General features: G+C 39.2%; 4 protein-coding genes across 11 annotated transcripts in view; 3 read left to right on the top strand and 1 right to left on the bottom strand.

Moving 5' to 3' along the window:
• The first annotated feature begins 11,553 nt into the window (after window positions 1–11,553).
• sult2st2 (sulfotransferase family 2, cytosolic sulfotransferase 2) lies at window positions 11,554–18,590 on the top strand. Of its 2 annotated transcripts, XM_066704739.1 has the most exons (8): window positions 11,554–11,781; window positions 11,862–12,205; window positions 13,242–13,571; window positions 14,133–14,344; window positions 15,046–15,172; window positions 16,838–16,932; window positions 17,099–17,279; window positions 17,822–18,590. In XM_066704739.1, exons 3-8 carry the CDS (start codon window positions 13,433–13,435, stop codon window positions 17,935–17,937), a joined length of 870 nt encoding a protein of 289 aa, XP_066560836.1. In that variant the 5' UTR covers window positions 11,554–11,781; window positions 11,862–12,205; window positions 13,242–13,432; the 3' UTR covers window positions 17,938–18,590. The 2 variants fall into 2 exon arrangements, with proteins under 2 accessions (XP_066560836.1, XP_066560835.1); XM_066704738.1 differs by having other exon boundaries at window positions 11,554–12,205.
• Window positions 18,591–19,074: 484 nt separating this feature from the next.
• On the top strand, window positions 19,075–79,081 carry LOC136750017 (uncharacterized). Of its 4 annotated transcripts, none has more exons than XM_066704732.1 (51): window positions 19,075–19,153; window positions 19,827–19,901; window positions 19,980–20,270; window positions 20,489–20,794; window positions 22,567–22,899; window positions 23,278–23,577; window positions 27,598–27,933; window positions 28,554–28,886; window positions 29,824–30,089; window positions 30,798–30,923; window positions 31,206–31,403; window positions 31,799–31,945; window positions 32,230–32,490; window positions 33,570–33,753; window positions 34,170–34,336; window positions 34,599–34,727; window positions 36,342–36,526; window positions 36,823–37,031; window positions 37,361–37,594; window positions 38,592–38,698; window positions 39,249–39,449; window positions 40,046–40,184; window positions 40,400–40,595; window positions 41,006–41,153; window positions 41,887–42,064; window positions 43,222–43,399; window positions 43,943–44,069; window positions 44,754–44,873; window positions 46,585–46,735; window positions 47,498–47,610; window positions 48,144–48,297; window positions 48,721–48,969; window positions 49,539–49,733; window positions 52,104–52,282; window positions 52,649–52,835; window positions 53,458–53,600; window positions 56,883–57,067; window positions 59,953–60,218; window positions 60,535–60,754; window positions 61,078–61,258; window positions 61,538–61,664; window positions 62,234–62,308; window positions 64,843–65,031; window positions 66,219–66,493; window positions 68,782–68,927; window positions 70,174–70,258; window positions 71,881–71,992; window positions 75,495–75,638; window positions 76,634–76,819; window positions 77,329–77,467; window positions 77,914–78,748. In XM_066704732.1, the coding sequence occupies exons 3-51, from the start codon at window positions 19,988–19,990 to the stop codon at window positions 78,497–78,499; spliced, it is 9,678 nt and encodes a 3,225-aa protein (XP_066560829.1). In that variant the 5' UTR covers window positions 19,075–19,153; window positions 19,827–19,901; window positions 19,980–19,987; the 3' UTR covers window positions 78,500–78,748. The 4 variants fall into 4 exon arrangements, with proteins under 4 accessions (XP_066560829.1, XP_066560828.1, XP_066560830.1 ...); XM_066704731.1 differs by having other exon boundaries at window positions 29,650–30,089; XM_066704733.1 differs by lacking the exon at window positions 28,554–28,886.
• A 104-nt stretch (window positions 79,082–79,185) lies between these two features.
• On the top strand, window positions 79,186–104,840 carry bsk146 (brain specific kinase 146). 2 transcript variants are annotated; one of them, XM_066704736.1, is made up of 4 exons: window positions 79,186–80,358; window positions 95,673–95,901; window positions 98,353–98,555; window positions 99,191–104,840. In XM_066704736.1, exons 2-4 carry the CDS (start codon window positions 95,730–95,732, stop codon window positions 99,974–99,976), a joined length of 1,161 nt encoding a protein of 386 aa, XP_066560833.1. In that variant the 5' UTR covers window positions 79,186–80,358; window positions 95,673–95,729; the 3' UTR covers window positions 99,977–104,840. The 2 variants fall into 2 exon arrangements, with proteins under 2 accessions (XP_066560833.1, XP_066560832.1); XM_066704735.1 differs by lacking the exon at window positions 79,186–80,358 and adding an exon at window positions 82,631–82,802.
• A 16,095-nt stretch (window positions 104,841–120,935) lies between these two features.
• The window catches only part of LOC136750016 (transcription factor 20), a 16,133-nt gene continuing 6,650 nt past the window's right edge, over window positions 120,936–130,418 (bottom strand). For all 3 annotated transcript variants that reach the window (XM_066704728.1, XM_066704730.1, XM_066704729.1), the window contains 4 exons: window positions 130,285–130,378; window positions 129,658–129,707; window positions 128,535–128,615; window positions 120,936–127,597 (listed from right to left, as the gene is read on the bottom strand). In XM_066704728.1, coding sequence (XP_066560825.1) covers window positions 128,565–128,615; window positions 129,658–129,707; window positions 130,285–130,378 — 195 coding nt within the window. In that variant the 3' untranslated portion in view covers window positions 120,936–127,597; window positions 128,535–128,564. The remainder of the gene's footprint in view (window positions 127,598–128,534; window positions 128,616–129,657; window positions 129,708–130,284; window positions 130,379–130,418) is intronic.

Genomic DNA, 130,418 nt, shown 5'->3' with positions numbered 1-130,418 from the left:
AAGTTATAAATTGATTTGCAAGTTAATGAGGGAAATAAGTATTTGACCCCTTCGACTTATTATTTGGTGGCAAAACCCTTGTTGGCAATCACAGAGGTCAGACATTTCTTGTAGTTGGCCACCAGGTTTGCACACATCTCAGCAGGGATTTTGTCCCACTCCTCTTTGCAGATCCTCTCCAAGTCATTAAGGTTTCGAGGCTGACGTTTGGCAACTCGAACCTTCAGCTCCCTCCACAGATTTTCTATGGGATTAAGGTCTGGAGACTGGCTCGGCCACTCCAGGACCTTAATATGCTTCTTCTTGAGCCACTCCTTTGTTGCCTTGGCTGTGTGTTTTGGGTCATTGTCATGCTGGAATACCCATCCACGACCCATTTTCAATGCCCTGGCTGAGGGAAGGAGGTTCTCACCCAAGATTTGAGTACATGGCCCCGTCCATCGTCCCTTTGATGCGGTGCAGTTGTCCTGTCCCCTTAGCAGAAAAACACCCCCAAAGTAAAATGTTTCCACCTCCATGTTTGACGGTGGGGATGGTGTTCTTGGGGTCATTCCTCCTCCTCCAAACACGGCGAGATGAATTGATGCCAAAGAGCTCGATTTTGGTCTTATCTGACCACAGCACTTTCACCCAGTTCTCCTCTGAATCATTCAGATGTTCATTGACAAACTTCAGACGGGCCTGTACATGTGCTTTCTTGAGCAGGGGGACCTTGCGGGCGCTGCAGGATTTCAGTCCTTCATGGCGTAGTGTGTTACCAATTGTTTTCTTGGTGACTATGGTCCCAGCTGCCTTGAGATCATTAACAAGATCCTCCCGTGTAGTTCTGGGCTGATTCCTCACCCTTCTCATGATCATTGAAACTCCACGAGGTGAGATCTTGCATGGAGCCCCAGACCGAGGGAGACTGACAGTTATTTTGTGTTTCTTCCATTTGCGAATAATCGCACCAACTGTTGTCACCTTCTCACCAAGCTGCTTGGCGATGGTCTTGTAGCCCATTCCAGCCTTGTGTAGGTCTACAATCTTGTCCCTGACATCCTTGGACAGCTCTTTGGTCTTGGCCATGGTGGAGAGTTTGGAATCTGATTGATTGATTGCTTCTGTGGACAGGTGTCTTTTATACAGGTAACGAGCTGAGATTAGGAGCACTCCCTTTAAGAGAGTGCTCCTAATCTCAGCTCGTTACCTGTATAAAAGACACCTGGGAGCCAGAAATCTTGCTGATTGATAGGGGATCAAATACTTATTTCCCTCATTAATATGCAAATCAATTTATAACTTTTTTGAAATGCATTTTTCTGGATTTTTTTGTTGTTATTCTGTCTCTCACTGTTAAAATACACCTATCATTAAAATTATAGACTGATCATTTCTTTGTCAGTGGGCAAACGTACAAAATCAGCAGGGGATCAAATACTTTTTTCCCTCGCTGTATTGCATTTTACAGTTTTTCCTAATTCTTTACACACTAAAATTGGAACATGAAATGCAATCACTGGAACCTGAAACTCATGTACCAAATCCCTAAACCAAGTCTGCAAAATTGCAAGCACAATTCCTGCTTTACACTCAGTTTCCAATTCTATACCACACTTTTTGCAAAACACTACACACAGTTCTCTACATTAGGCACAAACAGTCAAAATTTAAATCTCTGTAGTCCATTTGGAAAGCAACACCAATCAGAATGCAAAGCTCTATACACCAATTGGCAACACCCACTCCTCACAGGTGTAAACACTAGTTGCTGAATTGTTCACTTAGAAATCAGAGCTTGAGCACTAGAAAAGGCCACAGATGAGCTCTCCTGTTTTGGAGGAAAATGGAAGTCAATGGTGAAGCAAGAGCTAGAGGTCAAGAAGTGAGAGTAAGAGGAGGAAAAGGAGGATGAGGATGAGGATGAGGATGAGGATGAGGATGAGGATGAGGACGAGGACGAGGACGAGGACGAGGAAGAGGACGAGGACGAGGAAGGACAGTTGTCTCATATGAGATCAGGGCCACATTAGTTGACCATGTGCTCAACCATGGATTGAGTATGAGGGAGGCTGGGCAGAGAGTTCAGCCCAACCTGAGCCACTACACGGTTGCATCTATTAGAAATGAGAACCGGCAGGTTACCTACCATCTACACTGTGCTCTTTATGAATGTATACTGTAGTATACTGCAGTCTGACATCTCAGTAGGTCTATGTTACTCAGTGATTTTTGGCCAATGTTACAGTAATGTCATTTCATACTGAAAGAAAGTATATTATTTTAGTTTACTGTAACCAATCGTATCATATTTGTGGATCTTCTGCAGAACTGAGAGATGGCCAGGCCATGGTGGACGACACCAGCTGTTCACACCAGAACAGGAGACTGCTATGGTGAACATGGTGGTGGCAAACAATACCATTAGACTACGAGAAATCCAGAACCACATAATTGCTGACAACACAATATTCAATAACATTCACCAGGTGGGCTTGTCTACATTGGACCGTGTATTACAGCGCAACCGAATCTGGATGAAACAGGTCTACAGGGTGCCATTTGAGCGAAACTCAGAGAGGGTTAAAGAACAGCGCTATGAATATTTGCAAGTAAGTACTATACTGTGAATTTACTATCATATCAGCACTGTATAGACACATTACAGTACTGTAATCCAGTGTATTGTGCCTCACCATATTGACTGCTCTAGGTCTATTTCATATATTGTCTTGTCTGTTTCAGAGACACTGCCACTGCAGTTCAGCACGTTTATATTTACATTGATGAGGCTGGCTTCAACCTAGTCAAAAGAAGGGGACAGGGACGGACCATTATTGGCCACCGTGCCATTGTGAATGTCCCTGGACAGTGTGGAGGGAATATCATCATGTGCGCAGGCGACCGCCATCACCATGCCAGCCTTGGTCCCTACAACACCGCCCTTCTCATCACAGTCCTGGACACGCTCCATGGCATCCTTATTCCAGCCGAGCAGAGGGGTGGACCAGAGCAGCCCAGGTATGTTGTCATCTGGAATAACGTGAGTTTCCACCGGGCTGCTCTGGTCCACAACTGGTTAATCGACCACAGACAATTTATTGTTCTATACCTCCCACCATATTCTCCATTCCTAAACCCAATTGAAGAGTTTTTTTCAGCATGGCGATGGAAGGTGTATGACCGCCATCCTCTCACACGCATGCCTCTTCTCCAGGCAATGGAGGAGGCATGTGGTGAAGTTGATGTGTGGGCTGGATCCGCCAGAAGATTATTTCCCCCGCTGTTTAGCCAGGGAGAACATCGCTTGTGATGTAGATGAGGTGCTGTGTCCAGACCAAAATAGGAGGTGGGATGCAGACTAATTTATTTTCTTACATTTTGCATGTGTTTTTCTGTTCACAGTTTTGAAAGAATGAGCCACTTTCATTTTTTATTTTTGTACAGAAAGCCCTTTATCTTACTGAATGTTTTTCCTGGTTTTCTCCTGTTGGGTATGGAAAGTGTTACATCCAAGTGTTCAAAAATACTGCATTTTGGAAATAAATGACAATGTTTTTGTTACTGTATTGCATTTGTGTGTGTTTATATATATATATATATATATATTATATATATATATATATATATATATATATATTTGAGTAGGTATACATTACTGTGACAATATTTTACAACCAGTTACAGTGTAACACTGAAAATGCAAAAGGCATAAACCTACTGATGGGATATTCATAGTATTGTTTTGTGTTGAGCACATCAGTGTGTTGTTGGTTGGTAGACGGATCTATTCAAATGACGTGTGTGTCATTTTGATGCAAAAAAACATTTTGGAAAGAGATAAAACAATTTTGAATGCAGTGTTTGTTTTTGCTAGAGATTTGTAGACTTTTGCATTTTGTGTTTGTGATTTTGTTTTGTGTTTAGAGTTTTGGGAAAATGAGCCAAAGATTCAGCAAACGTGTAAACAATTAGGAAAAACTAACATACACTGAAATAGATTTAGTAATGCATACACATTTAAATAGTACACTGTGCACATTGAAATAACAGCAATAACTAATAAAGATTTTAGGTTAAAAAAAAAACACCCACGCCATACTCAGTACTCAGCACTGAAAATACTATATTACACATTAAAACACAAAATGTATAAAAAAAATACAATAATATCAAAAATAATTAGCTGTAGTAGTTAACTACTAATCATTAGCTATCTATCAAAGTGATCACATCACCAACATTTTCAAAAATTTGATTTATTACTTAATCTGAATGAGCTGGATTATAGTTGGAAGCCATAGAGGGGAATTGGGGGAAATATTGCATGGGGGGAAACGTGGGGGGAAAAGGATATGATCGTTTTCTTCATTGTAATCTCCCCACAGTGCTCTCATGAAGAGGTCACCCAACCCCAACCCCCCCGGACCTCACTTCACATCAAACAGTCTTTTAATACTTTTTATTTTTTTCGCATTTCCCCCCGGCATGCATTATGCAAATGTGCATACAGGGATTTTGTGGATGATTGCAGGGTGAATTGCAGCCAGATGTATCTTCTGTGATTGTTGTGTCTCCACCCTCTTGTTGAATGAAAATGGGCTCGACTAGGCTGGGGGGACAGTATAGACTGATATTGCCATGCAAGTGTATTTCATTTTCATTTGGGTGTAAAGGCAGTCATTGTTTATTACGGCGCTTATATGTAAAACTGTCACATATTGCCCCACCCAGTGAACCCCGGGTGCAGCACGCATGCGTCTCCTTCTGCGCAGTATCGGGGTATTGCGTGTGTGTTTGACTCACTCGAGTCCAGATCTGTGTGTCCGGACTGCAGTGCTACTGTATTGCACTCGCGTCTGCGCATTCAGGCCAAAGCAACGAATTCATAGTAAAATCAGCCCGGCGGGCAGCTGTGCGCTGTTTTTGCAGGGAACCCCCGCTGCGGGACATGCGCGTCCATTTGCAATGAATTGAGTCCGAACCACGACCCACCATCTGCAAGTACACGTGTCTGTGAAATACAATGTGTTCGTTACACATCTGCGGTGCACTGGGGTCTCTAATGTGCCTGCCTCGGGAGGCCGAGATCGAGATCGCTGTCCCGTGTGAAATGTTGCTGTCGCTGGAAAACACATCCAAGTTTGCAGAAACTGTTGGTCCCCCACATTTCACACGGGACAGTCATCTCGATCTCGGCCGGGAAAATTGTCGGCGCCTTGAGACTGAGAGACAAAGAAACCCGTCTGGGACCTGCTGGCATCATTAAAGGTGAGAGCAATGATGAGAACACAATATTGTGTGCTGTTTTACAGTTAAACGAAGTTAAAATATGAAATGATGAGCGCTCTTCCTTCTCAGAGGTGAAACGTTTAACTGGGTTGCAGGACCCCCTCACCAGCTCGCTGCCCTCTCCCGTGCGATGCTCTGGTCCCACAGTGGTCCCCGGGGGTCGGTCACCCGAGAGAGGAAGCTCTGCCCAGGGGTCACAAGGTCACAGGGGTCTGGTCTCCCGGCAAACAGGAAGTCCCTGTGTGTGTCACATTTTATACAAACAGGAAACAGGAAGGGGCTGTTTGAGTGACACACACAGCGGCCTGTAGGCAGCTTGGACAGAAAGAGGTTTCGATGAGGCTCCTATGGTAGCGAGTTAAACCCCCTCTTAGACAGAGCCTCCTCTCTCAGACCTATCGTTTCCAGCCAATGAAGATCAGAGTTCGTAAGTACATCTGATTTCTTTTGTTTGTACAGATTTGTCTGCATATATCCAAGTCAGGGGTGTGAATATTTAACAGATTGTCACACATTTGCATTGTTCCATAATTGGTTCAGCTTTGTGATCAAAAGTAAGCAGTGCTAATGATTCATTCACTGTGGGACCCGTATTATTTCAACTCCGGGGAGAAAAAGCACATTGGCCTCCATTCTATCAGGTCAAAGGGAAAATATCACACACACATATTCACAAATGTATTTACTGTGCTTTTACACGGCAACGTTGTGTGTTTAACAGAATCAACTCTCTTCTCAGCAGTTCCTCCGAAGTGGAAGCAGGAAATGTCACCACAGAATGGCTTCGGCGTCTGAGGACAGAAGAGGAGGAGAAAGATCAAGCCGGCCCAGCAGAGTTTACTTTATTATTATTATTATTTATTTCTTAAACTGAATGTGTGCCGGTATCGGGAGCCAATACTTTAAATTAATAATAAAACAAATATCAGTCCAATGTTGTGTTCTGTTTTCATTGATGGTCATTTGTAATAATACACGATTAGCTACAAAAATGATAAGGTTCTCCCACAAACAGTAGATCCCTCTATCCACGGGGTACAGCAGAAAGCAATAAAGGGTGGGAGTATATAAAAGCAAGGGCATCCACAAAAATGCATCTATGAGCTTTAGCCCGTGTGCTAGAGACAGATCTGGAATCGGCAGTTCTAATCAAAGCGGATTACGTGTGCAGGGGAAACACAGTAAAACACCACAAGGAAGTGTTAAGCACGTTTCTCTCTTTTTCCAACTTCTCAAGGAAATACAAGGCTTATATTTCTCTTCTGGGACACACCCTCAAGGGCCTGACATAGAGGCGGAACAAAAAACACACAGACACACACTCAATATACATACACACAAGACGAATGGCTCCTACACTGATAGCTAAGAAAAAAGTAATTGAAAAGGAAAACAAGTTGCATAGAAAGAATGTCGCCATTAAAAGTTACTGGTAGAGAATTCCAGGTCACAGAGGCAGAGAAGGATTTATTTTTCCTCCACACTGGACAGAGCTACATATAATACAATCTCTGATCACTTACACTCGATTAGGACCGCAGCTTACTACTAATATATCTTTTTGTACTGTATTGATGTGTAGACCACATATACCAACACTTCCACATTGTGTACAATGTTCTGAATATAGAGATTGCATTATATTTGCTGTAAACACAAAATTGCCTTATCACTTCCCACACATGACTAAATGTGTTTGTGACAAGATAGGGTTGTGTGATCCGGGGTCAAGGTGGATGAATAGAAGCAGTTCAGAAGCTCAGTAGATCAAGTGCGCTGAAAGTCTTTATTATAAACAGTGCACAGTCCGCACAGGGAAAAGAACAAGCACAGCAACTGCAGTAGAAAACACTGATTTGTAAAAAAAAATGCAGTTCCTCTGAACAGAGATTTTAAAATGTTGATATCCAAATGTATATAAAGTGTCCCTGTGCATATTTCTACTGTCCAGGATTAAATCTTTAGGGAGAGATTTCAGCAGAAATATAAATAAAACCAAGACCCAACCATCTCAAGAACACATAGAAACTAGACTGACCTGACTGATGCAGCCTATCGTGTAATAAAACAGGCTCTCAGCAATGCCCCCGCCCTTGGGTTACCAGATCATTCTAAACCATTTCACCTCTACTGTCCGCAAGATGGGATCTATTATACAGCAGCTCTGACACAGGAACATGGGGATAGGCAACGTCCCATCGCCTACTACTCCACAAAGCAACCTGCAGTAGCAGCAGGCATGCATTGCTGTATGGCAGCAGTAGACGGTGGCTCTTGGGCAGTGCAGGCATGCGAGCCGATTGTAATGAACACACAGTTGATTCTGCACACAGGACACACGTTAGTGGAGTTATTACAAACAGGCAAATTGCATTCAGTCTCGGATAGTAGACGGGCTAGATGGGAAGCTGTTTTGCTCCCCAGAGATAAATCCATACACATAATAAAAGACACACGAGAAAACCCAGCAGATGGGATGTTAGGGGAGGGAGAAGAGCATACATGCTCTGAGCTGGTGTTCCAGGAGGACCACAGTCCGTTCCTAGAAAGCCCCCTCACAGACCCTGACTTGGAACTATATGTTGATGGATCCAGGAAAATAATAGATGGAATCCCCCACACTAGGTGGGTGGTGGTATTGGATAATAGTACCGTCGTAAAATCTGGATCCCTGCCAGGACACTGTTCAGCCCAGGTGGCAGAACTCGTGGCACTGACAGAGTCATTAAAAATAGCGAAAGACATTAAAGTTAACATTTTCACTGACAGTCGCTATGCATTTGGAGTAGTACACGACTATATGGCAACCTGGGAACGTAGAGGGTTTATAACAACAGCAGGAGAAGTAATAAAAAATTATGAGTATGTTATAGCCCGTGGAAATCACTTTCCAGACCTAGCTGTGAAAAAGGCAGCAGAGACAGGCAGTCATGTGACATTAGCAGGATTCCCCTGCTCTAGTAAACTTGCGAGTATCCTAGAACCAGAAACTACTGACCTCGCACAGCTACAGAAAGACTGTGAGGAGGATGAAGTACAAGAGTGGGTTAAGGGAGGTGCAGTGCACTCAGAAGGTTTCTGGTGAAGTCCTAACTTGCAATGTGTATTAGCACCCCAGTGTATTAGGTCAACGCTTCTGGACCAGTACCATGGCCCAGCTCACACGGGTCGCAAGGCCATGTTAACACAATTGCGTGAACACTGGTGGTGCCTGGCATAGGCAAGGGACACTGCAAAGTGGTGTCAACAGTGTATTCCCTGCGCACAAGTAAACCCAGGTAAACTGATCAAAGTCACTAAATCACACCAGCCCCGGCCTAGAGGCCCGTGGGAAAACATTCAAATTGACTTTACAGGACCCCTGACAAAATGCCTGGTAATAATTGATCATTTCACAAAATGGGTTGAGGCTTTCCCCTGCAGGGACTGCTCTGTCACCACTGCCGCACGAGTCCTAGCAACTCAGGTTATTCCATGCTGGGGTGTGCCCTGTCAAATGGACTCAGATCAAGGGACTAATTTCACTGGTAAGGTAATGAAGGAAGCATGTTTACTGCTAGGGGTAAAACAATGATTTCATATACCTTATCATCCTCAGAGATTGGGCTTAGTGGAGCGCACTAACTGGACACTGAAGCAAAGTTTGGCAAAAGCCCTGTTAACTATAGGCAAGGGATGGACAGTAGCGCTCCCTGCTGTGCTGTATAAACTCAGAGCATCACCTAATCGGAGCACTCAACTTTCTCCGTATGAGTTAATGACAGGGAGAGCTATGCAACTCCCTGCTGGCACCTGGGCTCCCATTGATCCCAGTGCTCCATTCAAAGACTATCTTAAACAGTATGTGGCACAGCTATGTACACACTTAAAAAAACTTAGAACACAAGCACGTGATCTCCAGTCCCTCAGGGACTTGGAACTCAAAGAGGAAATGCCAACAATGCTCCCTGAGGTTTGTTCACAAGTAATGTGTAAAATAATCCCAAGCAGACCAGGGCTCAAGCCCAAATGGACAGGACTGCATAATGTCCTTCTTTCTACAGACACTTCGGTCTGTATTGATGGACAGGAGGGGGGTAACTAGATGGAAACATTGGTCACAAGTTAAAAAATTATAATCCAGGAGAACTGTGTACTAAACCTTTATCTTTTCTCATTCTTAGGAAAGCAACAGTTGCAGATTTCCTGACATTCCCCTAACTGCTAAAGGTTTTGTCCCCCTACAAGTACTAAGAGATAATCCAGCATGAAGACGACTGTGTACACCACAGTATTTGGACAGATCTGTCTGTCCTTAGTTGAATCATGGACAGATAACAAATTCATCCAAATGACACGCACCTATGCAAATGCCCTTAACAAGATAAAATGTTGGATTTGTTCCCACATTCCACACGACACTAAGAAAGGGGTTCCAATGATCCCCATTCCAATTCTAGTATTTATTGATTATTATTAGCTCAGAGTAACTTCTAATGTACAGTATGCATATGATCAGGCCTTAGACATCACAGGAGGATGGTATTTTAGACCAAAGATGGATCAGAATAGAAAATATTTAAAAATGCCATATATTGACTTGGCTCACAGTAACACAGGATCTGTGTGTCTATCATACTATAACCAAAGCATGCAATCCCAAACTCCCGATTTTACCTCCCCTGGAATGGGACCTATTGGATATGTGCCAATGCGGTCATATTGGGAACTTCCTTGTAAGTTCGTTGGTTCCTGTTATTTAGGATTTGTGGTGCCAGCTATGCGCCACACTGAAGATAAATACCTTCCAGATATAGAACAATTTACTCACCCTAAACAAGAGATAGGGGAAGGAGACAGGTTTGCCTCCATACTATTCCCTATGTATGGAGTCGGAAGAACAATAAAATAAATCAGATTAGTAGCTGGTTTATTAGAAACATTAAGTATCACTACAACTGAAGTTCTCAGCAATTTAACAACTGAAATAGTGGCTATGCGAACTGTTGCCCTCCAGAACAGACTAGCTCTAGATTTCTTGCTAGCAGCACAGGGAGGGACATGTGCCATTATAGGGCAGGAATGCTGTACTTACATACCAGATAACTTAGAACACATTGATAATCTTATAGAGCACATTAGGAAAGCAACTACAAAGATACACCAGTCCTCTGGAGGGAAAAACCCTCTGGGGATGGCTCACTGATACCTTTGGCAATCTGGGTATGATTTTGTTACAAGGATTGATATCAGTAGTTACTATTTCTGTATGTTTATTTTTTATGTCTTAAATGCACTGTTCAAAGAGCATCTCAACAATTATGTAAACCTCATAATGTATCTACTGTGGTTACAGCTGCAATCAAAACACCCTCGTTGACAGACTTTCTCAAAATTTCTACCAAACAACACCGTCCCTCACTCGGGAGGAGCAAAACTCACACACCCATTGACACAAATCTTATTCTATCCCCTTGGTTCTGGAGGCTCCATGTAACTGAGGACAAATGGATTTAGTTTCAAAGACAACAAACCTCATGACTCAAGGAAAACCGAAGGATACATTGGAAATATACTATTACAAAGATGCCTTCAGGACATTCTGCACATTCACATTTAGGGGCCCACACCTATCGCACGCAGTGTCAAACACGCAGCGTCAAACCTTCCTAACCCATAAGGGGATCTGCTTGTAACTGACAAACATAACTTTTTGGCTTCTTTGCTCTTTGCTCTATTGCCAACAGCAGGGACTGATGACTCTGTATTGGAATGTTGAAGAAAGTGTTTTATATTAACTATATAATGTTTTATATTAATGTTAGCATTAGAAATGGCTTGTATACAGACTGAGCAAATTAGCTTTATCTAGCCTAGCAAAACCAACAAAGCGGTTGTTAAAGATACATCCTATTGAAATTATTCTCTCCGCTTCCACTTCTGTTTTTCTATGATAAGAGAACAACCCACGGATGTATAGTCCACAGATATCTGCCATTTTGCTTAGTATCCATTTGTAGATTTCCTGTTCTTCTCTTAATGCTGAAGATGTTACATAATGGTGATTGATTACCTCATTGTCCATTGTTAAAGAGAAACTGTGAGATCGGGCAGTTTATATGCCATAACAGGAAGACATCTGCTTCCATGATGACTCCCTCCCTCCGGAAGAGTGTCCCACAAACTTTGCAGAGCTTGCACCTTTTGAAGCTTTTGATTGGATGAACAGCCACTACATTCTACATCATCGTCCTATAAAGCTGCACTCATGTTTGTAAACATTAAGTTCTCACTGAAGGAATTCCCTGACGTGCTGCGTCCAAGCTAGCTTGATATTAAAGATCTATTTGCTTTATCTCAAAAACTTTTCCAGTTATTTCCGACATGGGTTCAACAGAGCGTTTCTTCTTTTTGCTGATATGGAGAAGAAGCTGTACACTTTCAGGACCACATTCTCCACGTCTACACTCAGGTTGTCAAGAGCATGCTTGAGGGTATTATGCACAATGTGTGCATGGCAGTTACCCTGAAGTAAGTTGATTTGTTGTTTTCTCAACATTGTGAAGAATTGTGGACCCCAAAGTTCACATTTGCATTGTTAGCACTGAAAGCTGAAACTTGCTCTATTTTCAGGCCAAGTGTTTCAAACGAGTGCAGTAGGCACCCCACGATCCCCTCTGCTGATTCATAGGGATTTTCGACAAAGTCAATCATTTTATTCACCACACCCCATTCTGGTGTGAAGAACTGGACCGCCACGAGGAACATCTTTCTGTTGCCTTTGTTGGAGGCATCCGTCTGTATGGAGAAAGGTAGAGGTGTTTCATCTTTCTTCAACATCCCGACCACATCTTCCATGGCCGTTGGTGCTAGCACATACTTCACCAAGGACTCCGCCTTTGTTCTCCCACAAGAGATTTTTTTGGCAACCTTTGAGTCTGGCAACATTTTCTGGGTGAGCTTCTGTGCAAAATCGCTACTATTGTAGTTCAGGTTGAGCTTCACAGTGTGAGTCAGCTCTGCAGCCATTACCTGAAAGGGAGGAAATAGATAAATAGATTAAACAATTGAATATGAATAAAAAAAGATTGACCATTGAAAAATTGTTGACCTTTTTTTTGGTAAAATTATTTATTTATTATAACTTATACATTATCATATTTAGGCCTCTAGACTGTAAACTCTAAAATAGCATGTAAGTAGGCTATTTTATACCCTTTAAGATTCACACCCTAAGGGCCCCCACTCCCCACCTCATAGCAAATACAGTATGTTTTATAATTGTATAAGTCTGCTAAGATATGTGCATACTGATTTATACACCAGTTTACACGTTTTTCATATGTATGCCCTAGTTTTAATAATAATAATAATAATAATAATAGAAAAACACTATACGTTTCAATGTAAATGCAGTGTTTCTGCCATGAAAATGTTGTATGTTTGTATGTACAACTATTACGGTTTTTCGTCACACAGCTGTTTTATAAAGGAGTCACACACATTATGTGGGTGCGGTGGTTCTAGTGTTACTACAAATAAAGGTATTGTCTTTGTAGTCCTGTGTTTTGTTGGTGCACCAGTTGTGATGTGTATGGCTAAAGCACGAAATTGCCGATGATCGTTTTGATAGGCTATTGTTAGTGATGCTGCAAATTGGCCTGTAAGTCAATATGGATTGAAATTTTAGCCAAAAGATGTGGACTGTTTATCTACCGGGTTATGGAAGGCATTTCAGTATTTTCTTGTGCATCTGTGAACGCACCATGACCAGCGACCACAATTGTTCTTCCAGGGGCCCTGAAATCCTGGCTACGCCCCTGACCATGACATATTGGATCTTACTAACTAAGGGATTGTTGTATTACAGTTTATTAAAGTGTCAAAAGGCTGTGTAGTTACATTAAAACTGCCTTATTGTTTCCTTTTATTTTGTTTTTGCATACCATAAATCATGCGGGTGCTCCTCCCCGCCAACAACAAATACCAAGCATACAGCCAGGAGCCCAACCGAGTGAACGAGCTCAAGCCATTTGATTGTGCTGTAAAAAATGAGAACAGGGGTCAACAGCCAGGCTTAAAGGATAAAGTCCTTTTTGCTGCTCTCTCTGAGGAAGTCTGTGCAGCTCGTATTAACAGCCTGAAGCTGGCGAAGGTGCAGCTGTTGGTAGAAACTTGCAACATGACAGAAAAAGATCTTTATACGGAGTACAAAGGGGTGTATGTGCCCAAACATCTGCATCCTCCACAGAGCCTGAAGTATGCCGAAGAGTTTGAATTTCGCCCCGATGATATACTTATCGTGACGTACCCGAAATCTGGTAAGTACAACATCATTGTAATGGGAGACATGCTCAGACTCTACCATAATCATAATAATTAACAATAATTACGAAGAGAGAAAACTGTCTTATGAACGAGATAGTTAGAAATCATAACATAATACTAGTAATTCTAAATCTATAGTATTATTCATTATCATGGGATGTTTTTGTAATAAAAAGACTGATGTTTTCTGTCACCTTTATCAACTTAGCCTAATACTTTGGAAAGTTACCAAGAATGTAGTAAGTGTGTATCTATGACCCTACCTGTCCTGACAAGTATTCACAGATCCCAGTTTTCAGTGCTATGTGCAAATAACTCTGATGCAAATAATGATGCTTACATCACTGGCCTGCTTTAAATCAACTTCCACTGTTTTTGTTTGATTAAATACATACTATATTTCTTAGCAGACACCCTTATTTAGAGTGACTTTGTTTTAATATATCACATACAGGTGTCACACATTTGTACAGCTGGGTTTTAACTGGAGCAATCTAGGTACAGTACCTTGCTCAAGTGTGTATAATGGGCTGTGTATAATGGGCTTTCTTTAGGTACGACTTGGATGCAGGAGATGGTGCCGCTGATTATGAGTGAAGGAGATCTCACTCCAGTTCTCACAGTGCCCAACTGGGACAGAGTGCCCTGGCTGGAGGAGCACCGTGCCATAGTGTTGAACCTGGAGGACAGACCTGCCCCCCGCATCTTTGCCACTCACTTCCATTATCACATGATGCAGCAATCCTACTTTAAGAACAAACCAAAGGTACAGCAGCAGAGCATAGAAGTGCCAGGGTTTATTGAATATATGCATGTTTATATGCTGCACATTGCCTGTCTGTCTGTCTATCTATACATCTATCTGTCTGCCTGTTTTTACATCTCTCCAATTAAAACATTCAGAATGTAAGGAACATTTAGTGATATTATTATTGTGGTATGGTATTATGTTATATAACAGAGGTGAGAGTGAGTCAAAACCTTATTCATTTAAGTTGGAAATGTTCAGGTACTAGCAGAGATAGGATATGAATGAGCATTGTTCAAAGGAGATTGGCTATAAACCTATCAAACAAAATGGATGTGGTTGGGTGAAGTTTTATAGGCTGCTGGAGTTATTAACATAATCAAGGAACTATTTATGAGTGATCAACTCATGTAGATCAGCATGATCACTTGATTCAGTCAACACTCCAGACAGTGAAATGCAAACAAGGCCAATCTAACCCCTGCTCTTGGACTTCAGAACCGGTCTAAGAGATGAGGACAATGGATCAACAGTGTCTATAGAAATTGTTTACTGCTAATGAGCTATACCATCTAATTCAGTTGTTACTATACATGCAATATCTGTATCCTAAAATCAATAAATGTTTGGTAAAGGTATGATTATCTATGCTTATTTTACCTTTAAAGTAATATGCATTAATAATTTCATATGTGCTGTGTGTGTTCATTACATTTTAGGTTATTTATGTCATGCGGAATCCCAGGGATGTCTTCGTTTCTTCCTATCACTATTACGGAATGGCATCTTATCTGGTGAAACCTGGGACACTGGATGAATTCCTCATGAAGTTCATAAATGGAAAAGGTACAGTCCACTTTGTTCGCTATGAGATAACCCAGTGCACGAAAAAGAGAAATTATGAAAAACTCTTGTGTGGAAACAGAAACCGTGCCACTTTCACCAGTAACCGCTGAGGCTTGAATGTTGTAAAGCAATGCACATTCATTTCAGATAAGGAACACAAGAAGACAGAGGAAATTCTTACATGGTGCTACTTCAGACATGTCAAGCATGGAAAGTTCAATCATGGAGTTTAACATCAGAAAATTATAAGCCGTGTCTGTCTATGTAAATGTAGCTATCAGAGTGTCATACAGGAATCTCTTGGTAGAGTTATTTTATCCTTGAATTTTAAGGTGTGAATAGGTTTTCCATGTTTATTCAGCAGATGTCAGATTCCTTAAAAGTTTGGAATGTACATTTCCTTGAAAAGTGAAAAACAGATTATTCTGACCGTTAGGGTATATGGTACAGAATTGCAATTGCACTCTCTGGCTAAATAATAATACTAATAATCGTTGGAATGAATTCTTGGGACAGGAGTTGCAGTTAATCAGCTTTATTTTTGAATTAATTCACACTGAGACCCTGTGTCTAGTTAGGACTGCAAAGCCTGTTGATTTTCTGGTTATGAGGAGTTCTTTTACCCACCAGAAGAGGCGATCTGCAGTTAATAGAATTAATCTCACACACTGCAATGACATATTCAGAAAAGCATTGATCATTCATATTAGAATGTAATGGTATACACATTTAAAAAAGCATTGATAATTTATATTAATCCTTCAATAATCTTAATAACCTGGTATGGGTTATTATTATTTTGATCGCAGTAGCTGTTTTATACCTTTACAGTGTTTTTAGTATATTGTACATTGCATATTTGGTTAAAAAAGAGCAACATTTACCATTTGACATTTGATAAAATATATATTTTTGTGTTATATAGTCTATGGGCTTAAATTAATTGATTGACCTTGGGTGGAAATTGACAGTTAGCTGTGCAAATCAATGTTGTCCATTATTTCAGAGCACAGGCATGTATCTCCTTGCGTAAGTTTCACACACTTATTAACACTTATTATCTTAGCAGTGCTGGCTAAGGGTATGTTTGTGTGGTGATATTGAGCCATGATTTTGCAACAATGTTAGGTCAAATATCAAGGCCAGGGTTCAGTAATGGCCAAGGTGTTGGTTAATTATTTATTATTAATTTTTGCTGACACCTTCATCCAAGGTGACTTACAGTCAATAGTACAGTTGCATTATATAAAATGGAACATAATAAACTTGCAAGTACCTCTCATAAAGACACATAGCAACATATTGAGTAAAATGTTTCAACAAAATTGCATTAACATTCAATGTAATACATTACACAAACAAAATACAGTGCTTTTTATTATTAATACAGCATTTATTGTAGTAAACTTTTCCCAAAAAATTAAAACAACCAATTACCAATTACCTATCCAAGCTTAATTAATCAGAATTTGCAGGTAATTTTTTCAGTTGAAACTCCCTCACTCACTCAAATACTTATCACCAGAAGCATGTGATAAAGTACATAAATGTGCTTTTGTCATCATTGATAGATAGTTAGTTCCCTTAATTCAAATCATGATGCAGTTCATGTTTACCTTTGGACCTGTATGGATTCCTTAATAATATCATCTTTCTTTCATACAGTGATGTTTGGATCATGGTTCGATCATGTGAAGGGATGGCTGAATGCAAAAAATCAAGATCTCATAATGTACATTACATATGAGGAAATGATTTGGGTATGTGTCCAGTTTTAAATGATCAGAATTTAACATCTGCAGTGGAATATTAATGGAATATTAATGGAGTAGTCTGGTGGAAGACAAACCATATATTGTTTTTTTGTGTATGTTAATGAATATTATTTGTGGCTCTTTGTAATCCTTTGTGAACTGTTTTTTACAGGATTTAAAGGAATCTGTTTCCAAATTAGCCAATTTCCTTGGGAAATCCCTGAGTCCAGAGTTGATTGGAAAAATAGCTGAGCACTGCACATTTAAGAACATGAAGCAGAACAACATGTCAAATTACTCCCTGGTGCCCCAGGAGTTCATGGATCAAAATAAGTCTGCATTTCTCAGAAAAGGTAACCCAACCCTAGCTTCGATACTAATCAATGCAACCATGTTGTAATCAATAGGTTAAAGCAGTCTTAAATAACCCCTGTACAGTTCATTATATCACAGATGGTGATTCTTGTAGCATACCTTTTTTTTTTTGGCTTTAACTTAACCATACTTTCTTCCTTTTTCTTGAATGCATCTAATTTGTTTTAAGTATTTCTGAAAGTATACTTAATTACAATAGCTTGAGTTTATGTATGGTATTTATTTAAAACAATGCACAAACATGTTTTCCCCTTCTAATCTTTCAGTAGAGATTAGTAAATATATTTTGCTTCTGATTTTTCTGCACTGAAATCAGTATACTTTCTAATACAAACATTTTAAAGTCTACAACCTTTCCCCCTGAGAATGTGTTGGGTCATTAACATGTAAGGCATTAGCAGCAGGCACTCAGTACCGCAGATGTACCTTTTAAAGAATACAAAAAAATAAAGTTAATTGCATGCAGTGTTTAACCTATCAGTGATTTGTTAAAGTACAACTGTGCTTGTCTGTTTTGTAGGAATTTGTGGCGACTGGAAGAACCACTTCACAGTAGCCCAGGCAGAATGGCTTGATTCAGTTTACAAAGAAGAGATGAAGGATGTGAAATTCAAATTCATGTGGGATGAACAATGATTGACAGCTCTTAAAATACAAACAGAATGATCAGAAGTGTCTTAATATTATAAAACATTTTTTAACTGAAATGATAATATGTTTATTTTCATAACATTTGCATTTTAACATTCATTGTCATAGTAATGTCTCAGTATTGTTATTCACTTACATTAAATAAAGTTAACTGATACTATTTGTTTTTTCAGTTTAAATTAATTATGGAATCAGAATTATTGTAACCATTCTAAAAATAATTAAATAATGGAACGTGAATAGTTCCTTAGCGTTACACTAAAGACTGTTATATGCTCATATTTAGTATGTTTTTGTAATTATTCATTTTGTTTTAAAAATTGCCAAGGGAAATCCCAGAAGTATTTCTTCTGCCAAGATGTTTGTGATTACTTCTGTAAAGTGAACACTTTGAATCCATCCAGCTTGTTAAGTTTTGTATTTTTTGTTCATCAGCATTATGCCTAGATGTGTTTATTAATAAAAGCTTTCTGTCTGAGGCAGGTCAACAAGAACTAATGAGGCATGTGTATTTCAGGCATGAAGGATCTTGTAGATCAGTGTTTGCCATCTAATTGCCACCTTTGAAAATAATACATATTTTTGTAACCCCCAACTTTGTATAAAAGGGTTTCATTAAACATATTTAACTTGTGTAAGTGGTGTCAAGGCAAGGAGGTGACCATCTGTCATTATTCATCATTAAGCTGTCTGTCTATCTATCTATCTATCTATCTATCTATCTATATATATATATATATATATATATATATATATATATATATATATATATATATAATGATTACATAATCAATATGCAAATAATACATATCTGTATGTGTTATTTAATGCGAATAACAAAATGTCTACAATTGAAATACACAACACATGAATATTAAGGCCAGTTTCTGTAGCACCAGTTATTTTCAGGTTTGCACATTCAATCATTATTATACTTAAGTCCTAGAATAAAACTGAATTTACCACCAGCTATAACCGATTGTCCTTTTGCTGATTGGGTATATAGCTAAGCGCTCAAATCTTCCAAATACTAATCCTTGCTCGATCATGCGCAAACAGAGCTCTCCATTGGTTTAGCGAGCTGCCAATCATATCCAAACCCCTCCTTTTTGACAAAACCGGAAAAGGAAGGCTTGAATTGCAACTGCGCCGCGCGTTAGAGATGTGGCTGATGAGGAGCTGCTCTTTCAGGATAATTAAGGTACACTGTTTGCATTTGCCATTTATGTTCTCGGTATGCCGCTGGAAACGGAAATTGTGCACGTACTTCCAGCAGTTTTTCGACTTCAGATGTTGCAGATATAATTAGTCTACTGGTATATTTGCATTCAATCAGCTGAGATGTTCAGTCTATCCATTTCATATAGAAATACTACGGCATTCCCTTAATCACAAGGTATTCTTGGGGCTTGTTCACTAAGTCTGCATGTCCAGCTGGTATCACCCGTGTTGTCTCACGGATTTACTGTGCGATAGACACAACTCTGAAAGCAGGCAACTTGTTCTGTAGATACTATGAGACAAACACTACACACTCTTGAACTGCTGCAATGACGTTTCACTCACAGTTGCGGACAAGTGCCCTCATTATAAGCACTGTTTCGGGAATACATACATGTGATAACGGTGACATGTTTAAAATATTAATCCTCATTACATTGATTACGCCACCGAGAATGGTTTTCCTATTCCTCTGAATTGCAAACTATTTGTAGTTCATGTAGGGTTAGTTTTAAAATCGGCCATTTGACAGTGTGCATATGAATCTCCTGCTCCTTGAGATGCTATAACTGCATGCAATTTGCTTTTCACCACTGAGGTTAAATCACTTTATGATTATGTCATTCATGCACATTTCTTTTCTTGCATTCTAGCTGGTACCATGTGTCTGAGATGAATTCTGTCTTCTGGTGGCACACCTGAATCTGACAACTGTTCACAGAAAAAAGGTAATGGGCAGTGAGGTGACAATGTATTTTATCAGCAAACTGAAGCGTTGAATGCTGAAGTGGCTCTTACTTTCGCAGACAGAGTCATGGAGCAACTAAAAGAGGAAATCCATTATCTTTGCTTGAGTTACCCTGAGGGCATTCCCCTGCTGAAGATGCCCCTGATTTATAGACAGACATACAAGAAACAGCTGGACCTGGGCCCACTAGGTTTTGCGTCTCTGGAGGGCCTCCTGGAGAAGATGCTGGACAGGATCACTTTGCAGCTGGACGAGAAGGGTTTGATGGTAAAGCCTGCCCGGTCCGATCTCAGTTCAGGACTGCTTCATGAGGCGAGCGCCATGCCACTGCCAAGCTGTCCAGCTCCAAGTGAGTGCTTCAGTTCATGTCTTTTGAATGACCAGAGCCAAGAATGAATTTAAGAAATTCTGACTGTATGTATAGTAAAATAAATAAATAAATAAAACAACAGAAGTGAAGTGAAACTAAGATTTAAAGAGTCCCTTGATTTTAACAGTGTTGCTTGGAGCACTTTGAATAGACTCTCAATTGTTGGGATCTGATCCGTCTCCATTTTTGTTTTGCAGGGAGCCAAGTGCTGGAAAAGCTTAAGGAGCAACTGTGCTGCCTGCTTCAGCTGTACCCCTGCGGCATTCCTCAGGACAAAGTATGCGTCTTTTACAGGCGAGTGTTTAAGCAGTCCCTCAAACTGAAGACATACGGTTTTGTATCCCTGAGGGAAATGGTGGCACAGCTGACGGATATCTGGGTGGTCGTCCCCACTGATAATGGACCTCTTCTGAAAGCGACCGCCACCGCAGCAGCCAAGAATGTAGACGCCGAACCCTGTGCTTCACAAACAGTGCAGCCTCCAGCCGAGGATGCCACAGAAGGTATGACTTGCTTACAGTTAATATCAAGCATTTCTACAACTTCTCAAATTATACTTTTCCTGTGGCTGCAGCTGGAGTGTGTATAGCTACAACAAGTCATGTTAGACAGCTGTTTGTGATTTTTGTAACACCCTTTTTTCTCTTGTGTAGTCTCATTATTAACTTACAAGTGAACTGCACAGTATTTAATTAACACACAACCCCACCACTATGAATGTACAGCGAGAGGGGAATTGAGTTTCGGAGGGGTGGGGTTAATTTCAACAGAGTTGACACACCTAGAATGTATACACTCACCTAAAGGATTATTAGGAACACCTGTTCAATTTCTCATTAATGCAATTATCTAACCAACCAATCACATGGCAGTTGCTTCAATGCATTTAGGGGTGTGGTCCTGGTCAAGACAATCTCCTGAACTCCAAACTGAATGTCTGAATGGGAAAGAAAGGTGATTTAAGCAATTTTGAGCGTGGCATGGTTGTTGGTGCCAGACGGGCCGGTCTGAGTATTTCACAATCTGCTCAGTTACTGGGATTTTCACGCTCAACCATTTCTAGGGTTTACAAAGAATGGTGTGAAAAGGGAAAAACATCCAGTATGCGGCAGTCCTGTGGGCGAAAATGCCTTGTTGATGCTAGAGGTCAGAGGAGAATGGGCCGACTGATTCAAGCTGATAGAAGAGAAACTTTGACTGAAATAACCACTCGTTACAACCGAGGCATGCAGCAAAGCATTTGTGAAGCCACAACACGTACAACCTTGAGGCGGATGGGCTACAACAGCAGAAGACCCCACCGGGTACCACTCATCTCCACTACAAATAGGAAAAAGAGGCTACAATTTGCACAAGCTCACCAAAATTGGACAGTTGAAGACTGGAAAAATGTTGCCTGGTCTGATGAGTCTCGATTTCTGTTGAGACATTCAGATGGTAGAGTCAGAATTTGAATGAAACAGAATGAGAACATGGATCCATCATGCCTTGTTACCACTGTGCAGGCTGGTGGTGGTGGTGTAATGGTGTGGGGGATGTTTTCTTGGCACACTTTAGGCCCCTTAGTGCCAATTGGGCATCGTTTAAATGCCACGGCCTACCTGAGCATTGTTTCTGACCATGTCCATCCCTTTATGGCCACCATGTACCCATCCTCTGATGGCTACTTCCAGCAGGATAATGCACCATGTCACAAAGGTCGAATCATTTCAAATTGGTTTCTTGAACATGACAATGAGTTCACTGTACTAAACTGGCCCCCACAGTCACCAGATCTCAACCCAATAGAGCATCTTTGGGATGTGGTGGAACGGGAGCTTCGTGCCCTGGATGTGCATCCCACAAATCTCCATCAACTGCAAGATGCTATCCTATCAATATGGGCCAACAATTCTAAAGAATGCTTTCAGCACCTTGTTGAATCAATGCCACGTAGAATTAAGGCAGTTCTGAAGGCAAAAGGGGGTCAAACACAGTATTAGTATGGTGTTCCTAATAATCCTTTAGGTGAGTGTATATGTATGAATCATTCAAATTAGAGCTCCAGTTTGGTTGACCTTTAACAAGCATACCTTCCACATAAGGAGGGTGTATTTATAAGTGATGTCATATTAAATTAACTACAAAAAATAACCTTTTATATATTTGGTCATCTAGTTATGAGTAAGTTGCCCTCTTTGTGGCATTATGGATTTCTTATAAGACATTGTCATCATTTAGTTTAACGTTTAGTTGAGGGTGATGGTGTTATTTTTATGTTTTATTTGGTCTCCAGACTGTTCTATAGAGGCTCTGGGAGAACTGATTCAGATGTTATGTGAGCAGCATCCTCAAGGATATCCTGTGAATAAGATCAGGGAAACCTTTTTCCACAAGTACAAAAAGACCCTTGCTGTGGGAAAGTTTGGCTTCAGAACATTACAATCTTTATTGAAGTCAATGAGCGACATAGTTGATGTGGTCCCAGGGCCTGATGGCGATGTCGTCAATAGAAAAACCACCAGTAAAAAGTCAGAAGTGAAGAGGTCCAGAGATGTTTCATGTATCGGTGCATGTTCTACAGATTCCCCTTCTCTGCCAGTATTAACCTCGCCTGCCAAGTCTAAAGGTAAGACTGCTTTGAAGGAACTTCAGGTGGATCTGGTTGCACCTGTCAGTAGCATGTAGAGTCATTTTTATTCCTTTATTAGTTTGATTTATTTTTTGCAGATGCAGTTTTCACAGTAAATACAAGCAGTGCAATATACAATAACCACATATCCTAGTTGAAATTAATTGTGGGAGTGAAAAACTAAAATCCCTTATAGACATCTTTGTGTTTTGTGTTGCTCAGTTGGAATAGCTGCTAAATGCAGAAGCTAATGTTTGTAGATTGAGCATTGAACCTTCACCACCTTACACAGCCTGCTGCAGACAAGTTAGTGGGAAGCAGGACGAATGCGACTGCTGCTCAGATGGTTTAAATGAATGTCTCCTTTTTTGACAGATGAACTCAGAAAAACGTTATGTCAAGAGATCGTGTTCATGCTGCAGGGTTCTCCGGAAGGCATAGAACTCTCCAAGGTGTGCAGGACGTACAAAAAACTGTACCAACGGAAGCTGGTTTGGAAAGACTATGGCATGAAAGGTGTGAAGGACTTACTACTAGTGTTGGGTGATGTGGTCCAAGTGGAAGGTCGGGATGAGACAAGCATGCATGCTAAACACTCAACTTTAAGACTTGCAGATAGCTTTGTGCCGCTACTGGAGCCCCAGCCCAGACTTTCTTCAAAGAGGCATTCTGCAGGTAATTTGTTTGTATTTTTTATCATTACTTTAAGTGCACAGGTTGATGGTTAACTACTGGTACGATGGTCATTGGAGGTCAGCCATTTCCAGAATGTTCTGATGCCCTAATGGACTTCAGTCAGTTGGCTCTAACGTTGGTTGGTTTATTTACAGTTGATTGCTAAACATATTTATTTGATTCAAGGGACACTACTTTGTAATTTTTTGGTATTATTATTAAATCTCTAGTTAAGACTGATTAAACTGAGATTTTCTTGGCTAAAAATAAAATACTAATACATAGTTACACTGACTTAAATCAGCACTAGGGCTGGGCGATATACTGAGTTTTTAAGATATAGTCGATATTATTTTCTGCTACATGCAAAATACTTGTATTGCGAGCAGTTTTTGTCATTTGTATGCGGGTATGTAGAGCTGTGGACCCGGAGACCGTGGCTGTGGGAGGAGTAACTGTCATTTTGCGTGCAGCCAATCACTTTGCAGGAAATGCTTGTCTGTTGTTTTATGCGACCAATGGCCATTTTCATTTGTAAACTTAAGGCGGGAGAAGAATTGAAGAGCAGGGAGCAGATGTGTGTCGGGGTGTTACTGTCGAGTAAGTTGCGCTATTGGTAGTAAGTGAGTAGTTTTGAGATCGTTAATCAGGAGGTGCAACTGCTTATGAAGTTGCATGTTATTTTTACAGTTTTACGGGTTGGTGGAGTTATGTTCTTGAATGTGTTTTAATTAACATTTTAATTTTAATGATTTAGTTTTAATTAAATGTTTGAGTTATACACTTTAAAACGTTTTTAATAATATTTTTAATATTATATTATACAGTGCTGTAAGTAGATTTTCAAATCGAAACACGACCGTCATTCATACTAGCGACGAAATGTACCTGTCTAGCACGAACATCTGTTAAATGCACCTCTATAAACATAATCAGGTGACATTTAATCCATAATTGCTGATATCAAGAATACAATTTTTGATATCAAAAATACTTTTGTTGATATCAACAATTCGCAGTGAATTCTTGATATCAGCAATTGAACTCTTGATATCAAAAATGCATACTAATTAACATTTGGTTAAGGATTAAATGTCATAACTTTGTACCATTAATTTCTGATATCTATCAGCAGTTGTATTTTTGATATCCGGAATTATGGATTAAATGTCACAATGGCATGGTATAGAGGATTTTTATTTTTTGTTTATTTAATGTACTCATTTAAGGTCGTCTAAAATAACCATATTTACCATGTAAACTTATGACAGCCTACAAGTGGTATTGTCTGTTAGTTTTTCATATTTAATGATTAAAGAAATACTTGTTTTTGTAATTATAGCATAAGGTCTTTGGTCTTATTTTGTAGCTTGTTTGGAGAAATGCAAGAAATATTGATATCGTCCAAACTTAAAACATATATATGGTTTCATTATTTTTAGGTTGTATCGCCCAGCTCTAAATAGCATTGCAAAAATCCATTCCTTCCCTTTTTTTGCCTTCTCTATGGAAACATTAATGATGTCTAATTTGGTTGAGAGTGTAGAAAGAGGTAGTACTCGAGGCTCATTTAAACAAGCTGCCATGAGATCCAAATGCATTACATTCCCTTCTGTGATGAAGCCACGATTGATGATTTAATCCCTGAACCTTCACAGGAGGTATCATCAGTTGTTTTCCCAATATGCAGAATGAGCTATTAAGTATACTTATCTTGCCTTACCTAAAAGGGACCCTTATATGGTATCCCAGGTACTGCCCAAACCATTATCCTAGCAATATTATTTCTCTGATAAAGGAAGTTTTTCATGTTAAGAAATAGCATCTGCTAGTTAGTAATTGATAGTCTCACAAAACACAGATTTGGCTGCAGTACCAAAAAGGTCTATTGTTTGAAACCGAAATGGTTGTCTGTGCTGTTGTGAGGCAGAGCAGTCTTTCTTATGCGAGGCTTGAGTTGTGCTCCAGAGTCACATGGCTTCCTTGACAACCGCAAGAAACGAAAGGGATCCACAGCTGCTTTGGCTCGGAAAACGAAAGTTAAGGCCTTGTTCTGCACTGTGATGTCATCTGTGCTCTGCTGTGTGTTTCAGTTTTTTTTTCTCCGGGGCAGTGGTCATGTGGTGATCCAGGGTAATGTTTTCTCGCAGATGTTGTGAAACAGTGTCAGACAGTGCCTTTTAAATTTAGGACATCCTAAAGGAAGTGCTGTAACATAATGTGTTATGCGTATTAGCAAATAATGGACATGGTTAAACATCATTTTAAATACTTGTTCATTATTTGGTTTGTTTGTGTTTGTTTTCATTCTGCAATTGTAGAGGCCTATAGATTCACTATACACATCTGCAATTACTTGGGCATATGCATATATTATTTGTGTATGGAAATTTTGATTGATAGCTAGAAAACCAAAAACATTTACGTAGGAAATGGTTTCATTTCAGGTTGATCTGATAAGTCTGGAAATGACTTGGGAACCTGTTTCTGAATCGAAACAGAAACCCTGACACATTCATGTAATTTTCTCGAAGAGAGTATGCTTAGTTCAAAACCCTCCTCTCTTGGCTTTCACTTCCTTTTTTGGCAGATTCTCCGATTGGTTGCTTGTTTCTTACCCCGGTAAATAGGGGAGGAGAAATCCAATACTTTAGAGAGCTCTGATGGTTTAATAAAGGAAATGCAGATTCCAGTTGGCATTATCACCTAGTGCCTAAAAGGATATTAATTATTGTTGGAAACTGGACAATATATACTTCTTAAAAGGAGCTAAACTCTGGTAAGGGTAATAACAAAATGTAGCACTATTGTATTTTGTAGTTGTAGACACCAGAATTGTCAAATAGTTTAATGATAATTTTTATAGCTGTGTGATGATATTCCAACAAAAATATATCTTGGGGAAACTTATTACTTAAATGTGAATGCTTAGTTTGAGGAAGACAAAAGGTTTTACAAGCTTTGATGCTTTTGGGATGGAATTAAATGAGTATTGTACCTGGGATCTGAATCTGCATATGCAGTTAATTTGTACATCAATTTTATTTGAAGAAATTCAGGAACTTGAGATAAACAATAATAATTCTGTACTTCTAATACTGTATTCATAAATTAAAAGGTTTGAGGTCCTTACAACAAAGACATTTGTTTTGAAGACTGAAACTGATTGTTGTCATTCTTCCTACTTCATAGCATTCTTGTTTATGCTGTTGATGTAGAAACGAGAGGGTTTTGAATATTTTTGATGAGCAAAGTATTCAAGAAATACATGCTTAATAACTGCTTTTCCATAATCAGTTCTAGCCAGAAACCATTTCTAATCAACATTATTATGAGATGATATTGACATGTGTAAAGCATTCTGACTATAAATACCTATAGTTGAAAACCTAGTTTGGTTGTCAAATTTCCTGTCTTGAATAAGCAGGCTTGGTTGCTGTGGATACAGACAGACTCATGTGCTGTATTTATGTCGAAACAACCTGTGGTGCACTGTGGGTTTCACTCCCAGTTCATGTGGCTCAGAGTTCAGTGACTATTGAAAGATAAGGATGATATATTAGTGGTTGTGTTTAAATGCATGCCATGTTAATCATTTCATTTAAAGGCATATGTTCCACAAGGATATTTCCTGAACAAAGTACTTATGCAAAACACTGTTATGAATTATTCAGTGCTCTAGTAAATAAACATACTAAATAAAACAGAATATATATAATATACACATATATCCACACCCTTTGTTTGAAACAATGTTATTGATTGATTAATTGAATACATAAAATGTATGAAGCTATGGTTACTGATCAATGTAATCTTTGCAGAGATTTTTGAGAACTGATTTAGCCCGATTTAGATTAAACTGATTGGTAGAGGATTGACTCCATAGAAATAAACTATTTTCATTTGAATTAAATTGTATTGTATGATTTTATTCTACATTACTACTGTTACTTTTTTTTATTTATTTTTTTAAAAACAAAAAACAAGTCCTGGTTAATGTTTGGCCTTTGTTTACAGTCAACAAGATGGAGAAGGCTCACAGGGATGTTCTTGAACTTTTGAAGCTGCATCCTGAAGGAATTCCCCTCAAGCAACTGGCCGTTGCCTACAGTCAGAGCTACAAGAGAAACCTCACTGTGTCCTCATTTGGGTTTTCTTCCCTGAGCGAGTTCATAGACTCTCTGAAGGATGAGCTTTCTGTGGAAGGGGATGTGGTCTTTTACGGTTTATACCACAAGCCTAGCCATGGTACCGCAGTACCCACAGCTCCGAGGCCACTAATGCCCCCAGAAACAACAACGCCTGGGGCAAGGCTGCCACTTCAGTTCCTGGATGGCAAGGCCAAACCCGCAGGTACAGTAAAAGCAAATGACAGTACTTACACAACATTTGTCAGCAGATTGAGGAAGTTACAATCATTGAGAATAAATGCTGACACTCCCAAAGGCCTTATTTTCTTGTTCAGAATAATACCCAAGCAGCTATCCAGAATGTATTGGGACTTTTTACACAAACTGACTTGCAAGAACACAGTATTACCCTTCATGTTTTACAGCTGTTTAAGTAACATCACTGATCATTTTCTTTCCATAATCAAGTGACATGCTCCTTTAATACTATCACAGTATTGATTTAGATGATTGTTTTAGAAGAAAGCCAAGCTAGGAGTGGTGTGCTTTGAAATTCATTGCTGTACAAAGCATTTTTCAGAGCACAAGTACAACAATCAACAGTTCTGAATGGCTCTCTAATGTATTGACCACAAGTAATATGCAATCCTTCAGCCAAATTCAATTTCAAATGTTCTTTTTCCTCCTCCAGCATAGTGCTCCTGCTTGTGTGGTTAAAAGAATAACTGCCCCCCCCCAATGTATGGAGAAAAATAAATTCCCTTGTATAACTGCAAAACCTAATAATTGCTGCAGCCATCATGTTATTTTAAATGTATAAGATATTCTCTTTGGTTTATCCAGCATCTGTTGTGAATGAACCGTCTTCACAGAGGTCTAGCGTCCTTGCTTCTTTAGCTTCTGCAAGTCCTAGGCCACAGGAGAAGAAACTGACAGAAGAACAGCTCTATAAGGACGTGACTGAAGTAGTGAAAATCTATCCAGAGGCGGCTTTCTCTTTGGTGCAGCTCCAGAATGCTTATTTTCTTCATTTCAAAACACCACTGCCTTTGCAGTTGTACATGTCACTATATGATAAGCTTTCCAGAGCGAATGTGGCAGCGACAGTAGCTGCTGGCAGTCAGGTCCCAGCAAAAACACCCGAAGCCTCCGGTTTGCTTCCAGACTGCCCTTCAGGTAAAGGAGATGGGGAACTGTGTGCCTTGTTTGTTCATCACAAAATATTCTTGTACATTCTCAATGAAAATATGCCACATTCTTGCTGGGACATCCTTATTCTATTGATTATAGACCGAGTTAAGAGCATTAACTGAATGTTTTGTAACCAGTTATGAGGAAAGTAGAATTCACAACAGTCGCTACTTTCTTGTGGTCTATAATCTAACTGAAGCGGTTTGAGAGGCAGTTAGCCACAGCTTTGCTGGTAACACGCATTCCAAGAACACATCGGCCTTCTGTGTTTGTGTTTTCAGGATAACATTCTTAATCATATTGCATAGACTTAATTTTTTGGTTGGCAAGTCTCGGCAGAAACTTCAACGTATCCCAGTCTGAGCCGCAGACTTGTGGTTCTCATCCTTTGGGAACAATACCTATTGTATTACAACAAGCCTGTTTCTGTCTGCTGTAGGCCTCACTTCAAGGCCAGTCAGATGCATCTTTGCTCATGATGGTTATTACTGTGAAGGAGGCTACATTTTAAGGCATTGTGCTTAAAGCTGCAATTTCCTATTATGTGCATTTGAGTGATTTTTATTCATATTATATTGGTTACAGGCAGAACGTTCTTGTTAATCTAGTTTCATTAACATTGACGGAAGATATATTTACTTGCCGTGATCTGAAGATATTGTGAAGTGGATTTCTCCTTGTTTTTATGTTTGTCTGAAAAATATATTCCACCTATCATAGCAGCTGCTACTGGTTCATTGTCTTGCAGGTGCACACAAAAGCACTGCAGGTTTTGGGAGGCATAGAGAGGAATCTCCACACACTGGCGAGGTGCAAGGACTAGGACTGGCTCCATCGAGACCGTTAACTGCCACCTCTCCTTTACTGGCCTGGCAGCCTGGAGCTTTAGTGGCACCTGTAAATTTGTCATCTGATTTTCCAGCGCTGGGAGCAAAGCTGACCAAAAGGGAGCAGAAGAAGCTGCAGCAAGAGGCCCTGAAGAAAGACTGGACTGCGCCGGTGTTCAAAGAAGCCTATAATTCCCAGGTTAGGGAGGTCCACAATTCTAACATGCAGGCCATCGAGGTCCTGGACGATGACAAAGTGGGGAGGTCTCGCAGGAATATCAGCGTAGAAGAGGTGGACAGTCTGGCCGAGGACTACATCCGTGCCATCGCAGCAGAGGGAGAGCTGGTCACTATAGAAAAGGTGAGAATTCCCCAAAATAAAACGGGTGTTTTCTCTTACCTCTCTGTTACCTGCTGCAGTGCAATTACATTGATTTGTATCTCCTCATTACATTGTTTCCTATTATGGGAAGGAAGAGATTTGAACACTGAGGAATTACCTGTCAAGCAAAACAAATTGCAAAATGTTTTTTTAAATAAAACATTATTATTAATGATTTAAATTAATTATTCGTTTAGAAATGGCAGGTTTGTTTGAATTATATATCTGTACTTATTTTATAAATAATATATTTATCTTAAGGGTGACCTGACCTGTTCTATAAGAACATTTAAATATCAGATTTTTTGTAAACAACGTGCACACACACACAGAGCGATATCCAATTTGATAGTTTTCCTCAAGATGATTTAGTTTCTGAAGACCACAAAGGTGTCTGTATATGCATATGTATATCTAAGTATCTTAGCTTATCATGCCATGGATGGAATGTTTTCTTGCACTCTGTACAAACTACAATACACATGCTTGTATTACAGGTTTGATTTTTATTTTGTTTTATTATTTGGCAACCAGTTGAGGAAGCTTAGCTGTACACCCAGACAAGCAGGTGCTAGAATGAACAACATTATCTACACCAGAACATTGAAACGGTATTCTTGGTTGTTGTTGCTCAAAGGCTTATGATAATTACTTATTTCAGCATTGTGCCTCTTGTTATTTCATCAGGTTGAGGCCCGAATCTGCCGCCACTTACGCATTCAGTCCCTGCAAAGTGTCAGAATTAACAGACGGCAAATTTCAACTTTAACGGAACTCTGCCGAACCCTGAGGGAAATCAACATTTTTATTGAGGTGAGCTTTGATTCTCTTTCAGCTGTGTGCTCTGACAAAATGAAGGCTTATCGCAAGTGACAATGAACTAGAAATGTATAAAGTACTGGGGATGGTCATGACTTCTACGTGACCTCACAAAGTATGAGAAATTGCTGTTTCAGGATATCCCAAAAAGCACTATGAACTATTATCAGTTAGTTGTGGAGGAATTTAAATGTTTTTTATTGATTGGTTCTTCTGTTTTATTAGTGCGGGATCACTGTTCACAGTGAAAGGTTTGTGCGTTTCTTCTCTTTAAAGGCCACTGAAGCAGTACGGACTGTGTGCACTCTCTACGAGCTTGGCCAGTGCATTGCGGCCCTGAAAAACAAGAGGCATTTTGAGGAGCTCAACCTCGGGCCCCTGTGCAAGATACCATTGATCCACAAAATGTTTAAAGTGGTCAGCAGCACAAAGGACGAGGACATTCATGAGATTGAAACTGTGGATATTCTAAAGGTAGGATGACCTTTGCCTTGCTGTCAGTGTAGGTAGGGCCTCTACAGTATCTTCTGGGACGGGATACACTAGAGGCACACCAAAAGAACCAAGCATCTTCGGTTTTCAGAAATGGTCTTTATGGTCTTCATTTCCTCAGATCAGCCCAGAATGATTTCTTTATGAAAAACAGAGTTTCCCTTTGCATCCTTTCCAACATCACAATTTTAATATGATTTCTAGTTACAGGTATAGATTAAGATATAGATATTTATATGTAGAATGAGTCTTCTCAGCACTACACTAGGATGAAACATCTTACTGCGGTCTGTTGTTTCTTCCACCGTGTTTCAGTTTTTGATTCTAATGAACAGGGTTTTGGTTGTAATGAGTTTGCGTTTTCTTATGGTTTGCAGAGTCTGCGAGTGTTCATGAAACAGTGCGGCCCTAGCCGCGGCAAGGTGGACCTGGCCGAGTTCATGAAATACCTTGCTGATCAGTACAACTGCGAATCCCCCTGGGACCTGGGGATTCGAATCCAGAGCATCGCACTGTCCATTGCGGTAAGCCAACATCCATTTCACACAATGGTTTTTTGATCTAAGCTGCCAGAAAAATGTAAGACTTTCTTCACTTTTTCCATGAGAATTCCCTCCACATGCTGCTCCACTTAAAAAAGAAAGAAAAAAGTATTTAATCATTTAATCTGTTTAATGGGCATTGGCTGGAAAGTGCAAATAGTGTGTGTGTGTGTTGGGGTTGGGGGGTGGTATATGTATTGAATCTCGATTAGACTGCAGTGTGATGTTCCAAACCATTTCAGTCTTCTCTGCATTTGCTTTGGCAGACACTGCGGAAAGCTGTAAATTCTGAACATGCATCAATGGACAAAGCCAGGACCACCATTCAAAGGGAAATAGAGGAGGAAGTGGACAGCCGAATGAGGAAGATCAAGAAGAGCCTCATGGAACCAGCTCAGGGGAATGTGCCGTATTCCTCGGCTGGCAGCAAGGAGCTGCGGAAGAAATACGCATTCCTCACGGCAGCAGAGGCTGTCCTGGAGGTCTTCAAGAATGCAGATGGGGTCTTCAGTGCCAGAATGACGAAGGTACTGTCATGGTCTCCCCTGTACTCCACCTGTGCTCGAACCCTTGATTGAACTAATGGAAACCACTCCTTTAAAGAACCGATATAAAATAACCTTTTCGGTGAAAGTTTATACGTGCAAGTTTCAGAGTTTCCGAGCATATTATTTAAAAAAAGAGGTGGGGACACATCCACAAAACATTTTATTATTAAACCAAAGTGCTCATTTTAAGATCATGCACATTTATTCAATACTGAGTAGAGGACTTGTACATAAACATATTAATTTTAGATTAAATAACGATCAAATCTAAAAAGTAAAGAAAATTATTACTTTTACAAAAGTAAGTCTAGTAACCAACAATTCTGGCAATGGTGTGCAGAATGATGTGATTAATGAAAACCACATCATGTCCTAGTATTTGCACCGTAAATCTAGGCTTGATGTACCCTTAAAACAGATTTGGTAAAGCACTTAATCGTCACCAGCCTTTCCAAAAATATTTCAAGTATGAAAAAAGACAACCAAAATACTTAAGACTACAGTAGAAGACTGATACAGTAAAGTATTTTATTGAATTTAGCCTCTTGTCAGCGTTTGCTTTTTTTTTTTCTCTAATAAAACTCCATACCCAGTACTACTTTCTTTCAGTAGAGCTGATGATAATAAATCCTCTAAGCTGTCGTTATGAATAAGAAGGGTGACAGCTGAGTTTAATAAAGGGATCGACATCTTCTGAATCAATGGCTTATTATATATTGTCTTCTTACACTTGACATCTACTAATCCAGGTCTTTGCCAATAGAATATTTATTAATGTTATGTGGTTTGTTTTTTATCTTCTGGTTTGTTCCTGTTTGACAGTTGTACACTTGTTACTTTTGCAGGATTATTAATATTTTTTTACGGTGTAAAATCCAATTGCTGGTACACTTGTCATGACAGAGGATGCCTGTCTCATTAGAACGCCTTCTTGTGTTCTTTGAAAAGCCAAATACTACCTTGAAGTAAAGTCATGCCCCAGTTCTGCCCCAGGTGGGTGCAGTGCTAAAACCTTTTATTATAATAATTTTGTATCCCGCTCTTTTCATTTTCTTCAGCATGTCCAGGATTTTTTGGTCCGTGTGTCTGGAGATCGGTTGGCGACAGCTCTATTTCAGCTCGCCATTTGCTGTGGCTCACTTGAGGTCCCTCATGACTTAGTAGCCAAAGAAAAGACCCGTAAGCCTGCAGAGGACAAAGACAAAAAGGAGTGCAAAAACACTGTACAGCCACCGAGTGAGGGTATGCACTCTTTCATTGCCAAACGAAGACTAGTTTAATAAAGGAAACTTAAAAAAGAATAATTGAGCAGCATTTAAGATTATCTTCTTATATTATCATTGCTTACTTCTTTATTTTCTTTTTCTTCTCTATTTTATTTAGTTTGACAGTTGAAGAAAAATGTTTAGCCTCAGAAGGCTGTTAAAGGTTTTATAAACATGGCTGATGTGTGGTTTTCAGTAGTGCAGCTGAGAGGAAAGGCTCAGTAGAAATACTTATAATGGAACATGTCATCCCGTTGACTTTATTTTATTTTTTTATTTTCTAAAAAAATATATATAATCAAATGCATGGTGATACACTATACAGAAATTTTAAAGATGAATTTTGGTCTTGTTTCAATGTTTTCACTTCTTCAAATCCCATTGTCTCATCAGCTGCAGTGAGGCAGTACTTCCAAGACTGTCTTTCCAACACCAGTGGCATCCTCACCCTGCCTTTTATGTGCAAGCTGGAGAAGAAAATAGCTGAACATTTCAAGTTTAAAGAGTTTGCTTGTCTGGAACATGGCACCTTTCTGGAATTTTTGGTCAAGCAGTCTCAGGCAAGAACACGTCTAACAGTCCACTTAGTTTGCTGTCTATGCCTCTCCTTTCATCGCTGCTTCTTTCTTGCCATAGTCATACTTAAGTGTCAAACTGATACATGTGAAGTGATATAAACATTTTCCTGCCCAGCCACATTTATTTGTGCTAGTGGGAGTCACTGTACTCAACTGCTGTGTAGGTGGGGGCTTGTTTTGACCTTGGGATAATTAGCTGTGGTATGGATTGGTGGAGCTTTTATTATTTATTTTTCCTCCACAGATTCTGCAGGATGTTGGTGGGGGGGCCTTAGCACTGAGCAACCAGGAATCAAGGAGATGTGTATTTAGACCAAACCAACAGGATGTCTATGAGTTTATCACGCAGTGTGGGACAGAAGACCAAGACAGAGTGAGCAAGGAATCCTAGCTTAATCCCAGCGTTCCTGACAACTAGTGGTTCTGCTATATATAGTTTTCTACTGTAGGCCTCAAAAGTTAAAACTTACTGCTTTCTCTTGTTTACAATATTTTCTATTCAGGTTAAATTTTGTACATTAAATTATAGTATCTCAGTGGTTCCCAAACTTTTTAATGTCACGGCACACTTTGCTAAGACCAAAAACCTCGTGACACACCAACATGAAAACAATCAGAATTTACTAGGTATTGTCTTACCTGAATGTCCTACCTGAATTTTTAGCAACAGGTTGCTAAACCTAATCACACAAACATGCTGTGTTAAAATATGTCAGTAGAGTAATTAAAAGGGCAAATGTGTGAAGTGCAAGAAATGGCCATAGTGGTATGGTACAAAAGTACAGACATACTAAATTACTTAATACAAATAATTGATTTAGTGCAGGCAGACCAAGACCAGACACTAAAAACTATTCGCAGTTAATATAAATTAACAGCAAAATATGTTCAGTTCACAATATCTTATAACAAGTTAATCTTATAACAAGTGGTTAAACGTAACAAAGGGCATTACAATTGTTGAAAAACCATATCACACAGATCAAACATGCTATCCTCTCTGTTTTATTATATTTGATTAAACGTTTTGCAACTGAAATGTTTTGTTTGCGTACTCAAACCTGAGCTGAGCACAATAAAAATATATCCACAGTTAATTTAAGTAAACCTGTTCTTTATTTTTCATATACACCATCTGCCTTTACAAAGGCAGCGCTAGCAGTGGAAAGAAATAAAAACTGCAGGAGAAACGCTGGGGCTATTTAGAGCACAATTATTAAACACAGGAGGGTGTGGAACCAAAGACAAATCTGACTTACAGGAACAGGAGACATCCAACAACAGTACATAATCAATACACAACAATTAACATGTACTTAATTAACTTTTTACAGTCCTTTCTCTAATCTCCCAGAAGCCCATACGGAGATGGCCGCATATTAATTGAGAGGGGCGGTGCTGCCTTTCCATCTCCATTAAAATATCAAATAAATAAGCCTACCAAAATGGCAAGGACAAATATTAAATATTTATAAAATCTATTCTGTCCACAAGTCCACCTTAGATAAAGGACAAGCAAGGAGTGCAAGTTAAAAACTAATTCAACATCTGTCCATTTAATCTATTGTGTTTCAGTCCCACTGATAGCACTGCAGCTCAGCACAGGTGTGCATTCAGTCTGGCAAACAAAACACTTCAGTTATGAAATGTTTCCTACAGTCTATAGTAGATGTTTAAATGTTACATTTTCACAAATTTGAATAAGTTTGATTTGATAAATGACTTATGAAGTTGACAAAAAATATATAATTACATAATATTTTTGAGGGGATAAAAATCTCACAGCACTTTTGGGGAGTCCTCATGGCACGGGTTGAAAACCACTGCAGTATCTAGTAGTCTCAGTTGTATGGCATATCATCTTATCATATTCCTCATGTGGCCTGTACATTTAATCAGAGAGGACTGATAACATAACTTGGAAAATTGCTCTAATTTAGTGTTTTGGATTATATTTTAATAGTAGTTTTGTGTTTTTATCTTCTAGCTTCCGGTTATTGAATCAGCTTTAAGGAATCACTACAAAGTGAAAGACAGTCGAGAACTGGGCTATGGACCATTGTCTACACTGGTTGGCTTTGTTCAGCGACAGAAGCAATTGATTGACAGCCGTCACTCAAACCAAGCCAGTCTTGTCCGTTATGAAGCCCCCCTGTTTGCCAGAGACACAAGGTTGGACTTCTTTCAGCTGTTCTTTTCTGTGCCATTTTCGTAATGTTTTTAGTGCTAATTTGTTGCTATTGATTACATTAGCGTGACATAACAGTACCCTATTATATTTCAAGAATAGATGTCAACAAAGGAAAACCCATTTACAATTCAAGGGACTTCCTTTTGAATGCTTTTAACATATGGTTAATCCGTTCAATTAAACGAGGCACACTTTCTGAGCTATTGTGTGGAGGTAAAATAACTTAAATGACAACTCACTTTTTGTAGTAATCTAAGCAAGTTTGTTTCCTGGTTAGGAGTTGCTTGGCAGAGACGAGTGACACGGTAGGTCTGCTGGGACCGGTCGGCAAAGACGCAGCTCTGGCCTGCTTGCTCAACGCCCCTCTGTTGGAGGACCTGTCTGAGTGGTCGCAGTGGGAGCTGGTCTTTGAGCCCCAGCATGGGGGCCTGAAGGACTTCATCGAGAGGAACTGTGGAAAGAAAATAACCCAAGTGGGCAGAGAATGTGAGGCCACCATAATTATAACAAGATTCCTAAATGCATTTGGTGCACTCCACTTTGCCTTTAGTGTGTACTCTTGGCCTGTCCATACATTCCTCCTTTTGAGACGTATATATTAACACCATCCCCTACAGTGATTTTCAGTGATTTATTTTTCATGCTTAGTTCTATATGGATAACAAGGAAATTGCAAACTGGCCAACTATATTCTTGGTCGGAGTGCAATAATTATTTTATAGATTTTTTTTTTTTATTAAACCATTAGCCTCAGTCCAAAATGTATATGTTTAACAATTAACCTGTATTTACATTGTGTTATTTATCCCTCATAGGCATAACAGTTATTGGTGACCTTGTGGCCCTAGAGGTCAAACCTGGAGTTTTGCTCAGGGTCACAACCTCCACCAGCGATAAACTGTTTGCTGAGGCAGCAATGGCCCTGGACCCCATCGGTACTGCTGGACATTTGGTGTCTTTAGTGGTGGCTGATGGCATATTGCATGCTCCTATAGCCCTGCTGGCCAATCACATTGAGAGCTCTCTAGCAGCAGCTGTAGCCCAGGAAGGTAGGAGCCAACTCGTCCATAGAATGTCCATTCTTCGTCATCTGTTTGGTTAGATGTTCAGGTTTTGAGATTCTGAATCCAGACCACAACTTGGGGATATGCTTGTATCCACCAAAGTAGCCAGTCTTATCTTCCAGTTTGAAATTGATCCCACTGCTGGCATTTTTTTTTTAACAGCAACTTATTATATTGACGATCCAGTGAAAACAGATTGTCTACACAGATGCTCCACAAAATCTCCATATATTAGCTATTTATTCTTTCCATTACCAAACTGCTAATGCTTTCACAGTGTGAAAGGCAACTTAAGCAGTTGCTGGTTTAGATGATGAGTTTTGTGATGAGTTGCATTAGGCACACAGTCAGTTTAATGATTCCAGCATTTAAAGTGTACTTCAAACACACACTACTTTGAAATCCATTAGGCTTTTAATTTTAGACCTAGTTGCATAACCCGTTTATAAAACATAATTGATATATTACACACATCAAAATGAAACTCTGCTTGGCGTTTCACTTTTGTGCTTTGTCACTTCATTACCTTTCAATATTGTCACCAAATATTTGTTTAATTTTATTACTATAAACTGTAGTGAAGTTAAATTTATTTTTTAAGCAGCTTATATGCCATGTTAAAAATTACATATTTTTTTATCCAGATAATGTAATTTGCCCCTTTTTTGTTTTAATTGCTTTGAGCAGCTCAGAATGTATAGTGTGGCTCGATCCATAAGCTGCTAATTAACTTTGCTTTCAAGTTTTATCTTCTTTGCTGAGGGGAATTTATTTTGACGAAAACTGTTCTGTTGGTGTATCAATTACTGTGTAAAAGCCTTTTCCAGTGCTCTGCAAACTACCTATCATGTGTTGCATTAAAGGTTTTGTTGGCATATTTCTTTTTTCACTTTAATCCTCTGAAGTAAACGTATGTTAAATCCAAGATTAAAAATAATCTGTATATATATATATATATATATTTTTTTTTTTTATCGTTCAGGTTTTTCACTGAATGAAGAAGCAGCTGCACTAATTAAAACTGCGAAGTTCTTACTTGACTGTCTTATCCGAATACCCACAAGAATTTGCAAGTCCCTAATGCAGCAGGTATTTGGATACCTTATTATTATTTTTGCAGGTGAAATATATTGCACCAAAACATAACTAAAATTTCAGTGTTTTTTTTTTTTTTTGGCAATGTGAGGTTTTCTTCTGAGGTAGCAGGTAGAGTTGCCTTGAGCCAATCAGTGGTTAAGATTAACGGTTTCAAACCATTCAATTAATGGTATTTGATATTAATCACACGGTCTATTATTAAATATGTTACAATATATCGCATCATTTTTACATACAATGACCCATTTATACAGCTGGGTTTTTCCTGCAGCAGTAAAGTATCTTGCTCAAGGGTACAACGCCAGTGTCCCCAACCTGGGATTGAAGCCATGACCCCACGCTTCAGAGCCCTAACTACTACTCCACACTGCAGACCTTTTACAATTCACTTTACTTCAGTAAAAATGAAATGAACTGTTGTGGATTTGCTTTATTACCTAATACGGTGCTTCTGATGTTATATGCAACCGACACACTTCATCAATGATAGAAGATCTGCAAACTATACCTGTTATTTTTTGTTTTATTTCTTATGTTTCAGGTGTTCCTTCAACCTTTTTCCAAAGTTCTGGGCCAAGCCAAGTCCAAGAATGTTCTTTTGCAGTCTGCAAAGTTAGACAATCGCTACACCAGCAGGCTGCACCAGATTGGCCTTCTCCTGGGCTTGACAGAGTGGGTTAAAGACTTTCAGACAAAACTGAGTCCACCCAAGCTGGCATTTGTCCCATCAAAGATTTCCAAGGTGAGGACATTCTGATATATATTAATGTATCTCATCCTTACAAAGACAAAACCCTTAAAAGCAGGAAACTTCACAAAACTTGGAAAAATTGTATTTTAATAATAGCCGTGGAAAAGTGTCCAAACTGATCCAGTTTTAGCCTTTAGAAAACTTTTTTTTTTTCCTTTGCTGCCTTGCCTGTGATCTAGTTATTTTTAGTGAACCACACATTAGGGGAACAGCACATAATTATGAAGCATTTCCAAGTGAACTGACTTGAATTGCTGTAATACTTCACAATACTCATTCAATGTAATTGCTAAAGAATCTAAAGTATGCACTTTTAGGGCCCATAGAAGTCGGCAGGCCATTTTCTCACACTTGGCAGATAAAATACAAGCCATATCAGCCAATATATTATTGTGCCTGTTGTGACTGTGCAAAAAAATGAACTGCAGTTGAGAACACCCAAGGTCACGGAGGATGAATTTGAAAGGAGCTGCCTATTTGTTGTAAAATTGCTTTGTTTCATGTAGGCAGGATTATAAATATTTTACAGATTCTCTTCTGAATGTCACCTTTACCTCCAGCTGACTGCTTCTTTTGTGCCCTTGCAGCTCAGGTCAGCTGACTCGGTATCCATGAGCAGCAGGTCTTCAGCAGTAGGATTGAGCAGTGAAGATGAGGAGATCTTGGCAGGCTCTGGGCCAGAGTCTGAATCAGAGTCTGAGGATGAATCCTCATTGCTGAGCTCAGGTACAGTGGAGTTCTGCACAGGAAGATTTTGCTGGGTTTCATACTCAAAGCAGTTTCAAGACCAACATTTTGTGATGTTTCTCTTAGAGAGTCAGAAAAACCTCAAAGACAAAATTGCAGAGGAATATTACATCTTTGCCTATATTATTTACAAAAAGTTGTTTTATCTATGTCTGAACATTGAGGATGGGGAATATTTGTTTTGTTTTTTCCAGATGTTGAGGAGGAGAAGTTTGAACTGGCTTTAGAAGAAAACCGCAAGCCACCCAGTGAATCTGAGAGCCAAGACCTCAGCTCTGAGGGTGTGGAGGAAGAGCAGGCTGAGATAGTCAATGAGGAGAGTGAAGAACTCTCCAAGACCCTTGCTGAAGAAAGAGTAAACCAGTGCAAAGCAGTCATTGATGACATCAGGTTTGGAGGCCACTTTTATACCTTGGGAGATCATATCCTTCTTTGCTCAGAACAGAAAAGAGTTGAGAACAAAAACAGCCCAATAAGAATATTGTCAGCAACTTAGAAAACAGTCTGTAGCTTACATCTAACCTAAGATTTTTTCAATATAAAAATAAGTGGAAATGTACTAGTTGCCCTTTGAGTTAAGTCTGAGTGGGGTTTTCTTGTGTATCATGAACTTTACAGGACAGGGTACACCACTGAAGATCATAAAGAGTTGTGACTGTTCTTTCTTGTCGAGAAAAAAAAAAAATTCTCATGCAAAATTGTAGAACTGAACTGCCTTTGTAAACTACCATGTCTTGTAATGTACATTGGCATCTAGTTTTAAGATTTTTCTCCTTGTTGTTTTTTTTTCAATATTTTAGGAAAAATGAATTTGGTATTGGTGTTGACTTGAGCGAAGAGGGGAGAAACTTAATGAAGGTCCACCAAGAGAGACTGGGCCGGAGTCTGGACAGGCTGTCCACCGAGCTGTACAGCAAAGACACACATTTTGTTTTGGAGCTCATCCAGGTCAAAGCAGTTTTTACCCATACACAGTTTTTTCTTGTGTGTAGTGCTGGAAGAGGAGTTATTTGAGTGTCTTTGCATTTGGATATTTTTTTTTTTTTTTTTTTTTTTTTTGTGTTCCTTCCTTTGAGTGTGTGTGGTTATGGTTCTGTATTACTTAAAATCCCCAAGATCATGGCAGTTTCACTTTACAATCAACTAGAAACAGTTTTGTGTCTCCAGGCAGGTTAAGAGCTGTTTATTGTTCTACTGTGATGAAGAGAGAATTAAGCAAAACAGAGAGCGAGAGATGAGCTTGAGAAACCATTTTACTTGTAGAAAAGCAGTTTGTAAGACTGCCTTTTAGCAGTTGCTTCAGTAAGAATGTTGCACACCATTCTGCATAATTGTGTTTGTTAAAATGCACTCCTTGTTCAAATTTACTATTCTTATTATCATGATTCACACTGAGCTATACTTTTTTTTACAAGGCATATGCATAGCTGTTACAGTCTGCAAAATACAGCACATATCACAAAAAAAATCACATAAACGAGGAAAGCACTCTTAAGTTGCTGAAAGATTATACGTTATATTAGTTTAATAACAAATGCCCAAATTCACGTTTTGCAGTTCAGAATTAACATGGTGTTAAGAATAAAAGATCATGTGGAATAAAAATGCCATGGTAGGACAGCAGGTGTGAGTTGGGGATTCAAGGTGGGTTGTGGCTCACATTGCTCTCTGGTTGGTTTAGAACGCAGACGACAACATCTATCCCTCGAATGGAGACGTGCTGCCCGCTCTGGTCTTTGTGGTGGAGAGAGACTGCATCTCCATCGTCAACAACGAGTGCGGCTTCGAGGAGAAGAATATCCGTGCCATCTGCGATGTGGGAAGAAGCACAAAGGGAAAGCACAAATATGGCTACATAGGTAGGCAGCGGAGCAAGTGAGTTAAACCCACTTTGGATAGGAATTAAAAATCAGATTGTCCCCAGAGCATGTTGAACTCGGTACAGAGTTAATTCCCAGAGAGCACACTTTGGTATGTGTTTTGTAACCAATGAACTGGATGCAAATAATGTTAAAATGACATTTACGCTCAAAACAAAAACAAAATTGCAGAATGACACTTAAGGGCACTGAAGTTGGAAGTCCTTGGTGGTTCCAGGCTTTAATAAGCCCCCCCCACCTCCACCACCCTTTATGTAGTTCCCCCCCTCAGAAAGCCGTATTCATCAATAATGGTTCATCTCTCAAAGTGTACATGTAAACCACATCTTACTATATCTTTAGCTGTTAAAAAGATGTTAGTGCAATCCTTCAACTGAAATGGGCTGAGAGCAGTGCATTTATGTTTTGTGTTATTGCTGAAGAAAGGAACTTAGCTGTCCTCAATTATATATTTAAACTGCAGCCCTGTGTGTTTTTTTTAACTCTAATAACTTGAGTTGTCAAATTTAGGATACGATTCAATTACATACTGGCTAAGCAGCACCAGGACTGTAGTCCCTGCTTCATAATTCGTTCCATTTACCCTCTTGCCGAGCTGTGTAATTTTTAAAGCATATTGCTCCTGGAGGTGGAAGTAAAAGATATGCTCTGTCCCATTAGATAACCTCAAGCCAATTTATCCCAGTCTCTGCAGAGCAGGTAGCAGGATATTACTCTGAAAATTTTCTCCAGTCAGTCAAAATAATGGTCAATTTCCAAAATGATCTTCATTCAGAGCCTCAAAGTGTAGCCCAAAGTGGCAACAAAAGAGCTCACTCCATCTTCCCAGACTTCAGCCCAGAGTAGTGCTGAAATGTGAGCTCAAGTTTTCAAATGAAACCACAACAAGGTTGGTTTGGTGGCTTGATTCTTGTACATTGAGACTGTAGTCATTCTTTAGCATTTGTTTCACTGCTTTGCTCCCTAACAGAAAAAACACAAACACAATTCCAGGGGTGTTACCTGAAATATAATAAAAGCTGGCGAGTTATGAGGCAGCGCTGTTCTTGGCATCAGTACCAAACCTGAGAATGGGGATAGCATTAATCTCATAGAATAACAGTAATCTAAATCTCTTCCATTTTGTCTTCCCATAGGACAAAAGGGCATTGGCTTTAAGTCTGTGTTCAAAGTGACGGACTGCCCTGAGATTCACTCCAATTGTTTTCACATTTGCTTTGACAAGAACAGCGGCCCTATGGGATACATTCTTCCACACTGGCTTGAGAAGGAGAGATTTCTAAATGTCAATATGGATGATCTCAAATTAAACAGGTAATTTGGGTTGAAAATGAGAAATACGTTTCCTTTTAACTATGTGTAACACCTCACGGGGCCTAAAGATGGTTCCTGCCATAGTAAAGGTTTCATGATATTTTATGTTTTAAAAGCACCTCTATTCGTAAGAATAACCATCACCTGGATTGTTATTGTACATTTTATGACTCGTATTTTTTTAACAACCAACATCCTTGTGACATTCAGCTTCAACACAGTAAATGCATTGCATGTTAATTATCTGCACATTTAATTTGCTGATGGAATAGAAAACATTTGAACATTGCTATCAATTTCACAAGGATGAGCACAAAGTACACAACAGCTCTACAGATCTTAATCTTGTGCCTACCTCAAGAGTGCATCCATTCTCCCGAGCATTCGCTTTAAATGATCAGGCAGTGCTTTCATCTGGCTTGTTAGGATGTTCATTTGTGCCGATATTGCTTTGTACATATGGTAACTATAAAAAGATTTTGGCCTACACACTGTTTAAAGTGTCTGCTTGTTTTGGTTTCCATTTGTTTTTCTGCAATGCAGCTGGACCACAAAGATAATCCTGCCCCTTCGAACTGAGAGCTACCAGACACGCAACCTTTTCCATGATGTTCATCCTTCACTGCTTTTGTTTCTCCACCGCCTTCGTTCCATCACCATTGTCGATGAGGTGAGCAGTCATAACTGTTTAACTCAATGCTGGCAGTGTAAGGTACTAGTTGTATCACTAAGCAGTTATCCTTTTAGTCTTCTCAATACCCCACCAATAGTCTGAGAGGCAATTGTCAAAATCTGTAATTTAGTCTAGTGGTCAGACTTGGATTGTACAAGCAATAAAGAAAGCCTATCATACTGAAACATTTGTGAGTAAGTTGTTGAAGAATTAAATTGAAAACATTAAATGTCGATCTATAATTGAATCATCCCAGTACAAAAAATGATGCCAGGTCTCTCGAAGCCAGGGTTGTATCCTAGGGCTACTAATCATAATTAAGTCCTTAATATGTTATCTGAGAAGCAAAGATTAAAAACAGGATTCTTTACACCCAGGGTTTGAGAAGAGTCTGTTACCCAGCCATATCATTGAAGCCAATCTAGGATCTTTACAGAAATGCCTGAATGTAGTTTTCGGATCAATTCGTTTTAGCATGCAACCTAATGTGCTAGAGGGGCCAATAGGCTTTCTCTTCCAACAGAGTAAGGCATTCCTGAAAATACTACCATAGTTATTTAGATTTTAACTAAGGGCTAGGAGCATCTACACAACAACTCTATGGCCCTACGATAGAAAATAACTTTGCCCATTGACTTGTTTTTGTTTTTTCTTTCCCATTTTGATTGTTTTTATTCTCAGAGCGAGAATAGGCTCATATCAATGACTCGTAAAGATCTGAGTGACAGTATCCTGGAAGTGCATCACACAGATGGCATGGAGCGCTGGCTGGTGGTGAAGCAGAGTCTGTCTGCCAAAAAGGCGAGTGACGGGATCACCTAGGCCCTCTGTGTGACGGTCTCAGTGGCTGCATTCATTAATTAGTCAGGGCTGGGAGTTAATTAAGTCAGTCGGGCTGTGAACTTCATTTAGCTTTTGAATGTGCCATATAACCTAGGAAAATGTCTGAAAGTCACTTTACAGGAAGTGGTCAAAAACATAACATTACTCCTCCCCACACTCCAAAGTTGTTTTATGCCACGTTTATTTCTATGTCCTGTAAGACTTTTGTGTCTTTCCAGAAACATTTACCTATCAACACATGTTGCTTGATCTCTAAATGTTTTTGTTTTACATTTTGGGGACTTTTTCATCTTGCAAGATATAAGTGTAATCCAGTGTAAAGACACTAAAGCTGGCAAACTCATCAGTAGGAGAAAACTGAAAGCAAAAATGCCTGCGCCGTGGCCTGAATAGTTGAAGAAACGGCAAACTGGGTGTAACACTCGGAAAGACCCGAATTAGTTTTTTTTTTTATGCCAAGTGAATCTATATTAACCCTAAAGAGGTGCTCATTTATTTGTTTTTCAGTAGCATTGCATTGATACATTTAATTTTACCAGATAATTGTGTCAGGCTTCCTGAAAGGCTTATTTCAGGTCGAAATTATTGGGATTATTTGTCCCGCGTCTGTACAACTTTTACTCTGGAGCATACTGCTGTAACTTCAGATGTAAAACATTCTCAGAATTCGTGTGGTTCACCAAAAATAATCTTTCAGTTCTCTCAAGAAGCGTCAAAGATTCTGCACTCCCTGAATAGAGTGAGTTTTGAAGGTACAGATGAGACAAAACTGCCTACAGGCTTGCTTTTTGGATAGGGTCCACACTGTCATGAATTGCTTAAGATGTAGGCCTAACCAACGTCTCCTCTCCACAAAATAATAAACTAGAAATAAGGGATGCTAGTAAGTGAAAAGAGCATATTTTATTTAAAGCATCTAGGTTCATATTTCTTTGAGTTTTTCCCGACTACTGTTTTGTTTTTGTTTGCACTGTTATGTAAGCGTTCCACAGCTTTCAAGCATCAGAACAAAGGCACTTTTCAGTGTCATCTCATTTCAACTTCATGAAAGCCGCCTTATTAATAAGGTGTAGTGAATTAATTTCCATAGCTCCAAGCTCCCTCAGACACCGCACACAGAGAGAACAAGACAAAGAATTGCTAAAGCAATTGACTAAATTGAGTTGCAAGCTCCTACATAAGATATTGCCAGTGAGTCGCAATCCACACAACGTTTTATTTATTTATTCGTTTAGCTTCTTTCTCAAGACTTTCAATTTCATTGCATTTCCCAGAGGAGACAGTAGAGCCTTATCCATTAATTTTTTTTTTGCATATCAGACATAACAAGATTAAAGTAATTCGGGGGGGTGGAGTAGTTGCATGCCATGAAGTCCAATAACTTTAGAATTAAGCCTTTTAAATGTTTACAGAATGGACATAAATAACATGGTTTTCTGATCATCCATATATGATGGTTTATTGTTAGAATGTACTGAGAATTAGATCAAGCACTGTCTGCTGCAACTGCCTATTCATTAAAGGGGGTTGGTATCCTGGATTTGCAGTAGTTTGTGATGTGTTTTGAGGTTGAGGTGAGTTCTGCAATACATTTTTCTTACTCATGAGGTCCAAATCTGACAGGTGTTCCATAAAAGTGGCCAAAATTAAAACTTTTGTGCTCCTACAGATTAAAGATAATGTGGAGTCCACTGAACTGGCACTGGCCTTTAAGCTGACTGATGCAGATACTTACCATGGGATGGTGCTCCAGCCAGAAAAGCAGCCAGTCTTTGCCTTTTTGCCCTTGAGAAGCTTTGGGTTTCGCTTCATCATCCAAGGTTGGCATTGTCCTTTTTTTTTTTTTTTTTTTTTTTCTTTCCCCCCATCAGTGCACTGCAGATATGAGCAGAAGTAGGCCATGGTTTTAGTCTCCTGATATCTCAATACTTCAGGGTCACGTTAGTGCAGCATGAGCCATGCCTTGTCCTGTGTTGTGACACCCCTTATAAATGCTATCAAAAGTATATCTAGGTAAAACCATAGTAAAGTGTAGGAGAGGAAAGGTAAATTGCAAGGTGTAATAAACCACATTGAATATAGCTAGAGCCAATATTCATGCTTTGGCAGGTCTCATCTCCATTTTAGGCTGCTGAGACTTTTGAGATTTTTTAGTTTTGTATTTTCTTAGTGAAGAAAAAGTAATGCTTGTTTTACTGTACTAGAGAGTCCTCTTCCCATTTAATCTGTTTGTCGTACTCTATCCATATTGAGCCCAAAGCGTCCATGTACCAGTATCTTTCATCACATCTATACAGTCTACCACTCTCACATTCAAGGTGTCAACGTGCAGTTGGTGACAGGTCATTATTCTATAAACACATGATGTTGTACAGCACATTTTTGTGGCAGTCCATTACATGCTGAAGGCCCTGAAGTTATTTTCATAGGATTTGCTGTGCTGCTGTGCAGAACAGGAGAACGTGCCAAGTCATTGTCCAGACAAGTAGCAGATTGTTGCTTAGGCCTAATATGGTCTCTCCCTCCCTGCTTCACAACTGATTTTATTTCTGCATGATTGTTCCCTGCTGTTTATTCCACAGCCGACTTTGACATCCCATCCTCTCGGGAAGACGTTGACCGTGACAGCCCATGGAACCAGTGGCTTCGTGCCGAAATCCCACAGCTTTTCCTTCATGCCATGAACATCTTCTCGGTAGGAAAACAAACACAATAAACTATTATTATGCCATGCCACATTCATCAAACATTATTTTCCCAAAAGGCTACAATGCCCAGAATTATTGTTAGGTTTTAGGGCAGGGAGGTTTTTGTTACTAGTTATATAATTATATATTTAAACAATGTGTTCATATTTCTTAAATGTTTTTAGAGCCAAGCAAAATCCAAATCTGTTAATATACATGCCATGTTTTTCCCCGATGCTGGTTGATTATCAGGACCATTTAACATCCAGCGAGTATGGAAGATGCATTCAGTAAATGTTATTAAATAAAACTAAATGTTTCAAAGATATGACTGCTGTGTTTTTATCCTGTAGTTTTCTTCCCCCCTCAAAACTAAATTTGACTTTCAAAAATATCAAGAAACAATTCCCATGATTTTAAATTCTCTAACATAATCTAATTGTACTAGCAGCTGGCATGTCATTTAAATTACAAACTGTTCCAAAGAGTGCATAGACCTCTGGTAATTTGTCTTTCAGTGATTCTCTACTTTCTCTTGCAGGAACATCCAGAATTCACTGGCCTGCAAGGCCTCTGTCAGTTCTTGCAGTTTATTCCCCTGCCCGATGAAATCCTTGATTTCTTCAATCCTGTAGCTGGAAAGATCATACAACTCCTCAAGGGAAGGCCATGCTTGCCCACAAAGGAGGATAAAGGTTGGTCCATCCCAGTGTATTAATGTGTATTTTTCCTACATTTTATACAGCGACTTCACAAAGGTGTTCCATTTCTCTTCCCACAAATTCCTTTGAGAAACACTGTTTCAGGAATGTGCGGCATCCAGAACCTAGCTTTTTCCGCAGATCTCATGTGATATTGAATAGGGGTATTGAATAAGTGATTCCTAATAGGGGAAAAGGGGATTTATTTTGTCAAACATAAAAAGTATGAAACTATCAAAAGTTGGTGTCATATAGCAGTTCAGTTGAGTGTTGTGATATGCCTGAAGATTAAAAAGTAATTGTGTCATCGGTTATCTTATCAGCATGTATGATTAAAACTGAAATTTCGACTTTGTGGAGTCCGTTCCATATGAACTTGTATAGTGGCCTATAAAGATTGCGTGATGTGCCTTTCAGATGGCAATGTGGAGTTCAAGCTGCCCTCCCAGATTGCTGTGTCTCAGGATATGCTGATCCAGGAGGTGATTGGGCCGGAGCTGCTTGAAAGGCACCTCAACCTGTCCTACCTGAACCCTGCTGTGCAGTCCTGCCTGCCCGCATCCCTCATCGCAGCCCTGGGAGTCCACCGCCTCCGGGGCTCTGACATCACTGCAGTCACCTGTGCCATGGCCAAAGAGATCCTTAGCCACAATGTCACGCTTGATGGTAACCTGATGTAGCTAGTATGGCCTATATGCCTGAGATGGAATTTCTCATCATATGTGCAGAACAGCTAGAATTTCCTCAGGATTGTTGCTCACCCCCTTCCCTCAAAAATATAAGACAAGAAACAGTGTGCGGGGTTAATAAGCTCACAATTCTTCTGTGGCACCCCATATCAGGACAGGTAGTGGTGTTCCTGCGAATTTAACTTTTCGGAGGATTGTTTTTTACCAGCTTTTTCCATTCTGGATTGGCCATAGTCTTATTTTTCAGTTTATTCATTCCTTCTAAATTAGCTCAATTGTACAGACTCCCTCCATAACACTAATCCTCAACATTGTAGGGAATTGCACCACCGTAACCCGCCATTAATTTGCAACTACCTACATAATCCATTGCAATTATCGTAACTGGGACAGTTCATAGCAGTTAAGTTTTTCATTCCTCTATGGTTTTGCCATGGAGGCAAGTACAGAATTTACACTGGAATTCATGCTGTGCTGACAGATTTGATTGAAAATGTCCTGTAATCTAGCATTCTTTTTGATGAATATTCATTCCCTGTCTTGCAGATGAAGGTCTCCGGAAGGTTGCCAAACTGCTGGTGTGTAACTTCCGTGCTCTGGATCAGGAATATGGAGAGACCGATGCCTTGCTACAGGTCCTCAGAGAAATTCCCATAATCCCCTTGGCTGATGGCCGCACGGTTGCACTGAATTTAGAGGGCGTCTTCTTCCCTCTGAGTGACACCCAGAATCTTCAAACAGGTACTAAACCCTACAGGAGGAATTCTGTTAATCACGTCACCATGCTCAGATGACACCAAACTGTTAATTTCCTTGAACCCCAACACAAAACAAATGCCTTTTTTGTTTTCAAACTGTTGACAGTATATGTTCAGAATGCAGAGGGGTAAAGAGAAAAGAAATATGATCTTGGGAGGTATTTGAAAAACACAACTTTCCCTTCTGTCAGGGATGTTGCATCATCATAATTATGCACTGTTCTAAATAAGAAGCAGACAAATTGGTTATTGCACCCTATGGAGGCAGATTATACACTCACAGGAACTGCATTTTGAGCTTGAGCTTGCAGCAGTTTTTATATGGAATGCCTAGGTTTCCTCCTGTGATTTAAGCGGGTAATAATTTCATTCATAGCGTGATTTCCTCAAAAGCCACGTACCGCAACAGGTATCAATTCTTAATTTATTTTTTTCTCTCGCTCATTACAAAGAATTTGTCATGTATAACTAAATTACTGCACAAGTTTTCCAGTAATCGGCTAATGCAAAAAACAGAACTTAGAGTAAATTTTTTGTAATGCAACCACTGAAATAAAAATAAGAATCCCATTATATAAATTAAGGTTAACCTAAGATATAAAATCTGAGATATGTATTTTTTTTTTGTATTAGGAATTTGTAGTGCATGATGTCAGTTTAGAAGCACTTAAATTGTGTGAATGAAAGGGGGCTTAAATCATAAAATATTTACAGCCATTTCATACGTGAAATGCACCGGGGCCCCGTTGAAATGAAAGATAGGCGTGTGTTTAGTTATAACATGTATATGTGTCAGTTTTGGGAAGTCAAAGCTTCTCAAGCCTGCAGGGAGAGGCTTTTGGTTTGGTGGTTTTATCTCTGAGTCACCAGTAGGTGTCAGTCTGAAGTGTGTTGGAGTTAGCAGTTAAACCAGGTGTCCATCTGCACACTACAATTTTGTTTTTGTACTCTTATTGCGAACCTTGAGAAAATGTATTGTCTATTCATGTGAAGTGGTTTTGCTAAGGATTGCTTTTTTTTATTTTAATGGCCGCAAACTACAAATCTAGAAGGTTGATGTTACTTCAGTAGTTTGTTCCAGAGCTTGTCCTCGTCAGCTTCCTCTTGAGGAAGTTATGGCTATGTGTGGCTTGTAATGTATTTAGAAGTCCTTTTGAACAAGAAGGAACTGGGCATTTTAATGCTGCAAAGGCAGTCTGTTGAAGAATATCAATATCAGTGAGTGTTAAAATAAAATATATTGTAAGCCATATGATCAACACAAGAATGATTATCTCAATTAACATTCAGAACTTGACACAAGCATGACAAGAAATTATATAATGAATTGTGAACCTGAATGACAGAAAAAACATTTCAACTTGGTTTTTATAGTTAACAGTTCTGGAAAGCAACTTTTATGAACGTATGAAAGTATTAAAGACGAAAATATTTGTAAACAATATGTAAAAGCAACAAAGCACAATGCCACTGAAGTGTGAGATTTTAGATGGAGGATGTAATAGGATATTTATACTTCATTCTTTTTCTTTATTGTGTTTTCAAAAGTGAAATCTTCCTGTGGATTATTAAATCTTTCTCAGACAAATCTAGATAATTGAATGCCACTAGTCTCCAAAGGTACTTAAGATGCTGCTACTTTCCTTAATCACATTGCTGCTGGCAAAATAAGTCAGTCGGGCAGAAAAAAAGCTCAGTTAAAGATAGCTTCCCTTCAGTTCAGTTCCCTTCCATCATTGCAGCTGAAGAAATTATACATGTATCTCTTCCATTCTGAACTGCACCTAAACATTGAAACTAGAAACCATAAAGTTCAGCAACTCTTATTTTGTTTTCACTTTTGTATTAATATTGACAAATGTAATTAAAATCCAGCTTTGAAGTCCATCTGTTCTCATGAGGTGTGTAGGTTTAAACAGCTAAACATCAGCCAGATATTTACATTCATTAAAACATTTTATTCCCCCCTTTATTCACTTTCATTCTCCTACAAGTCTTTACTACATAAATATGCTGTAATCAACTTGAATGAGTGGGAAGTCAAGTGTCTGACTTCATGCTGTTTTGATGTTACGACTCCAACGGATTCCTGACTTCCAATTCAGATTATATGCTCCATCGTGCCACTGATGTCAAAATTGGTGTTGAAAGAAAAGAAAAAACAAAACTAGCAAAGCAGGAATTGTAGCCTTTTATCAGGCGAACTCATGCACCCGCTTCTAAAAGTAGTATTTTATTAGTGCATTTATTAGTGTATTTTATTAATGAAACAGCAGAGCTCTTGCCGAGTATGCTCCAATAAAACACGGCCTAATTGGGTCATTCCTTTTACCCATTTCTTTCTTGCACACAGGCATGGAAGCCATTTATAAGGATCTAAATACAGTAAACCCTAGGCTACTCAAGTGCCTTGATCCACTAGGTAACTCCCAAGTGAGAGAGCTACTGAAGAAAATGGAGGTGCATGAGATGGAACCAGAGAAAGTAATCCGCGAGCACATTTACCCCATTCTGAAGAACGGCGGGTGGAAGGTGAATGTTCTTATGCCAAATTGAATGTATGAGGGGGAGGGGCATGGCTTGGGGGGGGCGCATGGATGATGGGGGGCCCGGGTGAGTTTATGGGATTTTAAAAAGCACAAAAGATCGCTAATAAAGTACATAGCTGTATATTTGCAGTTGAACAGTAAATGTGTATGTCCAGTAAGGGGATTGAATTTAGGCAACAAGATCAAGGCTCTTAACTTTAACAAGAGAGTGGAGGAAAAAATGTGTTTGTAAGCTTTTTTTATTTAAGGTAGATAGATTGCCTATAATAGGTTGTCTACTCAGAGTTCTGTTTTGTTTTGAGAAAGGTGAACCATCCAAAGTTGAGAGAACCATTTTTTTCTCCTTCAGGTCAAACCAAAGGACATTGTCATCAGCTACCTTGTGTTCATCAAGCAACATTCCCAAAATCAGGACTACAGTAAATTGAATGCAGCAGTCCCTGTCCATACGAACAAAGGGTTTGTGTGTCCCAGAGAATGCAAGGTGCAATTTGCAAAGGAGTATGGGAACATTGACCTTCCAACCACACTCCCAGGTAACAAAGCGAGCCAATAATATGAGGATATCCAAATTTCCATATAAATCCAGTATTTGATGGGAGCCTTTGGTTTCTTGCTTCTTTATAATTTAAACTTGCCATAAGTACTCTAATTTATTACTGGAAGGGGGCTGATTTTTCATTTAATCTGGGCCCCAAGATATATATATATATATATATATATATAATTTTTTTTTTTATTTTTTTTTTTTTTTTTTTTTTAAATCCTTGAAATGCCTATTTTGTATGGGCTTTTGACTGGGTGAAATTTTACCAGATGTCAGATCATCAATAATGTTTCTAGTGGTATTGATGAGCAGAATCACCTTGCTGTTTAGAGTTTTATTTGTCCAATTTTAACACGTTTTTTGTTTTTGTTTTGTGGAGCTTTCACAAAAATGTAAAAACCAATTTGTCCATTTGTCATTTCTGCAATGGATGTACCAAGAATGTGGAGTGGCGCTCTAAAAATGCATTAAATCCTTGGTGTGTTGGGAATGTTCTGTTATATAAGCTATAGAAAAGTGGAGATGATGTGGAAAAATGCATTTCATGGCTGACCTGGTACTGCATAATAGCCGTCTAAAAGTGAATCAACTTGGCTCTCATTTGCTTTCAGGTGTTGACTGGGTTATCTTGGACACCTGCTATTTAAAAGCAGACATGGATGTGAATGGCTGGAGAGAGTTCTTCATTGTTCTCGGAGTTCAGGACCTGCTTATCTTCAAAAAGGAGAAGCGATCCATGTCACAGAAGGAGTTGGTAAGATGCCCAACTCTGAATTCTCATTTCATTCACTTCTCCCCATCAATGGAAAACTGCTATTAAAGACATTTGGCTGTGGCAAGCCAAGACCTGAGTGGTTTGTACTCATTCAGATCCACCAGTATGTGGGGAATTCCAAGAATTCTAAACTTGGCCCCGCACCACACTACATGGCTAATTATCTGCTTCCATCAACACCGACTAGCCAGAGGTCTTGTGATCGGGGTGCAATAAGAGTGAGCTGTGTCCATCCTCTGGGCTGATATTGAATTGGTAAAAGGGAGACATTGTTTTGAGATTTTGTATTACTATTATTATTGATGGAAATAGTTTGAAAATCAGCCCAATTGTCTTTGTTGCCCTTTGTAACGTATTTAATTTAAAAAGAAAATAGTTTTCCTGTTTTTTTAATTGACTAGTAACTTATGCTGTCCTTGTTTGAAACCTACATGTATACATACGATTTTTCTCCTTTCCTCCTCCCTACCCCCAACTGTAAACTGGTTATACCTTAATAAACTAAAACATACAACATTTAGTTTGGTATTTATTGTTGCATCCATAACCCTCATCTCTTGTATTTTCATGAGGGCGAGGGAGTCTGAACTAGGCCAAGAAGTGTTAACATGAGAAACAAAGACCATTGTTAATTATATAACTGTGACAGTCTCTGTGTCAGACGTAGTTGTTTAATTAAGCATGCAAGCACTCTCTTCTTTGGGGATTTATTGTTCTTCGGTCCAACATCAACACTGTTCTGTAAAAAACAAAAAGAAAAAGCAAGCCTTGTATTAATATTTATCTCTGTACTGTGTGGCAGGCAGTGGAGAGTATCCATGGCTTGGGTGGGGGGGTTTGGGGGGCTCGTGAGATTGCTCTCCCGTAACTGTCGTCTCAGGATCCCTGGCAATGAGATTTAATGAGGGCTTTGGGGCTGCCCGTGTCTGTGCCCACAAGACTAGCTGGTGAAGATGTGCCTTGGGGACTCCTATCAGTTTCTTCCCAAAGCACCTCCAGGGCAGCAGAAATGCAGTATGGGAAGCTAGTAAGCAAAATGGAAAATCAGCTGCGACACTGCTGGGGAAATCTGAAGCAATACGTTTAACACTTTCAGCACTTTAACCCCCTCCATGTTTGTGTATTTTTCTTTACACTGCCATTGCTGGCTAAAAGCTTCTGTATAGGCAGGCCTGTCTTTACAGAGAAGACTGTACATTCCACAGAACGAGAAGTCATTTTTCTCTCTTGCGCTCTCTCTCCTCTCCCCTGTTTATTTACAGTGAATGTTAATCTTATTCCTTATTCTTGGACCGATAGACACTTAATTCCCTCCGTTCCATCCTGCTTTTGTCAAACAAAGGAATTACGCAAGTCAATCCGCTTGTGTTCGTTTGGTTCTTGGAATAGAAAGAAAAGCTCAGTCGACTGCTTTGTTTGCCATGCTCCCTTATTCAACATTTCTAGAACATTCCTGGAGTTCGAGTAATGATTTAAATTATGATGTGCTGACTTTGGATGTACTCCACCACTGTTTACTATATTCTGGGATACCTGCAATCAAAATTCAAGGGGTTTATTTGTTTAGCTGGCGGTATTAAGTGCTCTTTATTGTCACATCACCGTGCTGTTGATCCAAACCTGCTGTAGTTACGGCTGGACTGTTTTCCTTGGCAAAATGAAGCAATGTGCTGGAAATAGGGCTTTAATCCCGATCGAACACACTGTACCTCTGCAAAGCTACAGGTTATAGCATTCCCTTTGAATTATATTTCTGCATAAGTGAGTAGTATTGACAGCTTCACATGGGCGAAGTTAAGCTTTCCATTCTTTCCGATCACATTAGCTCAGCATTTCCCGCAATGCCAGCTTTTGATCTGCCATATATCATGTTAAGAACGACTCTGGCAGCTAATACTATGGACACCTGTTTTTGTGGCTCAGGGGGAATCGGTATCTAGGAAACCGACCAAATAAGCAAAGCAAAGGACTCATCCCCAGGTTTGACTTCTCTTAACGTTGTGGCTCAATATGATTTACTACAGTTTATTATTCCTTCCCAGTAGTTAAGAGGATCACAACCTCTTCAGGGTGCAAAGGAGTCGAGGGGGGCAGGGGCTGGGGCGTGTCTCCATTTGCCAGTAATGCTTCATCAAAGCTTTGCCAGCCAGTCGAGAATCCTGGGTGTGAAATCGGAATCCCTGTCTTTAAAAAGGTTATACCCCCCTTCCTGTGTGTAGAGGTTTTTACAGCTTGCGTATGTTGTGGTACGTGTGTATTTGTGCGTGTTGGGTATGTGGGTCTTCGATATGGGGCATGTAATTCATAGTGAGGTTTTCTGCATAAGTGCTCGTAGTGTGAGATTTAAAAAATGGCTTACATTTAATCATTTATTTATTTATTTATTTATTGGATAATTTTTCTGTCGTTGTTTTAGCTTTTGACCCTCATTATTACGGTTAAAAGCCGGCCTAAGTCATGGCAGAGCTATTGGTGAACTCTATAGTAATGCTGCAGTGTAGTCCTAATCCCACCCCCTCCCTTCATCTCTCCCGAATCAGGACCACAGCAGATCTGTGACTGATCAGGCCTGCACTGGAGGCAGCTTGAGCAAAAAGCAGCTTTGTTAACACTCACAGCATGCAAGAAACACGATTTATTCTGCAGGTTGCTTAAAGGGAGTGTTTATTTAATCTTTTCTGTCTCTGTTGATAGACTAATAGTACCTGTTTTGATTGCAAGATGCATATGTGTTAACAGCTTGGAGGGAAGCTGTGGAGTGGGGAGGGGGGGGTCATCATTTGCATAATGAACCCTACAAATCTTGCTGACAACTAATGTCTTGTTGTTTATATAGGGATGGTGGTCTTGTTGGTTATTGTATAGGGTGAGTTAATAGTGCTAGTAACAATCACAAAAAACAATATCCCTGTAGAGTGAATCGTGGTAGCATCTTCGAAACCTTTTGAAAACTCCATTGTGGACAGTTCTTGTGAAGACTGTCAGATAGTATTAGAGACTGTTCTAGCCTTTTTTATTTATTTATTACTTTGGTACTGTAAAATAAAACGTGTTCAAACCACACACAACATGAACCGAATGTAACCAATGTGAAAATGTTAGCAGAACCGTGGCACAGAAATAGTATGATATGGAAGAACTCTGAGAGAAATTAGAGAATTCAGATCGCAGCTCACAGTTGAGATTTGTGGCTTTAGTATTGAGTGATTCTGGTGAAGGCAGCATGCTGTGCTACCGTTGTCTGACTCCATTGTTTTTCAGGCCTCAAGCCCGTGGGCCCTGGATAGCGAGATCTGGCCAAGAACTGCCGATGGCTTGTACATCGTCGAAGATTACGAATGCGAGGAATTCCATACCCTCATTACAGTGGATCATCTCCCCGAGAATACGAAACTGGGCCAGAGACGAGAGCTCTTAAGTATGCTTGACAGGAACTGGGTTACTGGGTAAGTTAGTGCAGTTTACTACAAGTCCTTTAAAATGCAATGTTTTATTTTATTTTAATTTATTGTGTGCCCTTTCAGAAACAGTATTTTTTTTCTCTTCTTATTTGTAATATGTTTAGCTTTGGAGTGGAGGTTTACCGCTCATTTGACATAGACTCTTTCTGTTGTTCCTTGCCACAATCCTAATGTAAACCCAAGACCACAGTTTTGTAGAGGTGCTGTGTGCTTGATTTACAGAAAGCGTGCTACAGAAGGCTCCATTCTTCATGCAGACCTCCGAATCGAAATCTAGGATTGCTGGAGCTTCTTTCTTATTAATTACCCTTGTTCTGAGAGCTGTGCATGTCTAAAGGAATTGTAAGGGCTTAGTAATGCTACAAACCTCTCTACGGTTCAGATGGATGCTCGAGCGAAAGAGGTCTTGGGAATGTTGCAACTGCATTAACATACTTTCTTGTACAAAGCCAGTCCTTCCTCCTATTTTTATTCCTCCACAAAGCCTTGTTCGTTTTGTAAGCTGTTCCGTGCAATCAAATGTTTTCTGAAATGTGAAGGCCTTTTCCATTACAGAAAAAGACCATTTACAGAATGGATTAAAATCTCTTGACTAGGTCCTTGAATCATATGGTAGGTGCTAATTAAGCCACAATTAAACCCTCCCAATGAAAAATAAAGACACATTGCAGCTTTGGATAAAACCCTTAAGGGTCCATTTTAAGAGCTTTGTCACAGATGCCGTTGTTTTATTGTAAAACATTATTTGGATGTTGAAATTAGTTTTTGTGCCATCATGAACAAAATAAATCAGAAATAATGAACAGAGGAATTAATAACAGGTCTATTGGGCCCAACCGATGACACTTGGGGTCGGGTTGGGAGGGTTGGGGGTGGGGTCAAATGTTTGAGTGTACAGTAAAGTGTGTACAGCTGACTAATTATTATGCTTTCTAATTCCTGAACACGGTTTATTTATTCCTGGGCACAGTTTTTTTTTTTTTTTTTTTTTTTTCTTCAACAGTGTAATTTCTGGGACATCATACATTACATTAAAACCACAGACTCTGAGCTAAAAAATACCATAGTGAAATGGCTGTTGCTTTCCAATTTTTTATTATTATTATTATTATTATTATTATTATTATTATTTTTAGTTAATTTGTTTGCCGTGCACAGAGGGCTAGAAAGGATTAATACGGAAGGACAATGTGAGGTGTTTAGAGTTCTCAAAAAAATCATGCAGTTACAATAATTTGGATGAGAGTATTGCACAACATTGTTGCAAAACCTCTGAATGCGTTTTACAGTTCACAGACTGATTAGTTGCTGTAAGTGAGTCGGCCACTCAGCTGCTCAGTGGATCTCGCTGTACTTTTTATTCTTGGAGAATGCTGCTTTTGGTGCAGAGTTCCTCATTAATATGCAAGCCTATCAACCTAGAGGAATAAGCACGGGGAATTATAAAGGAAAGGAAACCAATCCTTTTTACTGTAAACATTGCAAAAAAAAAAAAAATTGCTGTCTGCCAGCAAAGAGATATAATCCTTTCAAATCCCTACAGGAGTGTGGAAATCCATTTTGCCTGTGCCCAATCCTCAGATTATAATTTATTTTATTTATTTAAAAAATATATACATGTCAATGTTTCAAACGTGTGGAGGGAAAAAAATTGCAGCAGTCAGCCCTTCTGGGAAAAAAATGCAATTGTATAATATTGAAACACTGATTTCCTGTCCTGTGGAATATAAATGGTCACAGTGCATTGACAGGGCAGCGTGTAGGGCATGGTTTGATATGTTCCATCAGGCAGCTGAGACTGGGAGACTTCTGGGTGTCTTTTTAGAGTGTCTCATCTGATAACAATAAGTACCCTACATGTGGAGATGATTGGTCGCAAATGTTTAAAATGCAGATAAAACACAGAGCACCCAAGTGTGTCCATTTTATTTATTTTTTAATCAGAAACCTGTTGGGTCTTAAATGGCAAATCCATCTGTCGTCCCATCCACCCCTCTGCTCTGATCTCAGATTTTCTCCCAAGACAGGCCAACACACTCACTCCTGATCAGTTAACATATTTCTGTGCATGTCTGCAGCATCCCAAAACCCTGAGGTGCTTACCTTAACAATAACTTGCTCAAGTGATTCAAATTTACAGGATAAGAGCGAGGGGGAGTGTGCCGCACACATGCTGCACTCTTTGAGGTTTTTGCTTGGTCACTCATGCTGTTGGTTTCTGTATGGATGCCTTTAGATGAGGAAAAACATGGTATATACACTGTACTGCGGAGATGACCTCTGCCCCTCAATTTCATTACATTATATTTTTTATGCTGAAGAGGTACGAGTGTCTGTAAGTTCCACAGCAAATCCAAAGCTTGTATCATCTGCATTGATCTCTTAGCCCTTCAGTGTAAACATTAAGTTATTTGATGTAAACTGAAGACCAAGCATCTTATGTAAATCCTGCATGTAAGCATAGCTTGATGTATGAATTCAGCCAGGGATGTTTTTATTATTTTATATATAATATATATTATGTATAATGTATATATATTTATTTAAACGGGTCAGTGGATGGGTTTAGATTATAGTGATGTCCCTTTCCAATTGAACACACTTACATTTTGTCAAGTTGCTGTTGAAGCTGCCATTATCTTGTTTAAGCACTGCATCCAATCTAATGGTGATTGACAGTTGAATAAGAAGGCAAGAAAGAAGAGCAACTTTATCAGCTATTTTGCTTGCAAATTCAGAGTCTTGCCGTTTGTTAAAATGGATATCAAATAAACGACACTACAGGATATATATATATTTCATGCAACTTATGTGTTTACTCTGGGTTTAATTTAATTCAAATTTAATTAAATCTTCTTTTGCTTTTACAGAGACAAGTATTCTCAGTACCAGAAGGCCCAGGTACTGGACAGCCAGGGAAGGAAGTTGAGAGACACCCAGTCCTCCTTTGCCTTCTATCTAACCAGCCTTCCATGGTTGCCAGCCTTTAAGACTGCGCAAGGGAACATGGAGAAGCGCACTGTGGAGTATTTGTGCCCCTGCAAAGTGTACCTCTATTCTAATGACATTTACAGGCTGTTAGGGATTCATGTCAGTTATGTCGACATGAAACCAAGTGACTTTTCCAGCTCAGTAGGTAAGAAAATTGTTTTTTAAATGACTATCAAGTAGAAATGGTAGTAATGACTTTATTCAGGGAACTCAGACTTTGTTTCGAACTTGGCTCGGGATTTGATATGAACCGCCAATGAGGCCAGGAGTCCATGCATTGCAGAAATATCTGCTCATTCTAGAGCAGTGACTTGTCTAAGACTTCTTCTCTGTTCCAGTTTCAGTTTGCTGGACTGTAGGTTCTGTTTAAGTCCTTTTATTTCAGTCTTACAATTGCAGTGCGTCGCCAGCAGAGTTGAACCCCTTTCAATTAACTTTGTTCTTGCTTTGTTTTCTACCAGGGATGAAATATTCCATTTCTGTAGCAGAAGTGATCACACATTTGAAGTCGTGGTGCACAAAGCAATCAGACAGCTCCCCCGACGAAATTGAAGGAGCAGATTTTACAACAACTGTGGAGCATGTGTACAACGTCTATGCCTACCTCTACGAAAACTGCAATCGACAGCAACTGAAAATCTTATTTGAGGAAACGCCTGCTGTTTTCATAGACTATGAGAGGTACAGTGGGTCAATAAAATGACAACTACAAGTAGACAAGTGAAAATTCAAGTTAAAACACAGACCATTATGGTATGAATATATAATGGAGGTATATTTAGTAATATTGCTGTTTTGTAGATTGACGGTATTTTGAAGATGATGCATCTTAATTTTTCTTCAACCAAAAAGTTTTACTATATTTGAGCCCACGGAAAGAAAGGGCAACCGTAAACTATCCTTGTTTGTGTTCCCCAGTTTTGTGTGGAGGAAATGTGTGGATGATTGAGTCCGCACACAGAGGCATTCTTCAACTGTTCTCAGTTTCTCCCGTGTGTTTGCAGGAAAGATGAATGGTGCTCTGGAAGGTTCTACTTCATGAAGGAAGTCTGCTGGAGTGATCCTACTGGCATGTTCCTGAGGTACAGAGAGCCAATTCGCCACCCAGATAGCGGTGTGCAGGCGCCTCGTGTCCTCGCTCCCTTTTACAACCAGTGGAAGGACATGAAAGAATTGTTCCTCAAGGTGGGAGTCTTTTTTTTCCCTTTTTTCAATAAACTTCATGTTTTTCCACTTTCTGGATAGGTCTGCATTGCAAGCTAATAAAGGAGTGTACATTGCCAAATACAGAAAAGTTCTAAGGTTTTGCCTGTTTGAATGACACACAAATATCCACATAGTAGCCTTTTCTCTTTTAAGTGCACATGTATTTTATTGGTAAAGTACAGTGTCAAGTGTCAAAGCCTTCCTTGAAAATAAACTGTATAGCTGAATGTAACCACCTGTGATTTTGCTCACCATTAGTGTTTAAATGTGGAGCCCAACCCTTCCATGAAGCAGTATGTAGACCTCCTGGAACTGATTTGCGAGACCTGGTCTCTGCCCACTCAAGAGCTACTGCAGGACGTCTCTGTAATTTATGCCAAACTGGGTGAGTTCAATCATAAAGGCTTTACAAATGGATCCACTCTTTCCAAAGCGCACATGGATATGATGATATAACACATCGGGATTTACTTTTAATTCCTTTCTTCCCTGCACAATAGACAAATCACTGTACTTAGCTCCCTGCTGTGCTCAGATCAAGATCTTAAAAAATAGTTTTGCTGTGATAAACACTGCCTGGTTGCAGGGCGCATGTGTAGCCTGGAACCTGCTGTCAGTTTGCAGAGAATATGAAATTACAACCCCAGAGTCTATTGGTCCACAGCTTTATTAATACCACTACTCATTTGCATTGTTAAGAAGTATCTTAATTCTACAATTTCTGCCGACATTCATCCTTGCCATTCACCTATACCACATCTGCCATCTGATCAGCTGAGCATATAGATCAGACTAATTTGAGTTGCACGGAGTGTACAATTGTGAATTAAATATACATGAAAGGAATTCTTATACAAAAAATGTTGATCAGGTACTGCTGTGTAAGCAGTTGACCAGCCCCACTGAACATTAAATGGAACTCCTTGATCTTTTTTCTTTTCTTTTCTTAATTAGCTGAGAAGTGCAAAATACCCGGAGAACAAGACAATGAATATCATATTAACACTGTGTATGGCACTTCACTTAAGGGTGAGTAATATTGAAATGCTTGAATATTAGAAATAATGCTTTTATTAGTTTATGCTGCACATCTGATCTCATGCCAGGAATTGAGCGTGGTTAATCTTGAACAATAAGTAAGTGCAATAATTTGTACATTTTCAAGCAGGAGCATAACGCCTGCATTTAAACCACTTTCTTTCAACTGCTAATCGCAAACTACAGACTTGCCTTAAGTGGTGTTTTAGTTTTGGGTAGTGTTTCTTATCAGATGCATCTTCTTTTTGACCATAAATATATCCACTATACAGTGCATGTTTATAGTTGGATATTAGCAGCAGGGTCAAAGTTCTAATTTCATTCCACCCAGAGCTCCAATGCCAGATTTTATTTTGACCTCGTTCTGGGTAACATTACTTTGTATTCCATGAAAGTATGTTATTCCAGGCCTAAAAGATCTGCCTACCATCTTAGAGAGAGAAATTGCAGGAATGATGGTCTAAAACCTCATTGGAGCATTTAAAAAATATACAGTACTGTGCAAAAGTTTTAGGCAGGTGTGAATAAATGCTGTAAAATAAGAATGTTTTCAAAAATAGACATGTTAATAGATTGTATTTATCAATTAACAAAATGCAAAGTGAGTGAACAGAAGAAAAATCGACATCAAATCAATATTTGGTGTGACCAACCTTTGCCTTCAAAACAGCATCAGTTCTTCTAGGTACACTTGCACACAGTTTTTGAAGGAACTCGGCAGGTAGGTTGGCCCAAACATCTTGGAGAACTAACCACAGTTCTTCTGTGGATTTAGGCAGCCTCAGTTGCTTCTCTCTTCATGTAATCCCAGACAGACTCGATGATGTTGAGATCAGGGCTCTGTGGGGGCCATGCCATCACTTCCAGGACTCCTTGTTCTTCTTTACACTGAAGATAGTTCTTAATGACTGTCGCTGTATGTTTGGGGTCATTGTCATGCTGCAGAATAAATATGGGGGAAATCAGATGCCTCCCTGATGGTATTGCATGATAGATAAGTATCTGCCTGTACTTCTCAGCATTGAGGAGACCATTCATTCTGACCAAATCCCCAACTCCATTAGCAGTCCACCATGCTTCACTGTTGCCTGCAGACACTCGTTCGTGTACCGCTCTCCAGCCCTTCGGCCAACAAACTGCCTTCTGCTACAGCCAAATATTTCACATTTTGACTCATCAGTCCAGAGCACCTGCTGCCATTTTTCTGCAGCCCAGTTCCTGTGTTTTCATGCATAGTTGATTCGCTTGGCCTTGTTGCCACATCGGAGGTATGGCTTTTTGGCCGCAAGTCTTCCATGAAGGCCACTTCTGACCAGACTTCTCCGGACAGTAGATGGGTGTACCAGGGTCCCACTGTTTTCTGCCAATTCTGAGCTGATGGCACTGCTGGAAATCTTCCGATTGCGAAGGGAAGTAAGCATGATGTGTCTTTCATCTGCTGCAGTAAGTTTCCTTGACCGACCACTGCGTCTACAGTCCTCAACGTTGCCCGTTTCTTTGTGCTTCTTCAACACAGCTTAGACAGCACATCTGGAAACCCCTGTCTGCCTTGAAATGTGTGCCTGGGAGAGACCTTGCTGATGCAGTAGAACTGCCTTGTGTCTTGTTGCTGTGCTCAGTCTTGCCATGGTGTTTGACTTTTGACAGTAAACTGTCTTCAGCAACCTCACCTTGTTAGCTGAGTTTGGCTGTTCCTCACCCAGTTTTATTCCTCCTACACAGCTGTTTCTGTTTCACTTAATGATTGTGTTTCAACCTACATATTGAATTGATGATCATTAGCACCTTTTTGGTATAATTGTTTAATCATACACCTGACTATAGGCCTACAAGATCCCTGACTTTGTGCAAGTGTACCTAGAAGAATTGATGCTGTTTTGAAGGCAAAAGGTGGTCACACCAAATATGGATTTGATGTAGATTTGTCTTCTGTTAATTCACTAAATGTATAAATGTAATCTATTAACGTCTATTTTTGAAAGTATTCTTACTTTACAGCATTTTTTCACACCTGTATAAACTTTTGCACAGCACTGTATATTATTAATATTATGATTTAAAACTTATTTTTAATCACCATACAAAGCCATTGCTATGACATTCCAGTAAAGAAGATGAAGATGAATTTAATGCACATTCCTAATGGACAGTGTTATTGAAGGGCAGGGCTGTGCCTTTTAGTTTTGGGTTTGAGAACTGTAAACCAACACATTGCTTTGTCTGTAATTTATTCATCATGGCCTACTCTGTGCCACTGCCAAAAATCAGGACTGTGCCTTGATTTGATGAGTCAAGTATGGGACTGGATGTCTCTTAATTCAGGCGGGGAAATCAATACATTTTTGCCATAAATAAATGTATGTGTCTGCATGTTTGTCGCCTGCTCTTGAGTTGTTGTAAAAATAAGATTGCCCCTATGATTAGCTGTTGTAAGTAGCTTGGGTTCATATAAAATTCATCCCTGATGTGTAATATTTGATTTATAACTATCTAACTATATGTATTACTTTTCTTGTTGCCTTTAGAAATGTTGGCTGACAAGAAGGTCTTTCCCACCAAGGATAATTGCTGGGTCACTCTAGCTAGACGGCCTTTAATACCAGATAACAAGATACTGGAAAAGGTTTTCAAACCCTACAGTAAAGTGTGCCTGCTTAATCTCCCATCAGCTGACCTGAAACTTGCCCCCCAAGCCAAAACAGGCTATAACCAAGGTAAAATCAAGTCTAATAAAATCTATATATGCATTTGATATACATATCTATGAATTAATAAGGAGGTTGTTATACAGTTTTGTCTTAAGGATATTTATCATTTGACCTCACCCAGCTGAGCGAAACATTTATAAGATAGGAATCTGCACTTGATTAAAGAATTTATTAAAAATAGCTTTGCATTGGTGTTATCTTTCTCCTTTATATGTACTGGGAGCCAAGCATTAATAATCTCCCAATAGCTTACAGACATTGAGACCTGGGTTTTTTTCTTTTTTCTTTTTTTTTTTCTATATTAAATAGGACAAGTTAATATACTGCCTTGTATTCATTGCTGATTTCTTAAGGTCAGAAGATTGAGTTTTCTTTTTTTTTTCTCTTTGTAATCCCCTAAGTGCAGTTGTGTCAGTTTGCCATCTTATTACTGTATAGTATTTATTTACATTGCAGCCTATCCTTCTATGCTGCACAGGATTTCTCAGCCTCTTATAAATTTTGATTTCCGCCTCCCTGCACACATGCATTTCCATATTTCCTTGCACACAGATGGACTGTAGAAAGAGAAATATTCCCTTAGCATGGTAAATGGCCTCACACTTGTATTAACATATCAAGTATGTATGCATACAGCGATATATATATATATATTTTTTTTTTTTTTTTTTCTCTTACTCACTGAACAGTAAAAGCTAGAGCTACAGATCTACATACATACTCACTCACTGCTTTTGTCAGAAGATCATAGTCTATGTGGTTGGTCCCAAGTTCATCTTCCCCTCTCCTAATCAGTTTGACTTTGCCAGATGTATTCCAACCTCATTCTAAAAAACTGTACAGAGACAGACAGACAGATAGATACACACACACACACACACACACACAAACATTCCCAAGGTTGATTCCAAAAGCAATATAAAACTGAGTGCTGGAGTACCATTCAAATATTTCCAGGTGGTTAAAATGCAAAAAAAGAAATGCCTGTTGTTGTTACTGATTTGTTGTTAAAGAATGACAATAAGATGGCATGAATCTTACCTTTCCAAAACCAGATAAGTACATACACAGTTAAATTGAGATAATCCAGACATTTTTTTCAGTTGGCCTTACATGTCAAGTATGTTTCACTAAAGAGCTTTACAAATGTCTTATTCAGTCAATGTTCAGGTTTCTGCTGTCTGCATCCACAGGGAAGCAGATATTAAAAGAAAAGCACATGACCTTCATTGAGAAAGACAGAGCGCTTTTCCTGGAGATCTTAGGGGTTAAGAAGCTCTCCCAGTGTGTTACCACAGAGGCCCAAACTGAAAATTACAGGCCCTGCCCCACCATGCAATGCCTGGTCCGGAAGGTGGTGCCCTACATCCAGAAGTTTCTCTACCACCACGAGGATTATGGGTACATTTACAATGACCTCAAGGAGAGCAACATCGCTGCACTGACCAAGGGGCTGTCTTTCGGTCAGGTAATGATTTTTTTCATAAATTCAAGGGACACGATATTGGCTGTCAACAAGCCAGCTCTAATTCAATTCAAAGGCGTGATGACAACAACAATAAAAAAAGTTTCCGGTAAATATTTGAGCTCATCTCTTCAGTCATTTCCTGGTGTTGGAAAGTGTTGAATTCAAGTTTCTGTTTTTTGTAAAACAGACTGCAGAGATGATCTCAAATATTTACCTATTTTAATTTGAAGTTTTCATCCTGAAAATGTTGGGTTTTTGTCTTTATACATTTCTTGTTTATAACAATTAAAGGAGAACTATCAAATAAAAATACTAAATTCCTGGAAGTCACCTCATACCTGGCAGATAATCTTATAATGAATATAATGTTAGGTTTTTATATATTTTTTTAAAGCAATGTATTTTACAGCAGATAAATGTCAGTCTACATTCACTCTGTGGTGCATTGCCAAGGTAACCGTTACATTATAGGCTAGAGAGAGCCAGGTTAAGGGAATATTTTTCATGTTGCACGTTGGGTTTTCTTAGCAGTTACACGTGTGGCTTGTTTTCGAATTCCAAGTGCTTTTTCTTCAGTAGGCGGTTGCCAAGTCTTCTATTTTAAAGCTTAGAAATGTCAGCTGTTTGAAAACAACCTAGAAACCGGGTGAGAAAAGAGAATATTGATTTATTTTGTTATGTTTATATTCTTGGTTCGAGGCTGTAACATTTTACATGGGAAAGACTAAGCTACAGGTGAAAGAAAATTACAGGTTCTTTCCCGAGGGGAGACTTTGTTTTAGTAGATTTTTAGCTTTTTTTTTTTTTTTTATACCATGTGAATTATGTAAAGTTTTGTTATGCGTGCTAGAAAAATAAATGGCTGTAAAATTTAGCAAGGGTGGCATTGTGAAGGCTTAAGTGCAGGTAGAAAAGAATACATTGAAAGTTGATGAATATTTTGAGCATATACATTTTATTGATTCAGGATTTTATTATCATTTAATGTGGCGGGGGGGGGGGGGATCTGCTATCATCATTTAAGGTGACAAACCAAATCCTCAACATACCAACACCCATATTTGTAAAACTTTAATATTATGTTAAATTGCATTTGTGGCGGCATTGGAATTTGTTAAAACCTTTCAATGTGCTCATTTAAGTTATGTGACACTACCCTCACTTCTTTGATGTTTTCCTCATTACAAAAATGGTAAAATAAAACTATGAATATGTCCCCAAATGCTTTCCTAAGTAGGAAATAAAATTATAAAGATATTGGTAATAAGGTAATCAGTACAGCTTTGAGAGTCCTGTTCACTGAATAATCATCATCCGTAAAGGATAATCTAAATCCCATTTAAAAAATGTAGTAAATTGTACTGTTAAATGTATCGATTCAAAATGGGGTATTACTTCCTGAAAAGTGTAGTGGTTCAATAGTGCAAGTGTTTAGCTCCTCCTTTTTTTTTTTTTTTTTTTTTTTTACTGGATGTAAAGTAAATAAATCACCATTGTGCGCAAGTGGATGAGAGTAGCAGTACTTCAATCTGAAAAGGCAGAATGGCGAACCAAAAAGGCTATTGTAAACATTTCCTCAGTGCTTCAAATACGCTTTGTGTTTTCGATTAACTTTGAACTTTGATGAACTTTACTGTTAAGTGGAGACAAAATATTCTATTACAGTTTGTGTGTGTGTGTGTGTGTGTGTGTGTGTGTGTGTGTGGAATACCCCCTAGCCATATATTTCTTTAAAAAAGAGGCCTGGTTTTATAATGTTTGCTGAAATTATTCACCTAGTCGAGCCCCTTAGCTGTGTGAATGCTAATCAGATGTGATAATGTGGTATTAATATTATACATTTTTAGTCTACATACAAAGATTTGTATCTACCCTTTTGATCTTTGAGACATATGCAGAGCGCACAAGCTAACAGGAAGAAAGATGAAAAAATAAAAATAAACGAACTAAGTAGTGGTTTTGGAGTAGAGAACCCCCTTTCATTGAAGTTGTGGATAATTGCTTGATCAATGCAGATGCCGTTTACGAAGGTTAATCCACTGTAGAGCCTCCCTCGAACACATTTAACCCTGACCGCACAGTTCAATATCAGCAATTAAAGAGACTTGTAATCTTTCTCAAGCATATTCAACCTGTAGCGGCAAATCATGTGTTCCTCACAGGCTACATTCATTACAGTGCTGCCAAATGCAGTTATAAATTATAGTTTTTTAATCCGCTTGGACTAAGAAACTTGCAAATGCAATGAAGCACTGCTTTGCTTTTTATTTTCTGTATCTGTGATGTAGGTTGGTAAACTGTACATACTGTATCGACTAAATTTGCCTGAGGAGGAGCCTTTGATCGAACAAGAAGATGTAATTTGCCTTTTGAAGGACAAAAAGGAGTTGTATATTCAAAAAGACCACATCTCATCCAAACTGGACATCTGCAGGTAAGAGCATGTTAAGATGACTATTCTTGATAACCTAGAATTTGAGATAATGTAATGTATAGGAGGTCATGTGTGGGCCAGAGGATGCCTGCAAGGTTTGGATCATTTCATTTGATAAAAAGAAAAATAATTAAAAACATGATGGACAGCTCCAACCTTTTGTACTTCACCAAACATCACTTAAATGATCAAACTCTACCCCATGACATCATCATCAAGCACTGAATAAATGTTACATTTTAATGAACGTTAAACTGAAATCTACTGGGGTTTGGCAAAAGTCATTTTAGATATAAATTATAATAAAATGTAGCTGTGTAGATCTGAGATGTCCCTCTTAACCCTTATAATATCTGAAAGACTATTTCTTCCTTATTTCCATCTTTTAAGTCCTATTTAAAATCTGGAAATTGTGATGTGTATGCATTTCTGTCATATAAAAGTAAATAATTGTATTCTACTAGTCGTAAATTAGGATAAAAATAAAAACAAAATCAGAATTAGTTTGTTAAACCACAGTACGTATTAATATTTGTTTTATTCAGTAGTTGTCACCTTTTAGAAGTCTTAAGTTAGGACACATTTTGTGCCCTATATGTAATGGGGTTCATTGTATACATGAGTTTGTTATGTGACATAAACCTTCTGCAAAAAGTACAGTGATAAACCTCTCGCCTCGAGAGACCTGTTATTTGCTGTAGTGGGCTTATCACCAGGTGAAGCTGTGCAGTGCGTGGTTCGAATCCCAAGCGGGGAAACTCCTACCCACACTGGCAACATACAGTCTAGAAATAGTTTGTTTATATCTGTCAGACTGGGGCCAGGATACTCCCAAAGGGGTGGTGTACAATTGGCCAAGCACAGCCAGGGTTTGGTTTGCTTTGTTCATCAGGCCAGTAAGTCTACAGTTATCAGTGAGCACTGTAGACTTGCAATGTAAATGGAAGATGATGGCATAGTAGCCAGTTTCGAGAACGTATGTACATGTAATTTGGGATTTTTGCTGATGGCAGACTGAGATATAGGCGACGTGATTACAAATGTATAAAATGTAACATGGAAAAATAATGATGGGTGTCTGTATTTTTATATGGAGGTTTCAAAATGCTGCTTAATCATGACCCATTGGTTCTTGGCATAGTGGGTGTCTTAAGCTTGCTTACACCTCCTCTTCTGTCACTTGCTGCACATGTGACTTTGGAAAGGTGAATACCGGTAACTTTCTTTTTTTGTGCCCCCCCCACAGAGAAATTGTGAAGCTTTTCAGCCCAGAAGACAAGTGTGGGAAGGAGCTGGAACGCTTCTTGCAGGGATTGATGTCCTGCCTGGATGTGAGTTGAAACTTCTTTGAGCTTAGCTTGTAAAGTCTGTAGAAAATTGAAGGGAAAAAAATGATGATTACTAAAGAGTGTGTGAGAGGGCTCTTCCACAAGGATAACTACAGCACCCTTTGAGAAACATGTTATGTATAATAGGAAATGTATAGATTTCCCCATTACGATTCTTTCTACATTGTATTGTCTCCTGGGTGTCAATAGCCACCATTTTCCTACATCTTTTCCCAGCCTTTCTGTGGTGATACTGTAAAAACGCCTTTATTAATTGTATGGGGGTACCACAATGTATAGCACCCATTTTAACAAACAAAACTAGCAGAAAATACATAAAAACATATTTCAATGGAAATATTAAATAATTGTATGTCTTAGCATTTGTCAGTGCCAGTCAAGAGGTGTGTGTGCGCATTTATTATTTTGTATTTTTTTGGCTCTTCAACTTTTACTAGCACTAAAGACATGCTTTCAATGTACAGCCTGCTTCAATGAGACTTCTTTATATAGGTGATTTATAAATTCCACGCTCTTGAGGATCAGAGCAATAACTTCAGATCAGTAACTGTTCATTCTTATGAGGGACTGTTACACAGGGTTTATTGCATTGAAAAATCAACATAGGGCAGTACGAGAGAGTGAGAGTATTGATGTTAAACCAAAACCCACAGGATTTAGAATTCACAATCTGTAAAGCTGCTGTTCCTTTAAGAGAAAATGCCTCTCGTTATAAAACCAAACCCCAAACAAAACCAGACATGGTAAGGTAAGGTCCCACTTGTGTTACAGTTGTCAATGCCAAATAATTATTGATGCACAGGAAGTTTTTTTTTTTTTTTTTGTAATCTGGCTTCTCAGCAAGACATTAAACATGGGCTTATTTGTATTATTGTTGTTCCATATTGTCTGCTTTCCAGGAAGAACCTTGGGATCTCATTATTGTGATTTCAAGGGAATTGATCAAACAATGCGTTCAAATTGGGAATGGTAATTACACAAACGGCACTGTAATTAAAGGAAATCAGTCAAAACTGCAATATAGATAACGGACGCCTGTTATTTGTTTAACGATCTCCCAAAGTCTAAACCCACAAATGTTTAAAATATTTTATTTTGCCTAGCAAGTTCCTTTCCCTTTTTTACATGGTGGGGTGTACTGGATTCCAGATAATCAAAGCAGTGAAACAACCTCTTAAGGGAAAGATGAAACAAGGGTTGCTAAGTGTATAGGTCTTTAACGGACACATTAAACACACATTACACATGCTTTTGTGAGAGATCTCAAGGTTGGGTAGACTTTGCCCTTATATAACTTTACATCCATATAAAAAAGAGTCACAGGGTTTTGGAAAGATATCACCTTTCTTGCTAATCCACCTAGCTGTTGGTGTATTGCATTATATGAAGTACAGAATATTCTGCCATACATTGTATTATTTTTATTATTGTTGTTGCTGGTATTCTCATTTATTATTATTAAATACATATTATGTAATGAAGCAGTAGGTTTTTGGTTATGACTTTGGTCATGTACTATGGGGGATCTGCTTGATGAGAGTAACAAATGCTTTTATGCCTGACACTTCATGCGTGCCATTAACAGGCAAGGTTATATTTTGCAGGATGAGGCTGCCTTGAAGAGGTTCTTGAGTAAGGAGGACATCGAAGAACTTCCCAGCACTGAGGAGAAGTGGGAGGTCCCAGAACCAATTGAGATAAAGCCTGAACCCAGAGGTAGACTTTCAGAACTTCAAAAACTCTTAGAAATTGAAAGAATGGGATTGGTTGCAAATATTTTATTATTATAAATTGCATCTCCTTCACTCTGTAATAACCTTGCAGATGTCTAGTAAGGATTGTCTTCATTTTATGGCCAAAGATGCAAATTAGCTCTACATTTATATTGCATTGAAAGGATGGTTATTTAAAATGTATATTCATATGTATCTTCCATTTTTCTTTTAGTTTTGTTTTCTTTTAATTAGTTTCGTTCTTGAAATGCTGCTGAAGTGGTTTTGAAGGTCTTTTTGCACAGGCATAGTATGCATAAACAATCCCATGTTTTCGGTTTCAGTTGGTCTGTTTTGTTGTGCTGTGCTTTGTTTTGGGTTGATGTTTTTTTCTCCCATTCATCACTACATGTTGCCTAATGAGCATGATCAGGCTTTCTCACTAGAGCCTTGTGTGGCCACTACTGTGCAGAGCCCAGTCATTGGCTATCATGCCCATTTCATTTCCTAATTAGTGTATTCTCTGCACATAGCACACATGCACCCAAGGGATTCTGCATATGCTAATTCAGGTTTGTTAGCAGTTCTGCTTTTTAACATGAAAGAGTTGCCGTTGTTTAAGCTCCGAATGAGACTGCAGCAGTTCTTCTGGATGCTGAAGGAAAACAATCACAATCAGAGGTGCAGGTGACTTATTACCCTCCAAAAAATAAATTAAAAAACTGCCACAGCCTCCTGCTCAAGAAGATTTTTTTGTTTTGTTTGCCTTTGTATTGCCTTTCTGTATATCTGGCTGTATATCTCCTTTTGCTGGGCATAACTGTTTAAAATGTATTTTCTACTCATAAGGTTTCCAGTGATACCACACTGCAGAAAGGTCTTTGTTCTATAGTGTTGAGAGCTGTAGTTATTTATAAGCTCGCTAATGGCATTAGTTGGCAGCCATCGAGGGGAAATGACCCATACTTTCTCCACTTAAATACCGATCCACCTTAATGGGAGACCAACTGTTTGCAGTCTGCTTGAAATGGATGAATTATAATGTTCAATTTAAAGTTGCTGCAGGCCGCAACTGGTGTTGATTGCTAATCAGATTGGCTGTAGGATTTAAGAGATTAACAGATTGATTTGAAAAACAAATGTCAAGGATGCATTTTTAATTTTCCAGTGCCCCCCCGCTGACCTCAATAACCGTAACCTCCCTCCTTGCCTTGCAATGCGTCACCCTGATGCACTGATACTTATTCATACTTATATCAGTTTTGTGCATGTAACTTCTAAAGCCCGATTTATGCTTCTGCGTAGATGCACATACGCGTCTCTGCATAGCGTAGCTTGCAGAGACTCGCAGACGAGCCGATGCGCACTCCTCTGAAATCACAACAGCACGTCGCAGGTCTCTGCAGTGCTGTGCATCAAGCAAGCACTGATTGGTTGAGCAGGGAGATTCTGAGAGCCACGGCCAAATCGCTCTGTTCTGGGGCTACTGGTGTACGATGTCTGGCTGTAGGTGCTGCAGCAGGTCAGAAAAACTTGGTGTGGTGACCATACAAAAGTGTTTAAAATGCACTTCCATGAAACGCATTTGTCGCACATACAGACTGTACTGGCCTGGACATGTGCAGAGGTCTCACAAAACTATGTGGCGCTGTTTGTATCATTCATAATTTCATGCACATAATGAGTATTTTTTTCCCTCAAAATGCACATTTCGTGCATATAATTCACATTTCGTGAATATAATTCACATTTTGTCCCACGAAATTCGCACTTATTTCGTGCTTGGCAATTTTGTGGATGAAAAGTAAAACGTACTTTGCCTTCCGTGGACGGAATGAACAGCCAACTGTGCATTATGTCCACGAAATTATGTAAGAAGAAATACATTTTGTGCACCAGTCAACCTGTCACCAGCCCTATACCTTATACAATAGAATTAACATTCATAATCAGACAGAGTGACAGAGGTGACAGATCAAGGCATTGATCCAGAGACCTGGGTTTGCAACGTGATCAAGATTGAATTCCAAAGGAAAGTAAGAAACTTGCTGAGCCGATCAGGACAGCTCGACGAGAACTATATCAGCTGCAAATCTAATACAATACATAATGATAATAATCAATACATTATGTGTAGAAAATCGTGGGTTTCACCAATCAACATGATTTATAAATTTTTCACAATTACTAATTGTATTATAATGACCAGATTGTGGGCTATATTATATTTAAGTATAAGAATTTATAGCTGAAGTTTGAGGAGTTTACAGCTGAAACGCCATATATGTATTTAATTCAAATATTTAGTAACATATAATAACGGATATGCGGGAGAAATTCACATACGCAGAGAGATTTACTTTTGAATTGAAAAAGCAGCTATGGTGGTTAAGTCTCTAGCCAACTAAAGCAAGACATTATAGATCTGTGCATACAGAATGCAATATGGCAATTGGTGCATGTGTGTGTGTGTGTGTGTGTGTAGTTTCTGTAACATGTCATTAACGGTATGTGTTGATTTACATCCATACAATCCTAGGTGCACGATAGAAAACAGGTTTTGCGACACTGCCCCCTAGCCATGCGTCAACATTACGTGCAAGTGTGTTGGCAGACACCTATGCGACCGTCAGCGTACGATGCCCACGCATGTACGCAAAGACGCAGAAGCATAAATCAGGCTTAAGATGTGCCCCAGCCTATTCGGTGCCAGAAACCACAAAGTAGGTCAGCCTGACCTCCTGTAACATTTGTCAATGGGATTTCTGTCAGTTTCACATGATGAGTTTGACAGAACACCACTGATGTCATTGCTTACTGTAATTTAGCTAGAAATTAGCAATGAACTTTATTTTCCAGCTGTACGTGCATTTCTGACACCACTGAGATTCAGATCGGGATCTTGGCGCTCCCTCACACCCAAATTAAAACAAACTGATATGTTGAGACAGGAAGTGAACTTTGAACTTTTTTTTTATCAGAAGGCCTCATGTGGGACAAGGAAAATATTGGCTAGACCATTGTATAGGAAGTAAAGCTACATCAGAGAGATTAAACAAACAAAAAAACAAAACCGTAAATGGTACATTTGGCCAGCAAGCAATGGATGTTGATGTCTGGTAACATAAGCTATTTTTAAACTTACATTTGGAGCGATACATACTCTGAGACTAAAGCAATGGCATCACTGATATATGAGCGTGCAGGGATCTGTATTTCAGTAGGGACAAATATGCTCAAGAAATATGCCACTGTCACCACTAAGTGCAAGAGTGCCATTCTGCAGCATTGTCCTAGTAATTCGAACATTAAAGCATGCTTCGGGGTCACATTGTAAATTGTAGGGCCCGTTTCTCTGGGGGGGTGTCAGAGGTTGAGCTGACGGACAGGACACTGGCAGGATTTTCGGGAATCGTGAGAGGCCCGTGAATGAAGGCCGCTGGAACTGCACTATTGACGGGCTGTCTTTCTGCGTTTGTACCATTTGACTCCATGTCTCTATGCAGTGGTCCGTCTTGGGGAGCAGCAGGCCGACAGATCACTAAGCTTGAACGAGGACGAGAACAACGGTGCCACAGAGGAGGGAGAGAAGACACTAGCATGCTGGCCTCCAAAATCTTCCTTCCACGGAGCCACAAGCAACTACACAGGTAAGGTCACCGTAGTGGGCTAAAGGCTGCTTAGCTAAAACCAGCATAATGAATGAATTTGGTGTGGTGTAAACCAGCTGTCTCACCCTGGATGCCTGGTTCTAGAAAACACTACAGCTGGGGGATTTAAATACCAAATGCATTCTCTATTTCTCTTTCTCTTTCTCTCAAATTCTCAATCTGTTTTCATCTCTTTGTCTGTAAGTACCAAGCACTCCCATAATTTCCTCAAGGAAGCCTGGGCTCCATTCCGACTAAGTCCCTTAAAGCTTTATCTCCAGCCACCTTGGCCAAAAGGCTTTCTGTAGTCACATGTTTGTGTGTATAATGTAATGCAAAGACTGTCAGCGGCTTTCAAACGGGCAATTCAAGACAGTCAATTCTGTGAGAGACCTAGCTGAACGAGGCGTAACCAGCAGGGTCCTGAAAAAAGGAATTTGGCATACCGTTTGTCTCCAGGGGCTCAGGCTTCTTTCATGTTAGGGAAGATGCGACATCAGGTTCTGCCCGCTCCAAGAGATAAACACTGGGTAGCATATTCACGAAAGGTCTGCCATCTTTGTTGATACAGAGATCAGTGGTTGCTAGTGGCAACCACACTCCTATCTGCATCGGCTCTGCTCTGGCTTTGCAGACAAAGGTATATGACAGCATGCCCTTGTACAGTCTATTAAATGGATCCCGCTTGAATGAATTGTTTAAAATGTTCTGATAACAGTTGGCAGAAATGGGTAGATGCATTACATATAAATCTGGCATTCAGGCAGCAGAACTTTTCATAACAGGATGTTTACAAGAGGATTATAGTTTCATTGCCAAACACCGAATAGGATTTGATATTCATTTGCCATTTAATGCGTGGCAGGAGGAAGGACGTCTCTGTTTTCATCCGGAGTGTTTACATAACAGGGTTGGGAGTTATGTGGGAGTTATTGAAAAGGCAGAAGGGATGAGAATACAGGTATTGCAATGGCTTGGTTTGTGTTGTGCTACAGGGCCGGCGGTGGAGAGGGTGATGAAGATGTGGCCTCCCCCAGCAGAGCCCGCTCCGTCAGACAATGACCCCACACCGAGTTTTAAAACTCACAGCGCAAGTGACAACCTGCCAGAAAGGAGAGAGCATGGGCACTCGAACCTCCAGGCTGAGAAGCCCAGTGGAAATGCCACTCCTCACTCTCAAGGTTTGTGTGTATGTCAACAGCAGTTACAGTCTCCTGATAACCAAAATGCCAACCTGTCAGATATGGTCTCCCAAGAGGAACAACCCTGTAGTTAGCTACCAATTGTCTGGACCGGGATACAGTGTTAATTTTGCACAGTTATGCAATTTGCGAATTTGGTTATGTAACTGACAGCTAAAACAAAACAAATACCTTGCATTCCTTCAGGATCATCTTTGCCACCCCCCTGTAGTATAGTTTTTCAATATTTCTGATTTGAATTTCACATTATTTACCTGTAGTTGATTTGATCCAAGAGCAGCAAATGCCAAATAATTTGAGCAACTGAATTAAATGGATTAGCATTAGCTAAATCCAGCTGGTCAGGCAATTATATAGACAAAAAGTGACTTAAGTATACCTTGATCCTGAGGAGATTTACATATTTTATACATAGATCATGACGAGAGATGTGTGTGGAAAATCAGTTAATTGAAGACTTGTTTACTTAACTGTCCTTTTACTTTTAGATCACAGCAATCCCTCTGGAGGACAGTGTCCCGTTGACACGCAGCCAAAGGACACTAACAGTCAATCAAGGCCTAATCCAGAAAGGCCAACTGAAAACACTGCTGACACTAATCCAACATCCTCAGACATTCTCCACACGTAAGACTTGGCTGTGAATTTGTCTGCTGGTTTCTGTTTTACTGAGAGATGTACATGGCAAGACTTTTTGCACCATGGTTTCATTTGGAACACTTTTGTTAATATGAGTTGCAAATATATTAAGTAATTGTAGTCGTGGAGTTTCATTCTCGCAACCAAAGGTCAGATTGAAAGATAATTTTAATTTTTTAGTTGGAAAAAATATATAATCACGCTATAGGTTCATTTTCTTTGGAAGTCCCACAGGCTGCCTTCAAGAGTGATGAGACCTTCAACCTTTTCTTCCACATTAGCCACACTCAAAACCAGGTTTACAGAGGGGAAATAGTCCCATTGCGTTTCCTTTGTGTTGTGATCCACTTGCGAGGGCTATATTAGACTCATTATTAGGGCTTCTATATTTTTCTAGTTCTCTGACTTAACCCCTTGTCTCTGTTTCCCTTCAGAAATGCCCAGCCACATATACCAGCAGGGCTGCCCACTATTTTCCAGGGCAGTGCCAGCATGCAACGACCACTCTATCCCCTAGACAGCCCCATCTGGGAAAAGGCACTGCCGCCCCAAGCTGTACTGGAGGACCTGACCATCAACTCCACCATCTCCATGCCACAGACAGTGGTCTTCAGTGAGGACTGCAGAGATACGATGGCTATTGGAGAATGGGGGGAGAGTCTGGTGTATGCTTTCTTAACAGGCTGGAAGGAGAACGGAAGCCCAGATGGGCCAAAAGAGATTGTTTGGTACAACCGGAACGGAGAGAGCGGACAGCCGTGTGATTTCAAAGTCACCTTTGGCACTGGAGACAACGGCTCCTCCGAGGTCTTCATAGAAGTCAAGGCGACCGTCAAGTCTGAGAGAAACTTTATACACTTGTCGGCAAATGAGCTCGACCTGGCACTGAAGGAAAGGGATAGATATCATATCTACAGAGTTTACAACGCCGGTGACTCGCAAAACGTTCGTCTCTGCAGGATTCGCAATTTAGCCCAGCACCTCCATGCCAAAGAGCTGGAGCTGTTTCTGTTTGTGTAGTTGTGCACTTTCATTTTACTGATAATGTTCTGTGTGTTTTAATACCCGTGTCTCTTGTTTTTAATAGTATAGAAGGGGAAAACGTTGAATAATTTTAAATGTTTTAATTCTTTTATATAATGTGGGTTTGTTCTGTTTTCTAAAAGGAAAACAAAAAAAAGATTTACTACTTTTCTAATACATTGATTGAAGGTCAGCACTGATGTCCCTAACAACTGACTATTCATTAAATTGCTGCATAACAGCGTTCATCTTTGTAATACAGTTTTTTTATTGACTGATTTGTTGTTTTAATGTACTACACCAAATAGCACATTTTTTGTAATATAACTATACCTTGTTCTAAGACTTAATGAAAAATTATCAGCTTCAACTACTACAAATTAATGACTCATTGTTCTCTAACCAGTATAATTAGAACTGCACAGATTAACTTGTTCAATCAGGGCAAGAATATTAAGAATAATTTCAGCCATTTAAAAAATACCACTGGCCTTCATTCAACAGTATACTCATTTTTTATAGAAGGTGGGATTATATGTGACACAGGAACCACAGACTAAATAAACCCATTTCCTCCCAGCTGTGCTCTTACATTTCCTAAATCTAGATACAATATGACATCTGTCTGAACTGCAAAGTTGATTATGACAGTGTTAAATGTAAGTGTGTGCTGTACTTTTTGGGGTGGGGGTTGGGGTGGGAACTATGCAATCATGTTCCATCTGATGTGGTTTTAGGGCTTGAAAGTATTCACTTGTTCTGCTCTTCCACCAACACCTTCTCCTGAGCTCTGGCAGTGTTTTGCAATTAGATTCATCAGCTGAAAGATGCTATGATTGCATGCAACCATAAGTCACTTCCTTGTGAGTGCAGGCATGACTAAGACATCTTGAACATCCAAGCTGTTGGTCTCACGTAGATTGTGGTTCATTCATACAATTTGCTATTGATTCATCTTTTTCATGCACAATGGCGTTGACATATACTTGCTTTCCTGCCGAAAAAATAACCAAAAAACGCGTTTTGTTCTCGTTAATGTCAAAAGGATACATCAGAGACACCAAAATACTGCAAAAGGATGCTTCTGTGCTGCATTTCACACGAGTCACTAAATAACTGCTCAGAATACACTCCATTCTGAAGAGAGATTAACCCTGTATATGCGGAAAGTTTATTTTACATGTATAAAAATGCTACTGACGAATAAGAAGTAACACTGTCGTTGTCTTTACAGTTAATCGCTGTATCCGCCGCTCTTTGTCAGTTGTGTTACAGTGCAGAAAACACTACCGGAATGTCAATAACGTTCGCATTCTGCTGCATGCCCAGTAGAGAGACCTCCTACGTGTACACTGAATGGACAGCCCACCAGACCCTTTTTGGAGGTTTTATAAAATGCCTCCATATGAACACATTTATATGCATTACACACGCTGTCAAATGTGAGGTGTGTCCGCGTTTTCCAACCCCTTCCAAAAATCTTGCCTCACAATAAACCTGATTATGTGCTGAACTTATGCCCTGAATATAAATGCATGAACGCCGTTTGTCAAGAAAGATCCAGCTGTTTATGCTTGCTTGTACTTTGGGACATCAACGGTAGTGTGTTTGTTTCACATTCCTTGTAATCTTTCTTCGGCTCTCTCCTGCATTGAAAAATAATCACCTAATTTGTCCTGAAAGCAGCCCTGTTACCGGCTGAATACCAAAGCAGTGCAGTGACGCAGGTCCTGCGTCTGAGAGACCTTGAATGGAAAGATGAATGAGCATCTGATGTGAAGATCGCATTTTATACACTTCAGACACAGCCACCGAGCCCCCTCTTGGGATGAAGCATCTGAAATTGAAGTTATAAAGTAAGTACAACTGAAATTTCTTCTTCAAAAAACAAAGACCAAAAAACACAACGCATGGCTTCTGTGCACCTCTTTAAAAGTTTAGTCACGTTTCAGTCCAGGGGGTTGTTGAGATCACTGTTTCTGACACGTCTAACAATTGCTTGTTTGTCTTCCTTTCTTTCGCTCTCTTTTTTTTTTCGTTTGCATGCTTTTGGTTTAGCAGAAGCGTTGCTGAATGGTTAGTGATAACGACAGTAAACGTTCAAACTTCAGCATTTGTGTTTTGATTGGCAACGTCTAGATCATTTATGAACTCTCCCCGCCTGCCATAAAAAACATCTTAGCCCGGTCATATAACGATCTAGTTACATGTTGATTTACGCAGTTTGCAAACGATTTGTATTCTGCGACTGTCCCCCCAAAGCAATCGCAGTACAGAGAGCAAACCTCCCAGCTGCAAGACAAACCTGCAGCGGGCATTTAAGGAGCCCCTGGTATCGGCCAGCTGGCATGCATGTGTAGTATGCAATATACACTGTGCGCACACGTACGTGCAATGCAGATTATAGTGTGGGGGGTGAATTATAAGTATGTGTTTGTTGTGAATACATCATGCACCACATTGTGTCGAAGAAGTGAAACAAATAATGGTTTCCAAAACAACTTAACGGCAAGATTTACTAGTTATGCATTTTAAGGTGTTGAGTGCTAATGAACAAAAGTGTAGGCTAACGCAACAGGAGGACTAAGGGAGTGAGTATTACAATAAACGTGTTCAGTGGAATAATTTGGTGTTTATAAAAAACAAGCGTATTGTGGTAAAATAAACAATGTAAATTACACAATTGTTTCTGGCATGTATTCACTTTTTATTTTTTAAAGTGTAGGCTGAGGATCCTCCTGCCTTTATCAAAGTAGCTAAATGTCGCTCACATTTTCGTTACATTTCTGTCATTATTATTATTATTATTGTTGTTGTAAATTGTGAAATGCATCTTGGTTAAGAGCATATGCAACAAATGCATATCCCTTAGCACAGAATGTATAATGATATGGATTTGTTGAGGTATAAAAGCTAATTAACTTAAAAAAAAAAAGTTGAGGATGACACATTATGTACTATTAAAACCAGAAGATGCGTGTCGTCTGCATCTCTTTCTGTAGCCTGTCTGTATGTGCATTTCTGTGACTCCCAGCATCCAATTACGTGGCTAGACGAGAACCAACCTTCATGTGTCCTCTATTTCTCATTTAGAGCTATAGGCAGCATTTCAATTGGCACTATAGTATAGCACAATTGTTTAGAAAGCAGGTGTTGGCAGAAATTGTACTAAAAATTAAAAATCCACAGAATAGTACAGTCGGGACTTCATGTAATGCGTCATTAAATAACAGGAGCCTGGAAGCCGTTTTTGTTTGGTCTATATTTTTTGTAAGATGATATGAAGCGCTTGCAGTATTGATAAGGGGGCAGGAGAGCTGGCTCTCTGCCGTTCCACCTTAAATCAGCCGCCGCTCTACTGTGACGCAAACCCGAGTTCTCAGTCCAGCGCCTTCAGAGCGACATGCGAGCTGTCACTCACTAATCATCACACTTCTGATGGACCGACTTGTCAAAAAACACTGTCCCTTTGAACTCCGACCATTTCTGCTCAGGTATTTCATTGTAATGATGATTATAGCCTTTCCCTCTTTCCACCCGTCACTGTATGCATATAGAGGGGAGGGGAGGGGAGACGAGTGCAGAAGCGTCTGTGCCCCTCCCTAGGGACAGTACCCATCATAGGCGGTGAAATGCGGGCTTGTTATTGTGTGTGTATAGGCTTCGCTCGACAACACTTCCTCGGATATATTGACAGTGCTGGGCTCCTCTAACATGATGTTCAACATTCCTTGTGATGCAAAGCGCACAGCAATTGCCAATGAATCTATGTAGCCACTGCAAACATACATTGGTGGCATTATTAGTGCTACATATGGAAGACAACTGGGATCACCTTAAGCAGATGGGAAGAAAATGTGTGCATGGTAAATTGCATTTGTTTCTCTTATTTTGGGGGTTGGGCTGTCCCGCACTTGACTCATCTCCTGAGCGCTGCCTCCCGAAGCCATAGCGCCGGTAATCTGGATGGAGACAGGAGGCAGCGGACGGGCTCGCCGTGCTCCAACCCCGCTCTGCACGGCCATTGGCCAGTGGCTGCGGTGGGCGGGCTCTTCCGCGGCTCCTCTGATTGGCTGGGGCTCATCCGGGACCGGAGCGCGAGACGGCGGGGCGGCGCAGGAGCCCGTGCAGCCCGAGCCTCGCGCAGCTGCCGGCAGAGCGTCGCGCCGCAGCACGAGCCACAGCGGCTGTCACAGCAGTTAGCAAAACCGGAGCCCCCCGCCACAGCACCCGTTGATTTAAGTTTTCTGCTTGAAACGGCAAGATAGCGAAAGGCTGTGCATGCATTATACATTCAAAGGTAAGTGCACAGCTCTGTGGATAATAATGGATATTTTCGCAGGGTTGCGTTGTGTGCAAATATTTCTGCTTATACTTGTTGTCAGGACTATTTCTAAGGTAGCAGCAGTGTCTCGTCTAGAGACCCTTTCTTGTTTTGTTACGTAATATGTTGGCATGCGAAGGAAATATTATTTATTTGTAAGCCTTATAAATATTGTTCATGTTCGCTGAGACATAATCCGTTTTTTCGTTTTTTTCATTTGACTATTCTTTGCAATGTAAACAACATGAAATAATGCATTCGATATAAATTTGCAATATGACAGTAACGTCTTGATACTTTTGTTGTTCTGTTTATTTGTTGTTAACCTTTGCACTTTCTAGCTGTCGAGACTGGGATCTCGTGTATGTTATTGTAAGAAAGCGAGAATGCAGTGGTATTGCAGAACAATGAGGTGATTTATTTGCAAACACAGTAGCGCATTTATGGCGAAGGGCTACAATATGTCAGTATGTAGAGACCAGAGAGGATTTTCATACGCGTGAATTAATTTCGGTTATGTTTATGCGCACACACAGATACATGTAGCCACATTGTATATCACTCCCTGCTTCCCATGTAACAATTTAACGTTGCAGCAGTGTTATCGAGTGAGACTTCAGCAATATTGCCACAACCTTAATTTTGGACCAAGCAACATCTAACGTTGTCAGGCCGTTGCAACGTTGTTAAATGTTGCCAAAACGTTGTGTGTTACTACAGTTTATGCACGTATGCAAACACCTACATGCTTTAAATACTGTTGTCTGGTTGCCACAATCATTACATTTTCTGGCACCCGGTGGCACTCATTTAATATGGCACAATGCACGGTAATAACAGCAACTCTGTTTAAGGTGCATCACGTAATGTGCACAACTGATCATGCTATGCTGTTGTACAACCTTGTCAGCGGGTGTTGTCCCCATCCTTTTTCTTTCTTTCTTTTTTCTGTGTTGATACCTTGCTTCCACACGGTCTCTGGGGATAAATACATAAATAAATAAATACAAACACGACACGCCTCTCCTTGTGCAAATCTCACTGCTATCAGGACACTGTGCACACCATGCAAAGCAAATCTCAAGGCTAACAAAAGGACGGGGCTGGAAATTGGCCAGGTGTTGAAGACGGTGAAAAGCGCAATCCTGATCTTGTGCGTCTAGGAAGCACAGCCCTGGCCATGTGAGCGTAAACGTGCAGCCCGGTCCTGTATGCGCTGTCCTATTGTGTCAAATGAAATACGTGTCTGGATATCCCCTTAGCAGGGACTAGCGAGCACTGAAAAACAAGCTCCCTATAAATCGGTCCAGTTGACACTTGACTCAGTGGCTGCCAGTGCATTCGTATAGCTGCATATCTTTTCATGTGTTCGTAAACAGGGGACATGACACAGTTAATGAGAAGAAAATGCTACCAAGGCTGCATGAGGACCACCCTTGGTTTTGAAAAGATATTATAATAAATATTATTTGGATTAGAGAATGGGAAATAGGATTCATTTTCCTCCCTGGCAACTGAAAACACAAGGGGGAGAAAAGGAGGTTTGTTGATTGACCTGCACCTCTCACCTGCCTTTCACTTTGGTGGAAAAAAGCTGTACACCTAAAGAATGGCTCGATTCAGTGTGTAGCTCACTCATACGAGAGAAGGCAGGATGGCAATGGTCTCCCAGCTCTGCAGAGAAAATGCAATACAATTTAGCGGCTGAAGTACTGCCAATGTCTGCACCTCTGATGTGCTCGAAAAGTCATCTGAGAAATTGTTCAAGCAGGCAGCCAGCAACCAGCAGCCCTGGCGCAAACATCTTCCAGAAGCCATAGGCTTATCAGGGCTCTGCAGATTGGAATCTCTCTCTTTATTAACCTTTGAGGTTTAAAGTGGCCGCTGGGGTCAGGCTTATTTAACTTTAGTGTGGGTGTATCATTGTGGAAAACAGTATGCGACTGCGTAAATAAAAACCCAAAGCATGACTAATATCATATCAGAAAATTCCTGGTAATGGATGGAATAATGTTGAACGCAGTCAAAACTTACAGTAATATTTTTGAATCCAATTGACTGTTTCCAATATGTATTTTTAAATTTCTTCTTAAAAAATATAGGGCCAGAAACTTCTGCTCATTATACTGACATAAAACTGTTGTTTCCAAGCTCTTCAGAAGCAAGTGAAATGAAGCAGCGCTTATTTTTTGCTAGCTGCACAAGTGAGTGATGAAACAAACCTAATTTGGTGTAATCTGCTAAAAAAAAAAAAAAAAAAAAAAGTAATTGAAAGTGAAAACCTGCCAGATGTGTTTTGCATCATCTCTTAAACAAACAAGGCTTTATTTAGATGTAAATAACCTGGCTCTGCTCACTCTAGCCTGGGTGCAGTACTTAGCAACAGGATTAATGTGCGTGAAAGATCAAAATAGCGTAGCCTGGTAGAACAGCCTCATCTGGAATAGAGAGGATACGCTTCAGTCCTGCAAAATACTCTCGAACTAACCACACCTCGGCCTAAAATGGTGTGCTTGCAACTGAATGCATCTCCTGAACCCCACCTTGATTACCAGTCTACGAATCTGAGCACGAACAGGCATTGAAAGAAAAATATTATACTGTTATGTAGCCATTTTACAGCCTTATTTGGCGTCAAAGAGGAGGCTTAATTGTACTTGTACAAGCCTGTGTATGCATGTGTAAAGTATGAGCCACATGTGGTTCCTAAAAATACAGCAGGGTTGAGGTAACACTAAATGTTTTTAATGACTCGGGAAGTGTTGGTGTTACCCAGGAGCCATACATTAGGAATGGTTTTCTAGTTGTTATCAGATGTCTTAAAAAAAAAAAAAAAAATACAATAATGTAAAAGAATACATTAAACCCTTTTGAAGCCAAGACTAACTAGCTAGCAAAAGAAATATCCACCCAGGACCCGACAGAAGCCCTGTTTCATGGTGCCAAATCTCATGCTGTGTTGTAGTGGTTTGATGTGTATAACGGACATTATAATGGAATTATAGCTGATTGGGTTGTGTAGTGATTGTATAGCTGATTGGTTTGTTACTATGCAAACTTGCTATGTGCTGTATATAGCCTTGTCACAGTTTGACTAATCACAGCCTGTGGCGTTTCCCAAGCCATTGGGGTAAACCAGAGAAGTTGCCACACATTTCCCTTTCAAATGATGAAATCTAATGTAAATATGCCTAATAATACATCAATGTTTTCCACTCATGTTTATCAGAGACTGATTGGGTGTATATATTTTCTGAGGAGTGAGGGAATGTTGATGGCTTTTTGAAGATACTGTGGCTGGGTGTCTTAATAAGCAGAAAATTGATTTTAACATAAGGCGGGCGTTCATTTCACAGACTCTGAAAAAAGTATTTAGTTTCTCTTTATTGGGATTATAAACCAACTGCTGTGTGAACGGACATGAAAGAAAATGGCTTGGTCTTCTCTGCCTAATCCTGAAGAAAAAAAACAAAAACCTCTTTTTAGAAATATTGTTCAAAAATTAGTTCTTTAAAACCATCCATTCATGGGAGATCTTCAGCACTGTGGTAGTCGGATTGTTAGAAAACTGATCAAAGAGCTTGTATGGCATAGGGGAGGGGGATATAATATAGGTCAATCGCATTGTTTACTGTCAGAATATGGAAGGAAAATGGCCTATTGCTATTGATTGTATCTTCCTTTACTAGCTGTCTTTCTTCATCTTAATCAGGCAACAAAAACATCCTTAATCTTAGCCTTTGAAGAACAGAGCTCCATGGAATATGAAATGACAGATTCTCCACCTTTAATATGTATATTTTAATTGTATGTTGAGGCCATAGTATGTATCAACAAACTAAAACATACTGGCACAGCACACACGGTTCTGTTACGTTTGATTGGCTAAATTCTCTCATCTTTATGTCATCCTATCAGAGGACTTGTTCTAAACAAAGAACAACTGTGTTTTAGTCATTGTGTTAGTTGGGTATGCTTTTTTTGTTTTGTTTGTTTTTGTACTATTTTCTATCAGTACTTTTTTTAACATTGTGTACGTGTAATTTTATCAGAATGAATATTATTCCAGGAACCATCAGGATTTATAAATTATTAATTCACAGTGACACCCCAGTTGTCCACTTACAAAGAGAGACAAATCTGGAATGAGGGTATTGCCAAAAAATCAAGACATTTGTGCAAAATTAATTTCACACAGATCTGTTACATCATAAGAAACTCCCAAAGCTTTTCTTTACCAAATGGTCTTTTTCATTAAGATCTTTTTTTAAGGGAGAATGCTTACTTTAAAAATAATTTCCCATGTCTTTGACAGAAGATGTAATTAAGCAGGCTCATGTGTCCATTAAATGTTTGCTTTGACTGTGATTCTGATGCTTTCCCTTACAGACCTGTTGGTGGTCTGCTCTTGCCTGATATTTATGTACCCCTTTGTCCAGATGTCCGTGTAGAAGTGTGTACTAGTTACTATCACAGCCCCTTGAATTTATTGCAATTTGTGGATTATCATGATTGCTTCTTGTGACCATCATTTCTTTATCATTAAGGTATGATAATTTATTGGACTCACGTTTAGGTTGTCAGGGGAGTCAGCCAAGGATGGCACGAGCACTGTACCCATATTAACCTTTGCCGATTACCACATGCTGGTCAATGCTTGAGTGGAGGTGGGATTTCCAGTGCCTTTTCAGAATTGGCATGCAGGTCGTTATTTGACCAGCTAGAGCCTGGGTTGTTGATTGATTCCCAGATTTAGGAGGAGACAGGAAAGGATGGATAAGGTGTAGCAGTGGTGGCAAGTCGCCATTTGTGCCTTTATTTGTTTTTATTACAGAGATATATAGTCCGATAATCGCTATTGTATGAATGTGATAGTTCAGTCATCAACAGAACTAATAGGAACGAAAACCAAAATAAAATTGTTGTATGGTAACAAAGTGAAATAATTATTAGCTAAAAGAAACAAACAACATGTAAAACACAGAATCAAACCAGTTTTACTCCAGATCTGGATGGTATTATACACAATCAATGTTGAAATCAAAAGCCAGTGAGTTTTCTTTAAATGCACGGAAGCTGCAACCTTGCTGTGTATCAAAATAAAGTAAGTTATCAACTACCATGTTTGTGTTTATTTATACTGGTATAGGTATTGGCTTATACATATACACAGGACCTTCCAGAAATATTGGAAATGCTTCACAGTTCAGAACACATCTGTACTTATCCTCTTTCGCTCTAAGAGGAGCATAAGGTGGAAACAAGAAACTTCCATGCTTTTCTGTCTTTCGCCTTTACTTTGGTTTCACCCCAGGTCAAATCCATCCACTTTTCATCCTTTTCAACTGTTTGGCACCAGGTGTTATGTGGGCAGCCTCTAGGTCTTTTGCCTTGTGGTGTCCAGCGTAATATGGTCCTAGCCACAGAACTTTGCTCCATCCTCAAGATGTGTCCCAACCATCCGAGTCTCCTCCTCTTAATCTCTGTTGTAATGCAGCAGGTGTTTGTGTGTTTGAACAGGTCATAATTAGATATCTTATTTGGCCAAAATATCTGACAGATTCAGACATCCATTGAGGAAGGCAGGGAGTGATAACTCTCCAGCATTCACTACCATACAACAGCACCGATTTAACATTAGTAGAATCTGATCTTGGTTTTGACCTGGTATTGTGTAGACTTCCAGATGTTCCTAAGTCTTTTGAAGGCTACTCTGGCCTTGCTGAGTCTGCTCTTAATATCTTTAGTGGTGGAGTTTTCCTGACTGACCAAGGTGCCTAGGTAGGTAAAGTCCTCAACTTCCTCTAGATCTACTCCCTCAGTATGTATGAGGGTGGTTTGTGCGGTGTTAATTCTGAGTACTTGACTCTTCTTTATGTTGACTTGAAGGCCAAGCTGGCTGGCAAAGTGGCAGAGTCTTGTGGTCTTGTCTTGCATGTGGTTTTGTTTAGATGATAAGAGAGCTATGTCATCAGCAAAGTCGAGATCTTCTAATGACTGGAACATAGTACACTGGATGCCCCGAGGAATATCTTTAGTGGTATTTCTCATCACCCAATCAATGGCCACCAAAAACAAGATAGGTGATATTATGCAGCCTTGATGCACGCCTGTCTCAACAGTGAACCACTCTGTCAGGTTTTTGTTAAGAAGCACTGTACATTTAAAGTTTTTATAGAAGCAACTAATGAGCTTCACTATTTTTAGTGGAATGCCATTTTGTTTCAGAATCCTCCAGAGGGTCTTCTCTGTGAACACTGTCAAAAGCCTTGAAGTCAGTGAAGTTAATATATAGTGGGGCTTTCCATTCAGTGCTTTGCTCTATGATGTTTCTCAAAGTTTCTCAATATTTGATCTATGCAGCCCTTTCCTTTCCTGAATTCAGCCTGTTCTTTTCATAGCTTTGAATCTATAGCTTTGTCAATCCGGTTTAGTAAGACTCGGCAGAAGACTTTGCTTGTAAGGGACAGAAGTGTTATTCCCCTCCAATTGTCACAGTTTCAAAGTTCACTTTTCTTTGGAATCTTGACAATCATCCCCTTTGACCAGTCCTCTGGGATCATTTCTTCCCTCCATATGTTTTGAAAGAGACCAGCAAGAGCTATAGAGGCTATGTCTGTGTCAACTTTTAATAATTCTGCATGGAGAGTATCAAAGCCTGGTGCTTTTCCTGATTTCATTTCCTTGATGGTCTTTGTGATTTCATCTTTGGTTGGTGGGTCTGTGTTAATGGATAGCTGTTGTTTTTCTGGTATACCAGTATCTTCAAAGTGCTCCACCCATCAGTTTGCTTGTTCTCTCTCAATTGGCAGCACTTTCCCGTACTTGTCCATTACTGGTGGTGTCTGGTTCTTCTGTCCACTGAACTCCCTTGTAATTTTATATACAGTGCTCATCTCGCCCCTGGCAGCTGCTTGTTCAACTATCTCTGCTTTGTACTCAAGGGCAGCTTGTTTGTCATTTCTAGACATTTTCTTAACTTTTTTATCTTTCTGATTTAATTCAATCTGTAATTGTTTTTTGATTTGAGTAGATCTTGTATTCATGATTTTTCCCTTTAATTCAATTCTCTCATCTGTTGCTTTCCATGTTGGTTTAGTTATGGCTTGTGATTTTGTCTCCTGTATTCCAGTACCTTTTCACTTGTATCAGTGTAAAAAAAAAAAAAAGTGTTATCCCATTTCATTTCTATGATGTTATCACTCTCTGGCTCATGAGTTTCCAGGGCATAAAATCTATTCCTGAGTCTGATGGTGAATTTCTGTCTAACTTTCAGGGTCTTTTAGCTGGTCAATGTCTATGACCTTTCTTACTACTATTTTGGCTTCTGGTCTTTTGAGCTTCAGTCTGATCTTAGCAGCCAGAGATGATCACTGTAGACATTTGCTCCTCTGTAGACCCTTGTGTCCAAGAGAGATTTTACCCATTTCCCATTGATGATGATTTGGCCGATTTGGTTTTTGATCATTGGCCATGTAAAAGCTGGCTAGTTTTTCTCTATTCTCATTCATGGTGCCACAGCCTTCATTCCCCATGCACCTGTCGTAATTGGTTTTGTCCCTACATACTTTTGCATTTTGATCCCCAAAGATCAGTAGCACATCATGCTGTGGCGTTTTGGAGAGAGGTGCTTTTAAGGCCTCATGGTAGGTGTCTTTAATGTCATTATCAGCTTAGTTGGTAGGTGCATAGCACTGTATGATAGTCAACTTACTGTAGGGGGAATTAAAGGGGGCTCTAATCAGTCTCTGATTGATTGGTTCCCATTCTATCAGGGCACTTGCTACATACTTGTTCATGACTATTGCCAGTCCCTCCGAGTGTTGGCCGTCATCTCTACCATAGTATATGATGGTATGTTATGATTTTAACCGACCCTGTCCATCGGCACTCGCTCACGCCAAGGATGTCAATTCTGTACCAGTCCATCTCTTTGGTTACCTGAGCGGTCTTTGAGGCTTGGTACATAGATCTTACATTCCAGGCTCCAATTTTAGTAACTTGTTTTGGACCCAGAAGATTCCTTCTCACACCCAAAGCAGCATCCCTTGAAGGGGTTTGACCCTGGGCATACTACTAATGCTGCTTCTTGAATCTCCTTGGGTATCTGTGGCATTTTGTGTTCTTGCTTCGATTTCCCCCAACCTGGAGGACCAGTGATTGTCCTTTAGTTAGCCCTCTACCCTTTGACCTGTCCAACATGGTTAGACCTACCAGGAGCTAAGCTCCCATTGGCATAGTTCTACAGTTCACTGAGGCACACAAGCCTCTCTACCACAACAAGGTGACAATCCATGAGAGGGAGAACAAATCTGTAGCCAAAGACTATACATTGCAGGAGTCAGTAGAAACAGTTGTAGAAGAGTTGCAGAAGGCAACATAAATATAAAGCCTGAACTCAAAGTATTATGTTTTTTTTTTTTCGTTTGCTTGTTTGCAGGGGGATTTGTAAGTGAAATTTCACATTCCCAGATACATTGGAAAAGTATAAAATAGGAATAAAGACAAAATGGTTACTGTATTGGGGTACCTTGTTGTCTAAGATTTTACTTTGTCTACTTGATTGTGCTTCATATTCTGACACGTTTTTGAATGGAAAAAATTGTGAAAACTGATGGTGCTTTGCCAGGGATTTCAAAACACAGGCACCCACAGTACAGCTGCCATGGCTAAATGTCAAACTGAGTCAGTACACTGTTTATACTGAGAGCAAGTGTACACATAACCACTTGGAATATGAATTCTCCATTTGCTGTTTATTAATTAGATTTTTTTTTTTGGTGCAATTGGTACCTGTAGATTCTGAGTTATTGATTTGGCTTAGATGATTATTACAGCTAAATGCTCAGTTGTTGTTTTTTGCCGCCTTACTTAAGAATAGGATTTGAAGAACATCAAAGGTCGATTTGCTGATACTATAAGGATTCTCGCTCGCTCTTCCCCTGGGGTCGTTTCAATACAGACAGGGCCTGAGATGCAGGGAGCCAGACTCCCAATTGCTCAGCAGTTTAAACTGTTCCCATTTTCATTTTCTCACAAGCTCAGTTAGTTAATCACCTCTGGGTATGTTAGCACTGCAGTTACTCTAATAAGGGCTCAGAAGTGTCTAATTAAACACCGTGTACAGCCCAAAATCAGCCTCACAGCAAAAGATAAAGCCAAGAACTAAAGGAAAGCCATTCGCCCATCTGGCCTTGTTTTCTGCCCTGTAAACCCATGTGGGATGCACCAGAGGGGGGCTGTCAAAGCAAGCCCCAGCACATGTCTATTAGTGCTCATGCATCACCATGTTGCTTTACTGCATACTGCTTTACTTTACTGTGTACAAATGCATTGTAGCATAGGACAGGAATACATTTATATATTGATTGGGTTGATGGCTTTTCAAATTAAATACATTCTCCTTTTTGGAAATTCCGCTGCCGAGACTGGAGTGTGATGTGCTGGTGAAAGAAGGGCACCTTATTTTCTTTGCAGGTGTGATTCACTGGTATGGCTGGACCATCACGGCAAAAATGTGTTCTAATAATCCTTTGTATAAATATGCCATTGGCTGCCTTCACTTTGTGCACAAGCCCTCATTTCTTTGTTGCATTTGTGTATCCTTTACTGTTTGGCACTGAGACACTTACAGTATCTGTGTGTTAGGAATGAGAATGACATTGGCTAGGAAGGATGGTAAAATCCGATGTGAAATTGAAAGGAATTTAGGGAAGCAATGACTAAACCATGATCATTTTGTAATTTTCACCATGGGAACAATTTCTATGGTACATTTACAATTAAGCATAGGTTAGTTTTAGGGTTAGGGTCAGGTTAAGTGAAAGTTTAGGCTTGGTCTCGTTATTTTACATCACTTTACTGAGATAAATTAGTGTGCTGACAATAACTCCCATCAGTCTTAATCGTAATAAGAGAAAAAAGTATTAAGGAAGAAATAGTTTTGAAAATGTGGAAATCTGTCAAGCTTGCCTAGAAGCCCTTTCTGCAGTATTGTAATCATAGAGTTCACAATCACAGGAGCTAAGGGCTATTTGATCCGCCTACTTCCTGCCATGTGAGAAATGAGAGTTCTGCGTTCCTTGAAAGAATACCACAGCAAGAGAATTAAGCCTAGCCCTTAAATTCAGAAACGTGACAGAGGATGACTTCTTCACTGCAGATGGATGATGTGCAAATCGAGACTATTTCACTGGGTGCTGTTGGATTCACAGGAAGAAAGTGGCCGTAGTTTGTGAATTTGCACAGAGTTCCAGTGCACAAGCAGGGGGGAGTTGGCTGCTGTTGAAAAATCAAACTTGTGCTGCTTAAGATATTCATTACAAAGGGGGCACACTCAAGCCTGTTTCTGAGGTGGGATGTAAATTCTAGAAAGCTCATTGAAGAAAACAGGCTCTTTCTTTAATGAGTGAATCTCTCACAGTACAGCTTAGTGCTTTTAAAATCCTGTTGGGGACACTAGTGAAATGAGTATTCTGATGACAAAGCCATCTGCATGTGGGTTGAATCAGTGTGTTAGTCTGAAGCGCAAAACAGTCTAATTGCCTCTCCAACTTTTTTTTTTTCCTACTTGGTTTGGCGAAAGCGATAGTTGAAATTTCATTTCCTGGCTCAAGCCAAGCAGGTATGAGTTTTTTTTTTTCTTTTAATACAGTTCTGATTCGTGATAGGTTTGCAGGTTTCAAGTTAATAGCTATCTCTCTACTGTGATGTAGCCAAAAGGGCTCTTCAACTACTTGTACCCAAACAGTTCCTTAAATGATGCACAAATGTTTTCTATAGATGGATTGAATCATGCTCTATCTGCCACATTCAACAGATTTTTTTTTTTTTTTTATGAAGACTTATCTTTAATGATTAAACCACCAGCGCTTTTATGTAACAGATAGATTTTTGAGAAACAACATGAGCTTTCAGTATAAAAAACACTGCAGGTTTTTATGGATTGTCTTAGAGAGCCACAATCCAGCAAGACCTCCTTATACATGTATGGATGTATAGATCTTCTGAAATCATCACATGTATTGGAGCTAGGAAAGCTGAGTTAAGTGAATAAATACTTGTTTCCTTATTTAAAACTGAAGTGGAATGAAAAATCAGAAATGTGTTGGTCCTTGAGGACGACATTGAAGAATACTGCCTGATACACTTTCGTAAGGGGGAAGTGATGGATTTTTTTGTGAGATCTATACAATCAGTAAAGGGTAACTATTATGTGGCATAACAGAAGAACAGAAATCATTTCCAAAAAAAGAATGAAACAACAACGCCAACACAGCTGCCATGTACAGTAACCTGTGGGGCAAGCTAAGCGGTTCTGATTTTCCAACAAGAACAAATTGTCTCTGCCTTTTACAGCAGCCAACGACGGTCTATAAATGTTCCTAACACAAGAATAATTTGTAAAAGCAGCTACAGTCTGCCACCGTCGTTCTTTGAATCCAGCGCAGTATATCACTTGCAAAGGCTCATATTTTGTGAGCCAGTGATAAACTGTCTTATGTAACCAGCCCAAGAATCTGACCGGGAAAAGGAGACGCTGTTTGAGTTTGGGAATGGGCGCAGAATGTGACTGATCTTACTGTAGCAAGGGATTTGTTTTGACTTTCTTTTTCTCTTCTGGAGTTTTAAATATTTTTTTGTACTGTTTTATTATAACTGGAAATGGAGGCTTGCAGTGGTCGACATTTCAGTCAGTCCCGCTGAAAAGATGCATACATGCATTCAATGCAGTATTGGATGGTTACGTAACACTGAGCTTATGAAGAAATTGCAGCACCTATTTATTTATCCATATAGAAATGATAATAAAAGCATAACAAAGAGGAAAATTAAGTATAGAATAAGCAGATTTTCATTTGAAATGAGTTGCCCGAGACCACATCATTTGAAGTTATGTAATGTAGGGTATTATTTTATTGCGCACACACTCACACACATAAATGTAACAAAGCATGAAGTGTGAGGCTGATTAATAGATCATGACCGAAGTGCATTGTAAAACGTATGCTTTTATACAGAACCTGTTCTCTGCATCTAAAAATATATATATATATATATATATATATATATATATATATATTTTACAGCACTGCTTTAAGTTACATGTGTGGGAGAGCCTGTATAGTGTGTGACAGCTTGTTTTAAAGAAAATTTAAAAAACAAAAACAGTAATAGTAACTAAAATGTAATTAAGTGCTGACATGGATACCTCAATTTTCAGCGTTTAGATATGAAGGAGAGGAGCATTGGTGTTAGCATTGGTGATCCTCATTCATTGTTATTATTATTGTTATTACATTTGCACTGACAAGTGCTAGTGCATCTTTAGGGTCCATTTCATGACTTCATTAAACACATTTTTGTGTCTATTTTCCCAAGTTGCTTGGGAATAGCAATGGGCCGGTAAAACTGTGAAACAGGGTAAATACATGTCAATTAGTGGAAGTGACTTAGTAGACACTGAACAGCTGCTGTCATTATTACTGAAGGTAACACAATCTCAAATCCCTTTCAATCACGGCAAACAAAACAAACACAGGGTCGCAGTTTTCTTTTAAAATGTGATGTCTGAGCCACACATCATGTCTGACAAACAGTTCTTATAAGACATACAGTATAACATAAGTTCTGGACAGGAAGGTATCGACTTAGAAATCCCGAAAGGCTGTTAGTTTCTTCAGATTTTTTTTTTTTTCCCTGTTTGTTTAGTGGATCTGATATAACTGTGAAGGCTGTTTGATAACTATTTCTTCATTCTCAGATATCACTTTGATTTAGCTATGTCTCATTTCTGAACCCAGGCAGGCATCAGCAATTAGGTCTCTGTGTTTCGTGTCTCAACAGTAAGACCATCCAGAAGATCGCCAGCCCCTGCGTCCGCCCTGCTCTGTGAGAGGCAGAATGAGTTCCTCCCCCCTGGTCTCCCGAGCCCCCATAGACATCCTGGAGGAACTGCAGCACATTGCTGCCCAGAATCTGGAGAAACTGGATGTGGGAAAATACTATGAAGTCATCCGGGAGCTGGGGAAGGGCACATATGGCAAGGTGGACCTGGTCATCCACAAAATCAGAGGTCAGTCTTCCCGGGGGGGGGGTATCCATTATGATGTCAGAATAAGCCCATGTGTTCACATTTGGTTCATTTGTGACCGCTTCGTTTCACACTATTGCATTAAACACAAAACAGGTTGCTAGTCTTGTTGCAGGGCTTCTTAATTCCAACATAAAATGGCTTCTAAAAGACTTAATTAAAGCTTGCCAGGGAGTGTGTGGTGCTAGTATATCATTCTCGGCTAAAGCATTATGCACCAAGTCTGCGCAGCACTTACAAACTGTGCCTCCTGACCTCATACACAGCCTTCTTTTTTTCCATTAGCCTCTTTTGCTGGAATTGGTTATGAACGTGTCAATTACCAAATTAGTTGCAGATGTAACCAGACAATCAGAAGGCCTGTGAACAATAGGTTATGTAGCAGCAAGGTTTTGACACCGGAGCTGAATCCTACTGGTCTTTAAATGAAACCTGCCCAACCTAAATATCACACACAGCCAATGTGCTCAACATCTAGTCATTACAATCAAAGACAGGGATCCCTTTTGGAAGTTCTTGAGCAGTCTCTCATTATCATTTTAGCCTAGTAGTTTGCATGCTTTGAAACTAGCATGATGAACTACATAGGCTTAGAGAGACTGCAAGAGCATTCTGACATCATGTGAACTGGCAAAAATGCAATGCAAGAAAACCTATCCCACTATATTTGGAAAGATCAATCACACTAGCTGAACCTGGTCACAAAACATACGAGAAGTCTGTCAGCCTTCATCATGTGTATGATTTACTCAGACTAAAAATCCTTCAACGGGTTCCTGCCTGTGTAAATCAAAAGAAATGAGCTTTACAGCAGAAAGATGCAGAGTACCTCACTCCATTGGACAGCCAATCTGATTTGAAATAAATAATGCAAAATGCAAAACATCAACCCATTTCACATCACTGTGTGATACCGGAGAACAGGTTTTAGTCTGTGAAGAAAACTATGGGAGAAGAGGAGAGATGTTCATAGTATTACTACATCAGATCTGACTTAAACAGAGAATCACAGCCCTATGCTGGGCAATGCACTGCTATATAATGAAATATTGAACGACTAGACCCTTCACTGATTGTTATTTCAAGGCCTTTATTGGCTTTTTTTCTTTTTCAATGTGCCTGTTTAAATTACCATATAAAATGCACCATTCATGTACTGTTGGGTACTGCTTTTGGACCCCCATTACAGATCACAAGACTAGGCACATAATGGCATTTGAGAAAGCTGATGTTGTAAACTCGACATCTTCAAAATTCAAGCTAGAATACTGCTGTACCTTTTGTTTTGCAAAAATGGATGGGAATTAATTGAAAACGGCAGAGTTCAATGTCGACCTGTGAAAAGAAATTTGAAATGCAGGGACCCTGAAAGCATTTGGCTGTGTAACAATTAGTAAAAGAGGGTCTAAAATAATTACAGAGCATAGACTAAATTGTATTTATTCATTTTGTTCTGTAAAGAGCCCACTTACAGCAATATAAAACTGAACAAGTGGTTAGGTTACATTTTTTTCCTTTTTGGGTCAGGGGTGCAGGGGTTATAGGCTGGTAAAATGGAAGCCGTTTTAGTTACACAACGACTGAACTTGTCTGGTAGTTTTCCACAGGATATTTCGACACATTTCCTAAAGACTGTCTGCTAATTTGTCACTGCGTGCACACACACAGCAGGGGACTCGAGCTGCTTCCTTTTGATTGCTCTGGCATATTCCCTCTGGTCTGCTCCAACTGTTTCATGTTTGCCAGAGCTTTTACATTATATATGAAGTCTAAGGGGTTACTGGCATGCAAAAGGGACTGTGTGATTTTTATGCACTTTTTATCCTTTAATCTCAGTAATGTGGTTATACACTATGCTGCCACATCTAAAGCGACACATATGTAGACAGTCATATCCACTCCTGTTTGGCTATCGTTGCTTCCAGGCAGAACAGTTTCTTCAGCATTTGCTTAATATTAAACGTCAACTTGTTTTGTGGGTCTGGACACCAACCAGAAAATATATTATTTATATATATATATATATATATATATATATATATATATATATATATATATATATATATAAGCATTTTTGCCACTAGCCAGATATCCTACTAATTTTTTGATGTCCAGAGATTGCTTTGCATGGTCAGAGGTGATTACAAATCTGATATTGGAATGAAAATTACATGATCCCAAAACAGGAAGGCCGGCTCATTTTTTTAGGAAAGTGTAACACCTGGATCAAACATATATATAACGAGCTGACGGGTAGAATGAAGATTTCCCATAAGTGAAAAAGAGCGAATGACCTGCAGAGGCCTGGGATGAATTGGGGAGTGTGGTCTTTGGGTTGTTTTTAAGTTGCAGATGCAAAGAAACACTCTGATTGTCAATAAGTAACAAAACGATCAAATTTGTTCTGTTCCCTTTTCTTTTTGGGAAAACCAGGCACCAAGATGGCCCTGAAATTCCTCCGAAAGAAAACCACCAAGCTCAAGAGTTTTCTACGAGAGTACAGTATCTCGCTCTTCCTGTCTCCCTGTCCCTTTATCATCAACATGTTTGGGATTTCCTTTGAGACCGATGAGTACTATGTATTTGCACAGGAGTATGCCCTGGCTGGAGACCTGTTTGACATCATTCCACCACAGGTAGGCAGATCCAAACAGTTTCCCTTTCTGTCCAGTAATGGAGGGATTGAACCAAAAGCCTCAAAACAAGACTGTGGAAACACTTTCTTGTTTTATTACTATGGCCATTACTTCATGTCAATCTATATATCGGTGGACAAATCTAGCTGTATGTGAAAGCTGGCTTTGATTTAATGTCTAGGGGATAAGTGGTTCAATTTATATTAAGTACCGATTCTGTAGCTTTTTGTATGGTGATCCGATCTTTTTTTCATTGCACCTTTTAATCCCCCATCGGTAAAACTGGGAATCTTTTATCTGATTTTTACACTGAGCAGGACCACTGGGGAATAGGGACATTGGATACACACATCTCATGTCAACAAAGAAAGTGATCCGATTACTGCTTCCCTGATCTTAAATGCAGTTTTTCAATTTGAAACTTAATGGGAATAAGCCAGAGTGAATCATCACTGATTAAAATAACAATAAAAAAAGAACTATAAGACACCGCTTTCCCTTCTTTGGGTCTTGTTGAGACTACTAGGATATGCCACCTAATCTGGATTAAACCAGTCATGTGTAATGTATGAAAGTGTATGAAGAACACTGTAAGTCGTACTTTTCTAATCGCATTTTCTTTGTATCGACTGTAGGTGGGTCTTCCAGAGACAGTAGCCAAGCGCTGCGTCCACCAGGTTGCTCTTGCCCTAGACTACCTGCATTGTAAGAAACTGGTCCACCGAGACATTAAACCAGAAAACATTCTGATTTTCGACAAGGAGTGCCGCAAAGTCAAACTGTCCGACTTCGGGATGACCCGGAGGGCTGGGTCGCCGGTGAAGAGAGTGAGTGGGACAATCCCATACACGGCCCCAGAGCTGTGCGACGCTTCCAAGCACGATGGCTTCTGCGTGGACTACAGCACTGACGTCTGGGCCTTCGGGGTGCTCCTCTTCTGCATGCTAACAGGGAACTTCCCCTGGGAGAAGGCCCTGCCCTCCGACACCTTCTACGAGGAGTTTGTCAGGTGGCAGAGACGCAGAACTGGCACCATCCCGTCTCAGTGGCGCCGCTTCACCGACGAGGCCCTGCGGATGTTCAGGAAGCTGCTGTCCATTGAGCAGGAGAGACGCTGCACCGTCAAGGAGGTCTTCGGGTACTTTAGCCACTGCTGGATGCTGGACAACGAGAACGGGAACCACCTGGCTGAAATCAGCTCCTCGTCCTCCGAAGAGGACCTGGTCGACCGCATGAAGCAGCAAACCCTGTCGCCCGTGTGCGGCATAGGGAAAAACAGCATCATGGTGGAGACTGCGCCACATTTCTCCTCCATGTCGACGGTCAGCTCCCTGTCCTCCACGAACAGCTACGAGCGTGTCTCTCGAGAGACCACCAGCAGCAGGATTTTGGTGGCCACTCCCATTGAAATCTGTGTGTAGAAGCCCCTTCCCACTGTTTTTTTTTTCTTTTTTTTCCTCTGCAAGACTGACCCTTAAGGTTTTACAGAGAAGGGGCCCTCCGGAATCTCGCTGTGAAAAAGTGGAAGTTGTTGGTAGGTGGCGTTCATTTTAGCTTCCATGCCACCAGAGGTGTGCCGATTTGAAATGGGTGCAACCAAAAAAAACAGCATTGACAAGAAAAGCAAACAAACAAAACGATGGAGAACATCTCAAAGGGCCTGCATCTGAAGGTTTTGAAAACATATCCCTTATGACGATTCTGACCCTTGTACCACCAACCCAGCTTCCTCTGTCTGAATGATTACCTCACGAAGAGATTTCTCCGAATGATCAGCTATATATTCGTCACAGTTTTCATGCATTTCACCACAAATGGTCAGACTGAAAACAAACAAATGAACGAAACAGCAACAACATAAAAAACACCATAAGAGCAAGTTTAGTTGTGTTGATAAGTGGTATTGTTACAGTTGACCAAAATCTAATTTCCTAAAGCAATATGTTAAACGTTTTCCTGCAAAAAAGAAAAAAAAAGAATGAGAGCACTGAGGCGGAAGCCAACTTTTGAGCGGTTCTTGAAGGTGGAATGAGAATTTTGCACAGAATGAAGAGCTAATGAAAAAGAAACATTTTACTTTTCGTTTTTTTATTCTTGAAGCTGTTGGAAATGCAGCACTTTAAAGAAAACAACATTATATTGTCGAATGTTTCCAGGAGTGAACTGCAGCTGTGATGTTTACTGTCAATGCAATGTGAATTATAGTATTATGTACGTGTGTATGTTGGTATGTGCGTATGAATTGAACTTTCACTAGTGTAGATAACAGGTTTTGGCCTTTAATTTACTTAATTTATTTGAATCCTGGATTCTCAGAAATATATTTTTGCTATTTATTTTGTAAGGTATATTTAGTGCCAGCTGTTTGACTTTTTTGTTTTAATATTATGGATTGCTAACGGTCTAGTGCCAAACACAGTACGACATTGTGCAGCCATCTAAAATGGGAAAATGCTTGCGTTTCTACCCCTTACCAAAGGTACTGATCATTTTAACCTCAAGGCAACAATGTACTTCTGTTGAACACATTTTTTTTCTGACCTTGTTGATCATAAAAGCCAGCATCTGCTCTAGGAGTGATATTTATTCAGTCGATAGGTTTTACTGTACAGTATTTATCCTAGGTTTTTTTCTCGTTGACTGGAACAGGAATGTTGCAGAGCTAGAATGTATCAGGGGCTTGTATGCAATAAATGTGCATACATCTGAAAAGCCAGATGTCTCGAACTGATAAAAATATATAGTCAAGAAACACAGCCAGGTTGCAGATGATTGCAAATTATGTGTTAAAAACAAATATGTCCGGCGAAGCGATTGTCTCTTGTGAGATCAGAAAGGTAATGGTATGTATTGCTCCTGATGCCTTCATAACTGAAAACTTGAAAAAATCTAAACTCAGTCAATGCACTGACTTTAGTACAACTGTAAAATATGCATAGAGGTATCTGATGTCTCCATACGTATGAACACCACCACATGTATCAGACATATCAGGCAACTATATGGGTTTATATAGAATAGCTACCTTTCGTTTCAGTATCCATCTGAATAACAAGGCACGGTCAGATATTATAAAGTATTCTAAACACATACACTGCTATGCTTTAAAGGGAAATAATTGAAATGTATAACCTGCGGTAGACATCCACTTTATCCTCCTCCACTTTGATTCTCTAAGGGCTCTGACATTGTATTGGTGAGAACAATCAGATTTTCTTCCGGTAGGGCGTCTATCACATCTTCGGTCTTTGTTGGCTTTTCTTTTGTGTCTTGCTAGTTGGTCTCTTGTTATGTCTTTACCTGTAGGCTTTTGAGATTAGACTGTGCACTGGTGGTTTTGAAGGGAGGTTCGCAACGACAGTGAATTCCATTTCTGCAGCTGTGCTTTTTAATACCTCATCTATACCACAGTGAAAATTAAACCCCCTCTTGCAAAACATGGGAAAAGGAGAATCTAATCTGTTTTAGCAGATCGCAATGCATTGGGTGACCAAATGGATCCTCATATATTGTTGCATGTGTCCTTAATGGAATTCCAGAAATATAACCACTGTATTATGCAATAGTTTGAGCTTCTTTTCACCCGATAGAAGATTTTGAACTGTAATACTTCCTCTCTGCCTTCTATCAATTAGCTCACCCACGGCTGTAGTTTCAAAATGTTACGCTGTGTGGAAAATGGACGGTTCAGTGAGGTGAAATGTTCTGAGTATGCTTTCAAAAAGTTCAAACTTATCAAGCTCATTGAAATGTAAGGGATTTTCTTGGTGGAGAATTTATGTATGCCTGCGACTGGAAATCTATACATTTTTTCGCATTTTCCGGCTTCTGCCTTTTTATTTTTTTGCCGAAGCGAAAGAGTGTTTAGGGTTAGGTTTGAAAGACCTGAAAAGCATCAATGCTTGATGACATGCTTTTTTGAAGTGTAGGTACTGGATGCCTCCGACAAAACCATTTTCCAACAGTGCTCTTTCTCTAAATTGTCTCCTTGTAATTTTGGGGTATTAATGTTGTTTCCAAATCAAATACCTTATTAAATACTTTGAGATATGAGTATATTATAATGGGAGCATATCAACTTATGTTGTAATCTAAATAATGGAAATGGGAAATCTAAACAGCTGTGACTGAGGAAATAGAGATTCTGGGTTAGCCTAGAATGCAGCATAGGCCCTGGAATCAACATTACAATCTTCTGGGACTGAAACGAGACCATTTTTACTCGATATTAGGAAGTTGCATTCAAAGTCAGGGAAATCACCTCATGAGTACTTTGTCTGAATGGATTATCCTTTTCAAACAACACTTTTTTCAACCTTCAGGCGAGCTGCTATACAGACCCGTTTTCCAGTTGTTTTGTCAACCTTTGGAAACTGGGTCTGTGTTGGAGTTTGCAAAGGCTTTGCCTGAAGGAATGGTTTAGTGTTTTTTCAGATTATGTTTACTTACATAATATCAGTCAACATGGCTATACAGGCTGATAAACTAACAGGCTGTACTTTTCTCCCTTTTTTCTTTCAACTAAAACATTCACCCAATTTTTATTTTAATGTGGCTGGTGTACAGTTTACTGTTTTCCTGATGCTTTAGTGTGCACTCACTAAACTACCCAGTGTTTAAATAGTGACATATCTTTGACAAAAGGGACTTTTGGTTGGGGGTGATAAATGCATTTTCCATTATGGCTGTCTAATATCTGAACATTTTACTGCATTTTGGTTTACTAGTTCTGTGACATGCATACATTGTAGACCAATTGGTTAATAAGAGAGTTATGTACATTTACTCTTGATTTATGCATTTATTTAAAGTTCCACATTTGGCAACATTATTGCAAGATTATAATTTAATTGAATACATTTGTTTTACGCCAATAAGGCCAGAAGAGATGTATGAAAGGGCATTTTTTTTTTAAATGGCATGGAGAATTTTAAACATATCTTAACAATGAAAATTGAACTGTATTTATTAGAGGTATGAAAAAGATAGTTTTATTGTGAAATTTTGCTGTAGCACAATTTCTTGCATAATGCTCCAGAGTGCAGATTGTCATTATGACTTCTTGAAACTAACTAGGGCTAAAAAAATATTAAAAAATTAATGAATAATGTTAATTTTTATTTTGTGTGCTGTATTTGTATATACTGTTGTATTTGTATTATTGTTAAACCAAATCAAGGGAGAATATGTAGAAAAATAGCTGATGTTGATTGTGAAGTGTTATTAACTGCTTTCGATAAAGCAACCACTGACTAATTAAAGTGGGTTTAATAGGGAGACTGCCTCTTGTTCCTACATTTCAATGTGATATAACCAATATTCCCTGTAGTGATGTACAAACTGTGTTTTCTTTTCCTTTCCATTTTATTTTTTAAGCTGGAAAGAGGTTCTGACGGATTTAACTTCCAAGGGGAAATCTTTCAATGTGTTTCAAGACTGAAAATGTAAACAAAACAAATTGCGTTAAGGGATGGCAAAAGCAAATCACAATTTTACTTCAATGGATAGCAGAATAAATTACCTCCTGAAAAGAGTGACCTTTGCTTTGTTAAAGGAAAAAACTAAAAAAGGGAAAAAAAAAAAAAAAAAAAAAAAAAAGCAGGGGGGGACATTTGGATAGACTATTTGTGTGTTGTGTTTTCTAGACACATTTGCATGAATTTAAGATATTGTTCTGGAAATACATTGTGGAAAATACATTTCTCTTGCTATTGCAATCTGCAGTATGCCTTTTGGGCCTCTTATAGCAGGCTGCAAACATTCAGAGCACGACTTAAGGCATTTTCGTGGAAACTATCCGAAAATGTTTTGTTTAATGTAAAAGAACATGAAACCTTTTTTTTCCCCATCACTTTGGTGACAGGATTGGTTTGGCCATGATGTTGTGTCCTCAACCTGTGCATTCCAGGCAAAAGGAATACTGTACTTTGTGATGATTTTGTTCAAACTGATCTCATTGTGGTCTGACTTGTATGGTCATTTTAACAACAAAAGCTGCCCAGCCCAGTTGCCAGACAATGGAGGCTGTCCAATTTCCTTATTTGTTGCTAAAAATGAATGTGTTGGACATAGTGGTTTAGCACACTGTCATTATGTAATGTGTTCCCAGTAATGTAATGGAATTTCTTTGTCTATCTGTAAAGTGATGTATTTTGATGCACCAATGTTTATAGTGGAGTTTTAGCTGGTAGATGCTAGAACTCATGTCTAATTCAGTCATTGCAATACAATTGTCTTCCTGTAAATTCCTTATAATTTAATTAAAACTTAGAAGATAAAATGAAATTTTGTTGGCTTTGTGTAGTTACTTTTAAGGCTGATGCCATCCTATGACCGGAGAGATTACATTTATATTCATCACTGAATGTTTCTATATAATCTCAAACTGGGTAAAAGGAAGTGATAAAAGTAGCAAGTGTACAATCTGTACAACAGTCACAAATATTAATATTTAAATTGCCTGTTTAAATGCCATCACAAAAAGGACTTGTATATGTTATTTTGTTTTTGGGTGGTGGGGCGGTGTCCTATTTTGACAGTTTCTTTGTGTTGGCAGTGAATATTTGCACTCCTGGCATGGAGAGCATACTTCAAAGGAATTGTGTTATAATTGGTTTAATTAAACCTATTTGAAGAGCATGGAACAGTGGTGGAGACTGGAAGAAGGAAAGCGATTTATCCACCCTAGTCTTAAACCAATATTTCCAGCCTCTTTTTTTCTTTCTACCAGCCTGAGTAAACTGTTAAATGGACCAGCGCCCAGCTTTCTGTTTCACTGTCTTGGCCGATGGCTTCTTGCTTTTAATCTGCAGTTACAGTAGAGTGGAATTCACTGAAGCCCATCATCATAGCCCTGAAAATGTGCTGAATGCGACACACGCTGTGCATACAAATTGGTTTGCAGCCATCCACACCTCGGCCGCTCCTCGAGGTCATATTTACATTTCACAGCTGTCACCATTAAGAGGAATTGGAGATGTATATGTAATGCCTTCCTATTACATATTTTCCTGCTCATTAAGCTATGATTATCCTGTTCACATCGACTTCTGCTGTGAGGAGACAACAAAGGTTGCTATGGTAATGGCACAAACGCATGGACAACAGGTTCAGCTGTACCGAACGGGAATAAATGCAGTGCACATTCATGAAGCATTAGCTTGTTAATAAGTGTTGTAAGACTCCGACTCTGAGCGCGCTCCAAATGTTAAATCGGTTTAATTGGCTTGTTTGGCCTGGAGATGTGATGGAGGCAGTGTGATGTTTGAAGCCATGGGTGGAACAAAGGTTTGCGCTGATGAGACGTCCATTATAGTGCATTCCACTGGTGCCAGCTATTATTTATGTTAGTAATTACATATTTGGAGAGTCCATTTTTTAACAAGGAGATTATTTGGGCACAATAAACACTTATTAGAGTGGTGGGGTAGGAGGTGTGGGGTGGAATATATCTTCATAATAGAAACACCTCCCTCCTAAAGAGCCAGTGTCACTGTGCTTCAGTTGTCTGCAGAGAAATCTTATTGTCTGTAATGATAGTGATACATTAACAAAGAGGCATCCTAATGAGAGAGAATGCAGAAAAGTGTCTAATTGTTATGTGAATCTATTGATAGCCTTGCATTATAATGGGGAGAACAATGCACAGTACCATATCTTTCAATGTAATTATTTTGTAATGCAAATTACTTGTTTGTAACCAAAGTCAATTTATTATTATCATTATTATTTGTATGTGGATATGGATTATTTTTAACAGGAAATCCACTTTGTAGGAAATGTGCCATCATAACAGTCCATTAATGGGAATCATTTAAGTGCTGCTTAGTCTGGAAAATGCTCCAGCAGTGGTCTCTCTTGCTTGTGTCCCACAACCCCCTCCGCCAGGCAGGAAAAAGAGAATTAATAATTAAGGGAATGTAAAGGCAATTCTTAGTTCCTGAAATAATTATCCCAATATTATGGTCATGGTACAAAACAATTGGATACTCTCCTCATGCATGGCTGGGCCTCCTCAGTGCCCCCAAACACATTCACACAAACTTCTACTTTACATGAACGTTTATTTCCAATTAATTATGTGTAATACTGTCAAAGCTCTAGCAACTATGATTAAAATAGAAGTCCTATTAGCCAAGGGGATGAGGGGGTGAGTTTGTGTGCACGCATGCACATATGTATAAGTGTATGTGTATTTTCAAGTAGTGTTCTGTCCAAAACCGATTTCAATTCTGAGTTGTCAAATGACGTGAACCACTTTGCTGGGCAGCAGCACTAGTCGAGACAATTTATGAGCAGTCAAGCATGAAGAAGGAAGATTCTCATTCGCACCCATCTCTGCCCCTCATGGGAAAACAGAAATGTTTCAAAGACTGGGCGTACTGAACCAAAGAAAAATAAGTGCACAACTGGTCAAAGGCTCTCATCCATTTTGTACAGGCAGGAATCCTCTGTGAGGCTGTCAATTCTTCCATCTTCCAATTCTTCTTGACTTTGAAGGATTCTGGACTGCAGAACATGGATAGTGTTCCAGATCTCTGCCCAGAATTCTGATGTGTGGAATTCTCTGGTTCCACCTAAAACTGGATTCTTATACCCATTGTCTTCTGTACAACCTTAACTATGAATATACTCCATATATATGCATGTATATAATATTTCACTATATATATATACAATTTAATTATATTTGTATGTATTTTCATACATTTTTAATCTTGCTGCATTATCTATTTGCAGGTTATCAAATCCATGGTGGAAAATCTGCAAGTAAGCATGCAGCTAGAATCAGATTATGATCATACTGATACTGGTTGCCAGAATTTGATAGGCAAGATAACATTGTGCCAGAAAACATGCATGTATGCAGAAACCGTCTGATATGAGCCACAGGCATAAACAGGGAAATGAAATAATGAGACAACCGAGTACCAGGCCAGGAGAGAAGCGCTCCTCTCTCTCTACCCCCCCTCTCTCCTTTAATCTCATAGATAAACAAGAAAGATGAGTCACCTCACTATGCAAGCCAAGAACGAAAGCTCCAGCTTACGCATTCCCAAAACAGGTTTGATTTTAATCAAACCACACTTGATGGAGTGCAGCGCTCTCATTGGACTGCGCTCACCGTTAAATGTCTGTGACAGATTTGCTACTTAAGAGGAGATCTGGAATTACAAGCACTCAGCTTTTAGTTACACGTTTTCTTTCATTTTCCCTTTTTTAATAGTATTTTTTTCAGGATGGATTAATTTACCACAATATATAAATGGCAGAATTCTGGACAGAAATTGGTCCCTCAGTCCCTCCCCCACCACATATATCCTCCCTCCACTCAGGTAAGAATGACTGAACCGATCAGCATATAACACAATGCCACCATCCGAGTTGGAAACAACGCCATTTGTGTGGATTCATATGCACTGTATTTGTTTGTATTCAAATTGTCAGCCTGTTTCCATTTTGATGAACAAAATATATAACTATATGAATGTCTACAAACAAAAATTACATTATTTATGCTAATGCAGCACTGAATCAATTAACCGCAGTGGGATTTGTGTGAAAAACCCAGTATTGGTTAGGAGCAAAACACTTACTTTACTTCTGTGTATTATCTTAATATGTTCATACTATCAGATATTTTGCTCATTTTATAATAGTCATTAGCTTATAGGAACAGACATCAGCTTTACAAAAAGGGACATGTAGTCATTTTATATTTAAATCACATGACTCAGCTGCCATGACAAAGTGTATATTATATTTACATTTCGTGACCAAATACATTAAGAATACAATTCTGAGGAAAGTTGTTCACAGCGTATTAAATATGGTACTCCTGACCTTCATGACGTGTATAATAATATTTTGATAGATCTTGGAAGAGTACTGTGCCCTCCACACAGGTCCTAGTGCATCGAGAGAAACTGGTCTTTGTGATCTACTATTCCAATTTATCCCACAGATGCTCTATACTATAGGTCTCTGGTCAAACTTGACTGGGTCTTGAATGTGTTTGTTGTTATACCCCTTTAACCACTGAGTTACACTATGTATTGGTAGTCATGGTGCCATTCAAAAAAATCCAACCTCTGCTTACCATACGACCTCAATCCATTACTGGTAGTGAGGCCTGGACCATTACTTTTCATGATAGTTTATCTACATGTACATATATACAGTACTTTGCAAACATTTTATGCAGGTGTGGAAAAAATGCTGTGAAGTAAGAATGCTTTCAAAAATAGACATGTGAATAGATTATATTTATCAATTAACTACATGCAAAGTGAGTGAACAGAAGAAAAATCTTCATCAAATCCATATTTGGTGTGACCAACCTTTGCCTTCAAAACAGCATCAGTTCTTCTAGGTACACTTGCACACAGTTTTTGAAGGAACTCGGCAGGTAGGTTGGCCCAAACATCTTGGAGAACTAACCACAGTTCTTCTGTGGATTTAGGCAGCCTCAGTTGCTTCTCTCTCTTCATGTAATCCCAGACAGACTCGATGATGTTGAGATCAGGGCTCTGTGGGGGCCAAACCATCACTTCCAGGACTCCTTGTTCTTCTTTACGCTGAAGATAGTTCTTAATGACTGTTGCTGTATGTTTGGGGTTGTTGTCATGCTGCAGAATAAATTTGGGGGAAATCAGATGCCTCCCTGATGGTATTGCATGATAGATAAGTATCTGCCTGTACTTCTGAGCATTGAGGAGACCATTCATTCTGACCAAATCTCCAACTCCATTTGCAGAAATGCAGCCCCAAACGTGCAAGGAACCTCCACCATGCTTCTCTGTTGCCTGCAGACACTCGTTCGTGTACCGATCTCCAGCCCTTCAGCGAACAAACTGCCTTCTGCTACAGCCAAATATTTCACATTTTGACTCATCAGTCCAGAGCACCCGCTGCCATTTTTCTGCAGCCCAGTTCGTGTGTTTTCATGCATAGTTGAGTCACTTGGCCTTGTTGCCTCGTCAGAGGTATGGCTTTTTGGCCGCAAGTCTTCCATGAAGGCCACTTCTGACCAGACTTCTCCGGACAGTAGATGGGTGTACCAGGGTCCCACTGTTTTCTGCCAATTCTGAGCTGATGGCACTGCTGGACATCTTCCGATTACGAAGGGAAGTAAGCATGATGTGTCTTTCATCTGCTGCAGTAAGTTTCCTTGGCCGACCACTGCGTCTACGGTCCTCAACGTTGCCCGTTTCTTTGTGCTTCTTCAACACAGCTTAGACAGCACATCTGGAAACCCCTGTCTGCCTTGAAATGTCTGCCTGGGAGAGACCTTGCTGATGCAGTATAACTAGCTTGTGTCTTGTTGCTGTGCTCAGTCTTGCCATGGTGTTTGACTTTTGACAGTAAACTGTCTTCAGCAGCCTCACCTTGTTAGCTGAGTTTGGCTGTTCCTCACCCAGTTTTATTCCTCCTACACAGCTGTTTCTGTTTCAGTTAATAATTGTGTTTCAACCTACATATTGAATTGATTATCACTAGCACCTGTGTGGTATAATTGTTTAATCAGACACCTGACTATATACCTACAAAATCCCTGACTTTTTGCAAGTGTACCTAGAAGAATTGATGCTGTTTTGAAGGCAAAGGGTGGTCACACCAAATGTGGATTTGATTTAGATTTTTCTTCTGTCACTTTGCATGTAGTTAATTGATAAATATAATCTATTCACATGTCTATTTTTGAAAGCATTCTTACTTCACAGCATTTTTTCACACCTGCCTAAAACTTTTGCACAGTACTGTATAGCCTATTCTATTTTTATTTTCCATCTTATCTTAAAGCATAATGCACTGAAAGCTTTAAGTCAAGAATGGCATGCAAGCTCTGTTGCCTCAGTCACTGCCAATCAGGCACTTGCAACCCATTCATGTGTGCAGGACGGATACACTGGGAGAGGGGCTGAGGGGAACTACATTACTAGCAATATTTTGGGTTTCTGAGTGGCTTCTGCATGTTCTGCTGTGCTTCTTATTGTAAGCACTTACTATTTCTGGAAGCGATGTGTCTGTGCAGTTGTTGTCGATGTATGCATTGCTGACAAATCGAAGAGGAAAGAGTATAGGGGGCCAAACAGGTCATAATACATTGGATTGCGTGCATACTATATTGGTTCACAACTTTGCATGCATACTGTATTGTTTTGTATGCGTACTATATTGGTTTGTGTGTGTACTAGATTGGTTTGCGTGCACACTATATTGTAATGTCTTGCTCAGATGACATGGTTAAGTCATTGAGTAATGTGTTGCTTGAGGAAAAAGCTAAGACTGCTGCTTCCGCCTCGACTTCCCTTCATCCGTAGTCCTGCCCCACTCACTTGAGTCACGTGGACAACCCATATGGTACACACACAAACCAAGTATGCACACAAACCGATATTGGTTTGCATGTGCATTATATAGTATGCATGCAAAGTTGTGAACCAACATCGTATGCGTGCAATCCAATGTATTATGGCCTGTTTGTCCCACCATAATGGAGGATTTGAACAAGGTTTCCTGGCCGAGTCTAGAAAAAGCTTACACTTTCTCTATACATGTTAGTTTGACGCGATTGTCATGTGACACAGCTCTTATCAGTCCAGTGTGTGTCCTTCAGACATGTAAGTTGTGTTGTCCAATTGCATATATTTGTATATTTTTTCTCAGCTAACTGTGGCCTGATTGGCTGCCATGACCCCGACCCCATGTGTCCCATGTACCCCCAGCAGCAGCAGGCCCCACCCCGCCCCGATCATGCCACACCACGCCCCACCACGCCCCACCCACCCAGGTGTGGAGCAAGATGGCGACGTAAGCCAGGTGATGTTTTATACAATTGAAAAATAAATTAAACTTCTTTATGTAGTGGCAAGTTTAACATTACATTTTTTTAAATTATTCATTGAGTACCAGCTTCCCTGCTGACTTAGTTGGGAATATCGAGTTTAATGACCCAGTGTGTTTGTTCTTTTACAATCTTTTTTCTCATTGCATTGGTGCTTTTTATCCATGCTATTGTGCATCATATTTATGTAAAAGAATGAATGAATCTTTTCTTTGGGTGATTACTAAACTTAAATTGCTAATCTTTAAAACTTTTTTATTTGACTTTCTAATAGTGTGTTTTGGGTAAAATCTACAATAAACTATTTAATGAATACAAATGGGTTGTATTGGTAATCATTTTTCACTAGATGGAATAGTGGGGTTGGGGTTTCATTATATATATTTTTAAAGCTGTGTAATTTGATTGGGTTAATGTAGTTAATTTTATATTGACTACATTGAACTATATTTTAGTTAAATGTAATTGTTACTTTTAATATTGGGGGGGGATGTACAGCCGTGGTTCTCTCTGTTATAAATACAATTAATTTAGTTCATATAAATACGCATATTCTACCGTATTAAGCCTGCTCCACGCTAGAGGAATTGGGGGTCTCTGGTTTGAGACTAGTGTTAAGTATAAATAATTAATATAATAGTGTTAAATAGCCTATTTTACCTGCACATGGGCCTGTTTCTGTGATGACCTGGGTGACCTAGTTGTCTCCACAGGGTGTAAACCGGTGTATGAAATTTAAGTACTGTCTTGTTTAATTTCATTTATCCTAACACATTTCTGTAGATATACCAATTATGTACACAGTAAAAGCATGTGGCCTGATAAGGGGTAAAGAGAAGAACAAAGGTTGGCAACAGTGACTATTTTTGACCATGCCTGTCCCCCAGCCCTGTAGTAAAGCAGTTGTATTTCAGTGTCTTGTGTACATTATTATTTCTTAGCAGACACCCGTGTCCAGGGCGACTAACGAAATATAAGCGCACATTGAGTTTTTTACCAATCGATATCCCAAGCCCCTGACAGTGTGCTACCATTGACAGGTGTACTGGTTGTTGTGGTCTAATGAAAACCCATCAAGAAAAATTAGCACAATTGTCAGCTGGTTTCTGGGCATATCTGGCATGCAACAGGGTAATACTGCTATTTCAGTGTCTTGTACCTTTCTTTTCCTCTTCTAGGCTGTCAGAAAATGTCTCCCTGTCTTCTCCTTGGTCTGCCGGCTCATGAGTCGTTCTGCAGATGCCAACTCTTGTTGATAATACCCACATTGGTATGAGACTCTCTTGTGATTCACATTGTTTAAGAAATGTAGACTCTCAAATCTTACCTGTTTTTTGTGATCTGATATAAGACTAATTTAGATTAATATCACTGATTGAATGCTACATTGTTTTTCTCATGTTGCCTTAATAAACTGAAGTTTTGATTGAAGTGTTGTTTGTTGGTGTTTCAGACTTAAAGGGATTTGCCTGTTTTGGATGGACTATCTACCTAAGAAACTATGCGATCGATCTTTTTGCCATTCACCACACGGGGGACTGTATCGCATTGTTTCTTAGGTAGAATAGGAGCACCCTCTGCTTTGTGCTACTCAATTTTCCCACCAAAAAACTGTGTATATAGGAGTATGGGGAGGGGGTTAAAGCCAATCAAACTGAACCCCATCTACCTCCCCAAATCAGGCAAATGACCACAGCGGACTCCTCCCCTGGGCACAGCATTTTCAGCGGTGGTCATTGGCCTGATTTGTGGAGGTAGATGGGGTTTGGAATAACTGAAAAGGTTGGGCACATCCTTCTTGGTTCATTCTCAGCCAGAAGCAGCCAGATGGGTAAGCTTCACATGGTTGATATCCTAGATAACTGGTAACTTAGAGAGATACCAGGGCAGCAGTACAGGACTATAGGCCCACCTGCAGTGAGAATATAATGGGGGTTGTACTGCCAATCAATAATGGTGTACACAAGTTAGCAGCAGGTTTTAAGTGGGTGGGGTTAAGATGATTGACATTAAAACCACACATATATATATATATATATATACACACATACACATATACACATACACTCACCTAAAGGATTATTAGGAACACCATACTAATACTGTGTTTGACCCCCTTTCGCCTTCAGAACTGCCTTAATTCTACATGGCATTGATTCAACAAGGTGCTGAAAGCATTCTTTAGAAATGTTGGCCCATATTGATAGGATAGCATCTTGCAGTTGATGGAGATTTGTGGGATGCACATCCAGGGCACGAAGCTCCCATTCCACCACATCCCAAAGATGCTCTATTGGGTTGAGATCTGGTGACTGTGGGGGCCAGTTTAGTACAGTGAACTCATTGTCATGTTCAAGAAACCAATTTGAAATGATTCGACCTTTGTGACATGGTGCATTATCCTGCTGGAAGTAGCCATCAGAGGATGGGTACATGGTGGTCATAAAGGGATGGACATGGTCAGAAACAATGCTCAGGTAGGCCATGGCATTTAAACGATGCCCAATTGGCACTAAGGGGCCTAAAGTGTGCCAAGAAAACATCCCCCACACCATTACACCACCACCACCAGCCTGCACAGTGGTAACAAGGCATGATGGATCCATGTTCTCATTCTGTTTACGCCAAATTCTGACTCTACCATCTGAATGTCTCAACAGAAATCGAGACTCATCAGACCAGGCAACATTTGTCCAGTCTTCAACTGTCCAATTTTGGTGAGCTTGTGCAAATTGTAGCCCGTTTTTCCTATTTGTAGTGGAGATGAGTGGTACCCGGTGGGGTCTTCTGCTGTTGTAGCCCATCCGCCTCAAGGTTGTACATGTTGTGGCTTCACAGATGCTTTGCTGCATACCTCGGTTGTAACGAGTGGTTATTTCAGTCAAAGTTGCTCTTCTATCAGCTTGAATCAGTCGGCCCATTCTCCTCTGACCTCTAGCATCAACAAGGCATTTTCGCCCACAGGACTGCCGCATACTGGATGTTTTTCCCTTTTCACACCATTCTTTGTAAACCCTAGAAATGGTTGTGCGTGAAAATCCCAGTAACTGAGCAGATTGGGAAATACTCAGACCGGCCCGTCTGGCACCAACAACAATGCCAAGCTCAAAATTGCTTAAATGACCTTTCTTTCCCATTCAGACATTCAGTTTGGAGTTCAGGAGATTGTCTTGACCAGGACCACACCCCTAAATGCATTGAAGCAACTGCCATGTGATTGGTTGGTTAGATAATTGCATTAATGAGAAATTGAACAGGTGTTCCTAATAATCCTTTAGGTGAGTGTATTTTAATTTTATTTTGGCGGGGAAATCTGGAGTGAATTAAAGGGGTAACATCAGAGCAGTCGTGTTCCCTGCAGGTGAATGGGCCAGAGTTGGCGGGAAAATCACTTTGTTGCTTAGTAAGTGTAGCACAGGGGGCCACAACCATAAGGAGTGACGCTGACGGGAATAAGAGCTACTCAGCACATTTTCAAAGCTTTAGTATGACATCAAATACAAGTAAAAACGGGTGGTAAGAATATACACGCAGTAATACTATAATGTCGGTGGATACTCTTTTGAAATATAGACTTGCCAAATTCAAGGTTTCCCGCTTCAGGAAGTCGCTCAGGATCAGGGCGTATCAGAACGGACCTCAGTAGAAAGAGCTAAACAAAGCAATGCAAAAACATACTTGTACAAACACAGTTTCCAAGAAATATACCACTAATAATTGAAAGACATTACCAGCATTTCTAGAAACACTGGATACGAATTAAAATGATCACATTTACACACCAGCAGGTTAACCATTAATGTCGCAAGCTCTTGCTTAAATCGGTCAAATTAAGGAAACATTCAACTAAAACCGTTCACTACCAGAAAAATAAAAATAAAAAGTGATTTTTCAATTATAAACACGAGTTCACTGTCAGCTGGTCCGACTTCAGGGTTTAAAATGACATTTGAATCCATCCTAGTCCACATCAACGGCAGCTGATCTAGTGCGCACTGCTGTACACGCACCGTTATTCCGGGATTCAAACAGAAATACACCACCACCACAGTATCAGACTTTTAAAAATATGGAGGAAAAAGTAGCGGACTGTACATTTGAAATTGGGCATTTTACATGTTTTACTAAAACGTTTACCTTAAAACATAATAGAAAAACGAATTAGAAACATCCGCAGAACAATACTATTTCTGCTATATATAACGCCATTGTGGGTGGTTTTGGACATCCTCACAAAACAAAAGACTGCACTTATACTGTGGTAAAACCCACGACGAATGCAAAAGGATATTAACTATGAATTACATTTTCCTAATCGATCCCACGAGTACCCACATTAACCATGAGGGCCCGTTTATTATCGATTATAACCGTTTTTAAATGGATCAGTTTCCTGCAGCTTGGCTTTTTTATTTGCCATGATTTCATTTAATTTGGGTATTTTGTCAGACCATTGAAAAATGTATGGATAATGGGTAAAACAAACATACCTAGATACCATAATGGTGTATTTAATAAACATACACCCTATAAAGAATTATCATAAAATTAATTGCATCACTAGAGTGAAATGTAACAATATGACCTTCACACAGATTACACGAAACACCTACCCTAATTATAAAGTGTTGCACCTGAGTTAACCTTGAAAAAACTATTAGAACATTTAATCATATTTCGCAGCAAAAACATTAAACTACATACACACTTCTTGATTGATTATACATATATTTCAGTATATAAAAATCATTCGTGTTAATTAAATTAAAATTGAAAATTGTTGCTAAAGAGCAAGTAACCCTAGTGTTTGGTTAGAATTTTTAAAAAGCCTATTTCAGCTTTAGCAGATGAAACCATCTACATTTTGAATTTAAAGAGAATGCACTTTAAATGTCACGACAACACTTGGAAAAACATGCAGCACACACAAGTGTAACCACTGCATAGGAAAGGTTTCCAATAATAAAACAGCCAACCAACACAAACTTACCTTGGACGTATCTTCAACAAATCCTCTGGTCATCAAGAACACTTCTGAAAGATGTGCAGACTGGTGGGTATTTTACAAGGTACTCATACGATTTATTGAATAAGAATAGACAGATATATGATTTACAAAAATATACAAAAAAAAGAGCAAAGAGTAACATTGCACCCCAGCTCCGCCATTTTGCCATTAGCCACCTGTGCAGTGGGAGGAGCCACTGAGGGCGAGTACTCGAGGGGCGGGGTCTCGCACCAGTAGACTCACGTTGAGCTTTCATTTGATTCATTGTAAAGTTGGGATCTTATAATATAAGTTAAACTATAAAGACAGACAGAATGTGATATATAAACAGTACTGTGCAAAAGTTTTAGGCAGGTGTGGAAAAATGCTGTAAAGTAAGAATGCTTTCAAAAATAGACATGTGAATAGATTATATTTATCAATTAACTAAATGCAAAGGTGAGTGAACAGGAAAAATCCACATCAAATCCATATTTGGTGTGACCACCCTTTGCTTTCAAAACAGCATCAGTTCTTCTAGGTACACTTGCACACAGTTTTTGAAGGAACTCGGCAGGTAGGTTGGCCCAAACATCTTGGAGAACTAACCACAGTTCTTCTGTGGATTTAGGCAGCCTCAGTTGCTTCTCTCTCTTCATTTAATCCCAGACAGACTCGATGATGTTGAGATCAGGGCTCTGCGGGGGCCAAACCATCACTTCCAGGACTCCTTGTTCTTCTTTACACTGAAGATAGTTCTTAATGACTGTTGCTGTATGTTTGGGGTCATTGTCATGCTGCAGAATAAATATGGGGGAAATCAGATGCCTCCCTGATGGTATTGCATGATAGATAAGTATCTGCCTGTACTTCTCAGCATTGAGGAGACCATTCATTCTGACCAAATCCCCAACTCCATTAGCAGTCCACCATTCTTCACTGTTGCCTGCAGACACTCATTCGTGTACCGCTCTCCAGCCCTTCGGCCAACAAACTGCCTTCTGCTACAGCCAAATATTTCACATTTTGACTCATCAGTCCAGGGCACCTGCTGCCATTTTTCTGCAGCCCAGTTCGTGTGTTTTCATGCATAGTTGAGTCGCTTGGCCTTGTTGCCACGTCGGAAGTATGGCTTTTTGGCCGCAAGTCTTCCATGAAGGCCACTTCTGACCAGACTTCTCTGGACAGTAGATGGGTGTACCAGGGTCCCACTGTTTTCTGCCAATTCTGAGCTGATGGCACTGCTGGACATCTTCCGATTGCGAAGGGAAGTAAGCATGATGTGTCTTTCATCTGCTGCAGTAAGTTTCCTTGGCTAACCACTGCATCTACGGTCCTCAACGTTGCCCGTTTCTTTGTGCTTCTTCAACACAGCTTAGACAGCACATCTGGAAACCCCTGTCTGCCTTGAAATGTGTGCCTGGGAGAGACCTTGCTGATGCAGTATAACTACCTTGTGTCTTGTTGCTGTGCTCAGTCTTGCCATGGTGTTTGACTTTTGACAGTAAACTGTCTTCAGCGACCTCACCTTGTTAGCTGAGTTTGGCTGTTCCTCACCCAGTTTTATTCCTCCTACACAGCTGTTTCTGTTTCAGTTAATAATTGTGTTTCAACCTACATATTGAATTGATGATCATTAGCACCTGTTTGGTATAATTGTTTAATCATACACCTGACTATATGCCTACAAACTCCCTGACTTTGTGCAAGTGTACCTAGAAGAATTGATGCTGTTTTGAAGGCAAAGGTGGTCACACCAAATATGGATTTGATGTAGATTTTAAATCTGTTCACTTACTTTCATATAGTTAATTGATAAATATCTATTTTTGAAAGCATTCTTACTTTACAGCATTTTTTTCACACCTGCCTAAAACTTTTGCACAGTACTGTATATGTAATATCATATAAGCTATCTAATTTTTTGCCATAACATATAGGTACATGGTCACAGAAAAGCTCAATTTAGTTTGACCTTGCAGCAGGTACTTCATAGAATGTATTGCTGTGTTCTTCAATTGGACCAGTAGATGGCACACTGCTCTGTGGACCAACAAAATAAATCTATATTAATTCTCCTGTATTTGGCCCTGCCCTATTAGAGAGAGTATGCTGAAACAATGCCCTGGCAACTCAATTAATACAAAACATCATCATGCAGCTGTCTGAAAAAAAAAAAAAGAAAAAAAAAAGCTGACTTTTTAACCCTATTGTCACAGACAATACTCTACATATCAACCTTCACTTACTGTAGGATAAAGTCCCCTACCTTTATGGACAATTCCCAAGATCCTTACTTTTCCACGGCACAATGGAACAGAATGACATTTGAGCTTCTAAGTCATGTTCTGGAGATATATTTCCACCTCCCTTTTAAGAAGCCACAGAAATGAAAAGCTAATTCATTCACAGGCTTTTGCAAGCTCTATGTAAAGAAAGGCCAAGGGAAAGAAAATGATAGCCTTGGGCTGCAGCAAGCCTCTTGGATTTCAAGTACTCCCAGCTGTAAAGATATCATAATAAAATGCTCAATAATCAAATATCCATATTACTCAGTTATCTCAGTAGTAGCTAACGAAGATCTCTGATGAAAGAGGGAGTATGATGGATTTTTACGTGTTTTGCAAAGTCATTGTCTACTCTCCTTCTGCCCCACAATTTTAAGAGCAATGATGCAATTACAGGATGAAAAGCCTTTTATTTTTTTGTTTTTTTACAGAAAAAAACATTTTCTGTATTGTGTGGAGGAAAATAGAAATCATTTTGTGCTTCTGTGCTTTGTGTGCTGTGACCCTGGTGGTTTCTGGCAAGTCACTATTAATTTGCCGGCATTCTTTCCAATGAATTATGAGAACCTGTTATTTTGTAACTTCTGAGTACTCCTTTTTAGTTTATCAGCAACTTACATTCTCTACTTGTTTCTTATTAAAGTTTAATTGTTTCAAACCTATCTTCGTTATCGGCAAATGACCTTCCAGATGTAGCTTGCAATTTAGAGGATAATAATTATTATTCATGAGTAATATTTGTAATATTGATGATGGGTAGGCTTATTTTAGAATGCCAATGAAATTACTATCATAGTTATTTAGATGACCAATCAGACACTGTTTGTAAAATGTCAAACCCCTTGTAGGTATGTCCCAAAATGGGAATAAAACCTATGTACTTCCCTGAACTCTTTGGAAAAACAGCATTATACTTTCTGATTGCTGTGTTCTGCTGTTTTTTCCCGTGCACGTAATAAATTCTGATTAGAACTTCCGACTCCATATCTTTCTTCCCGCACAGTTGATTTTGCCTTTATAGAAAAATGTTAGCTGTATACAGTACACATATAGACTGAAGTGTGTTCAGTTTTTGGAAGAAAAATAAATACAAATCTTTCAAATATGTGGCAACCAAAACATTTAACCACTTAAAATTCTATTTCCATGACTCTGAACATAAATGTCTACATGTATATTTTAAATGAAAGTCATCTTTATAAAATTAAAAGGATGAAACAGCAGGGTTAAATCTTCCATCTTTGAATTTAAAGGATAAGATCAGATTCAAAAGGCTACGGCTGTCAATGTCAAGAAATGTTATTCAACATTTCATGCATTAAAAGGCTGAAGCACAGATTAAAAATAATAGGATAGAGATTATTAAACAAAATGGTTGCTATGCAACAACCCCTGAAAAATCTATTAGTATTTTGAAAGTTAAACAAGGTTGTGGTTTCCATATTATGAATATGTGCATTAGGACTGGAATGCAAACTACCTATGTGTATACACTTTGTTAACTCAGGAGCTAGGAAGTGAGGAACTGCAAAATGACTAAATATAATAGTTCTAGCGACACTTGACAAATTATAATTGGCTAAAATATCCTGGTATTTTATTAAATCAATCCATCCCTTGAAGTTAACAAAAAATACACATACAGAGATATTCAAAACAATTATTTTGGAAATCTAGCAAGAAGTAAGAGGGGGTCTGTTTTGTTGTGCAAACCTTGGCCTCACACATCCCCTACATTGCCATCTTGACGAAACCTCAAAGTGGGTTTTTGGCAGCTCTTCAGCAGGGATGAGGGAGCTGTGAGCTGGATGTGTACTGACTGGCCAGGCCATGGCAGGGCTGTGAAGCCTTGACGCTCCAGGTATGCTTCCTCTGGCATTTTTGTAGTATATATGAATGTGTGTAATCACACCTTTACTGTGACATAGTGAGACAGGTTTTTGAAATGGGGTTTATTTTAATCTACATTTACAGGCTTTAGGACACATAAGCAAAAGCAAATCTAGATTGAGATTTAGTTGTTTGTTTTTTTCATCCTAATGTGCATATTCAACACACACATTCCAAGCTAGTAATTTATTATGACTCATTATTGATTATATAAATTTGTAGCATGTGGATGAAATATACAGGGTCAAGGGGAGTGATTTGATAAATTTATAGCAGTTATGCTTTCAGACAGGATGGAACTAGCTGTCTGAGCATCAGTCACGCGACTCATCCCGTCATTAGTCTGCGCCACAGAAGTAAAACGAATGGAAGATAGCAAACACTTTATTGAACAGTACAATTATAATTAAAAAAGAAAAGCAGTAAAATACAATGTGTAAAGTGATCCTCCAAGTGGTTTCAGTTATACAGAGCCAATATATATATATATATATATATAAACTTACCAACGTTTTTGACTTTTTAGAAGGATTTGTATGCATTTAAAAAACCTCAAAAATGTTTACCTCACAGCTGTCAGTTTCTAACAAACAATATAGTGTTCTGAAGACTTCTTTCACTTAAAGGAATGTGGATTATACTATCAGACATAATAATGAATCGTGTCCATTTTGTTTCTAAGCAGAAAATGTGTGTTCTACAAAGGATTAAAAGATAAACCAAAATTAGAATAGATGCCAGAAAATGGGTATTATCACATTCTGTTATCAGCTGCAAGAGCATCCCTACATAGCTTTTCTTCTTAAGACAAACTAAAATGTATTGAATGTTCAGATTTTAAAGGCTTATAAATGTACAAAGGCCATTGTTTGTTAGGAGATGAAACAGATTGCACAAAGCGATTTGTTCCCCACTGTTCCTTCACAGTACCTCATCAATTTATACTGAATTGATGTTCAACAAAGAATGGTGAAAATCATTTGAATATCTTTATACATTTACTCAACATTTTAAATCCAAGATTACTATATCCAAACTACAAATTAAACAATTCATTTAAGTATCATTTAGGACCATCTGCATTTAAATAAGTCTTTAAAACAGGATGTAAAGGAAAATAAGGAAAACTAAATTGAACTGGAATTGCTATGAATTTTACCTCTATTGAACCCAAAGAAATTATTGCATTGTCACAACCCTTATAATTCAGTCATAAAGGTAGGTTCTAGATTCAACCAACCAGTCTATGCTGTTATATGAAGAAAAATTAAAATACAACACACAAACACACACTCACAAACATTTCCATATGGGTAAACAAGAAAACCTGGGCATCACATGTAAGTTTTTCTTGGTCATTCAAGATTATTTCCCCCTCCGAAACAGGAGAACTCTCCAAACCTGGTATGTCTCAGGAAAAAAGGGAAAATATAGTTGAAAACATAAAACCATTGTTTGGCTTGCACGGTCAATCTAGGCAACGTGCTTCTGTACCTTTGGGCGCATCACTTAATCCAGTTCCCATACACCCTGTTTTACAAAGACTAACTCCAGTTCAAAATCGAATAATCTTTTCTTCTTTTATAAGATACGTTAAGATGAACAACAATAATACACATGAAGACTAAATTCATCAGCTGAGTTGATGTTTATGAAATAACACCGACTCACAGAAGTTGTAATACTGATGGAGAATACTGAATAGTTACCGAGTTACTTTATTCCAGTTCATTAGGGAATGTGCCACTTTGTAGATTATTGCATAATACCTTTTCATTTTAAGGTAACCACAGTCTAGGCATAAAGTTTTAGTTATGATTTAATAGGTAACCAGTTTGAATCTTAAGTGCTTTTCTAAGTGAGCTTTCGAAGTTTTGGTGCGATTGTATTCAATTCTAAATCAAACATAATCAGACAAAAATAAATCTGCGAGGAACCCTCAACACACGGGACCAGCGTTCCACACATCTGTCTGGTTGACGAGTTGCTTGTAATGGTAAATTCATGCTTTAAAAATGACGTATTCAGTTTAAAATAAATCACCCCACATAACCTCCAAAATGATCATTTATATTACAAAAAAATGCTGAAATTGTAAACGTCAAGGTAAATGCACTTTTTCAAATCAGAACGAGAAAGAGAGAGTGAGTGAGAAGAAAGGACTGTATCAAGAATCTTAAACAAATGAACTTTGCACAAAAGGTATGCTTGGAAATGTTCAGTCAAACGTCCACAGCAAATACAAAAACTGAACATTCAGTCTAAAGCACAATGTGTACACGTGTGGACCATCTGTAAATTGCCACTTTTAAAATATATGTTATGTGTATGCATTTCATACTGTAACTTTCATCTACAAAACAAAACTCAGCTTGTTTACAGGCAGTGCATCATTATTTAGCAGTGGATATTTACCAAGGTTACAGTCAGACCGGGCAACAAGTGAACTTTAACGTTCCATGGAAGTAGCACATTAAGATAAGGACACAGAATTACCCTTTTTTTCTGGGACTCATCCCTGAGATTCAGACAAACAGATTGAGATGGTCTGACGAAAGGAGTCTGATCTAGAAGAATTGTTATACGTGATCACCAAGATATGTGATATATATGATATATGTAATTTGAACAATCTGAAACCTTGGGGCCAAATGGAATCTGGGGTTTTGCTCAAAGATAAAAACATGAAACCAACTTTAAAGATTATAGTCAGTGCTGCTTCAAGAACTCATAAGGAAAACAATAAAATCAGATACAAAATCAGCACTGACAATTCCCTGCCCGCCCGCCAACACCACACTTTCATTTGCTGTGCGTTTCAAATAAAACCATAAAATAAACTCTTTTATACAACCCGCCTTAACACTGACAATGTTAAGCTTTACACTTAGACGTTGCATACATACAACTACATGGTTCAGGCCAGTTTTCAATGCAGGGCTATAAACAAAAGGAAAAACAAGGCCTCTTCAATGGCAAATGGCTTTCAAATTATAAAGGTGTTCAAAAATAAAAGCAATGGTGGCTCTCTGCTTATGTCATATTTTGAAATTAAGATTAAATAATGAGTAGATTAAGAGCTACAAGGGGGACTATCAAGGGAACATCCAGATTATTTTTGTTCTGGATGTGTGCTGTATTTTTTTTTATTCTTTTATTTATTTATTTCCACACAGTCCATTTAGTATCCACACTGGTATTTTAAAGCTGTGGTTCTCAACCCTGGTCCTGAAATCCACCTCCCACCCCCCAGCTAAATCAACTGGGAATACTTCATGTAAGGATTAATGAAGTAACCAAGAGGTCAACTGGAACAAACCTGGAAGATGGCGGGGTATTCCATAAGCAGAGCTGAGAAACACGGTTTCTGAGGGTAAGCAGCACAACAGTAAATAAAGACTTGTGTGCAAGGTTTATAATTGAACTCCTGGAGAAACAGGAAATGCAGTGGTTAAAGATTAACAGAGAAACATACGGGTTCCAGTTAGATCATTGATCCAAATACAGGGTAAGATACAGATTATAGAAGTTTAGGTAAATCTTGTGGCTGAACATGGATCTACCAATAACTAGGAGGAGTGTTAGGCTATGCAGAATGACAAAAAAAAAAAAAGAAAGAAACTGCAGTGGCCAATGTTATAGGAGACACAACCTAACCTTAAACCACAAAACAACTATAAGACCAAATGGACAGCACAGGGCGGTATTATTATAAAGTTTATTGTGACAAAGTCATGGTGAGTTTTTTTTCTTCTCAGTTTTCTTTTAAAGGACTGTAAGGCTTTGTAGACATTGTTTTGTGTGCAAACATTTTACTTTTTACAATTGGAAATTCATTTGGAGCTGCCCGACACAAAAGGATCTCCAGCCTTTTATTTTTTTTTAACCCCCCCCCCCACCCCACGTAGGACTGTCATGCAACATAAAACGCTTCTACACAAACATTGGCACTGGTCTCACTTGAGTTTTCACCATCTGTACCAGAGCGGAAATATTCAACTACAACCCATTGTTCAGCAATCTCCTTGTAGCTGGTAATGTGAACAGCTGTGTTCACTGGAGTTCATGCACACACTGACAAAACGGAGTAAAAGTGGCAGGCGTGCCTTTCATTTAAAGACATCCGCGGGTGCCAAATGAAATTAGATTTATTTTACAAGGTTACAGACATACTGAGAGCTGTACACAACTTCTCTCCTCCTTGGTAAGTAGCATTATGACCACTCTAAACTCAGCAGGCCCAAATTATATTTGCTATAATATTTCATACGGAGTTGTGCCTGTACGTATAACTGTATTCTAAGGAATACAATAAATTGAAATAACATCCAGAATTACAGAAAGAGAAACATTCTCTTTATATTGCCTTGTTTCCATTTGCCACTGAGGCTGAGAAATTTAATTTCAATTTCCAAACGTGTAGTTTGGACTCCAGAGAATCCCCTTTGCTACCACATTTTTAAAAATGAGGGTAACGGGGGACTGGTTTATGTTGTATTTTGTAAAGCCATAAAGGGGAGAAAGAAAAAAAAGTGTCTTGCAATATTGCTCCATCAACAACCATAAAGACCCAACTGGTGCAAAGCATCATTTCCAACTTAGAAACAGATTCCCTCCATCAAACTTAACACCAAGTTATTATTCTGATGCAAGAACACAAACTGGACCACTTTCAACTTGCTCCCAGTGGTAGGTGGAAATAAGATATATATTAAACAGGTTTTATCATTGGTTTCTTTGGAGTTGCATTCAATTGAACATGGAGGGGCCAAGTAAAACAAAGCAGAGCTTTCTATCAGAGAAACAAAACCTAAACAAAAATAAATAAAACTCAGTCATTCAACTGGAAGGAATACAAATTAACAATAAATATATCCTAGCATAAAACACATTAAACTTCAAAATGTAATTTTCAACTAAGATGTTATAATAAAATATAAAAAAAACAGCCTGAACTGACACATGGCGGAGTATATTTCATAAACAAATTGCCTTTATGAAGTACTTTAATTTAAAACAATCTCAGCTTCAAATGTAGCTTTTCTGGTTAAATATAATACATACATTCTCATTTGTTCTGACATGAAACTCGGTTGATGATTTTTATACCCTTGGCAAGTAGGATTACCGAAGGCTCTCTCACTTCTGAAGTAGCAGGAAGGGGAATTCCCCTACGGACCTTAATTCAAATCAAAATGGGATTCTTCTTGTAAGCTGGTTGTATGGGGAAAAAACAACACCCATAATTTGATGGTAAATATCTGAAGATGTTGTGCTGGTATTTTATTCACCGTTTTTTCCCCCACACATTGGGTGAAGGGTGTTAGCTGCATGTCAGAAAGAAAATGAAAACATTTTACTTATCGCAAAATCCCTGAATCTGCCCAAAGTGCCAAGCAAAGGAATAACAATAAAAATGTATATTTTTTTTTAAAAAGGGGCCAACTTAAAAACAGGATTCCTTCACCAGGATTTCTCCACTCTAATGTATATATGGGAATCAAACTACACACAAAGGGAAACATGGTTAAATAAACTATGTCTTCCATTTTGCTTTTGGCCTTGCAATGCAAATTTATAAAAAATAACATTTAATATGCTTTATGAATAATTTTATATTATTGTATTAACAGTTTTTAGAAAAACATAGGCTTCTTCCTTTTAGACATTTAAATTTTAAGAGCGCAAAGTGAATTCTTCAACTGCAAACATTGCTAGGGAATTGGTAATTTTCTGACTGGTCTCAGCAATTTATAACTTGCACCTGACAAAATGGCTTTGGCCTGCGTTATGCCTGAAAAATATGATGGAATCATACTTGAAAATTAAAACTTAATAAAACCCCAAATGCCAACTATGACAGCAAGCTCCAAATACATCTAAATGCCACAAGCAAACTACTAACGTAAAACAAAATGAAAAATCATATATATTCCTTAATCAATTCTATTTCTCACCTCTACATTAAATCTAAACATACTGACCCAAGTCATATAGATGGACCAACAGTTAATGAAAACAGCTTCTGCTACAATACAGATTTACCGAACGCCTATACAATTTACTTTAAGGCAAATCAGGACTAAGTTGGACCCCCCTCCCAAAGATTAACTTCAAAACTCTCACATTAAACGGCCACTTATGATGGAAAACAAGCAGGATATCTGACATAAAATTGGAAAACCCAATGCAGCTCAGAGAAAATGTGCTTCAGAAGGTGGAGAAAGTCTTCTGATATTTAATGATCTTTCAAGAAATAAATACTAAAAAAAAATACTAAAAGCCTCCTCTTATATACAGACATCTGTCAGACTTTTACATAATCAATTGCGAATGAAAGATGTGGAAATAATAAATACTACATCCACCCTAAATGCTATCCATAGCGAAGTGCTTTAAATAGGTTCATTTACTCATTAGAATGTCAGCTTTCTTCCCTTACAATAGACAGCACTGCTTTGTTACGGTTGAAATATTGCATGGCAGCATTGCCGTTTAGACTGAAGAAGGTACTCCATTTAAAGGGGCAAAAGGAGACTTATTGGCCATGATTTCTGTTCAGAAAGAATTGTTTTTTTGCACTCCAATTGTAGGCTCAATCAATGACTGATTTTCACATTTGAGTGTCAATTGCTTTAGGGTGTCCAGTTCTGTTCAGCTCATCCATCAATAAATCCACATATAAATGTTCCTTACCACCCTCCACAACCCCGATCCCCACCTCCCCCTCCCTAGCTCCCGCTTCCAATCTTATTAACAGTTATTTTGTTATGAATGGCAACAGATCACATGGGAAGACAATTCTCTAATGGTCAAATGCCATTTTCCAAACTTTTTGTGTAGCCAGCCATGAAAGAAAGAGGGATAAAACCAACAAAAACCAAAAAAATCTGAATTAAGGTTTGTAGGTGTTTGCATTCAATCGAACCCTTGCAACCCAACCAAAGAACATTCTTCCAGTTTCATCAAAGTCCACGGGTAGCCACCGGAGAGGAATTCACCAGCAGGCTGTCACAGAGATGGATTGGATCTATGGGAAGAGGGAACCACAATGACAATAAAAACAGACACAGAGGACAGAATATTATTGATAGTTGCTGAACAAGTCATAATAAATCACCTTTGCAGCTACAAAAAAACAGATCAATATTACGCCTCACAGTTCATGATGCTAAGAAATAAAGCAGATAATCAAAATCTACTGGGCACAGGGAGTCAGGTGATTTCAAAAAGGTACTCAAGCAAAATAGTTGATTTTGGCTGGGAATTCCCTACAATGTGAAGCATCATCCACCGAAACCGCCCCCAAATGCCTAATGATGATGAATTGTGGCAGCCAGGTCGAAGAACATACAGTGTGCCTTCACTTCCTTGTCGCACATAATGATTTCTGGGTTTACTCAAGTTATTGAGCATTTTCATAGTAGAGCAAACCAAATTTTGAAAACGGCAAGTGACAATTAATCACAATAAATAAACTGCTGTATTACAGCAAAGTAAAACATGTGAAAAGCACACAAAGGTGCCACATCAAATGATCAAAGTATGAAAGTATGACTTGCAATACTACTTTTGATCAGTACTTATCAAATCGTTGTAATCATTATTTTTGGCCATTTCCCCAGAGACCACAAAAAAAAGACAAAGTCTTCCACATCATAATAATAATACTTACATTCCCTAGGGTGCTTTTAACCTTCATGGAGCTAACCATTTTATCAGACAATCCATAGTCAAACTATTGCAGTTCCACTGTCTGCTGTGTGTTTTGTGAAGTTACAAGTAAATTAATCCCCTGTGATTCTATTTGCTGATATTACATTTATTGTATGTTTGACAGGAGTCCTTGTGGAGTATCCCCAGGGACATTTAAAATTCAATATTTTTCACAAAATTATCTTTTCAAAGCAAATTTCCCCGCCCCCAAAGAGGACAAGCACAACATGTAACATCTGACGTTAACAAACCTTGCATATCTCTCCCCTTCCTTTCATCTGTCACCTGCTTTCCAGTCTGTTCATAAATGTAGACCCTTTGAAGGATTTGTTCTGGGGAAGAGAAGGAAAAACAGGGACATCATAGCTACAACAAATGCATACAATCTTATCAGCAGGTTATTTGTCATGTTTGCCAAACTGATGATGTTTTCCTGTCCTTTAAAGTGCATTTGGTATTAATGGCGAATTGCTTTAAAACAGGAAACATAAATCAGTCTCGCAATATAACTTGGTCATGGTTATACAATACATCTTAACATGGCTGCCTCCTGGTTTCTAAACCCTTGGCCAATTGCCACTTTGCTGCCTGAATCTTCCATTCCTGTTGTGAAATAACTATTTATGAGGGTGTGCTGTGTGTTAATTCCAAATGGGTGAAATCCTTCCGAAAAATTACACCATGTTTTGAGCGTTGGTACTTGTATAATCAATTATATTAAAGCACCTCCTCCCTCGAACATCAACACAAGAAAAAACCCTGCATAAAATGCCTTTCTCAGAGGCTCAGTCAGGGATGAAATTGAATGATTTACGCATAATGATGCAGTGGCCGTATACCAAAGGGGCTGGGCAATTTAATTGTTTTAGATTCAAAAATAGTGAAATAAAACCCTTTTATGCTGATAGAAGTACACCAAATATGAAATGGTATATTTATATTTGTTTAAAGACCAGGAATCAAATCGTTGCATGGCAATATTTCACAAAGATCAATATCAAAGTACCACAGTGGGAGTGATCCCTGTGAACTGACCTGAAAACTGATTAAATGTATTTTCACCAAAACAGTGTGATGTGTGACTACACTGTGGAAAGGTTTGGTTGAAATGCATGTTTATCCTCAAATGGAGAGGTTACATTAAAGCTGGAGAGCTCCAGCAATATCTCAGTTTAAACTAATCCAGTTCACTGCCCCACCCACCCTCCACTGTCAAACAAGACTTAAAATGCAGCATATGGATTGCATTTCTAAGAGAATAAAGCAATCAGGGAAGGGAGGATGAAGGAGAAAATGCAATTTATTTATTATAATGCAGATATTACGATCTACCATATTAATCCGATAACGTTCTGCAATGGTTTGTGACACTACCTTGTGCTTTGTACATTTCATGGAGAAGTTTTCTTCGTTGAGAACACAGTCTGTGAAAGAAAAAAAAAAAAAAAAAAAAAACTGCAGTGAGATTTCAGCTCATATTGCACATCTATCAAGCACAGCAAGACATTTCCACACAGGAACAACGTCACCAGACCTAGCTCAATACCTCACAGGACAGGAGCAAAGTGCAGAGAACACACGAGAGGGCCGTTGCAAATGCATTCCTTTTTTGTTTGCAGCAAAAGCCCACAAAGAAAGAAGAAGCAGGAAACGATTCTGTCTGTTCAGGATCATGACCGCAGTGGTCTGAGATGCGTTGGTTTTACAGAGAGAAAGCTAGAACATGTGCTAAAGGAAAAGTCACCCTCCATTATGAATTGGCTCCCATCAAAACAGGTTTTTAATAAACGTGGCAAATTTTAAGATATATTGACAATCAATGTTCTAGTTTTCACTGACAATACAGGCCCCAGCTTTTACAGTGAATCACTTAGAAAGACATTTGAGAAGATGATTCATAGTAATTAACACACCCAAGATCACACAGAAGGAAACCACATACTGGCTAGGTAGGCCAGGTGATCTGGAGTTAAAGTTGGCTTTTTCAGTTTTTCCACTCACCTGACTGAACTGCACAAGTGTAGTGATATTTATTCGGACAAGCCTTGAAGAAACAGCCTAGTGTGGCACCGGTTCGATGGCATGTGGTACACACCTGAAATGAGATTTCAAATTAAATCATAGGATCCCCAATC

This window comes from Amia ocellicauda, chromosome 5, assembly GCF_036373705.1.
Source record: "Amia ocellicauda isolate fAmiCal2 chromosome 5, fAmiCal2.hap1, whole genome shotgun sequence".
NCBI lineage: Eukaryota > Metazoa > Chordata > Actinopteri > Amiiformes > Amiidae > Amia > Amia ocellicauda.
The sequence above is the reverse complement of the archived record's forward strand: the minus strand, read 5'-3'. Positions and strand labels throughout refer to the sequence as shown.

Excerpts from the sequence above, each read along its gene's own strand:
- bsk146 (XM_066704736.1), top strand. The coding sequence starts at position 95,730 with ATGAGTTCCTCCCCCCTGGTCTCCCGAGCCCCCATAGACATCCTGGAG. Across the intron at positions 95,902-98,352 it reads GGTCATCCACAAAATCAGAG|GCACCAAGATGGCCCTGAAA; the intron begins GTCAGTCTTCCC and ends TGGGAAAACCAG. Across the intron at positions 98,556-99,190 it reads TTGACATCATTCCACCACAG|GTGGGTCTTCCAGAGACAGT; the intron begins GTAGGCAGATCC and ends TATCGACTGTAG.
- sult2st2 (XM_066704739.1), top strand. The coding sequence starts at position 13,433 with ATGACAGAAAAAGATCTTTATACGGAGTACAAAGGGGTGTATGTGCCC. Across the intron at positions 13,572-14,132 it reads CGTGACGTACCCGAAATCTG|GTACGACTTGGATGCAGGAG; the intron begins GTAAGTACAACA and ends GGCTTTCTTTAG. Across the intron at positions 16,933-17,098 it reads CATATGAGGAAATGATTTGG|GATTTAAAGGAATCTGTTTC; the intron begins GTATGTGTCCAG and ends TGTTTTTTACAG.
- LOC136750017 (XM_066704731.1), top strand. The coding sequence starts at position 19,988 with ATGGAGCAACTAAAAGAGGAAATCCATTATCTTTGCTTGAGTTACCCT. Across the intron at positions 34,337-34,598 it reads TTTTGGTCAAGCAGTCTCAG|ATTCTGCAGGATGTTGGTGG; the intron begins GCAAGAACACGT and ends TTTCCTCCACAG. Across the intron at positions 37,032-37,360 it reads AACCCAAGTGGGCAGAGAAT|GCATAACAGTTATTGGTGAC; the intron begins GTGAGGCCACCA and ends TATCCCTCATAG.